General features: G+C 40.8%; 1 protein-coding gene across 1 annotated transcript; it reads left to right on the top strand.

Annotated features, from left to right (window-relative positions):
* Positions 1-27931: 27931 nt before the first annotated feature.
* LOC126174624 (twinfilin) lies at positions 27932-114826 on the top strand. Its single transcript, XM_049921049.1, has 8 exons — positions 27932-28052; positions 28546-28623; positions 44330-44441; positions 75218-75380; positions 90655-90886; positions 92868-93011; positions 100970-101091; positions 114249-114826. The coding sequence occupies exons 1-8, from the start codon at positions 28028-28030 to the stop codon at positions 114399-114401; spliced, it is 1029 nt and encodes a 342-aa protein (XP_049777006.1). The 5' UTR covers positions 27932-28027; the 3' UTR covers positions 114402-114826.
* Positions 114827-144179: the final 29353 nt, after the last annotated feature.

The raw sequence follows: 144179 nt of genomic DNA, 5'->3' as shown, positions 1-144179 counted from the left end.
ATTTTACAGTGAAATGGAATGCAATAAGGTTGCAACGAAGTGAAAAAAGTACTGTGGGTAGGTTGAGGCTGATTAGTAAGCGGAATGTAGATGTTTGTTATCAGTACAGTGTTTCCTAAAGAAATGAACTGAAACCTTCAGACACTGCTAGTTGTTTGTTTTCGTACATGTTTGTGGCAGGCTTACTAATTATTAAGTAGTTCTCTGGACTGTGTGTGCAACAGTTTTGCAAGCATCTGATGTTAATATTTATATGGTTTCACTAGCTAATTGCAGTTGATCTATTAAAAGGAAAATACAAGATGTAAAGGGAACCTATAAATCTTGAAGGGAAAAGTATTGAGGGAGGTATGAGTACTACACAAAAATTTTCGTTGGATGAGAAACTAAACTTAATCTTAAACAAACCAATTTTTCAAGGGATGTGAAGGCAGCTCGTATCACTGTGTTCCTTTTAGAAATTCTGGGTGCAATTTGACGTAACAAATGAAAAAACTGATGCTTCGGATTCCTGTTCCTCCAGTTTCTTGTACAGTGTGTGACATTCCCCTTCTGTATCTCGTAATGACATTTTCTGGACCCACACACTTTTATGTGTTGCCAGCCAGTGTGGCAGAGCAGTTCTAGGCGCTTCAGTCTGTAACTGCGCGACCGCTACTGTCGCAGGTTCGAATCCTGCCTCGGGCATGGATGTGTGTGATGTCCTTTGATTAGTTAGATTTAAGTAGTTGTAAGTTCTAGGTGACTGATGACCTCAGATGTTAAGTCCCATAGTGCTCACAGCCATTTGAACCATTTGATTTTATGTGTTGTTTTGCATTTCTGTCTTCCTTCTCTAATATACAAGCTATATCTGCAGGCTGCAAACCATTTGAGACCAATAAACGCCATTTTCGTACCTTGCAAAGGTCGCAATTCTCGCGATGAGACCAGCTGAGAAGCCATTCAAGCTGAGATCATGTGACATGATGTGCTGTGATATGACGGACAGTGTGAATACACCATGATGTGACGATGCAGTGATGGCCATAGCGAATTGACCTTAACGGTCTTTATTTAAGTGGGTAATTGAAAAAAGCGTTTCACACAGATATGTTGATCAAATCATTGGTATCACGTTCGCAGCAACATTTTGAAATCTTGGAAACTCTTCCTGAGAGAAGACATCATACATTTCCTGAACAGTTTTAATGTAAAAGAATGTTTTTAAATGAGAATAAAGGCGAAGCCACACTGTTTGTCACAGCACCATCCTGGCACCACCAACTTCTACATCTACATTTACACCCTGCAATCCAACGTGAGGTGCATGGCAGAGGTACATTCCATTGGACCAGTTATTAGGGTTTCATCCAGTTCCATTCATATATGGTATATGTGAAGAACGACTGTCTGAACATCTCTGTGAATGCAGTAATTATTCTAATATTGTCCTCATGATCCCTATGTGAGCAATATCTAGGTGGTTATAGTGCACTCCTGGAGTAATCATTTAAAGCCATTAATAGGCTTTCTCGAGATAGATTATGTCAGTCTTCAAAAGCCTGCCCATTCAGTTCCTTCAGTATCTCAGTGACACTCTCATGTGGATTAAACAAACTTATAACCATTTCTGCTGCCCTTCTCAGTATAAGTTCAGTATACTCTGTTAGTCTTATCTGGTACAGGTAAAACACACTTGCGCAGTATTCTAGTATGGATCACATGAGTGAATTGTAAGCAATCTCCTTTCTACACTGATTGCACTTCCCCAGTATTCTACCAATAAACCTAAGTCCACCACCAGCTTTACGCATGACTGAGTCTACCTGATTATTCCAATTCATATCCCCACAGAGTGTTACACTCAGGTATTTGTGTAAGTTGGCCGATTCCAGCAGTGACTCAGTGATATCGTACTCATAGGATATTACGTTTTTTCGTTTTGTGAAGTGCAAAATTTTACATTTCTGAACATTTAGAGCAAGTTTCCAGTTATTGCACCTCATATTTATGCAGCTTCACTCAGATAATACTTCATTACAGATAACTGCATCATTTACAAAAAGCCTGATTTTAATATTAATATTGCCTGCAAGGTCATTAATATACAACATGAACACAAGGATCCCAGTTCACTTCCTAGGGCACACCCAAAGTTACTACAACATTTGACGATGACTCTCCATCCAAGATAACATGCTGTGTCCTCCCTACCAAAATGACCTCAATCTAGTTACAAATTTCGCTCAACTTCTGATATGATCGTACTTTTGACACTAAGTGTAGGTGTGGTATGCACTCAAATACTCTTTAGAAATCAAGAAATGCTGCACTGCTAGGTAGCCTTGATCCAAAGCTTTCAGTATGCCATGTGAGAAAAGAGGAGTTGGGTTTCACATGATCGATTTTTCGAAATCCATGCTGGCTGACATTGTGGAGGTCATTTTCTTCAAGATATCTCATTATGTTTGACCTCAGAATATGTTCTAAGAGTCAACAAAAATCGATGTCAAGGATATTCGACAGTAGTTTTGGGGATCACTTCTACTACCCTTCTTGTAGACAGGCATGATTTGGCCTTTTTCCAAGAACAGAGCACGGTTTTTTGTTCAAGGGATCTGTGATAGAGTGTAATTAGAAGAGGATCTAACTCAGCCCCAAAGTCAGTATAGAATCTGACAGGGATTCCACTGGAACCTGGAGCTTTGTTCAGTTTTAAAGATTTCAGCTATCAGATCAATCAATCACGTAATCGCAACTCGCATGACTGTCCTCCACAGTTTTCTTCGGTGAACTGTGGTGTTTGGAAGATTATTCTCAACTTTTTGTATGTGGGAAGTGCACATACACAAAGCGGTAGCTTATATACAGGGTGTTTCACAACTCAAGTTGCACACTTCAAGAGGTTGTAGAGGGGACAAGTTTAACAGTACCCACGGCCGGAAACAATTCGTTTCCATGTTACATGGAAAGCAAGAGCCACTTACTCGCATGCTAGATGCTTCTTATGCAGTTCGCCTCCTATGGTAGGCTACCCACACACATGAATTTTATGATGATGCAATGTCACATAGTTGGTTCAAATGGCTCTGAGCACTATGGAACTTAACTTCTGAGGTCATTAGTCCCCTAGAAATTAGAACTACTGAAACCTAACTAACCTAAGGACATCACACACATCCACGCCCAAGGCAGGATTCGAACCTACGACCGTAGCAGTCGCGCAGTTCCAGACTGAAGCGCCTAGAGCTGGTCGGTCACTTCAGCTGGCGCAATGTCACATGATGTCCTCTGTTTCTATCTACTTTGGATTCATGCTTCCTAGTGATGCGTCATTTGACATTACGGTGGCTGAGGTAACAGGATGCCAGAGTACATATTCATAGAGTACACCGAATATTGTTAATTTATGGTGAAGCTCACCATAATGGAAGAGAAACTGAATATCTGCACCACAAGTAGTTTCCAAATCGTATGGTCCCATTGCATCTCGTGTTCACGAGAGTAGAACAATGATTGTGGGAAAATGGAAAATTCACAATCGATAGAGCAAATTGTGGTGCTTTAAGAAGGCAGTGCACTGTCGTACTGGAAGATAAAGTGCATCATCAAGTTGAAGAGAACCCACCAATGAGTACACGAGCCATTGCACATGACTTAAATGTGGTTCACTCGTCTGTCTTGCATGTTCTGCATGAACAGTAATTCAACCTCTATCACCTTCAGAAGGTACACGACACAATCCCAGCGGATTTTGAGCCATGTGTCAATTTCTGTAGTTGTTTTTTATGCCATTGTGTGGATTTCCCTCAGTTTCCAAGACGAATTTTGTTCACTGACGAAGCGCATTTCAACAGCGAAGGTGTTTTGAACGCTCGAAATCACCACATTTGGGATCAAGAAAACCGCAAACCACACATACAGGAAGGTTTCAGCACACATTTCTCATCAATGTCTGAGCAGGTATCTGTGACAGTCATGTGATTGGGCTGTACATCCCTCTTTCCACCTATTGGGTGCCAGGTACATGTGGTTTCATCATGATTACACAGCACTATATTTTGCAGTTCAAGTTTGAAACCACCTGAACATAGTCAAGGGGGACAGGCCGATTATTCGAGGTGAACCACATGCTTTGCCACCAGTATCCCAAGATTAAACCCATTTAGACTTTTTCTTCTCAGACCACATGAACAATCTTGTTTATGAGTTCCCTCTCCAGTTGGAGGAAGATCTCATTGCACAGATCATGGTTGCTGCAGAAGGGATCATAGCACACATCATGTAGGATGGTATTTCTGCACATAGAGGTGGAGTGGTAAGGAAGTGTGGAAGGATGAGAACTGCACATTCGCGGCAGTAGAGAGTGGGCAAACAAAGTACACATTGCTGAATTGCACTGCTGTTGATAACAGTCAGTCACTTCTGTCTATGGTATCTTGTATTATACATTCAAATCTATAAGGGGAATAGTAAGGATTAAAACAAATTTCGATCAATAGTCATGAGAGAAATATTAATTCACGTCTTGACAATGTTACGTCCACTGCTCCGCAAATTTACCCTGCATGATGTTGGAGAGGAGAACAACTTTGTGAAGATGTGAAGTACAATTTTTGTCAAAATGACAATTATCTAACCACATGATCATTGAAACTGCTTCCAATGATTGTAATTTATTAAGATTTGAACTGTATTATAAGTAAAAATTTAATACACAACAAAATTAACTTCAAGCACAAACCGAAATCATATTTGATTGAGAACTGCCTCTGATCAACAAAGTTTTTAGAAATGTGTAAAGTGTCTCTGTGTGGATGTCTTTGACTGTAGTTAAGTGTAATCACTGTGCGTAAAAAAGAATTAGTGGTAGAAAAGGCTAATGTAACAGAGTATAGTAAAAATGGGCAGTGAGCTGTCATATTTTTCGCTGTTAGTGGGCATTATGAATGTAAGCCAACTCGCTCAACATTACAGTGAGAGACCTCATTTATAATTCATTGAACAAGCAAACAGTTAACCATTGATCGACGAATATCTCCTGGGGAATGCTGGCCAATAATATCGAAAACCATCGATTCCTCAACAAGTAACAGTTACTATAATTTTAGAGCCTCATTCAGTTCATGCCTTTAAAATGACGGGAAATGTGGAAATATCGGACTTCTGACGAATTTATCCAGCTGCGTTTTCACGTGTTATTAGAGCATACAGCATGGAGGGAGAAGCTTAAGTTCTTCTTGGGCTATATGTTGAACATTATAGTCTGCATATTGCAAAGGATACAAAGTCATAATCAAGAAGGCTAGGAAGTTCTCATTATTAATACATACAACTGATATATTGACAAACACATTTTTAAACCATGAGTCTTTAAAACTAAGGGTTATTATTACTTTGTTCCAAGGTCTAAATTGTAATACCATCGTCGCTTCTATCTGAGTCTGTTTCCAAACAATCTGATTGTAAATTTATATTATCTTATCTTATATCCATCATCACTTCTCTGTCAAAGTCCTTTTTTCTGAAGCTTTTCAGCATGCCACACAGACTGTGCCCACACTACAGATGGGGTGTAGTCTATTGCCTCATGCTCAAGCAATTCAGTGTATTTTATCTTGAACCTATTGTTTTTGTCTCCCACATAGCCTTAACCCTCTGCCCAAATTAATTCCATGGAGGTACACTGACTGTGACATGTGGGTAAATGCAAAACTGTGTGACAACTCCTTCTACTCAATAGATGAATTTTTAGATATGAAGTAGTAACTGTAAAAATAAATAAATAAATATAATAATTATTTTGTGTAAAGAAAACTTATGTTAAAGTGTCACATTCCACATCATTATGAAATTTTGTATTCATGATCTATACAATAAGTATTAATGTACGAATGTATTTATGTATGAAGTGCAAATCCAGCAACCAGTAACAAATTTCCACAAAATATTTTGGTTTGTTTATATGAACAATCAGAAGCAGCACTGGTAAATTGGGTTGCAAAATCCAGTTTTGGGAGCACTTGTAACATAATAAGTGAGCGTGAGTTGGCGTTAAATTGCAGATAGATCAGTTAAATCTGTCAATGCATGGAGCACTTTCAAAAGAAATTGCATACACTCTTGAAACAGCTCAAAAATGGATGCAAGACTTGCAGTGTCCTGAAAACATACAGAAAACCGTTTGTGTAATTCTTTTGATGCCACTATGCATTTCACAAAGATTTCCCATCCACAATGCATCCAATTTCTCCATCAATGCAGACATAAACTGTTTGTCAGAGATTTTTCTCCACTGTATATTAGTCTAGTAATTTTCACAATTGTACAGTGATTTTAATATTCATTTATGTCTTATATACACATTTGATATAGATTTATGTTTTATATACACATCTGATACAGACAAATCCCAGAATTGAAAACGTTAGTGTAAAATAAATGTTTTTTGTATATCATGCAGATTATATGTAATATTAATGTAGTAGAAAGTGCTTATGGCCTGATAGGTTAAAAGATAATCTTTGTAATAAACGTCAAGGAGGGAGATAGTTGTGAAGAACGATGTGAAGATATGTAAATTAGGGAGTGAAGAAAGCGTTTTTGTAGTAGAAGAAGAGGAAAGAGAGGGGAAAGAAGATGAAGATAAAGAAGGGTATGAGACATGAAAGGAGACAAATAAGACAAGAAAGAAGGCGAAGGAGAAGTAGGCAAGAAAGTAGATGAAGATGAGACAGAGCTGTTTGGTTGGCTTGAAGAAAGAGATGCTAAAGTGAAGAGATTGGCAGCAGCCAAATTTTAGTTAATGAATATTTGGGGATGCCAATACATATTATCCTCGCTGACTATCGACTGTGGACTCAGCAGGCGATATTTGCCCTGTGAGTGTGCTTTAATTGGTCCTATGGTTATCTCTTCTACGGCTCAGAGCCATTTGAACCAGCCAGCTGTGATGTCACAACCCCAGCCCAGGACAATAACCCTCATGCAAACCCAGCAACCTCCTATGCACCTGGCGACTGCAGCCCTTGCGCTGCCACACAGATGTGGGACTAATTTTGCTGGTTTCAGATACAGTTTAGCGACACTGCGCGTGAATGTCACATCTTGCAGCAAATCAAATGGCTCGGAGCACTATGGGACTTAACTGCTGAGGTCATCAGTCCCCTAGCACTTAGAACTAATTAAACCTAACTAACCTAAGGACGTCACACACATCCATGCCCGAGGCAGGATTCGAACCTGCGACCGTAGCGGTCGCGCGGTTCCAGACTGTAGCGCCTAGAACCGCTCGGCCACTCTGGCCGGCTGCAATCAAAAGATTTACCTGGTCTGTGATAGATCCACAGGATCCCAGAGGCTATTCGAATCCCTCATCATATAACACGCCATTGAATCGTCTCCCATGCCACAATCGTCTCCCATGCCACTGATACAGAATGGCAGCAGACTTGACATCATTAGCCACTCACACCAGCAACAATATCTCATGTATTGGGCTTCTGATTTTAGCACCACACCTCCAGCCCTTCCATCAAGCAGCAGTTCTGCTGTACAGCTGCATGTGGCAAAGACTCTGTGACCACTGTGTACAGCTCTGAGTCTTGCACACTGGAACTGGTTCTTGAAGATGTACTCACATATAACTGCCTCGCCGCAGACATGAGTAAATCTGTATGTATCACTGATTTCCTTCTCCATTTCTGACTACTACCAGATTTGGCTAGCTGAGACAGCTGCTGTTCGATCACTGGAGTCATCACTCATGCTCTTCTAGCAGGACAGCACACACCCTCAGCGTCTCCTTCAGATGTCGCTCAGTGTCACACTTTGAAGGATGGTGATCATCGTTATCTGTAAGACTGCATCACACATTAAAATGCAAGTCCAAGTACTCCACTTTCAGACACATTTGGATTCCATATGCCTAAAGTAATATGACGCCAAATGATGAGCAATCCACATGATGCCAAAGAAATTCATTGTGGCATGGCGTCATCCAAAAACTTATCAGGCATAACAGTCACCTCCACTTGCCTGCTACCATTTCATCTCACCATCTCAACTCGGTCTCAACACAGCTTCGACAGTCTTCAAGGAAATGCCTCTGTCACCACAGCCTTCATTTGTCGACAAGGTCAGTAATGTGCCTCCTGGCCATATGTTTCCCACTGGAACAGTGTTCATTCTTGCACCTTCCCCCCTTCCCCCAGTCTCTCCATGAGTGTTGTTTATACAGTGTGCTACCAGAAACGGAACAGTACACCAGATTACCACCATGCCAGGCCCTGTGCTCTGCAGCATACTGCACAGGCTACCACCAGACAAGCTCTATACCACTAAGGCACTGGTCGATGAACTCTTAAAAGCCAGAGTTGTGAGGCTATTGGACAGCCATGGGTTTCACTCATTAAGTTAGTGCCCAAGAAAGGACTGTACGTTTATGTGGAGACCACAGGGTCCTTAATAATAGTATGATAATTGACAATTACTTGATGCTGAACATTCAGTGTATTACCTACTACCTCGTGGGCCCTTCCGCTTATAGCGGCCTTGACTAAAAGCAAGGAAACCTGCAGATACTGATGAGTGTGGAAGACTTCCACAAGACATCGATTATCATGTTGTTTGGCTTATTCGAGTGCCTGTTTTGCCATACCGCTTCAAAAATGACGTTCAAACCTGGCAGCGACTTATTTATGATATATTGCTTGAGCTCCCTTTTTGCCACTTAGACTAACACCCTCATTTTTTCGCCAGGTAAGGACATGCATGGATTAAATCTTCAACAAGTTTTGACACGCTTTCTGATAACGATGTCATGATTAATGAAAAAGACTGCTAACTTTAACAAACTGATGTCATCTTTCTTGGAGATGTTAAAAACGCTGGAGGCATTTGTCCTGCACCACAGCGAACAGAATACATCCGTCAGCTGCTTCCACTATATAACTTCCAAGAGCTATGTTGATTTCTAGGGATGGTTAATTTCTATCACTGTCGCCTTCCGCATGCAGGCACCATTCTGTCCTGCTCAATGAGATTGTTGAGGGAATGAGACCACCAGTAAAGATAAGCTATGGTCGAATCCCTCATACAACATGCCTTTGATCAGCTTAAAGACTACCTTGTACTTTGGCACACCCACTTCCTCAAGATCAACTCACTGTTGCGTTTGTTGTGGGTAATTTCGTTATTGGGTCCGTTCTTCAGCAGGAAGTGGCAGGTGTGTAGCAACCATTTTCTCACATCAACTGACAGTTTCATAGCGTGAGTGGTCTGCCTACAACCATAAACCTCCAGTTGTTTATAAAGCGGTGTGCCAGTTCAAAAATGATGTGAATGGCAAACCACTAGTCATTTACAACGACCACTGAGACGACTAAGAGAATCAGTCCAAAAATCATTTAAAGACATATGCCCAGGCGATTCCAATGCCTGGACTATACTGCATAGTTTGTGACCAATGTCCACCACCTGAAGGGTGTGGACAAAGCTGTTGAAGACTATCTCTTCTCCACGATCCCACAACTCACCTCAGACTAGACAGATCTTGTGTGATATGTCACAGGTTCGAACTCGCCACCTCGTCTCCCAGCTGCTTTGGAAGATCATCTTTAATGAGTTGTAAAACTCGCCACATCCCAGCATCCACCTGATGAGACCCCTCATCACAGCTCGCTCTGTGTAGCTAAACGTTAAGAAAGATTGCATAGAATGAACATGGGTGTGCAAGCTATCTTAACAGAGTAAAGTGGGCATCAGGCACAATTATCTCGTGGTCAGTTTGAGGTACTGATGAACGTTTCCATCTTGATCTGGTAGGAACCTTTCTCTGAGCCCGAAGACTATCTATATATTCTTCGTTCGCTGAAAGTGTAACACATGCCTCTTAGCGACATCACACCAGATTCAACAGCCAGAAGTTGCACTGATACATGAATTTTTCAGTTTGTATGCACGGTAACAATACCCACCGATGAAGTTCGGCAATTTGAATCGGCCCTGTTCAGTGAACTATGCAATCTTTGGGGCACTCATCAATATCAGATGTCTGCCTATCATCCACAGAGCAACGACCTCATCTAACCTTGAAACATGTCATGTGTCACAGACGCCTTGAGTGCTGTTAAGTGTGTGCTCGGATCAAAGATTGAAGACTGTACTGTGTTCGATGCAGGAGATGATACAAGAAAGAAGAAATTAAAATACTGAAAGAGAAAGAATTGTTTGGACCTTGATTAAAGAAGTATTAGTGTATAGAATAGTAGAAGAGATGGAGGATGGAGAAGACAGCAGTTGTTTATTTGTCTGCTGGAACAGAAGAGCATGTTGACTATAGTGGATAAACAGACAGTGTTAACAGAAAGCGACAATTACACAAACTTCTGTGCTAGGGAAAGTGAATTCATGAAAGACAGCAAATAACATAAAAATAATTTTGGACATAGCAATAGAGCATGCTGGCAGTTACTGTGCAGACAGCTCCTGTTCAATTACGATTAATTATGTTCGGATTGTTCTGTAAATTGACTCTAAATTACAACACATTAAGCATTTGTAACTTCATATCAGGGAGATTTGCATTAGTAGCACTGATACTTAGCGGCTCTACTTGAATTTAAACACAGTCTGTGTCTCTTAGTTTAGTATTTAACATTATTGTGATTTGTAGTTGTTTCTGTATGTTCAGCTATATAATATTACCACAAGTCTTACTGTGTGCGATGTTTGTGGCTTAATTTCATGTGCTTATTGTGGAAGAATTGTGTTCAGTTGGCTCCTGTATTTAACGCACTTTATTTCCGTAATTAGCTTGCTTAGAAATTACAGGAATCGCAAGAAATATGAAAACAGAACTAACATAACTGGAGGAAACAGTTAATTGACATACCATAAGAGCAAGAGTCTCACAATCTAGTCAACAACGGGATAATCTAAAATGTAACACTCGAGAACCATGGAATGTCTGCACACCATGGCAAGGAGTAATCACATGTCAGTGCTCCTAGCAGACAGCGTGCAAACTCAGTTGGCACATGGTAAGCAATCAACTGACCAGCGATGACAGCTCCACAACCGCCACTTACCACATAGCCCCCACAGGGCAGCTGTGCATCGTCTTTGTTGCTTGCCTCAGATGGCATTCTAGAATCTTACCGGGAAATACACCCTCATCCAGATGTGTCTGACGTCTTATCAGCGTTGCTGGGGTTCCAGGAGGTGACTGACTGCAGTTGGACGATGGTATTGTTTGGTGTAGGGGAAATTGATCATCTAAAGATTCGTCCATGACAAACACTGGTTTAACTCGGTCAATAGGCACAGTGTTTCTTTTGCCATTAACCAAATTGTTCATCATCTTATCTAGTGTTACTCCTAGACAGTGTGATCTAGTACATGGTGACATGAGCGCAGGCTTGGCGCCATCTTTTTGTAGCATGACATGTTTGCAACACTTCAACTTCTTATGGACGAAAGCGTGCCATGTGGCTGCTCGTTGTGCTGATTGCGGTCACATGTACGAGATTCAGTCTCTCAAATGAACTATGAACTGCACTGACTGTGATAGGTCCATTGTCCAGGCACCCAGATCGAAAAACCCGCCTGGCAGGTATAGCATGTATCATAGAGCAATTCAGTAGGCGATATGTTGAGATATGGTGTGCTAAGGGCCAAGCAGAATTAATGGTAGGGCTATCATTCGCTTTTATTTATGAGACACAAGGGCAGCTTCTAGGGACCAGTTCCACCATTCGACCATGCCATTGCTGCCTGGATGATAAATCATTGTTAAGTGATGTGATCCGCTGCAAAATTTGATCAGGTGTCTTCTGTTAGTTGTCTTCTGTCAGATGTCATATGCAGTTGACTTCTGAAGCGGCACAAAAGCGGCTCTAGCGTCTTGGCAGAGAAATTATCTTTAGAAATAGCTTCTGGCCTGTTTGTGAATCTATCAGCAATGGTTAGCAAACATTTTTGACTTTCTGATTGTACTAGTGGTCCCATGACAATATGTATGTGGGCGAACCTCTCGGTTCTGTAAGGGAATTTGCATACTGGTGGATGAACATCATATGAATCTTTTCTGTGGTGACTATTCGCGGATTTCCGAGACCACTAACGGCAATCCTTTTGTACCTCATGCCACATGTAACGATTAAATATGAGCTTCGTCACCACCATTACTCTGGGATGACACAAATCGTGCAGGTTATGGAATACATGTTTGTACAGTTCTACTGTAATCAACAAGTGAGTTTTTCCGTTGGGGGGTTGCAATACACCTTAGTGTTTGCATGTGGTACGTCAATGAGCATGAACTGCAGGCCTACCATAGCATCTTTTAGGCAATCTTGGAGTTCTTAGTTTGACTGTCGTGCTTGAGCCAGATGTGTGTGAATGTCAGTGGGTAATTGGGCAATAAATTCCAGCTGATTAAACTGCCTTGGAGAGCACTTGACGTTGTTCTGGAAGAAGGCGAAGGTCAGAGGTTTGTGGTCCACCTAAATTGTGAATTCTCTTTTCTCCAGCTACGTTTGGAAATATTTCAAGTGCACATAGATCACCAACAATTTCCATTGATGTGCTCTCCGTTGTTGCTGAGATGGGGACAATTTCTGGGAAAGAAAAGCGAGGAGCTGCCAGACCTCATTAACATACTGTTGCAATGCTGCAAAAATAGCTACCTGGCTAGCGTCAACCACTAGCATGATGAGTCCTTCTAAAGCAGGATGAACAAGAAGCCTCTTCTTGGCGGTCTCGAAGGTGTCTATCATTGACTGTGAGCTGACTTTTGTTTTCGGACTGGCCAGACTTGACATAAGTGGTTCTCGAAATTCTGCCACATGCGGCAGATGACAGCGGTAGGAATTGAGCACTGAAAGGAATGTGTGTAATTCTTTGCCTGGGCAAGGAATACTCAAAATGGCTTCAACTTTCTCTGACAGAGTGCGGATCCTGCTGATAAAACAAAGTGGCACAAAAACATTATCTCTTGTTGTTTAAACATGCACTTAGGGACGTTCAAAACTATTTCGTATGCATCAAGGTGCTCAAAAACCTCTTTGTAATACTGTTTTCTCTCGTTGTTTCAGCTAGTTTCATGTCTAAAGGAAGAAGTTCACTTTTCTCACAATGAACAGTAATTTTTCACAAAAATTAAAACATACTTCACACAGCCAGCAAACTCATTTGCCATTGGGGAGCTTCTCATTTAGTATTTTTCGTAATACATAGTAACGAGTATGACGTTAACTGCTTTCACATTTGAAGAATGAAAAGGCAGCAACAGTTCCAAAACTACGAAGAATATACCAATGAAAGGTACAGTGGGAGCGATTGACCTTGGATAAGGATTAAAAGAGAATATATTGTTTTTTGGTCTGATCTTACTACACTGATGTCATTTTCTCTCTTCTCTTTTTTTAAATTCAGTTTCCGTATTGGAATTGCCCTTGTCGAACTGTCATCCCTGAATCCTGAAACTAAAATTAATTTATTTGGCTACAGAGTATTAGCGAGCTATTTCAGTGTATATTACAACAACCCATTTGGATAGGCTATTAGTACTTCATGCATGCATTTATAGTGAATATCATTAATATAGCACTGTCCGTTTAATGTTCCAAGAGAAGATGTTACATTAGTACGTATCTTGATTTTGGCATCAGCATCTAGGGGATAGCGTCCAATAAAAATGTTGATTAAAATTCGTTTCATCCAGATTTGTGGTTGAATAACACTGAAGCACATAGTTGCCTTTTAACTTTAACAATATCACAATATTATTAACAATTAGCATCATTCATGTAGCAAAAAACACGAAGATTTAGCACAAAGGAGAAACATTTAAACGCACAATTCTCATAGTAACAAAAGGCAGTTTATATGTGCAGTACATAAGTAGTCTGACACACAATGAGTGCTAACAAGAAGTGTTTGAAGTGAAGTGAGTAGCAAAGTAAGCGCTCTGAGGCGAATCTAGTTGTAAATATCAATCTGTATTGCTTCCAGAAGATTCTAGAAGCTTCAAGGGATCAAATTGAAAATTGAAACAAAATCTGGTTTATGTATTATAAACATTTTATGTAAACTAGTTTCTTTTCACTCTTTCAAAAATCAAAGGAATTATTTACTGGTAAATGCTACTTTGTAATGTTACAAAATAGAAATTTATAGATTTTAAATTATGTCATATATATGAGTATGACAGTATATGAATATATTTATCTTTCATGAAATACTGATTTATTTACAATAAATGTAAGTCTATTTCTGCAATATAATAACAGTTTTATGTTTGGTAAATTTTCTTGAGTTGTTATGTAAGTTGTACTTGGAAAAATATTATATCCACTCATATAAAATGAAGTCTACAGAATTATTAATTTTTATGACCAAAGCCTTTTGCATTGGAAGTTACAAAATAATGTTTCAACAAGTTGCGAATTAATTTGGAAAAGTGTAAATTTTTTGTAAATACTTGAGTATAATTTGTTAGTCCAATAGACATGAATCCTGTACTTTATAAATGCATTTAGAATAAGCATTGCTGAAAGAAGAAAGAAGATTACAGTTTTTGTTAAACAGGGGACGATATCGCAAACAAGTCTAATTCACATAGGAGTCCCACATCTTGGTTTGATAGAATATGATGGTAAAATTCAATAATATAAGGAGCTGCTGCATTAATTCATCTATTAGAAGGGCTACAGCAATAGCAATGATATTGCTATTGTTGCCCTCAAAAAAAGAAAAGACTACAGCTTTGAAAGGAGTACAGGCACAGTAACCCTCTTGTCACATTTCCTTTTTTCCCTTACTCCAGTATGAAAGTTGAAAAAGAAATTATGACTATGTTTCAGAGAAAGAATTAGAGGTACACTTATTAAATAATAACACATATCTTTTTGGAATTTACTGAGGATAAATAACGCTTTTTTCTTTTATGTTACCCAAACAACTCTTCAGTAATTCATATTTTATCTATTTCATAGTTGGGAAAGTTACAGGAATTATTGTAATGAAACTGAACTTTCATGTCTAGCTTATGCAGCATTCCTTTTAAGTAATTCTTGAACCTGCATCTTCATTATTTATTTCCAGAGATTAATTTTATTATGATTTGCAATGAAATTCACATACTTTGAGAGGTTCCATGCCTTCTTTTGCATGTCGCCTCTCACTTTCATTAATTTTATTTAAGTTTTACGTCATTGCACGATGGCAACAGGCCGAATACGGTTATTGTAATGAGAGTATTTGTACTGAGAGCTCAAAACATTGACGTCATAAAGCCCTGCTCTAAATTGGAGCGAACGGTCGCTATTTGTGCAAATGATGTTCTCAGACAGTATGGGGGAATTTTGTAATCAGCACTGAATGCTGATTCGCGGTTGTCGAGGATAGTAGAGAGTTGAACAATGTTGGCTTCGCTCTTGCATTGTGCGGGCGCAGGGGTGCGAGATCTGATCTACGCCGGAGACGGACGGTATTGCTACTTAGTCGCACAGTTTTGGTAGAACTTAAAATTCTCAGGCAGCCTTCGAGGCCAGGGGTTGAAACAGAGTCGCTGTGCTGCAGAACTCGGAGCCTACATCATCAGAACGCTGCCTATCGACGACCTGCTACAGATTTCAGGATTGGTAAAGTATTTTGCGGCTCCGGCATTGTAGGAACTATCAATTTTGTACTGAAGTCCTCAACAGCACGCACATTCACTTTGCTACAACTCCACCTTGCTTGTTTCTCCATGTGATCCCATTTGAGCTCTCACTACCAATCATGATACTGCAATGTAGTCAGGAGAGTAATATTTGATGCATTAGGACCTCCAGTCATTATCATCAATCTATTGAATCACAGAAGGTAGGAGCCCCTTGTTCTCAAGCCAATCTTATTCTCATAATAGTTCAGCATACCCTATCTTTTAACCTACTGTTTGTGTTGATAATAATGTGCCTTTATGTTTTGATGTATAATAAATCTCACTGTAATATTTAATCCCCATATCATTTCATAGATAGATGGAGAATCCCATTTCCTGTTGTTTATCATGATAAAGTTCTTTTTTCTTCTCTGAGTAGATTACGATTTTTATTAAATTATTGTGAGTGTGCGCTCTTTATTTTACCAACTAGCAGGGTCCACTATCATTTCCTTTCGTTGCCATTGTGTGCGTAATTAATTAGGTGGTAGGTAAGTCAGGGGTCGAGTGCATGTATCGTTCTCATGCAAAATTCGTAAGAATTAAAGAGGTACAAACTCTTGTCCACCCTGGCACCTTGCAACTTTATTGTTATAAGTTGTTAAGTAGTACAGACGCATATTACTTTTTCTTTACATTACATTACAATGAGGCTGATTGTAGTGGGATAAAATGCCGGTCCACCCTAGCATGGGTCACCAAACCTGACTTGAAGGGGGGAAGGCGTGCGAAGAAACGAAGAAATGGCCACCCCCCCCCACACACACACACATAATGGGTGGGTGGGTGGGTGGGTGGGTCTGTGTGTGTGTGTGTTTTTTATGTATGTGTGTGTGTGTGTTTTTGATGTGTGTGTGTGTGTGTGTGTGCGTGTGTGTGTGTGTGTGTGTGTGTGTGTGTGTGTGTGTGTGTGTGTGTGTGTGTGTGTGTGTGTGTGTGTGTATACAGGGTGCTCAAAAAAAAGTCTAATCCTTTGAGAGGTGGTAGTAATCATCAAAAGAAGGAAAATAAGTCCAGTAAATATGAGTTCAGGAATGCATACTTTCTGCGATAATCACGTGTTCACAAGATGATGTCCATCATGACAATGCAGTCCTCTGCCCTCGAACGTAAGAAATGATATATCCTTTGAAGTATACCCAGTTGTTGTTGTACCTGCTAGCAAAAATTGAAGACATGACTCTGTAATGTCTGCACATTGTTGATTGACATATTGTGGACCAATTCCTTCAGGTGTCCCCAAAACCAAAAATCTAGAGAACTGACGTCTGGAGAATGAGCAGTCCAAAGTGTGGGGCCCATAAACCAATCTAACAGTCCTGAAATGTCTGTGTTAGAAGTTTGTGCACATTGTGATGAATGTGTGCTGGACTCCATCAACACATTTGTATTCATTGCTGCAAAGTCTCCAGTAAGGCAGGCAATTAATTTATGAGAAAGTCCAGATACTGTGCCCAGTTAATCTTTGTGGTAATACATATACATGCTGGTTATGGAAATTCACAGCACCATCTCTTGTGAAGCCTGCCTCATCAGCAAATAAAATCTTGGTTATGAACAATGGATCTGCAGCACACTTCTACAACAGCCATTGACAAAACTGCTATCTGCTATGATATTCCTGTGGCGTTAGGGCCTCAACGCTCTGTAGATGATATGGGTACAGCAATTGTTCATGGATAAGAGAGTTCCTGGACAAGAGAGTGAGACACGTTTTCTGCTGCTGATAATCGTCCCTGGGGTTTCTTCCACCAAACGCAGCACATGCTTCTCCATGTCAGACGTGTGGACTGCACAGTGCCTTTCACTGTCAATGCTCCAAGGTGCAAGGGTACCTGTGTTCCTCAGACGCTGGAAAAGTCTGCCAAACAGCTTATCATAGCGCACTCTGCGCTGTGAATATTTTTCAGCATACAGGGCACGGGCTTTCAGGCTGTGTCCATTTGCTAAACCATAGCAGAATATGATATCTGAAATTTCATTTGTCGAGTACTAGCCCTCAATGGCTACCAAGTGGTGGGTAAAACACCATTATATGGACTCAGGGTGGACGGTATGTTACAATAAGGCAGACAAAATGACTAAAGTTCACGTAGCTATGAGAGATTCCAGCTACACAACTGACTGCAACAACCACGTAATGGTAGGTAGAGTGCTGTGAATAAGACATAATAATACCCTTCCGACACATCAGATGGAGCGCCAATGCAACGACTGTGCTAATATCTGTAACCAATAGTAGTGTAGCCCTACCTATAAACACGAGTTTATTTGAGAAAGTATTTGTCTCCGGATCCATGTTTATTGGCTGTATTTTGCTTGTTTCGATGTGTATTATCATCTCTCAAAGTATTCGACACTGTACCAGAAGATGATGAGGGTGACTCTTATCAAAATACGCTATGAAAGTCTGCATTCACGTGAGGAAAGGTGTTTAAACATTAATTTAGAGGAAATGGAATATTTGGTTGCTAGATGAGCAAGTTAGAGTTTGGAGTCGTGAGGTCTTTAGACTGTTACAGACATTTGGAAATAACTGTTAACAAAGATGGAACCAGTAAAAGCGAAATTCAGATTCACATTGGGCAAGATAGGCGAGCAATCAAACGATTAAATCGAGTGTTATAGAGCACAGATATTAGATCAGGATATTTAAAATAATTGTAGAAAGAATAGCAACATGTGGAGCAGAAACATGGGAAGCAGTAACTTATTATCAATGGATACAGAATTTATGCAGTGTTGCTGCAGGTTGATGCCAGGGGATAAAATTAAAAATGAAGACGTACATAAAAGAGTGAATTAGGGTTTCAGTGGAATGGGTACAAGCAATGAATAGTGATTGAGACATATGGGTATGTATGCTGCTTGGGTGTCCTAAGAAGATGGTGGAATAGATTCCAACTAACAGAAAGAGAAGAGGACACACAAAAACAACAGGTGGTAGGGGGATCAGAAGAGTTACATCAGAAGGAATTCGAAAGCAGAAGGGTGCAAAAGTAGGAGACTCTGGAAGCTATGATGCGAGAAACAACTATAATGCTGCATTAAGACACAATAAAAGAAGTGCATTTGAGGCTACATTAATAGAACCTGAATAAATTGTCATCACAGGTACCCATAAATTTTAGATCTTTACATTTATCCTCTTCAGGAATGCATTTTGCCAATGGGAAAGTGCTACTAGTTTTCTGTTATTAATCAATCACATTTGTTCATCTACAATGTAAATTACATACAAATAAGTTGTAGCTTTAGACTGGACAGAAAGTACCTCACATACGAACATTGCTTAAAAAATTGAAAATCTTGGAATAGTTATTTATTCCTTGAATTTACAAAAAATTATGGTTGTATATTGGAAATGTTAGAAAATAATATCATGTTTTAAAATACAAAAATTAACAGTATTCATTACTATAAAAATGAATATCACTTCTTTGCAGTAAATTTTTAGGAAATTAGAAAATGAGCAGCAACTGATGGCAGTTTTAACCGGAGTGTCTTTTGTAAAGTACCTGTATGTTGGGTGGAAAACGTTAGAAACAGAATTCTGAACCAAGCTGAACCAAACTTGCGAGAGGAATCCTCAAATGGTTAGTAAAAGGCGTATTTTGTGGAAGCTGGAAACATGGAAAGATATGTGGGCAGATTTCATAGCCATATAAAGAGATGTTGTTCAGGTGTGAAAGGCATAGAATCTGGGAGTATGGGTGTAGTGTCAGCTAGATGTGCTGGTACACGTGTGAGACTATAGACAAATTAGTAACTGGAGATGAAATAATTAGGTAGTTCATGTCAAATTTGTGTCAAGCATAATTCTTCACTGTGAATAAATGTAAGGGAAAAATAATAAGTTCATCCAGGATTCGAATAAGGGCGTGTAGAAAAATATAAATGCCAGATGGCATGCAAACCATTGGAGGATTTGGAAGAACATTAGAAGTTTGGTGGAGTGTAAATCAAGTCATTGGCGTAAGTGAGGAAGAGTGAGATTGTGATTTAGCAGGTGTGGAAGATGGTGGAGGAATGCAGTCCCATGTTTGGTTGGTTAGTAGTTTTAGTCTATTGTGGGCTTCTTGATGCATGGTTAGCAGATGGAGTTCCCATGTTCTGTTACAAACGGTTCAAATGGCTCTAAGCACTATGGGACTTGACATCTGGAGTCATCAGTCCCCTAGACTTAGAACTACGTATTTAAACCTAACTAACCTAAGAACATCACACAAATCCATGCCCGAGGCAGGATTCGAACCTGCGACCATAGCAGCAGCGCAGTTCCGGGCTGAAGCGCCTAGAACCGCTCGGCCACAATGGCCGGCCCCGTTATGTTACAGCGAGCACTATACTCCATTTACCGAAACAAGAGACGTACTGTAAACACGGCAAGGCGCGTGACCACAGCTCTGCCGTCGAGGGGTGTACAAGGCGGGGGCGTCAGAAATTAAAAAATGAAAGTCGTGTTTTTTATAATTTGGCACCTGAACATGATAAAGTGATCCGAGAACTACCTTCCGACACCTATTTTTTACATTACATTAAAATTTATTGCGTTACTCTATATTTATCACGCCATATCTCCTAAACTGTGTGTCGCACAGCATAATAATTTTATAATTGCCTTCAGTACTATATGTTGATGACGTCTGCAAATTTTCTGCCCAGTAGAGTCAGTAATAGTGAAGTAATAAATTAAAATCTCACCTCTGATGCAGAACTTTTACCAAATCATCATCCGAAATATAGGAAGCAACAAACTTTTTCCCTTTAAAATTTTTGAGGGGGTGTAAGGGAGAAAAGTTTCAGAAAAGTTTGAATTTAATTTTTCAGTTCGTTTGAACGCGATGGGTGCAACCGTTTGTCCTTTATGAGCGGTGCATTGTGCGGTTCTCAGGCGCAGCGCTCATTCAGTGTGGCCGTCTCAGTTGCAGGTGTGAGCTCGTTAGTGGGTGTTGTACAGCGGCGATTTCAGAATATCTTCAGTTCATCTGTAAAGAGTCTTGACAGACTAGTTGTTGATTATTAGAGTAAGTACATGTGTTTGTAGTCACGCCGAGCATTCACTGTTTATGTGTGCATCCAATAGCATCGCATGGTTTCTTATTTTATATATTCACTTATTAGATGAATTTTTGGACATAATAAGTGGGTAATTTCCCCAACCCCCACAAAAAAATTAAAAATATTAAGTGTCATGTAATATTTTGTGTAATGCAATATCTTGTATAGACATCTTTAATTAACCTGACACGTTCCACATCATTACGAAGTGTCGTATTCATGATCTATGGAACAAGTACTATTGTAATCTGATCTAATCTAATCTTCATTAGCATCACAAACGGCTGTCCTCATTATGTCGTCCATGGATTCAGTGAGCAAGGTCGACGTGTCAGTTCTGAGCCCACCAAAGAAGTGAGCAAAGAAGAAATCATTAAGTTCTTCTGAGAAGCACATGGTGCTTAATGTGTATAAAATGGAACTGTTGCATCCAGAGCAGTCGATGAGTGATATTGTTTCGAAAACAGCTGCAGCTACTAGTGTTGGATGTTCTTCAGTGTATCGTGTGATAAGTGAGTACAAGATCACACACACTCTTTGAAATCTCCCAAGAAAGGAAAATTAGGACAGAAACTTTCTGAAAGTGTTGATGACTTTGATAGAAATGCGATACGAAGGAAAGTACACGATTTTTTTTCGTAACGAATTGCCAAAAATTGACAAAGTGCTTACAGTCGTGAACGAAGATGCAGATGTGGGCAGTTTTCGGAGAACTACATTTTATAAGTCATTGAGAGAAATTAATTTCAAATATGTCCGGCGTGGGCGCGATAGCTTGCTAATAGACAGGGATGACATCATTTTATGGAGGCGGCATTATCTTCGAATCATTAAACGGTTGAGAGATGAAGGCAGACTCATTTACTATTTGGACGAGACGTGGGTGAACGCAGGACATACCCAAAGCTACAACTGCGTAAGTGACATTATAAATTCCTCAAAACAAGCGTTTCTATCCGGATTATCCACCGGAGCAAGGGCCCATCAGGTAAAGGGAAACGTCTAATTATCGCACACATTAGCAGCAAAGCAAGGGTTCGTTGAAGGATGTTAGTAGACTTTCGAATCCAAGAAAAGTGGAGATTATCATGAGGGGATGTGCGCCAAAACCTTCGAGAAGTGGTTTCAAGATGTTCTTCCTCGGCTTCAGGAAAATGCAGTTATTGTTCTTGATAACGCGCCGTACTATTCCTGGAGAAAAGAAAAAGTTCCCAATGCGAATTCCAATAAGCACGAAATATCAGAGTGGCTAAAATCTAAAAACATCGATTTCGAAGACGGTAAGTTGAAGAAAGAACTTTTAGTTATAGTTAAAAATCACAGAACAGCGCACAACGAATACGCAATAGATGAAATGGTGAAGAGTGCAGGGAATACTGTTCTCAGAATTCCTCCGTACCACTGTGAATTAAACGCCGTCGAGTTAGTGTGGGCCAGAATCAAAAGCTATGTTGCAGCTAAAAACAAAACGTACAAAATGCCGGAAGTTAAAGTACTGCTAGAAGAAGCAGTAAGAACAGTGACTGCAGAGTATTGGAACAAGCGCATCCTCCATGTTGTAGAAAAAGTGGAAACTCAAATGTGGAAATTAGACTGCATTATAGAGGAGAGAGAGGAACAGTTTGTTATAAACCTCAATGAAAACTTTTCAAGTTCGACTGAGTGAACCTTGTTTCGTCATTTATCATTAACAATTAATTGTGTTTGAATGGAGCGTTTTGTTGGCAACCTGAATGATGGCTCTGAGCACTATGTGCCTTAACTTCTGAGGTCATCAGTCGCCTAGAACTTAGAGCTAATTAAACCTAACTAACCGAACGTCATCACACACATCCATGCCCGAGACAGGATTCGAACCTGCGACCGTAGCGGTCGCTCGGTTCCAGACTGTAGCGCCTAGAAGCGCACGGTCACTCCGGCCGGCAACCTGAATGAAAATAAATCTGCTTCGACAGAATGAACTCAGTATAACATTATTTTAAGATTATTGTTAAATTTATTTCGTACATTGTTGCCCAGGTTTCTCACAGTCTGCTGTGATAGCTCAGCAGCCAGCTGAACGCCGCCAGCTGCAAAGATTGGGCTAAGGATATTCCACACTCCTACGTATCACGTGAACACCGAATGCTTTCTCTGGAAACGAACGTAGTCGCTCATGTGACACTGTTTATGTTTCGTCCCAGCTCTCGGTGAATAGACTTTAGTCTAAAGTATTTTAGAATGTTAATTAATTGGATAGAGCAACTGTAGTGATGAAGAAGCCATGGGGGCAAAATCTATTGGTGGTTCACTCTATAATGGTTGCATTGCTCTTTGAAATGTTTGGAACAATCACAATCTGGTACAATTGGTACCAGACTGCAGTTCACTGGTAGAATACCAGGGAAATGGACTGAGTCTCCAAAGGAGACTGAGTACAAAACAGTCGTGATATCATAGAATATTGTTCAAGTGTATGGGATTCGTACCAAATAGGGCTAACAGGAGATATAGAATGGATACAAGATGAGCGGTACAAATTGGCACAGGTTTGTTCGAACTATGGCAGAGTGTTAAGATGATGTTAAAAAAACTGAAGTGGCGCCTGTCTGAAGATACATATAAACTGTTCTACAAAAACCTTCTTAGAAAGATTTTAGAACCAGCTTTAAGCGATAAGTTGAGGGTTATATTGGTGTCTCCTACCTATCGATCCTATAAGGATCGCAAGTGCAAGATTAGATAACTTACAGTGCACACAGGGATACTCAAGCAATCGTTCTTCCTGTACTCCATACATGAATGGAACAGGGAAAAAGGCCTAATAACTTGTATAACTAGACATACCTTATGCCAAACACTTCATATTGGTTTGTGGAGTATGGATGTAGATGTAGATCTTGAGGTATCATTGGCTGTACTGGGAGATTAACTGCTTGAGGGGGAGTTGAAGGGATCGTTACCATTTCTGGAGGGCGAGACGTAACGCAGTGTCATCGGCATATTAGGATGAAATGGACAGTAGAAGAGGATTTTGGCATATTTGCTGGCAATCCCTTTCCTATTATCTACAGTCTCACTAGGGGAAGGAAGGCTCCTGCCTTTGAATAAAATCGTTACGTGCATTTAGTGGAATACAAGTAATAGTCTTAATCTTCATGAGATGACGATGCATGTGGGCCTTAGACTTGTAAGAATGATGGTGCTGTGGGCTCCTCATAAAATTTTCTAGGCGATGGTTTTGGTTGCATATGGGATTGTAGACTAAGTATTATGTGAATGGAAAGGGTTTAGTATTGGAAAGGGAGAAAAGAAATGTAAGTGATTGGAGGCGAGTAGAATTGCAGCAATGTGGGGAACAGGTTTGCTGGAGCCTTTATTTGAATTGGAAGATGTAGGGTAGGTTATTGTTGATAGGACAGATAGATTTCAGGAATAACATCATAATTCGCTGTGAAGCTGGTTGCAATTATCTTGAAAGAGAACGTGATGTGTGTGGAGATGTAATGAAAGTGGGACATGCTGATAGAAGCGAGACAGCAGGCTCCATTCTCAAGGATAGGGGTACATTGGGGTGCAGAGAGCTGAAACTGCAGGAGACGAAGGACATGCAAAGGTATTACAATTTTCTTTGGAGATGAGTTCTCCATCAGCCGGTACATGAGGCAGGTTAACTGAAACTGCCTGAATAGACCTCAGCATAATCAGTGATACCGATCGACTGCTGCATCATCCTCTGCTGATAAGCAACACTGATGCGGATATGAAGGAGCCTGTTGTCAGCACACTGCTCTCCATGCTGTTGTCAATTTTCGTCACTGAAGCCACTACTTCTCGCTCAAGTAGCTTATCAATTTGCCTCACAAGGGTTGAGTGCATCTGCTTGCTAACAGCTTTTGGCAGACCCAGATATTCACCCACCCAAGTGCTAGCCAAGCTCAAGAGCGCTAAAATTCTGTGATCTTCCAGAAACTGATGTTACTGGTGTAGCAACGTGATTGCCAGTGGAGACAGGTAGAGTAGGATAAATGGATACAGAAGTCTAGGCGGAGAACATACATTCATGGATATGGAAGGTATGCAATCATTACATTAACTGTTTTGTGTAAAATGCAAGACAGGGTGCTTTGTGCAGAATAAAAACCTATATGAACAGGATACGGAATAAAAACACTCCCGCCAAACACGTTAGTGCACTTTGTTAGACAATGAAAAAATGTAGTGAATTTTGAAAATCTGGTTTACATGAGATGAAAAAAAAATTCTAAAAAATAAGTTGTTCTCATATATTCTATATGGATGTATATTTGAGTTAAGTTCATTGTACTACGACAAAAAATCCTACACAATTATAAGATGATCCTTGGATTATTTAATAAACATTTAAAGCTCATTCCTGAGATACACTTAGTTATTTACATCTGGGTTTCCATAGGCATGAATTTCTTACCAGTGCATCTCCTCCCATCATTCCCCTTACTTTATCATTAGCGTTTTCACACACCTGAGTTGGAAACACTACTTAGGCGACTTTCAAGATGGCGACAAGTGAAATTACTCATAGGGAAGCTGCACAGAATTTAGTCGAGGAGGTTATAGTGACGTTTACAGAAGAAAAACGTAAACACATATGATGGATACGGATATGGGCATTTTGTAGGAATCGTTTGAGAACATAAAATACACTAATAAGGAAGGTTTCAGATGAGGACGATATTTAGTTCGAAAATAATTTTGGAATGAATAAAAGACATTTTGAAATCTTTTAAAGCCATATTTCAGGCTGTTGTACAAAGTCGAATATAATTATGCATTATGCAGTGCCAGTTCATATTAAATTACAAGCAACACTGAAATATCTAGTAACTGGAGTCACTGCAATATACGTGTTGCGTTCTGAAAAGTGCTGTCTTTAATTTTTATGTTATCTACAATACACTGAAGGTACAATCACAGTCTAACATAACAGTCGCGACACTCACTGCTGTAAAAGTTGTTGCGTTTGACAGATGGAGCGACACTAGCGCTCCAAGCGGCAGGTAAGGTGAACGTCAGACGCGTTGTAAGCATAATGTTTGTTTACATCCATTTCCTACATAATTTCCGAATTATTCGAGTTATTTTCTTGCCTCCAAGAGTTTGTTTAGTATCGGAAGGCATATATGTTTCTATTAATGATTCTAAAATAAGCGCAAGTATGGACAAAAACCATGAATAGAGTGCAAGCTACAACACATTCGTGAAGAAACACTTGTGACATTGGACAGAATTGCAGCTTACCACGTTGATATCAAAAGAATATAAACACACAGATTCACATGTAAGAAGCACAGACATGTACCTCTACAAGCAAAAGCGATCGACAGCTCGTTTATCGTTCTGTAGGCCTACTGTGTGTGTCATTGTTGCCTGTTGCCACAAGTACGACCTTAATCTTTATATTATTCAAAGTGAGTAAAGCAACTGCCAAATAGTGGCAGAAATACGCTGAAAACATTATAATGAGCTGATTACATTACATTTCACGAAAAACCAAATATTTGAATAATTTTCAAACAATCTGTCTGTAGGCACTTTCCTTGTCCCGTAATAGTTTCGCTCGATCTGCACATTCTGACACTTCACACGCTTTTGTAAGACATGAAAAGCTGCACTTAATCTAACCACTTTATCGTCAAAGCACGTCTGTGGTGACGATTCGCACGAATCTGGCACTGATACATGGAGAGCTGAACTGGCTGCTTCTGTGTCATACGACTGTTTTACAGCTTTAGATTGACTGTCGAATCTTTGTGGCAGTTTCCTCATCATCGTCAGTTGAGGTGGCTTATTTAGGATGTCAAACAGTGTGGGTACTGCATTCCACACGAGTTTGTTATTGTCTGCGTTCATGAACTGGTTTTCTTCGAGATGTAGCGGACAAAACCTAATATTATTATACAGGTAAACTGGGTCTTTCTTCATAAGGTCTTCTAGTCTGCTATTAACAAGCCATTTTCTGCTCCTAAAACGATACATTCATCATTTATACATATATAGTTTGCAAGTGAATCCTGACGATACAGTTTAGTAACATGATGGTATGTACCTCTCAGGATCGTTAGGAAACCTAAAAAGAGATAGCTGTGGTGTCTTCTTCCTGTTGTTGCTGCAATTTATTGCTCTACAAACGCTCACGATGGTAAAAACCATTGTATAAATCAAAATAATCAATCACTATTCGCTTTCACGATCGCGCCGAACTCACAATTCAACCTACCAACCGCTTGGGGCGCTGCTGGCGCTGTAGGCAACAAAATCGAGGCGAAGTGTCGCGACTGTTATGTTAGACTGTGGTACAATGGAAAGTAAGGTTTTTGCCTCAACAATTCAGTTTTGTTTTTATTTTCAGAGTTAGTCAAGCTTTTGATAGATCACAGGTGCTGTAAATATACATTTGTTTTACCGACTTAATTTTGTAAACAAACGTTGAAGTACCTCTCAGAACAGACATTATTCAATGCCGCCGCTAATGTGAACGCGTATGTTTATATAAGACTTTAAAGAGGGCCAAGATTACTTTTAAATCCCTAAACCCACAAATAAATTTCCATTTCACAGTAATGTTAATACTCAAAAGCTACAGCAAAAAATTAGTATCATTATATTGAATTAAAAAACACCTGGACAGTGGTATTGACTGTTCTCCAATGAAATTGATCTCAGCTGGTTCACATTCTTAGTTTCAACAATTTTTAAACCATTTCATCACCCCAAACGATGGTGTAGTACTCTGTTCGAAATACGTGTTTATAAGAAGTTGTTGGATGCTAGAATGATATTCCTATCGCACTGTCTAAGAACATTTTGCAACGTTAAATGTGTTTATTTACTTAGTTGAAGACTGCTATTATTTTGACATGACGCTATCTTTTCACGCATATTAACAAACGGTTTCAGATCTCTGCTGTCGAACTAGAGCAGAATGCGAACAGATCCACCGATCTGCAGTTGTTGATTCTCGTAGGCGAAGGTGGGGAAAGTGACATCGAGAAAAGAAAACGCCTTTCAAGTTTCGTAACTTACGCGTAAGTTGATATGACAGTGTGCATGTAGGGTTCTTCTACATGTAAGTTGACTTACGCGAGTGGCGTCGGGGGGAAACACGTGTAAGAAATTCTTGCCTGTGGAAACCCTGCTTACCGCGACGTTGAGTGGCATAGAAGTAGTTGCTGCATTGAAGTCTTTGGTAGGTTTTCCGAAAAGGAGGGGTTGGGACGTATTTTGTTTCTATATTTATATTTACCACAGTATTAAATGTCTCATCAGACGGGGATACGCGGTAAAATACCATTTTTGATTTTTTAGCATTTACAGAAGTAAACATTCATTCAGAAATATTCATATCTTCTAAACTACAAATCTGAAGATATTTAATACTCACAAATTCGTCATGAATAGTTGATACAAAGTACTGAGTTCAGTGTACCGGTGGTTAAACGTAAGTCGTAATCAGATTGTAATGGATGACTTTGTTACCAAAAAAGAATTGTAACAATTTTCTTGTGTAATTGACTTTCATCTCGTAGTTACAGTACACGATCGAACTGTACTCCAGTGGTCCGGTAACATGGGTTTATTGGATGATGAATTTCGAGCACATGTAGCCAAAGTATGAAAAAATTATTAAAAGCTTTAGAGGAAATATTCACGTGTGTGACCTGAATAGAACTCGTTACGAAAGCGCGTATTGATAGTTTTCGCGTAGTTTAAACCACACATAGAATGAGTAATTAATTTGTTCAGAGTTTCCAAATATGTATTTTCTGTTGCAGCAAATGACGCCCTCAAAAAGTTTTTTGGAAAATGCAAAGGAGGAAATATTCGTGTATTTAAGGTCTCTATAGAGAATGGTGAGTTAAGTATATTGTTCTCTGTAGTGCAATTGTAATGTTGGAAGTAAATAAATGTTCATTAAAAGCTTAGTCATAATTTTTAAATGCCCATCCAAGGGAGAGAAAAATAAAGTAATTGGTCTAAATCGCCCATAAACATTAAAAATATTGGCTTGTCACCAAGTCAACAGAAGAACGTTAAGATACTGGAGTCGTCTTCAGATTCTTGTTCCACCATCCTCATTGATAATTTGTGTATTTGCAGTGCATGGCCTCAAGTGGATGCTAAGTTGACTTCAGATACATGACACTTTAGGAATGTATTCACGTGAAGTGTCTTTTTTCTTACTGCCGTTTTCTTTTTCTACATTCACTATGGTGGAAATTCAGTTGTCTATCGATCCTATTTTGACAATAAATATCAAGAGTTACATAACAGCCAGACCATTACAATCAGTCTTTGACCCAGATATTACAAGTATATTGACTCTTAAGGAATATGTGTGGAGCTACCTCGAATTTTGTGTTTTCTGAAAGCAGCGCTGTAGAAAATGTGACTGAAGTAGCCATAAAGAGCTTCAGCAATTGGGTCACTTCTGGCTTGTGTGGCAAGCTGTTGTTGGCAGGTTGAATAAAGAGTTAAAATTATATACACAACAGAAACAAGCTGCACAATCATTACAACACTGGATGGGCATACTGGTTGAGTGGGTGGTTGTGGTTGATTTATAGCATAGAGTGAAGCCTAGGCTTAGTTGGAAGGTAAGCCTGGTTGAGAGTTATTGAAGCCAATGAATGTTGTTTTGAAATAAAGGTTGTGGCAAAAGATTGATCTGTAGGGGTGCTTGCACTATCCACTTTTACACGATATTTAAGGCACTTTGCTAGGAAGTTAGTTCAGAAAACCTATGTTAGATAATTCACAAGTCTACGAACCATATTTTTTTCACATTTTATGTACATATATCGTACACATAAACTACAAGAGACACTACAAAACCCCCTTATGACAATACCAGTTTCGGTATATGCTAGTTTCCTAAAGTTGATGAAGGCAACAATCCTGGACCATTCCTTTAAAAGGGATGGAGCCAATTTTCTTATCCACCGTTGTCCGTTCTGGGATTGTGCTCAATTTCTAGATTACCTCATCAGTAGTGAGGTACAAAACCATGTTTTTCCTTCCATACTACGTACACAGACATATTGGTAGAGTCATAAATGCTACATCTAATATGTACCGCATTGAACACAGGTGCTGTGTCACAGTATGCCACCTAGGGATTAAAAATAGCTAATGATATTGACAATATTAGAAACAGTAAGAAATAGTTCAAATTCCGGGATTACGGAAGTGTCCGATTCCACCCGTCTGCTTTTACCCATAACGTCATAAATATGGCGGAAATGGCTGTTCTAAGCGTCTTCAATATGGCGCCAATGATGTCATTACATACACATGGCAACAAACACGAAAATATGTATAAATAAGACAATAACGTCTCCCTCCTAAAATACAATCAAACCAACGGGAGAGCCGTGGGAAACTGGGGCGTTTTAGGGAGGGGACAAGCTAAATGTAGCAGTTAAACACACCACGATCCATAACCCACAAAATGATTCACCAAAAAAAATTACAAAATCTACTGGAATTGGACACTTTCCTTGATCTATATAGGTCAGCTGCACCTGATGATACCAAAACACCAATGCCTACAGCAACAACTATGAAAATTGGAATCAGACATTTTCCTTGACCACAGCTGACGATACCAAAACACCAATACCTACACATAAAACTGCGCAAATTAGAATCGGTAATTTCCCTTGACATATATAGATCAACCATAACTATTGATACGAAAAAACCAACACCTACAACTACGAAAAACAAAACCAAAACACCACCACTTCTCACCCCGCCCCCCCCCCCCCCCCCCCCCACACACACACACACACACACACACACTCACACAGCGACATTAAACCCAACAAGACATCAACAACTAACACAACCAACTCATAAACTCTGCACCTTAATGACATATAACACCCTTATGCCATGGGTCAAAGCAGACGGGTGAAATGGAATGCTTCTATTGACCTCAAATTCCAGCATACAATTAGAATATTTTGGGAATCATTGTTTGCAGAAGCTATTGTTTTGATTTTATGTTTGACACCTGACGTGTAGGTGTGACTTATTTCTCAGAACAGAGATCTCTGTGATGGTTATGTGACCCCAATGGACAAATATTAAAAAATTTAAATTAAGATCAGATAATAAAAGTAAAATACAGTAAATCAAAAATATCTCTACACATTTAGACAAAAAAAGAGAACATATAAGTAACACATTTGTTGTAGTTGATTGTATTGAATACTCCATTCAAACTCTATCAATTCTCTCCCTTTGCATTTTTAACAGAAAATATGTAAATGATTACATATTGTGCCGCACCAATATTCTTTTGAGTGAATACGATTGCATTGTGTATTCTGTTTGTTGGAGTATCCAGAAACTTGTGTATATAAAGTCGCTTGTGCCACAAAGCGGTGGTTCCATTTAATTCTTTGGATAGCACTTTTGACAGGCTTGGTATAGCTCACAAGGGAACCTCCCCATCGCACCCCCCTCAGATTTAGTTATAAGTTGGCACAGTGGATAGACCTTGAAAAACTGAACACAGATCAATCGAGAAAACAGGAAGAAGTTGTGTGGAACTATGAAAAAATATACAAAGTGAGTAGTCCATGCGCATGATAAGCAACTTCATGGACAGCGTAGGCTCAGGAGCGCCGTGGTCCCGTGGTTAGCGTGAGCAGCTGCGGAACGAGAGGTCCTAGGTTAAAGTCTTCCCTCGAGTGAAAAATTTACTTCTTCCTTTTTTTTTTTTTTTTTTTTTTTGCCCCCGTAAAGTTATGATCTGTCCGTTTGTTCATTGACATCTCTGTTCACTGTAATAAGTTTAGTGTCTGTGTTTTGCGACCACACCGCAAAACTGTGCGATTAGTAGACGAAAGTATGTGCCTCTCCAATGGGAACCGATAACATTTGATAGCAAGGTCAGAAGTCAACTGATTTCTCCACAGGAAAACACGTCTGATATATTCTATACGACACTGGTGACGGCATGTGCGTCACATAATTGTCTGAAAATAAAAAATTAAAATTTTCACTCGAGGGAAGATTTGAACCAAGGACCTTTTGATCTGCAGCTGCTCACGCTAACCACGAGACCACAATGCTCCTGAACTCAGGTTGTCCTTGATGTTGCCTTCTTGTACATGGACTACTCAGTTTGTATATTTTGCTTATTTTTTTCATAGTTCCACACAACTTCTTCCTGTTTTCTCGATTGATCTGTGTTCAGTTTTTCAAGGCCTATCCACTGTGCCAACTTATAACTAAATCTGAGGGGGCTGCGATGGGGAGGTTCCCTTGTCAGAAGTAAAACTTAGTTTCAAACAAATAAAGCAGGGATATGTCATGCTACAAACTTGTTCCTACTGAAATTTACCCCTCAGGGATTCAGCGTTCATTGGCTGGATACTGGGTTGGTGATCCGAGGGTTCCTGAACTGGTGATTGGTAACGCCACCAGCCATCTGTCACTCTTAAGCTCTGGGTGTGCTTCAGCGACCACCATGCAGCGCAGTCATGCGGTGATGCAGCAGAACATTGTGTGTCACACGGAATGGGGATCTTGGCTTGACCGGCTGGATTAAGATGATGGCAAAAACCTATATTAAAAAACCCCTCAGTTTCAAGGTGTGCTGTATGCTGATGAGATGGATGACTGTTGTGGAACAATCATTAGCAGACAACTTCAGGCGAACCTGCCGCACCTAAGTTATTCAACGCTAATACAGGCATGTAGGGCTCTGTGCAGGTGAACTGTTATTTCCCTAGCTGCTAGTGGCCTCAAGGTGGAGCCTTTGAAAAATTTCCCTTCTTCCTCCCAGCGGAAAAGATGATCCTCAGGAAGGTAGCAACATCCAGTCTAACAAAGAGAACTCGTGTAACCGGTATTCCCAACTTCGAACTCTTTCAGAACTCTAGTTTGTATAGTAACTGAATACATGCTACTAGTAACAAAGAGAAGCTTTGACAAAGTCTTGCCATTTTACATTCAAAAGGGTTTAGAGAGAATTGCAGGTACATTAAGATCTGTTATGCAGTTGCAAAATGGGACAGTGTTGGTGGAAACCACAAATTCCCGACAAGTGAAAAAACTGTAGAAGTCCAAAAACTTAAGGGAATTTGCCATTGAGACTACATTAAATTACAGTAAAAGTGTTATGACATGCAGGGACCTGGTGGATATCCCCAAAGAAGACCTGAAAATTGAGTGGACCCAAGAAGTCTTTGTAGAAGTGCAGAATATTGTGAAAAGGGTGCTGGCGATATAATTAAATCTGACTCATTCATCCTCATTCTTAATAGTAAAAATCTCTCGGAACATATATAGGTGGATTTTCTTTTCTTAACAGTGTGGCCCTATGTCCCCAACCCGGTGTGATGTTTTAAATGACAGTGCTTTGAGCACACCACTCTTGGATGTAAGGTAGAAGCCATTTCTCGCAAATGTGGTAAGGCTGCTCATGAAGGAGTCGGATATTCATCTCCTCAGGTGCGAATTGCTCTGCTGTTCACCCTGTCTGGAGTAGGGATTGCTGTGTTTTCATGAAGAACAGAAGATATCAAACCTACAAACCAGACCTCCTGTGATGAGGCCAAAAAGATTTATAAGGCCACGCAGCTGCCCTCACTCACTACCTCCTTTGCTTCAGTTGTTTAACAGCCAGTTCAAGAAACCGATGCTGTTACACAAACTGAGGTTGTTACCATCAGCATTAGTACCTGCATTTGTCAGAGTACTTGTACTGCTGCCATTACTTCAAAGCCAACACTTCCTCCCAGAACTTCAGACAAGGTCGTGGTAGTTGACATTCTGGAGCTCTCTGTTCCAGAAAATTTTCAATCTAGTCCATCCATTGGTGCCACTATCATGCTGTGGTTGTAGCTCCAAAGCGTAGCCACGGGAAAAAATCAGTCAAGTGTTGACCACCGATGGAGTCTGAAAGTAAACAGTCATATGATGACTTCATCCTCTGTGATGTCTCTCATGATTCTTCTATAGAGCTAATGCACATTGGTGTTGGACTGGGGCAATCGTCATGCCCCAAGCCTGAGCCTCCATCCATTAGGTGTTCCCCTCCCTGGCAGAACGACCGGGTGAAAGTGAAACCTCTATAATAAGTGGCTCCCATTTTACAGTGGAACATTAATGGGTTCAGTCCAATGCAGAGGTACTGAAGCTTGTGGCACAATCACAACTCCTTTGCATGTTTTTACAGGGACCACATTTTAAGGCCACTGACACCCCCTGTCCTACAGGGCTATACCCTTCACTGGAGAGGTGACATGGCTGGGGAATGAGCCAAGGGATGGGTTGCTGTGTTTATCAGTAACACACCCACTCATCTGGTCTGTCCTTGGTTACTGACCTACAGGCAGTAGCTGTTGCAGTTCATGTGGGTCAGAAGATCATTGTCTGCTCCCTGTACTTAATGCCCGAGGATGTGATACATTCTGAGGTTTTTGCAGGCCTTATTGTACAACTCCTCTGCTTATTTCTCCTACTGGGTGGTTTCGGTTTCTTGTAATGCACTTTGAGGTTTGAGCTGTACTTGCTTCAGGGGCCGAGTCTTGGAGAAACTGATGTTGCCTCAGGAGCTGTGAATCCTCAACACAAGCAGTCCCTCTCATTTCTCGACTGCTACTGGGTCATTGAAGCTGGTTCTGCATTTCTGATGTATGTAGAGGGTAGTAATTTGGCAAAGCAGTACAATGGATGGGTGTTTCTGCTTGTCTGAATAACACGACGAAATACTAGTGGGATAAATTTTGCACTCTGTTTTCAGGATTATGGTTGAAGAACCTCACCCCAAGAAGACACAGCACCTCTCTTTGTCCCTTTGAGTGTAGGTGTAACTTGTAATAATTGTTAATCATATGCAAGACTCAGATGGTACAATGCGCTCGCTACAAAACAAGCTCTATCTGTTATAAATTCTTGCCTCTGTCAGATCAGGCCACTTTACTTAATTTTGATCCAATTCAAAGGGTTATGAAAGTAGTTATTTTCCCTCTTTTTTACTAGAGACAGGCGCATTACAGTTCCTAAATGAAATATTAATTATTTGTCCCAGCTAGCACACAGTTACGTGAAACTAGAGATTTTAACTGCACATTGCATTCAGTTCTCTGAAACAATTGACTACCAGATAGTGTATTGTTCACTGTTTGCAAATTTTGATAAGTAAAGCAGAAAATAGTCACTTCACATTCTGTTATTTATTAATTTTTTTTTTTAACTATCACTGATTCTGTTTCTCTGACCAGTCTAGAAGACACTGCTTGATATTCTTTTATTAATTTCAGTTTTTAGGGGAAGACTTTGTCTTTTGGGAAATGGAATTTCCATCCTAGTGGCTGATTTCACTTTTCATAAATGATTGGGTACACAATTGAAATGAATATGATATATATTGTTAAACATTTCTTTTTACACACATCACAAAGCAATTGCCTACAGAGATTATCTAGAGCACAGTGTGTCTAACAGAGAACAGAACAAAACTGAAGGAAAGAAATAACTAACTTAACAGGCTTACCAAAAGTTCTGGAAATCAGGGAATTTCAAATGTGTCAGGGAAATTTGAAAAAAAAAGTAGATGAAATGGTTTGTTTACTGAGATGTCGTGCATCATCGCTAGCTGGGGGCAGCTGAGTATGTGCGCTGCTTCCCTACTCCCTCACTCGTACTGCTTCTCCCTTCCTACAACTCCCCGCAGTTTGCAGTCATTGCTGCCACCAGTTCTTGCCACTAGCCTAGCAGCTGCCGACGAGAGGCAGTGAGGCTTGGTTTGTTTGGATCTGATTCTCAGAGATTGTTGACGCAGCGGTCATACATCCATGAGATGTGTCTGAGTGACTCTGTGAGTGTGTGTGGCTCTCATTTTCTGACAAAGCCTATGGCAGAAAATTTAGCTCTAAGAGTGTGAGTGTCTTTTCTACATGTCTGCCTGCGGCTCATCGATCATCTTTACAGTGAGTTGCTACCTATCCTCATTATTATTGATTCTCAGAATATTGTCTCAAGTTATCTGTAGCATGGATTGATCACCGCAGATTCATTTCATCGTTGTGGTGTCTGTGACACATGAACAGCTGACCCACGATGGGCCCCATGATGGGCCAATACCGCAGGCCATTTCTGTGGGTATCACTAATGGATAGGGCCTGCCGATCTGAAGAATGTCATTTCCCACTAATGTGCAGGCCCTGCCAGTAGGATCTAGTCTCACCATCTGTTCGCAGGCTGAATTTGTCTATGTGTGGTGTAATGCAATGGATTTTCGTGATTTGTCCATGGATCCAGGACTGTGATGCCAGAGGCTATGGGCGATGGATTTCAGGAATTGCGACTGTTTCACCACAAGCACATTGTACAGTACGGCATTTTATAGACTTTTATTTATTGTAGTACATTTTGGCACTTCATAAGCAGTTTATATATTAGAAAGCGTGGACAATTAGAAGAAAAAAATTGTGGCAGTCGCAGGTGGTTTGCAAGCTATGCACTCATATATTTCTCGAAAGAAATATCACACAATACCTGTAAAATGATAGGCACAACACAGGGGGTAATAACTGATAATAATGTACGTGGTAGAACCAACATTTTATTTTTGGCCACCTATAGTGTTTGTTTACACAACTCTTCCCTGCCTTATACACTTCTTTCTAGAGGCTTACTTTTTCTGGTGTTATTTCTGAAAACAGTGAAGGTATTTTAAATCTGTCTTGCGGCTCCAAGGAAATGCGTATTTTTGTCACCAAATGTGTTTCGCTTTATTGAAGGATCATTCCATGTCAATTCAACTCTCTGACCCTCTCCTTCTCTTTCCGTTCTCTGTCCATCTCCTCGTCTCACATCTGTCCATTTCCTCCTCCCCTGTTTCTGTCCATTTCCTCCTCCTCCTCCTCTCCCATTGTCCAGGATCTCCTTGTAAACTGGTACAACACAACTCTCCAGTCGTGCAGGGCAACCAAAAGTATAGTTATTCTCACATTGTGGGCGACACTTCTTTTTCACCTCCACCCCTTTGATAAGTGGCCGGTTCTTACCCCACAGTGATTCTTCCTCAACAGTAAAGGATATGTGTACAAGTTTAGTTGAAATTGGTCTAGTGGCTTAAGAGGAGATGTAGAAGTTACATCACACACACACACACACACACACACACACACACACACACACAGGTATAGATAAGAGCAGATGTGGAACTTATGTACATACATAAATACATTTTTGTAATATATTTGCAACACCAAGTAGGACTGGAGATATTACAGCCAAATGATTTGGGAGATAACATTTTATACAAAGATCATGTGCTTGAAAATACAGCCCCATATGAAGTGAGGAAGATGATGAAATCAGTATTGAGTGTTACTCCCATTGCTGGCTATAACTGCTGCTACACACTTGAGCATTGAATCAAAAAGGCTCTGGATGTGTTGTTGGGTATAAGAGTCCATGCTGCCTCCACATATGCCATAGTTGATCTGGTATACCAGCGGATTGTGTATCCCGAGCCAGTCGTTCCACAATCATCAGGTGTGGAATCCAGTACCACCCCAAACCATGATACTGGTAACAGGACACTATGGTCATGGATTAGGCAACAGTTGAACTATCTCTCACGATAATGTCTCCAGACTCTAATCCAAACATCGTGGTACTGGCAGAATTGTTAGTCTTCAATAAAAAAAAATGTCATTCCATTCGGTTGTTCATATCTGTCATTCATCGCACCATTGCCGGTGCAAAAGCCTGTGGTTGACTCAGCGGTAAATGCAGCAATGGGCTACTCACAGACGTTCCTCTCTGCTGCAAATGATGTCTAATGGTACATGCGGACAATGCTTGTTGCGCAACAGGTTGAATTTGTTGTGTGATGTAATTCGTAATGTGGCAAAGGGATCCATGACTGCCATGCACATAGTATGCCTATCATCATGTGTAGTGGTGCAACAAGGTGGCAGGCTGGGGGAAGCTTAAGTGCCACTACATATGGGCCAAAACTATCGATTGAGACTGGAAGAGGTCACAATCTATGCTCGCTAAAGAGACTTACAAAGGGACCATCAGATCTGTTAATCATGGATTTTGATGAGTCTCAGGTGTGTTGTAGAGGGAATGTCCTGAGTACCTGGGTAGCGACTTTGTTGTGTGTGACAATCCTTTGTTTCCAAGAAAATCAATGTGTAAGTTTAATTTGTACCTTGTTGTTGTTGTGATCTTCAGTCCTGAGACTGGTTTGATGCAGCTCTCCATGCTACTCTATCCTGTGCAAGCTTCTTCATCTCCCAGTACCTACTGCAATCTACATCCTTCTGAATCTGCTTAGTGTATTCATCTATTGGTCTCCCTCTACGATTTTTACCCTCCACGCTGCCCTCCACTACTAAATCGGTGATCCCTCGATGTCTCAGAACATGTCCTACCAACCGATCCCTTCTTCTGGTCAAGTTGTGCCACAAACTTCTCTTCTCCCCAATCCTATTCAATACTTCCTCATTAGTTACGTGTTTTACCCATATAATCTTCAGCATTCTTCTGTAGCACCACATTTCGAAAGCTTCTATTCTCTTCTTGTCCAAACTATTTATCGTCCATGTTTCACTTCCATACATGGCTACACTCCATACAAATACTTTCAGAAAAGACTTCCTGACATTTAAATCTATACTCGATGTTAACAAATTTCTCTTCTTCAGAAACTCTTTCCTTGCCATTGCCAGTCTACATTTTATATCCTCTCTACTTCGACCATCATCAGTTATTTTGCTCCCCAAATAGCAAAACTCCTTTACTACTTTAAGTGTCTCATTTCCTAATCTAATTCCCTCAGCATCACCCGACTTAATTCGACTACATTCCATTGTCCTCGTTTTGCTTTTGTTGATGTTCATCTTATACCCTCCTTTCAAGACACTGTCCATTCCGTTCAACTGCTCTTCCAAGTCCTTTGCTGTCTCTGATGGAATTACAATGTCATCAGCGAACCTCAAAGTTTTTATTTCTTCTCCATGGATTTTAATACCTACTCTGAATTTTTCTTTTGTTTCCTTTACTGCTTGCTCAATATACAGATTGAATAACATTGGTAAGAGGCTCCAACCCTGTCTTACTCCCTTCCCAACCACTGCTTCCCTTCCATGTCCCTCGACTCTTATAACTGCCATCTGGTTTCTGTACAAATTGTAAATAGCCTTTCGCTCCCTGTATTTTACCCCTGCCACCTTTAGAATTTGAAAGAGGGTATTCCAGTCAACATTGTCAAAAGCTTTCTCTAGGTCTACAAATGCTAGAAACGTAGGCTTGCCTTTCCTTAATCTTTCTTCTAAGATAAGTCGTAAGGTCAGTATTGCCTTACATGTTCCAATATTTCTACGGAATCCAAACTGATCTTCCCCGAGGTCGGCTTCTACTAGTTTTTCCATTCGTCTGTAAAGAATTCGTGTTAGTATTTTGCAGCTGTGGCTTATTAAACTGATTGTTTGGTAATTTTCACATCTGTCAACACCTGCTTTCTTTGGGATTGGAATTATTATATTCTTCTTGAAGTCTGAGGGTATTTCGCCTGTTTCATACATCTTGCTCACCAGATGGTAGAGTTTTGTCAAGACTGGCTCTCCCAAGGCCATCAGTAGTGCCAATGGAATGTTGTCTACTCCGGGGGCCTTGTTTCGATTCAGGTCTTTCAGTGCTCTGTCAAACTCTTCATGCAGTGTCGTATCTCCCATTTCATCTTCATCTACATCCTCTACCATTTCCATAATATTGTCCTCAAGTACATCACCCCTGTATAGACCTTCTATATACTCCTTCCACCTTTCTGCTTTCCCTTCTTTGCTTAGAATTGGGTTTCCATCTGAGCTCTTGATATTCATACAAGTGGTTCTCTTATCTCCAAAGGTCTCTTTAATTTTCCTGTAGGATTTGTACCTTCTATACCTACAATTTCAATCATGGTTTGTTCAGCTGTAAACCTCTCTGTCGTTCATCACACCTCTCTTGTAATGACTGCCAATGGAGTTTGTTGAGCATCTTGGTAACACACTCGCACCAACTAAACGATAAAAGATTGATTGCGCCAATCTTCATTGGATATTCTCTCTCTCTCTCGAACAAGCACCTGTAAGCCATTTCCTTCATGGATGAGTATATGCAGATATTACCTTTACTTCTATAGATTTTGTACCATTACAAAGTATTGAGTTGTATCTACAAGGAAGTCTAGATTCCAGTCAGAAGTCTGATCCTATACTTAACAGGCTAATATTTTTTTCACTAAATGGCTGTGTAGGATGACTTCCTGAAGTCAAGGAACATGGTATCAACATGTGTGCTGCTACTAAAACTGCCATACAGAATTCTGTTTTAGCACAACAAGTAAGATGATTTTGTAATCTGTTCTATAACAAACTGAACAGGTATCTGAAGAAATTTTTCTGCCATGATTGATTTATTAGTGACATTATTACGGCAAAGTGACCATTTTTGAATAATTTTGCATGACATAATCTAAATGATGAATAGCAATATGAAAAAAAAGTAGATGGCTAAAATTTCAGCCTATAGTGCCAGCATGGTAGTAGTGAACCTTGGCTGGTGTGCTACTTCCAGTTGGTCAAAGCATGACTAAAGTTACGGTGTGAGAGATATGCACAAAGCTTCACCATCAATTTTCTTGGGAACTAGAGACCATTGTATCAAAAGCTTCTAGCCAGGTACTCGGGTCAGGTCTGTCTGCAGCATGTCTAAGACTAATCAAAATCTGAAATTAATAGATCTGGTGGTCCTTATTAGAATAATTATAGACTCATTGAGAGCATTAGTATTGCCACAGTTTAATCGAGTTCGACAGCTTTGTAGATGGTCTAAGGGAACTTCTTTGGTTATTCTCTGTCATTAAAATTCACTTAGCATATCATTATGATGTGTAATTATGTGCGATTCTGAGGACACTACAGCAGGTAAGTGAGATATGTTTGAGTCACGAGAATCTTCAGCTTCATCGAGGCCTTGGTCGGCCAGCTGTCCTGTCCTTACAAAGCAAACTTAAGTATTGTGTGTGTATCTATATTTTGAGTAATTGATTTTTATTCTATAACCATGACAAATTCCTATATCATTGTGAGAAAATCCTTGAGTGAAATAAATAACTGCCATTCAATCTACGCAACAGACAAGTCAAGAAATTGTAGACTCTCAAAGACAACACTTGCTTTGCAAGACGGGAATGATTGTGTTGGGTACTGTGGCACATGTGAATTAAGAGCAAACAAGGCTGTAGGTAATGTAGTTGAGGATACTTAGTGGCCCAATATACTCTCCATCTATGCACCGTCACGTTGTTGTTGAATCACAGGATCATTTGTCAAGATGGTGGAGTGGCGTTGTGTTGGAAAGGGGGAGGAGGATTGTGAGATATGGGGGATGATCTGTGATGATGACTACCAGTAAAACCAGCCTCCTGGACACGGCTTGGTACAGCCACCAGGGCATGCGTTTAACATGCATCTGGTTTGGGTAGTGTTGTAAAACATGTACACTGTGTGATCAAAAGTATACAGACACCTGGCTGAAAAGACTTAAAAGTTTGTGGTTCCCTCCATTGGTAATGCTGGAATTCAGTATGGTGTTGGCCCACCCTTAGCCTTGATGACAGCTTCCACTCTCGCAGGCATACATTCAAATCAGGTGCTGGAAGGTTTTTTGGGGAATTGCAGCCCATTCTTCACGGAGTTCTGCACTGAGGAGAGGTACCGATGTCGTTTGGTGAGGCCTGGCATGAAGTCGGCGTTGTAAAACATCCCAAAGGTGTTCTGTAGTATTCGGGTCAGGACTTGGTGCAGGCCAGTCCATTACGGAGATGTTACTGTAGTGTAATCACTCCGCCACAGGCTGTGTGTTATGAACAGGTGCTAGATCATGTTGAAAGATGGTCGCCATCCCCAATTTGCTCTTAAACAGTGGGAACCAAGAAGGTGCTTAAAACATCACTCTAGGCCTATGCTTTGATAGTGCCATGCAAAACAATGAGGTGCAAGCCCCCTCCTCAAAAAACACGACCACACCATAACACCACCGCCTCTGAATTTTGCTGTTAGCACTACACACGCTGGCAGTTGACGATCACCGCGCATTTGCCATATCCACACCTTGCCATCGGATCGCCACATTGTGTACCATAATTCGTCACTCCACACAACGTTTTTCCACTGTTCAATCGTCCAATGTTTACACTCCTTACACCAAGCGAGGTGTTGTTTGGCATTTACCGGTGTGATGTGTGCCGCTTGACCATGAAATCCAAGTTTTCTCATCTCCCACCTAACTGTCATAGTACTTGCAGTGCATCCTGATGCCGTTTGGAATTCTTGTGTGACAGTCTGTGTAGATGTCTGTCTATTACACATTACTACCCTCTTCAACTGTCGGCCTTCTGTCAGTCAACAGACAAGGTTGGCCTGTACGCTTTTGTGTGGTACGTGTCCCTTCACATTTGACTACTGAGGTCGCTCATGTGGAGTACCTGGCAGCATAATGCACCTAATATAAAAAAGTATGTTTTTGGGGGTGTCAGGATACTTTTAGTCACATAGTGTAATCCCCTCTTTGGTGAGACCCGGGGACTAGCCTACAGTATAGTGCTTGTGCCATATTGTCTTCCATATACATGATTATAACTGCTGAATTGTTTTAAGAACTGATCTGACCCCTGTTTTGATAAAATAATCCAGTTCCAGATAAGGTCTTTGCTGAATTTGACTTTCAAACTAATTGCTGTGTAGGAGATCTTAGTGTTACCTTATGGGGCTGGTTCCTCTGTTTATTGTGTAGGGGACCAGCCAGCTACATTTTGCTGACTTGATATTTTACTTTCTTCTGTTGGTGTATAAATTTTCAACAGTAGATTAAAAGATGATGACTTGGCAGCTTAAGGTTCTGTGCACTCAAGGCTTAATGGTGCTTGGCTGGCAAGTAGAGTGAGGACTTTAAAATATTTTATGCTATCAGTTTTGCAGTTTATAGCTTTTAGCAGCATTCATCTTGTAATGATTTAGTAATTAATTTAGGAGTAAAAGATAGCACTATTTGGAATAAATTCATTGTTGAGGTAGAGTGTCAAACACCCACAAACCCCTACAGTATGCTGTCTGGACACAATTTGGGGGGGGGGGGGGGGTCAGAAACATTGATGGGATTGCATTTCGGCAGGTGGACTTGGTAGAGCAAAGTGACCACATACCGGTAATAACGTGAATTATCAGTGAAGTTCATGAAGTATCAGTGAATTATGTTACATTGTGCTGTCTAGACACAGTGACGTGAGATGAGTGGACACATTGGTGAGATTGCATTTCAGCTGGTGGTCTAGGCAGAGCAAAGTGACCATGAACTGGGAATATCATGAATTATCAGGGAATTTGTGTGTAACTGCCCCACAGAGAGGGGTTATTTTGTAGTATCACGATCTTAACCACATAGTATGCCATATCACATATGCATGTGCCTATTTCCTTATTCATGATTCTAGTTGGGACTACTGGCTTGTCAAATTATTGGTCGTATTGGCATAATGTGTTAATACAATTGATTGCAGACACTCTAGCTGCAGCGCAGTTGTTCTGCTTCTGGATAGACTTAAACTGCTAAAACACACCTCCCCTACCATGTGGTGGCCCCTCACAGAGTAACCCCCACCATTACTGTTGGCCACTACTCCACAGAGGCAGAGTTGTTTTGTGTGCGCTCCACCTGCAGTTTCAGGAATAGATGTAATATTACCATATTGGTTGCATCTCCTCCCCTTCCCTAAATCTATGAAGAAAACTTAAGACTAGGAGCTGTATTTCTGGGTGTCCAATGCTGTATATGTTAATATTCTGCTGCACAAGTTTTTGTGAACTAACCTAATAGTCAAAATATGCAGAAAAATAGAATTTACAATCTTGAAAATATTTCTTTTATCAGTAACGGAGGTAGCACTTCAAAACTTCTTAGAAACCTTTGCCATGCACCTCACGGTGATTTGCAGAGTGTAGATGTAGATGTAGAAATGATGATGATAGTAATAAGAAATGCCCAGTGGTGCAATTTTATTTTGTCATGAGTACTCAAATAGCTGCAAGTATTTAAATTAAAAACTTGACATGACACAGTTCTGTTGCTACTTTAGGCACACAGATTGCTAGATTGGGCTTAATATTAACAAAATGACACTAGATACTCAAGGAATAAATGTCAGTGCAATACTTTGACAATCATAAAATGATTTTGACACTATTTGTAAATTGTACTGCATGATGCTTAAATAAATTCCTCTTCCATTTCATGTTTCAGCACTTTGCCTGTAGATGTATTTTATCTTTGTATGTTGTCTGTATTGTCACTCCTTTCTATGCATCTCCCAATTCTCTGTGCATTTTCTATAGAGTTTACTCTTTAGTGTAATGTCATTGTAAACATATAGTGTGTCTATATACTAGGAAATCTTCAGCAGGAAAAGGCAAGAACCGATTTGTCTTCACATGTAGTGTTGTAAATTCTGTTCTGGTGATATACATTTGTATGTTTCAGAGCAACTCTCTTTGGCAAAATTTAAAGAGGCAGTTGGAACATGGCAAGAAGATTTTGACAACTGTATTCTTCCTCTTGTCGAAGATGAGCAGCCATCATACATATTATACAGGTGAGGACAGGGCAGTATTTTGTACTTTGGTTAGATATAGAAAGGTAGCATTATGTTAGTCTCCCTATCACAGCTTAAAATTGTGGTAACCAAGATGATCATTTATGCTGTTAAGGTGTTCATAATCATTCACTATTCTACAGTAGCTTGAAGAATAACAATAATAAAAAAGAAAGTTACAAACACATATATCATGGTTCAACCTGTCCCTGGTTTGTCCTCGGTGCTTGTTGTAAGTGCAATCTGATCATCTCTCTGAACCTTGCATTTACTTGTAAGTGGATGTTAATTTACTCATGCATAACATTGCTTGTTTTTTAATAATAAGTATGTTAAATGGTGATTATGTCATATTTCCTCATACTTAATGCTCTCATTTCTATTATCTTAATGGAGTGGGTGTAACAATCTACTACTCTTGTTAACAGTGTGATTTAGTAAAAGCGTGTCTGTACTGCTGTCTATGCACGTGGGATCATTACTACATTGTGTTTCCGCCTTTGTTGGCAAAAAACTCGCAATCTGTTAGTCCAACCCAGAAATTCATACATCTGTGATACAGTTGACATTGCCCTGCAGCAACATAGCAGAAATGTAGTTTTGCCCAATGTGTCACAGTGTTTGGATGTAGGAAAATCATCCTGAGGATGCCAGTAAAGGGAATATCCTAAATTCTGTGCTCTTACGGACATCTTCCAAAAATCCCAGAAAGTGCCTGCCTTCTTCAACCATCGATATCTGTTGGCTTGGAAGATAAACACAACACTGTCCCCTCTTTTTAACGACATTGAACACATACTGAAAAGAAAACTAAAAGCAGTAGCTGAAACCATTAATGACACAACATCAAAGGGTAGCTGGTTGGTATTAACATGGAGTATTCACATGTCTAACATGTGGTCAAAATTGACACATTGCCTACGTTTGTAAATGAAAAAGAAATTATGGCACTCAGAAAAAGTCCTCAGTAGTAAAGGAGAACAAGTAGCGTAGTAAAGGAGAAGAAATAGCAAAATTATGCAGCCTCATTAGATTGTGAAGTAGTATTGCTGTAAATGTTAAGTGATTATTAATAAAATAACGGTAATATACACTGAATGCCAAAACATTATGACCATTGCTCATGTGATGTTGGATGCCACCTGGTGGCATTGCGGTCATGTGACATAGTAAGGAAAATATGTAAGTGGAGCAGACGGATGGAGGTTTACCCTAGTGAAGATATGGGCTGCAAATAGGGAAATCCATTGAGCTAAATGACTTTTACAAAGGGCTGATTATTATTATTATGTAGAGCCTTTGAATGAGTATCTCAAAAACAATGAAGCTAGTCGAATGTTCATGTGCTACTGTCATGAGCATCTACAGAAAGTGGTAGAAAAACAGTGAAACTGCCACTAGCCACTAAGTGGTTAGACAGAGTGTGGGGTTCAGAGGCTTTTCTGCTCTGTAAAGTATAGATGGTGATCTGTGGCATCTCAGCTGAAAGAGCACAATGCTGGGGCATGCACAAGTGTTCTGGAGCACATTGTTCATGGTACATTGCTGAACATAGAATTCCACAGTAGATGACTCCCTACATGTTCCCGTGTTGACCCAATAACATTGACAATTGTAACTGCAGTTGCCATGGGACCATAGGGATTCGACTGTGAATCATTGAAAACATATTGGCTCTTTGGACGAATCATGTTTCTTGCCACACCAGGTCAGTGGTTGTCTTCACAAAAGCCATCATCGGGGCGAAAGGCGGCTCCCAACATGTACTGCTAAGGAAGACATTCTCCTGTGCTTGCATGGCCCCTATGGTAGTAATCAAAGATATCATATCAGCCGCAGACCACCTGCATACCATCATGCTTGTACATGTCTCGAAGCCAGAATCATGCTACAGTGGTTTGATGAAGAGGATGACAGTGAAATCAAGTTGATGTCTTGGCCACCAAATCTGCATGATGTGAATTCAGTGGAACCCTTGTGAGTCACTAACAGTGCTATCGCCACGTACACAGATCAGCAGCCCATTGTTTATGGAAATTATGTGAGTGGTGTGTAGACATCTCTTTTTAACGACATTGAACACATACTGAAAAGAAAACTAAAAGCAGTAGCTGAAACCACACCTCCAACAAACCTACCAACAAATTGTAGAATTGATGGTACACAAAATCGGTGCTGTATTGCATTCCAAAGATGGACCAGCAAGCTATTAAGCAGTTGGTCAATCTTTTGGCTCATCAGTGTATAAACGTATAGTGTGAATCCGTATAAGAAGAATAATTTGAAATTTCAACAATTTACAAGAATTACGAACATCAATAATAAACAAAACAACTAATCTTGTAGTATCCTTTAAACTTTCTAGTACTAATGATGCAAATATCAAAAACTGCTGCTGGCAATGGCAAAGTGCCCTTCTATGCATGAAGCAACAAAGCCCAGAATCTTCCAAGGATGAGTCAATTTATACAGGTGCAGAAAGGTGTGTTAAATAGCCCATGGCAGACTCAATCTACCAAAGAGCCTTTTAAAATCAAAGAGCTTGAGGAGCTGGTACAAAGTGTATATCTCTGCTCAAATTATCGTGCTGTAATTGAATCTTGACTTGTTGAAATTTAATTATAAAGGAGAACTAAAATTACATTACAACACAGCTGTTTCCATAGAGTTCAGAGTGCACACGTGTTAGGACATAGGAGCAGGCTTTGGACACCAAGCAAAAACAAAGAATGATGCTCAGTTGTTACAGAAATGGCTGTCTCAGAGGTGGTGGTGGTTCCTTATTTGTACAATATCACATGGCTCCTTGGAGGACTGAATCTTTGCAAGTGTACATATTTGGCCAGTCTCTGGTGAGGTGGACTAGACTGCTTTGTGCTTTAAAGGTTACCTTACTATTTGTTGGAGTCAGTAAGTTTGAACTCCTGTATATGGTGACTATAACAACTGTTGAAAGCTTGGGAATTACAACTCAATTGGGATGGCTTTGAAAACAGAGAAAATTTTATTTAGTTATGTTGCTAAAGACGATGCCTAGGTGGAGAGTTTGAGTTTTCCTCTGTCCTGTTTCAGAACTGAGCCAAAATGGAGTGTACTTTATTAAATTTGAGTTTATACCATCTCTTTATGTAATGTGATCTCTGTGATAATCTATTTCATAAAATTTACTACTAACTGGGTCAGCCAGTAAAATCCTGATAACTGTGCTCCTTTTCTTGCTAGCAGACTACTACTCCTTTGCAGCTGTTTTCAGTGCTACAGGCGGAAAGAAAGCTGGAGTACTTCTCAGTTTTATATATTGACCAACACTATTTCTTCTTTCAACATCAATCTATTTAAGCTCCTTTATGCATAGAGTTAGTTGTTCTCAGATTGTATATTACATTTGTATCAGAATTATTTGGACACAAATACTGTGCGCAATGAGATTACACATTGAGAAGCAAACTGAATAAGAACATAAGACTGAATGACAAGTTTTAAAACCTTTTTTTGTTTTTCTTCTACAAAATCACTATTATTATTATTATTATTATTATTATTATTATTATTATTATTGTGAGGACTGTTCTTACATGGTTGCAACACACTTCCAAACCACAAAGTCAAAGAAAAAGTGGCTGAAAACATGCGAACCCACTAAACCTGTTGTTCAGTCTCGCAGATACGCTACAACCGCACACCTTGTCTTACCTACATGTAATAATAAACCATTTCTCCAAGAAATGCTGTCTGAAACTTAACTACTAACAAAAGTATTCATTAAATGTCCTCTCGTCTTTCATTGTTTAGAAGGATTGAGAGTGTAACCCATAATTATCCCTAAAATAATGTGTTACACTTCAAGGGACACGTAAGAAAAAATACTAAATCACATGTATAGTCCATAGATATGTGTTTTTTCCCCATGCAAAAAGTGATCATATCCGTACAAAAAAGATGAGGAGAGGGGGACGAGACTACACTCTTTAAAAAAGTGTGCCCTGTCATTTGTAACATAAACTACTAATGAGCATGTCAGTGTGAGGAAAAAAAAGAACAGTACTATAAACATTAGTGAATATTGGTCATCAAGCACCTGTCTGGCATGAGCATGTAGGCTACCAAAAACATGTATATGATATTATTAATTTGTCTAAAAACAAAGATTTTGAGACTTACCAAACAAAAGCGCTGGCAGGTCGATAGACACACAAACAAACACAAACACACACACAAAATTCAAGCTTTCGCAGCAAACAGTTGCTTCATCAGGAAAGAGGGAAGGAGAGGGAAAGACTAAAGGATGTGGGTTTTAACCCTCTCCCTTAAAACCCATATCCTTTAGTCTTTCCCTCTCCTTCCCTCTTTCCTGATGAAGCAACTGTTTGCTGTGAAAGCTTGAATTTTGTGTGTGTGTTTGTGTTTGTTTGTGTGTCTATCGACCTGCCAGCGCTTTTGTTTGGTAAGTCTCAAAATCTTTGTTTTTAGATATATTTTTCCCACGTGGAATGTTTCCCTCTATTATATTCATATTATTAATTTGCTCAGGTAGAGACCAATGCACGTTCAATGAACAATTTAAATAACACAATTTCTTCTTAGGAGTGTGCATATGAATACAATTTACTCATTTTTGCATACTGAATCTATGCTTTATTTATTCTGCAATCTTCGATCTTCAATGAATATTCATTTCATATTTAAATCACCGGGGGATTAGATTGGATGTCACCAAATCTAACAATCCACTGCTGCTTATATAACAGCAAGATTTCAGAAAAGCATGTCTGTACTGTGATCTACGCATCTGTAATGTACAGTGTAATTGCACCATTACTGGCAAATAAAATGTTCCTCCTACTGACTCTTTGCAATTTTGTAACAAAGGAAATTACGCAGTGCGACAGTTCAAAGAAATTTGCTCCAGAATCAAATATTCTGGACACAGTATTGTCTATTTTTACTTTAATAAACATTGGCAGATCAGTTTCTTCCACCTCCATCTCTTTTATGTAATCATTAACCTCTGGCTCCCCTTGTTGTTGGAACTTCACAAGAAATCCACTAGATACTTCATTCAGTGAAAACTTTTCGAAATTCTGTACTATGCTCAGGCTTTGTGGGAGCCCCTTAAGGTTATTAGCAGAGGAATTATCCAAACTCCTGTCTGGTTCAGAATGACTTCCAAACATCCCAACAGGTGTCTGTCCTCGTCTCAGTGAGTGCAGCAGTCTTTCATCCCCTGGGCCCAGTACGTAAAATTATTCATATGTTTGAATAAAAACTTCTTTAACAACCCACCTATAATGTTTAGGATAATGCCAGAACTATGGGCATGTTGGAGGAGAATTTTATGCTGGGCAGTGCAGTGATACAGAGCACATTCCAAGTTGTTTCACAGTGCAAATTGAAGGGAAACAATGTGCGAGTGGCCGGCTGCAGATTTAAAATATTTGCCAATCTTGTATTTATATTGTGAATTGTGCTAATATACAGACAAGTGCAAGTGTGACTCTCACTCAGAGTGTTCTGCACAAACTTAATTATTTCTATGGGTAGTGGTGGTGGTGGTGGTGGTGGTGGTGGTGGTGGTGAAATAATATTGTATGGCTCAGTGGCATTGTGAGAGTCTATAGTTTGAATGCCAGTTTGGTGACTTGTGTATCCCTAACCTACCGCAGTTATCTGGCATAGGAAAGGGAGCTTACTGTTTAATGTGGAATTAAAATGAAGTGTTGTTTATGGCAACTCCTCACAGCATTGAGAGGTGAAGGTTCAGTTAAAATGAAGGGTGAAAAAATCTGTGGTGTGACCCAGATTTGATCCCAAGACCTCAGTTACCAGGAATATGTTTTTTTCACTAGGCCGCCAGGTCTGGTATGTATATATGTAGTTCATCTATAGTCTTTGATGTGGGAGCTAGTGAGTATCAAAATATTTGACATATCTGGCTGCATATTTTAATTGCATTGACTTAGAAGCTTAAATTTTTTACACTTCCAAGGGGCCATAAACCTTAGTGTGTGACATAAATTGCAGATGGACAGACTGACAGATGGACAACAGATGGCAAAAAAATATTTTTTTGTGTGATATAAGTACAAATTAACAATTTCCAGCTCTTTTCCCTTGTACTATGAATCTTTGCTTCTTGTACAATTTGTTGTTCTAAGTGAACAGAAAGTACCCTACAGGTTTTGATGAGTGATTTCATAAGAGTTTAAATATGTGACATAAATCTTTTTATTACTTTGGCTCAGAAGCTTAAATTTTTTTCCCCACAGACAAGGGACTTTAGACCGTAGTAACTGACATAAATCTCAACTTGATTCCTGAGAAAAAAGTGTCTTCACAGGCTGGCAGGTAGACAACAGAGTGATCCTATAAGGGTCCCGTATTTTCTAACTGAGGTGCAGACCTCTAATTAATGTAAATCAAGATCTGTGGATTGTGTTGTAAGGCTAGTAATTCTAGCTTAGAAAACATAGAAAGATAAACAATTGATGGAAGCTAAGAGAATCTCCTTATGTTAACAAAATATTCTGTTTCTCTTTGCCTGTGGACATTTTTGTTGCATACTTAAAAGTATTTAGGTAACTAGTGAATTGAAACAGTGTATTTTTTCTGAATCTAAAACTGTTGATAATCAGTAAATTTGAATTTTATTGTATTTTGTGACAGCCACTCACAATAAATGTAATTGGTATTGATTATTTGTCTGGTGTGTTTATATTCTAGTTTTAGATATGGTAAACTACAGTTGCATGTATAAAATTTTACATTTTGCTCCAAATAATCAAGATCCACTACATAGTCATTAAAATTATCAGCAACTGCATAGAAAACACATGGCATTTTAATCTGGCAAAGGAACAGATTGTTTTAAGAAGTGAACAATTTATTGAATGGAACAGTGAGTGTGAATTATCAGTTTGGCAGGTATCATTGAGTCAAAGCTTAGAACAAGTTACATCAAAATGTGTACCGACATCCTATGAGAAACAAGACATCACCTCAGAATGTGTTGAATGTTATATGCTACAAAATATATGTACCAGTGCTACAGCTTTGCTTAGACTACTTCAGGATAGTATCAGATACTTTTTGACTTGAGCCCGTTTAGTCATGAAACTATTTATCATATGGGTACCCCACTTTTCAGACAGTGTGCCGCAGGTTTTGCATTGTTAGTAGTGTTAGTGTCATGACTTGCATTTAGGCACAGGTACTGGTATGGCGACACAGGAGGAAATCTGTTCCCAAGACCAAGGACAAAGGCCATGCCACATGAATGGCATACATTACTGTGATCTGCTTTGCCAACATGTGATACCTGTTCCGTGGGAGAGAGGTATTTTGGACTTGATTGTTTTCATGCATGAAGGAACACCACCTCACATTGCTTGTGAGGTTACTCAGTAATACATTTGGAGAAAACTGAATCATTATCCAATTGTTCCAAACTATGTGGCCACCAAAATAACCTAATTTGTTATTTCTCTTCCCCATGTCTTTACAAATTTTTCCACAAAGTTGTTGTTGTTGTTGTCTTCATTCTGAAGACTGACTTGATGCAGCTGCAAGCTTAATCATCTTTGAATAGCTATGGCAACCTACAGCCTTCTGAATCTGCTTACTGTATCTGATCTCTCTTTACAATTTTTACCCCCATGTTTCCCTTCAGTACTAAAATAATGATCCCTTCATGTCTTCTTGGACCTTATGTTTGATAAAAATCTGACATGGGTGCCCCATATTCGCCACCTGAAGACTACGTACCTGCGGAAGCTTAATGCTCTCCACGTCCTGGCCCCTACATCGTGGGGTACAAACTGTGCTACTCTTCTCCATCTTTACTGTGCTTTGACCTTGTCCAGACTATGTTATGGTGGTAAGATTTATGGTCAGTGGCTCCTTCCACTCTGAAAACACTGGACCCTGTTCACCATTGTGGGGTGCATCTGGCTGTTGGTGCCTTTCGCACTAATCCAGTCGAGTCTCCTTGCAGAAGCAGAGATTCACCCTCTACAGATGCACCAGAGCCAACTCCTGGTTTCTTATGCAATTGCCATTCGCCAATTCCCTGACCATCCCATGTACCCTGCCCTCTGTGCAAACGGGGATGTCTCTCTCCTAATAGCCCACGGGTGGGTTGCCGCTTGGAATGCGACTTACTTCCCTCTGTTGGGATCTCCATCCCCACTCCCTGGAATGTGCCCCGTGTATTTCCTCCCCCCTCCCATCGATGGTGCCTATACTACGGAATAGGACTGATCTGTTCCAGGGTCCTAAGGTCTCTGTGACCCCTATTGTCTTCTGGTGTCTTGTATTTTCAATCCTTGCAGAGTTCTAGGGTGCTACCATCTTCTGCACTGATGGTTCTAAGACAATGGATAAGTTAGGATATGCTTTGACATCTCCTACTGGCTTAGATCACCATTTATTGCTGGGATCATTTAGTGTGTTCACAGCAGAGCTGCTAGCCATTAACAGGCCCTCCATTTTGTTACTCAGGCCTCCCTCCACAGTGTTTCATATGTACTGACTCAATGAACAGTCTGCAGGCTATTCACCAATGCTACTGTTACCACCCTTTGGTCTCTGCTATACATGACCACCTCTCTGCCCTTGGCCATGCCACCTGCCCAGTTGTCTTTCTCTGGGTCCCAAGTCATATGGGTATCTCAGGGAATGAACTGCCAGACAGTTTATCTAGAGAAGCAGATACTTACTCCCTGTTTCCTTTCATGATTCCAGCTGCAGCTATGCAGATGTACGTCACATCTTTTTTTGCCCAAAAGTGGAATGACATTTGGTGCACTACTGCCCCCAGTAATAAACTCTGCGCAATCAAGGAGACTACTATGGTTTGGCAGTCTTCCTTCCACTCCACTGTCATGCTGTCAACACAATGGTCATGCTAGGCTCACCCATTGTTTTCCCTTGCGTAACGAGCCACACCTACAATGTGGTTGTGGAACCAGACTGGCAGTATCCCATATATTGGTGGAAAGTCCCCTTCTTTTGGCCTTTTGTACTATTTATTTGTATAGTCTTCCAAGTTATCTTTAATATTAGCAGATGATTCGCGGATGATTGAACTGGTCCGCAGTTTCCTCCTTGAAAGTTGTTTTTATTTTCAGGTATAAGGTTTTGCTTTACTTCTGGAGCAGGGGCAGGGTGATTGTGGTTGGGGCCTCTCTTCATGTTTTCTCGGTCTGGTACCCATGATCGATCCCCCATGCAAACACCACTCTTTTATCACTCTGTTTTTTCAGTTTTTAGATTTGGTCTACCCTTTTATGCCTTCTACTGTGTGTTTTTTTAACTTCCTTGTTTTATAGTTTGACTCCTCTGACTTTAAGTGGGCCCTCTCTCTTCCACAAGTAACTTTGGTCTGAAGACATTGCCGTTTAGTCCCTTAACCCTCCTCAAACAATCAATCTCTTGATATCTCAGAGTGCATCCTGTCAACCGATCCCTTCTTTTAGTTGGAGTGTGCCACGAATTTCTTTTCTCCCCAATTCTGTTCAGTACCTCTTCATTAATTACATGATATACCCATCTAATCTTCAGCATTCTACTATAGCACCACAATTCAAAAGCTTCTATTCTCTTCTTCCCTTAACTGTTTATCGTCCATGTTTCAGTTCCATACATGTCTACAGTCTGGACAAGTACTCCAAGAAAAGACTTCCTTACGCTTAATTCTATATTTGATGTTAACAAATTCATCTGCTTCAGGAAAGCTTTACCTGCAATTGTTAGTCTACATTTTATATCCTCTCTACTTTGGCCATCATTAGTTATTTTGCTGCCCAATTAGCAAAATTCATCTACTACTTAAAGTATCTCATTACCTAATCTAATTTCCTTACAATCTCCTGATTTAATTTGACTACACTCCATTACTCCTGTATTGCTTTGGTTGATGTTCGTCTTATATGGTCCATTCAAGACACTGTCCATTTCATTTCTGCTAAGCCCTTTGCTGTGTCTGACAGAATTACAGAGTCATCGGCAAACCTAAAAGTTTTTATTTCTTCTACCTGGACTTTAATTTATGTTCCAATTTTTTCTTTAGTTTCCTTTAGGTGCTTACTCAATGTACAAATTGAATATCATTGGGGATAGGCTACAACCCTGTTTCACTCCCTTTTCAAGCATATCTTTCCTTTCATGCCCTTCAACTCATATGACTGCTGTCTGATGGCCGTGTAAGTTGTAAATAGCCTATTGTTCCGTGTATTTTAACCCTGCTACCTTCAGAATTTCAAAGAGAGTATTCCAGTCAACATTGTCAAAAGCTGCCTCCAAGTCTACAAATGCTATACATGTAGGTTTGCCTTTCCTATACTTATCTTCTAAAATAAGTCATATGGTCAGTATTGCCTCGCATGCTCCTATGTTTTTCTGAACCCCAAACTACTCTTTTTCTGGAATGAGATTTTCACTCTGCAGCAGAGTGGGTGCTGATATGAAACTTCCTGGCAGATTAAAACTGTGTGCCCGACCGAGACTCGAACTCGGGACCTTTGCCTTTCGCGGGCAAGTGCTCTACCATCTGAGCTACCGAAGCACGACTCACGCCCGGTACTCACAGCTTTACTTCTGCCAGTATCCTGTCTCCTACCTTCCAAACTTTACAGAAGCTTTTTCTATTCTTCTGTAAAGAATTCAGGTTAGTATCCTGCAACTGTGAACGAGTTAACTGATAGTTTGATAATTTTCACAGCTGTCAGCAACTGCTTTCTTTGGAACTGGAATTATTATATTCTTCTTGAAGTCTGAGGGTATTTTGCCTGTCTCTTGCACACCAGACGGAAGAGTTTTGTTGTTGTTGGCTCTCCCAAGGCTGTCGGTAGCTCTGACGGAATATTGTCTACTCCCGGGGCTTTGTTTTGAATTGAATCTTTCAGTGCTCTGTAAAATTCTTCTTAAAGTAACATATCTCCCATCTCATCTTCATCTGCATCTTCATGTTCCTTGTGTAGACCCTCTATATACTACTTCCAACTTTTGGCTTTCCCTTCTTTGCTAAGGACTGGTTTTCTATCTGGGCTCTTGATCTTCTTAAAGCTGCTTTTCTTTTCTCCTAAAGCTTCTTTCATTTTCCTGTAGGCAGCATCTATACATCCCCTAGTGAAATATGCTTCTAAATCCTTAAATTTGCCATCTAGCCACTCCTGTTTAGCTATTTTGCACTTCCTATAAATCTCATTTTTTAGACATTTTCATTCCATTCGTCTGCTTCCTTTGCTGCATTTTTAAATTTTCTCCTTTCATCAGTCAAATTCAGTATCTCCTGTATTGTCTGAGTATCTCTGTTAGGCCTTGTCTTTTTACCTGTTTGACCCTCTGTTGCCTTCACTGTTTCATCTCTAAAGGCTACCCATTCATCTTCCACTGTCTTCCTTTCCCCTGTTATTGTCAATGGTTGCCTAGTGCCTCCTCTGAAACTCCCAAGAACCTTTGGTTCTTTTCAAATTACCCAGATCTCATTTGCTTAATTTTCTACCTTTTTGCTGTTTCTTCAGTTTCAATCTACCATTCATAACCAATAAATTGTGGTCAGGGTCCATATCGGCCCCTGGAAATACGGTGAAATTAGAAATCTAGCTTCGAAATCTCTGTCTTACCATTATATAATCAATCTGATATCTTCTGGTGTCTCCAGGTCTTTTTCATGTATACAACCTTCTTTTATGTTTCTTAAGCCAAGTGTTAGTGATGATTTAATAATGCTGTGTGCAGAATTCTACCAGGTGGCTTCCTCTTTCATTCCTTTTGCACAATTCATATTCATCTACCATTTCTTTTTCTCTTCGTTTCCCTACTTTCCTTCTATCGTATTCCAGTCCTCAATCACAATTAAATTTTCATCTCCCTTAACTATCTGAATAATTTCTGTTATCCCATCATACATTTCTTCAATCTCATTATCTGCAGAGCTAGTTGGCATATGAGGTTGCGGTAGTTGGTAGGTGTTGGCTTTGTGCCTATCTTGGTTACAAATATGTGTTCGCTGTGCTGTTCGTAGTAGCTTGCTCACATTCCTATTTTCTTCTTCATTATTAAACGTACTCCTTTATTACCTCTATTTGATTTTGTATTTCTATCCCTGTATATACCTGACCAGAAGCACACTGAAATTCACTAATTCCCACTGTATCTCTTCATATTGCATTGTTAGCTGCAACAGGTAGAAGACATGGTTTGTTGGTGCTACACATTTTAGCAGTTTTGATTGAGATAAACTTACACTCCAGTGCAGTGTTCTTCTTTGGCACGCCATTGTAGAAGTGTGCACAGAATCCACAGAATCAGCTAAGTGAAAAATTTGTGCAATACATGTGTGTGTGTGTGTGTGTGTGTGTGTGTGTGTGTGTGTGTGTGTGTGTGTGTGTGTGTGTCTATTCATCCCTATGAAATCCCCAAACGACCTTCCCTACCCTCTGGCTCCTACCCTTGTAACTGCCCCCAGTGTAAAACCTGTCCCATGCACCCTTCCACCACCACCTACACCAGTCCTGTAACCCGTAAGGTGTACACGATCAAAGGCAGAGCCACGTGTGAAAGCACCCACCTGTTTTACCAACTGACCTGCCTAAACTGTGAAGCTTTCTATGTGGGAATGACCAGCAACAAACTGTCCACTTGCATGAATGGACACAGGCAGACAGTGTTTGTTGGTAATGAGGATCACCCTGTGGCTAAACATGCCTTGATGCACGGCCAGCACATCTTGGCACAGTGTTACACCGTCCGGGTTATCTGGATACTTCCCACTAACACCAACTGTCAGAACTCCGGAGATGGGAACTTGCCCTTCAGTATATCCTCTCTTCGCGTTACCCACCAGGCCTCAACCTCCGCTAATTTCAAGTTGCCGCCGCTCATACCTCACCGGTCATTCAACAACATCTTTGCCTCTGTACTTCCGCCTCGACTGACATCTCTGCCCAAACTCTTTGCCTTTACAAATGTCTGCTTGTGTCTGTGTATGTGCGGATGGATATGTGTGTGAGCGCGAGTGTATACCTGTCCTTTTTTTCCCTCTAAGGTAAGTCTTTCCGCTCCCGGGATTGGAATGACTCCTTACCCTCTCCCTTAAAACCCACATCCTTTCGTCTTTCCCTCTCCTTCCCTCTTTCCTGACGAAGCAACTGTGGGTTGTGAAAGCTTGAATTTTGTGTGTGTGTTTGTGTTTATTTGTGTGTCTATCAACATACCAACGCTTTCGTTTGGTAAGTCACATTATCTTTGTTTTTAGATATATTTTTCCCACGTGGAATGTTTCCCTTTGGAATTTTCCCGTGTATGAGACTGCATGTACAAGACAGTTTGTTGATTTAAAGTTCTGGATTCACATATTTTATTGTTCGTGTCGCTTCTTCTGTGTAATCTTTCTTTGATTGTAACATTCGCGAGTGCCGTGATAAACTAGCACTGTCATCGTCAATTGTAAGCTTAAACTAAATTGTGCTCTTTTAAATTTTTTGAGGACAGTAGGCCTATCCTCACTTAAAACAATCTTTATCTAATTTTGTTGTACAAATACATGAGAAATAGATTAGTTTCAGAATTTTTGAATGCTTACAAAATTATATTTTCATAAGTTAGTGGTTCTTGTGTTTTGGATATGTAATTTAATTCATAGCAGCCGGCCGAAGTGGCCGTGCGGTTCTAGGCGCTGCAGTCTGGAACCGCGAGACCGCTACGGTCGCAGGTTCGAATCCTACCTCGGGCATGGATGTGTGTGATGTCCTTAGGTTAGTTAGGTTTAACTAGTTCTAAGTTCTAGGGGACTAGTGACCTCAGGAGTTGAGTCCCATAGTGGTCAGAGGCATTTGAACATTTAATTCATAGCAAATCAGCATTTGTGGTTCACAGTTAAGCCAAAGTATATGTCACCCCTGAATTTCATTGTATATCAAAGCAAATGAACATACATTTTTGAGAATTCGACATGTTGAAGAGGCTGTTCTGGCAGCCATTGAGGGAACAGGGTGCAACCAACAGCAAATTGTGGCACATGTTGGAACAAATGGTTCTCATCATCCAGGCTCCAAGGTCATTCTTGGCTATTCCAGCATCTGGCAGAGAAGGTGCAGAAGACCAGTCTTGTGCATGGAGTGCCAATGAAGCTAACAATTTGGAGCATTGTCTCAAGGACCGAACCAGATACTTTGAAGTTTCTGTGACATAGGCTGTCTCTTCCGGACCTGCATTATAGGGTTGAGAGCTGTAGGGTCCCCCTAAATAGGTCAGGTGTGCACTACGCATAAGAGGCTGCTACTCAGGTAGCTGAAGGTGTGTAGGTTGCTCACAAGGTTTTTTTTAGATTAGGCAGCTCCCCATCCAATCAAGATAACAGTAGCTGTAGTAAATCCAAAAGCATCAGTGTAAGATCAAAAGAAATGCCTCCCACAGGCGAGAGTATTAAAATCTTAATTTTAAACTGCCAAAACATTCGCTACAAAGTGCCAGAATTTGAAGCACTCATGAAAACCAGTGAAGCCCACTAATACTAGGTACAGAAAGCTGGTTGAAACCTGAAATTGACAGAAGTGAGATTTTTGGGGAAAATTTAAGGGTATATCAAAAGGATAGGCAAACAGGACGTGGAGGTGGTGTATTTGTCACAGTAGTCAAGAAACTCAAATCCACTGAGATATAGATTGAAGCTGCTCGTGAGACTGGGCATCACTCAGTATCAGGGGGTGAGCATAAAATGATGATTGGAGCCTTCTGTTGCCCACCAGACTCATCTCCCGATGTAACCAAAAACTTTAGAGTAAACCTCAGTTCACTTACACGTAAGTTCCCCAATCATACTCTTATCATCGATGGAGACCTTAATCATCCAACAGTTAATTGAGAATATTACAGTTTTATTAGTGGTGGGCGTGATAAATGCTTTCTCTGAAAACTAAGTAGAACAAATAATTTGTAACTCGACTTATGATGAATATTGGATCTAATGGCAACAAATAGACCTAATGTCTATGAGGTTATCCACATCGAAACTTCTATCAGTGATCATGATGCGATTGTGGCAACAGTGATAACCAAAATACAAAGGACAACTAAAACAAGCAGAAAGATATACATGTCCAGTAAACTATATAAAAAAAATCAGTAGTGTTATATTTCGGTGGGGAACTTGAAACTTTCTGCATGGGTCAGGAGTAAGTAGAGGAACTCTGTCCCAGGCTTAAAAGAGTAGTAGACCACACACTGGATAGATATCTACGTAGAAAAACAGTTCATCGTGGCAAGGAACCTCCTTGATATACAGTCACTGTAAATAAACAGATATTACTGTAAAATAAAGTGTGGGGCTATAGATAGAGAGATGCTGAATGAAATGCGTTTGGCTGTGAAGAGGGCAGTCTATGATGCCCTCAGTGACTACCGTAGCAGGCTATTGTCAAATGTCATTTCACAAAATCCATAGACATTCTGGTTGTATGTAAAAGCTATTAGTGACAACAAAGTTAGTGTCCAGTCCCTAGTGAATGAGACCAGAACTGAAAGTGATGATAGCAAAGCAAAAACTGTAATGCCTAACTCCATTTTTAAATGTTCCTTTACAAAGGAAAGCCCAGGAGAATTGCACCAATTTAATCCTTGTACCACTGGAAAGATGAAGAAAATGAGCATTAGTGGCAGAGATGTTTAGAAACAACAGAAAAATTGTTAAAATTTGCTGAGCACCTGAAGGATAATTTGGAAAATATTTTGAGTAGATTTCCCCACCATGTTATAGTTCTGGGTGGAGATTTTAATTTGCCGGATATAGACTGGGAGACACAAACGTTCATAACGGGTGGCAGGGACAAAGAATCCAGTGAAATTTTTTTAAGTGCTTTATCTGAAAACTACCTTGAGCAGTTAAACAGAGAACCGACTCGTGGCGATAACATATTAGACCTTCTGGTGACAAACAGACCCGAACTATTTGAAAAAGTTAACGCAGAACAGGGAATCAGCGATCATAAAGCGGTTACGGCATCAATGATTTCAGCCGTAAATAGGAATATTAAAAAGGGTAGGAAGATTTTTCTGTTTAGAAAAAGTGACAAAAAGCAGATTTCAGAGTACCTGTTGGCTCAACACAAAAGTTTTGTCTCAAGTACAGATAGTGTTGAGGATCAGTGGACAAAGTTCAAAACCGTCATACATTATGCGTTAGATGAGTATGTGCCAAGCAAGATCGTAAGAGATGGAAAAGAGACACCGTGGTACAACAACAGAGTTAGAAAACTGCTGCGGAAGCAAAGGGAACTTCACAGCAAACATAAACATAGCCAAAGCCTTGCAGACAAACAAAAATTACGCGAAGCGAAATGTAGTGTGAGGAGGGCTATGCGAGAGGCGTTCAATGAATTCGAAAGTAAAGTTCTATGTACTGACTTGGCAGAAAATCCTAAGAAATTTTGGTCTTATGTCAAAGCGGTAGGTGGAGCAAAACAAAATGTCCAGACACTCTGTGACCAAAATGGTACTGAAACAGAGGATGACAGACTAAAGGCCGAAATACTAAATGTCTTTTTCCAAAGTTGTTTCACAGAGGAAGATTGCACTGTAGTTCCTTCTCTAGATTGTCGCACAAATGACAAAATGGTAGATATCGAAATAGACGACAGGGGGATAGAGAAACAATTAAAATCGCTCAAAAGAGGAAAGGCCTCTGGACCTGATGGGATACCAGTTCAATTTTACACAGAGTACGCGAAGGAACTTGCCCCCATTCTTGCAGCGGTGTACCGTAGGTCTCTAGAAGAGCGTAGCTTTTCTGGAGACGAGAAATCTACCTTGTAGGAATCAGCATGGGTTTCGAAAAAGACGGTCATGTGAAACCCAGCTCGCGCTATTCGTCCACGAGACTCAGAGGGCCATAGACACGGGTTCACAGGTAGATGCCGTGTTTCTTGACTTCCGCAAGGCGTTCGATACAGTTCCCCACAGTCGTTTAATGAACAAAGTAAGAGCATATGGACTATCAGACCAATTGTGTGATTGGATTGAAGAGTTCCTAGATAACAGGACGCAGCATGTTATTCTCAATGGAGAGAAGTCTTCCGAAGTAAGAGTGATTTCAGGTGTGCCGCAGGGGAGTGTCATAGGACCGTTGCTATTCACAATATACATAAATAACCTGGTGGATGACATCGGAAGTTCACTGAGGCTTTTTGCAGATGATGCTGTGGTGTATCGAGAGGTTGTAACAATGGAAAATTGTACTGAAATGCAGGAGGATCTGCAGCGAATTGACGCATGGTGCAGGGAATGGCAATTGAATCTCAATGTAGACAAGTGTAATGTGCTGCGAATACAAAGAAAGATAGATCCTTTATCATTTAGCTACAAAATAGCAGGTCAGCAACTGGAAGCAGTTAATACCATAAATTATCTGGGAGTACGCATTAGGAGTGATTTAAAATGGAATGATCATATAATGTTGATCGTCGGTAAAACAGATGCCAGACTGAGATTCATTGGAAGAATCCTAAGGAAATGCAATCCGAAAACAAAGGAAGTAGGTTACAGTACGCTTGTTCGCCGACTGCTTGAATACTGCTCAGCAGTGTGGGATCCGTACCAGATAGGGTTGATACAAGACATAGAGAAGATCCAACGGAGAGCAGCGCGCTTCGTTACAGGATCATTTAGTAATCGTGAAAGCGTTACGGAGATGATAGATAAACTCCAGTGGAAGACTCTGCAGGAGAGACGCTCAGTAGCTCGGTACGGGCTTTTGTGAAAGTTTCGAGATCATACCTTCACCGAAGAGTCAAGCAGTATATTGCTCCCTCCTACGTATATCTCGCGAAGAGACCATGAGTATAAAATCAGAGAGATTAGAGCCCACACAGAGGCATACCGACAATCCTTCTTTCCACGAACAATACGAGACTGGAATAGAAGGGAGAACCGATAGAGGTACTGAAGGTACCCTCTGCCACACACCGTCAGGTGGCTTGCGGAGTATGGATGTAGATGTAGATGTAGATGTAGAAAATCGAACAAACCTCCAAGCCCCAATGGAATCCCTGTCAGATTCTATACAGAATTTTGGCTGAGTTAGCCCCTTGTCTAACCATAATCTATTGTAGATCCCTTGAACAAAAAACAGTGCCCAGTTCTTGGAGAAAAGCACAAGTCACTCCCTCTACAAGAATGGTAGTACAAGGGATCCACAAAACTACCATCCAATATCCATGATATTGATTTGTTGTAGAATCTTAGAACATGTTCAGAGGTCAAACATAGTGAGGTATCTTGAACAGAATGACCACCTCAACTCAGGTGAGCATGGATTTCGAAAACATCAATCATGTGAAATCCAGCTCGCTCTTTTCTTACATGACCTACTGAAAGCTTAGGATCAAGGCAACCAGCTAGATACAGTGTTTCTTGATTTCTGAAAAGCAAGTGACTCAGTACCACACCTACACTTAGTGTCATAAATATGATTGTATGGGGTATCAAGTGAAATTTGGGACTGGATTGAGGACTTTTTGGTTGGGAGGACACAGCATGTTGTTTTGGATGGAAAGTTATCATCAGATGTAGAGATAACTTTAGGTGTGCCCCGAGGGAAGTGTGTTGGGACCCTTGCTGTTCATATTGTATAAACGACCTTCCAGAGAATATTAATAGTAAAATCAGGCTTTTAATAGATGATGCAGTTGTCTGTAATGAAGTACTATCGGAAAGAAGCTGTGTAAATATTCAGTCAGATCTTGATAATACTTCAACGTGACTCAGAGTTAGCAACTTGCTCTAAATTTCCAGAAGTGTAAAATTTTGCACTTCACAAAAAAAAAGTAGTATTCTGTAACTATAATAATAGTGAGTCACTGTTGGAATCGCTCAACTCCAGTACCTGGGTATAACACTGTGTAGGGATATGAAATGGAATGATCACATAGGTTAAGTTATGGGTAAAGCAGGTTTATTGCTAGAATACTGGGAAAGAGATTGCTTACAAATCGCTTGTGCAATTGGTTCTAGAATATTACTCAAATGTGTGGGACCCGTACCAGATTGGACTAACAGAGGATATTGAACATATACATCGAAGGGCAGGACGAATGGTCACAGGTTTGTTTAATCCATGGAATAGTGTCACAGAAATACTTAAGGAACTGAACTGGCAGACTTGAAGACAGACATAAAGTACCCCAAGAAAGTCTATTAACAAAGTTTCAAGAAGCGGTTTTAAATTATTGCTTTAGGGGATATGCTACAACCCCCTATGTATCTAGGGTTGCCACAAATTCTGGAAATCAGGGAATTTCAAATGTAACAGGGAAATTTGGGGGAAAAAACACAGGAAAAATCTCTTTTTGTCTCATAGCATGAAATTGTTTGTTTAATGAGATGTCATGCTTCATCACTGGTTGGGCACAGCTGAGTATGTGTGCCGCTTCCCTACTCTCTTATTCTTACTGCATCTCCCCTTCCCGACTTTCCTCTCAGTTTGCAGTCAGTGCTGCCACCACTACTTGTTGCTAGCTTAGCAGCTGCCAATGAGAGGCAGATGGAGGGGGCTGAGGAGTGGTTTGTTTGGATCTGATTCTCAGAGCTTGTTGATGCAGCGGACGAAGACAATGCTCATCTGTGCGTGAGCTGTGACTGAGTGATTGTGTGTGCACTCTCATTTTGTGCCAAAGGCTATGGCCAAAACTTTAGTCGTGAGAGTGTGCCCCCCAGGGGGTCCACAACTCTTTTGTGAATACGTGTGTGGCGAGCACGGGGCCCCGAGCCATTGCAGCCTTCTTTCTCTTCAGGGCTGCATTTCCTTTCCCTTTCCCCTCCTTGCTCCTTTCCCCTCGCCCTCTCCTCTCCCTCTCTTGGTGTCCTTGCTTATGTTGGCCCCCGCTATCCTCCTGGTTCTGTTGGTTTTCCAATTCGGCTTTGTTGCATAATCATCTCCTCCTTTTGGCATTCCTTGGTCCCCCTCTGGGGTTTGACCTCCATTACAAAATTTCTCCTCCGTAGTGTGAACCATTTGGGGAAGAGCACCTTACCTAGTGTCTCCGACGTGCGCCCTCCTAGTACATTCCATCTTTTCTTTCACGTCGTTGTCTGATGCTAGGGTGCATAGCCAGCACGGTAGCCAGCCCGTGTGGTGGGGTCGCTATGTACCCTTTTGGTTGAGCCCCCTGAACACACAGGGATCACACTTCTGATACCTGAGCTGTGACCTCCTCATGCATGCCTTGGAGTGGTTGCTCGTCATCCTGGAGCATCGGAACTCCCGGCAATGGCCGTCGTGCCAGACGGCCCTTGCTGTGGCTGGGTGGCGCCCGTGAGGAGAGCCCCTGATCGGAGTGGGTGGTATCAGGGCGGACACTATGCAAATGAAACGCATACGGGTCCAGAACTCTGGCCGTTCTTCGGCGGTCGTCTCTCTGCGTGGAACTGATTCTTCAAGTGCTGCTTCTCTTGCCCCTTCGGCCTTCCCTTCCATGGCTACCCCCTGGGAAGAGGGTCAGGCCCATCGGCTAGGGGCAAAACTTTTCCCTCGTTATCTAGTTTGCACCAGGACTGATGGAGATACTTTCACCAATGCCAAACCTTTATTCTTTGTGGAACACATTGAAGACAAGTTTGGCGAAGTGGACTCCCTGAGCAAGATGTGGTCGGGTTCGTTGCTGATAAAAACTGCTTCAGCTGCCCAATCTGCGGCCCTTCGTGCCTGTACCCATCTTGGCACAATTCCTGTGTCCATTACCCCCACCAGTCTCTAAATATGGTACAAGGTGTGATTTTTCACAGGGACCTCATCCTTCAAACTGAATAGGAACTTCGGGACAATCTTGGACGGCGGGGTGTTCACTTTGTTCAGCATGTTCAGAAGGGTCCTAAAGACAATCGTATTGATACTGGTGCCTTTATCCTGGCCTTTGAAGGGGATACCCTCCCTGAGAAAGTTAAGATTATGGTCTATCGCTGTGATGTGAAGCCGTACATCCCACCTCCTATGAGGTGTTTTAAGTGCTTGCGTTTTGGCCACATGTCTTCCCACTGTTCCCAGGCCCCTCTCTGTGGTGACTGTGGATGTCCACTCCATGAGAGGAGTCCCTGTGTTCCCCCTCCTGTATGTGTAAATTGTCATGGTAGTCATTCTCCACGTTCACCAGATTGCCCAGTATATAAGAAGGAAAAAAAGATACAGGAGTATAAGTCCCTCTATCGTTTAACCTACACAGAGGCCCGTAAGAAATATACATGACTTCACCCTGTGTCCATGACATCTAGTTACGCCTTGGTTACATCTACACCCCTTCCTCCCCCTTCCTTACCCCCATCCTGGACCCCTCTCCTACCCCCCTCCCCTGCGGCTCCCACACCTTCTCCTATGGGCGCTGCTCCCCCTCCCCAGCCGGAGAAGTGTCCCACTCCTTCGGCGTCTGCTGGTCAAGGGCGCCTCTCCCGGGATGCCCCTTCCCGGCACCTTCCAGGCCTTTGAAGGGGATACCCTCCCTGAGAAAGTTAAGATTATGGTCTATCGCTGTGATGTGAAGCCGTACATCCCACCTCCTATGAGGTGTTTTAAGTGCTTGCGTTTTGGCCACATGTCTTCCCACTGTTCCCAGGCCCCTCTCTGTGGTGACTGTGGACGTCCACTCCATGAGAGGAGTCCCTGTGTTCCCCCTCCTGTATGTGTAAATTGTCATGGTAGTCATTCTCCACGTTCACCAGATTGCCCAGTATATAAGAAGGAAAAAAAGATACAGGAGTATAAGTCCCTCTATTGTTTAACCTACACAGAGGCCCGTAAGAAATATACATGACTTCACCCTGTGTCCATGACATCTAGTTACGCCTTGGTTACATCTACACCCCTTCCTCCCCCTTCCTTACCCCCATCCTGGACCCCTCTCCTACCCCCCTCCCCTGCGGCTCCCACACCTTCTCCTATGGGCGCTGCTCCCCCTCCCCAGCCGGAGAAGTGTCCCACTCCTTCGGCGTCTGCTGGTCAAGGGCGCCTCTCCCGGGATGCCCCTTCCCGGCACCTTCCAGGCCAAAGGTCTGCTGCCGCGCGATCACTGCGATAGCCGCGGTCTGTCGGCCCCCAGGTCGCCCGGTCTCTTTCTGTTCCTGATCTTGCTGCAGCTGGCTCCTTTATGCCACACAATCCTCCTCGATCTCAGCCTGAAAAGTAGAAGAAACATAAGTCCCAGGACAAAGAGCCTCTGGTGTCACCGGAGGTCCCTTCCCCGACTTCACAACTGGATTCTGACCTGTCGTTCATGGATGTCGCCCCCTCCATGTCGGTGACAGGTGGGGTCCCGGCGGTATGAATGGATTTAGCGTTCAAACCATCGTTCTGTGGTTCTCCAATGGAATTGTAATGGATACTATCGTCACTTTCCGGAATTGAAATCCCTTCTTTCGTCTTACTCTGCAGCTTGTGTGGTTCTCCAGGAATCTCATTTTACTGATGCTCACTCACCGACCCTCCGTGGGTTCCGTGTTTTCTGTCGAAATTGGGTCGGACCCCTCCGGGCTTCTGGTGGCGTTTGTACGTTGGTCCGTACAGACATTGCTATCACATGTATTCCTCTTCAAACTACATTGGAAGCGGTTGCTGTTAGGGTCCACTTAGACTCTGCGGTCACAGTTTGCAATCTTTATCTCCCTCCTGACAGGACTCTTACACCTGCTGCCTTAACTGCCCTTATTCAGCAACTTCCTCCTCCCTTCCTCCTCCTTGGGGATTTTAATGCTCATCATCCTTTGTAGGGCAGTGCCTTTCCATCTAGACGAGGTCTTCTTATAGACAAATTTATTGCAGACAACGACCTGTGCGTTCTTAATGATGGCTCCCCTACTCATTTCAGTGCCGGTCATGGTACCTTTTCTGCCATTGATCTTTCTCTTTCTTCTCCCTCTCTCCTCCCTTCATTACACTGGTCGCCACACGACGACCTTTGTGATAGTGACCATTTCCCGTTGATTATCACGCTCCCTTCCCGCTCCCCGATAGACAGGTTACCTCGTTGGTCTTTCCAACGTGCCGATTGGCCTCTATACACTGCACAGGTCGTGTTTTCTCCCTCTTTGTCGGGTTGTATTGATGACGTCCTACGTGACGTGTCTGACGCGATTGTTCGCGCTGCTAGCCTTGCTGTCCCGCGCTCATCTGGACCATTTCGTCGCCGGCAAGTCCCATTGTGGAGTACGGCCATCGCCATTGCCATCCGTGATCGCCGTCGAGCTTTGCAACACTTTAAGAGGCACCCATCCGTAGCCAGCCTTACTACCATTAAACGCCTTCGCGCTAAAGCCCGTTATTTAATCAAACAGAGCAAGCGGATATATTGGGAACGATTCGTTTCTTCCCTTGGTTCTACTGTCCCTCTGTCACGGGTATGGGCTACACTTCGCTCTCTCCAAGGTTGCCATCGGCAGTCCACCCTCCCAGGCCTTCACCTCCCAGATGGCCTTTGTACGGACCCATTAGTTCTTGCAGAACATCTTGCGACCCATTTTGCAGTGGCATCAGCGTCAGCCTCCTATCCAGCTGCTTTCCTTCATCCAAAACAGCGGACTGAAGCTTCCACCTTATGTTTCACCCCTTGTGAGTCAGAATCTTACAACGAACCTTTTACTGAATGGGAATTTCTTTCTGCTCTATGATACGGCCCCTGGAACAGATTCCATTCATAACCAACTGCTTCAACATCTCAGTGCTCCACAACGGCAACATCTTTTTCGGGTGTTTAACCGTATCTGGCTCCAGGGTGACTTCCCTTCTCAGTGGAGGGATAGCATTGTGGTTCCTGTCCTTAAGCCTGGTAAGAACCCCCTATCTGTTGACAGCTATCGGCCAGTTAGTTTGACCAATGTTGTTTTTAAGTTACTTGAATGGATGGTAGCCCGTTGTCTCAATTGGGTCCTCGAATCTCGGGATCTATTGTCCCCTTACCAGTGTGGCTTTTGAGAGGGACGGTCTCCAATCGATCATTTACTTCGCATGGAATCCGCAGTTCGGCAGGCTTTTTCCCAGCGCCGCCATTTGGTTGCAGTGTTTTTTGACCTTCGCAAGGCCTATGACACGGCCTGGCGCCATCACATCTTACTTACCCTCCATCAGTGGGGTCTTCGGGGCCCACTCCCGATTTTTATCCGCCAGTTCCTGATCCATCGGTCATTCAGAGTTCGAGTTGGTACTGCTTTTAGTTCTCCACGGACCCAGGAGACGGACATCCCACAGGATTCTGTCTTGAGTGTCCTTCTTTTCATCATTGCTATCGATGGACTTGTGGTCTCTGTCGGTCCCTTGGTCGCCCCTGCCCTGTATGTGGATGATTTCTCCATTTGGGTTAGTTCCTCCTCGATGGCATTTGCAGAACGGCAGTTCCAGGTAGCTATACGGCGGGCCTTTGCATGAACCCTCTCACATGGGTTTCAATTCTCTCCTTTCAAATCGCGGGTGGTCCACTTCTGTCGCCGTACTACAATCCACCCTGATCCAGAGCTCTATCTTGCTGCACGACGATTGCCTGTGGTCCCACAGTTTCGTTTCCTGGGTCTTCTTTTCGACAACAAGCTCACTTGGCTGCCCCCTATCAGATTCCTGAAGGTAGGATGTTTCCGTAAACTCGATGTCCTTCACTTCCTTGCCCACTCCTCTTGGGGTGCGGACCGTTCCCTCCTCCTCCGTCTTTATCGTGCTCTAGTTCTGTCTCGCTTGGACTGTGGTTGTCAAGTTTATGGTTCAGCTGCTCCTTCCACACTGTACGTGCTGGATCCAGTCCACCATCGTGGTATCCGTTTGGCCACCGGTGCCTTCCCTACTAGCCCTGTTGATAGTCTCCTGGTTGAAGCTGGGATCCGCCCCCTTTCTGTTCGGCGGTCCCAGCTTCTTGTGTCTTATGCACTCACTATCCGTTCCTCTCCCACTCATCCTTCCTATTCTATCCTGTTCCCAGACCATGGACGTCGCCCACCCGACTCCCGCCCTCGGGCGGGTTTACCGGTTGGGCTCTGTCTTGCGTCTCTTTGCCGTGATTTTCAGCTTCCTTCTTTGTCCTGTCTTCCTCGCTCCCTCCCATCCACCCCTCCTTGGTTAGTTCCTCGGCCTCGAATTCGGATGGATCTCCGCCGAGGTCCAAAAGGTTCCATCCCCCCGGTGGTGTTCCGTTCCTTTTTCCGGCAAATTTTATGGGAGTTTCGGGATGCTGTTGTTTTTTACACTGATGGCTCTAAATCTGCTGATCATGTTGGGTATGCATTCACGTCCTCTGTTGGAACGGAAAGTCATCTGCTGCCACCTACATGTGGGGTGTTTACTGCGGAATTGATGGCAATTTCCCAGGCCCTTACCTTTATTAAACAGTCCCAACACAACCGCGCTTTGTTATGTACGGACTCGATGAGTGGCCTTCTTGCTATTGACCAGTGTTTTTCGTGCCATCCCTTGGTCTCTGCCATCCATGACCATCTCGCTGATATTCACCGTGCTGCTTGTTCCATTGACTTCCTTTGGGTCCCTGGCCATGTGGGTATCCCGGGTAATGAGCTCGCTGATCGTTTGGCTGGGGGAGCAGTTACTTACCCCCAGTTTTCTGTAACCCCTCCTGTGGCAGATTTACGGCTTCACATCAAATCCCACTTCGCACAGTCATGGGCCAATTCTTGGGAGGCTACTCCCCTGTCTAATAAACTTCGTGCGATTAAGGTGACACCAGGCCCGTGGCGTTCTTCCTTTCGCCTCTCCCGAAAGGACTCGACCACACTGTGTCGTCTCCGCATTGGCCATACCAGGCTGACCCATGGTTTTCTTTTGCGTGATGAGCCACCCCCACTATGTGGTTGTGGAGCCTTCCAGTCAGTAGCCCACATTTTGGTTGAATGCCCCCTTCTTTTGGCTCTGCGTGCTAAGTACAGACTCCCCCACACTTTACCTTTGATGTTGGCTAACGATTCCCGGATGGTCTCTCTGGTTCTCGGTTTCCTCCGGGAAAGTGGTTTTTATTCTTAGTTTTAAAGTTTTTAATCTCTCTCTGGTGTTGGGGCAGGGCGGTGAGTGTTTGGGTGTCTCCCACGATAAGCCTTGTATGGAGATTCCCGATTCACCTCCCTGACCGAGACCCTCTTTTTTTCCCCTTTTCCTCTGTTTTTACCCCTTTTTTTGTTTTAAGGATTGATTAGTCTCCTTTTCCCATACGTATTTCTACATTCTAGTGGTTGCACCTTTTAAGTCACAGGTGGTCTTGCCTATGCTGCTTCAGCATAGTGTTGGGTTCGTTCTCTTGCCGACTTCCCTCATTTTATTTTTTACCAATGACAACATGACTGCCCTTTTACGTTTTTACCTTTTTCCGTTTTATTGTTCTGACTTTCCTGAGATGTCCCATTAGCGGAATGGAGCATATTTGAAACAAGGGACTGATGACCTTGCTGTTTGGTCCCTTAAACCTCAAACAACCAACCAACCGTGAGAGTGTGATTGTGTTTTCTTTGTGCCTGTCTGTGGCTCAGCGATCATCTTTATGGTGAGTTGCTATGTATCCTCATTAGTACTGGTTCACAGAGTATTTGTCAAAGGTATCTGTTGCATGGGTGATCAGTGTGGGCTCGTTTCATCAATATGGTGTCTGTGACACGTGAATAGCTGTTCACACGAAACCACAGGCCATTTCTGTGGGTATCTCTTTAACGGATCGGGCTTGCCGATTTGAAGCCCATAGGTTCCACCTAATGTGCAGGTCCTGCCTGTTGGATCTAATCTTACCGATCTGCCTGCAGGCTGGGTCTGTCTGAGGATTTTCATGGTTTATCCATGGACCCAGCACTGTGGTGCTCCTTGGCAGGCTAGAGGCCATGGGCGATGGATTTCAGGAATCGTGACTGGCTCACCACAAGTACATTGTACAGTGCAACATTTTACAGACATTTTATTTATTCTAGTATGTTTTAGCACTTCGAAAGTAGTTTATATATTAGAAGGTATGGATAATAAGAAGAAGAAAATAATTGTGGCAGTCTCTGGCAGTTTGTACAGTATGTAGTAACGTATTTCTTGAAAGAAAAATCATGCAATACCTGTAGAATAATAGACATAACACTGTGGACAATAACTGACAATAACAAACATAGCAGAACCATTATTTTATTGGCAGTCACCTATAGTGTTGGTTTACACAACTCTTCCCCAGCTTATACATTTCTCTCAAGAGGCCTACTTTTTTCTGAGGTTATTTCTGAAAGCAGTGTTGCAACTCCAACAAAATGTGTATTTTTGTCATCAAATGTGTTTTGCTTTATTTAAACAAAATATCAGTGGTCTTAATAAAACATATATGCCATTTGGCTTCCTTTCTCCATCTAAAAACAGTTCATTACAAAAGATGTTTATGTTAATACTTAAGATTTTTGCTCACACATTTAGAAATACAAAAGTCTTTTTTTTAACTTATGTCTTAACTTACCCTTGAGATCTCAAAATTTGTCAGGAAGAAATCCTAAAACTTGTCTGGAAATTGGGGAAATATCAGGTAATTTCACTTGGGGAAAACTTGCGGCAATCCTGGTATCACTCACATAGGAATCATAAGGGTAAGATTAGAATAATTACTGCATGCACAAAGGTATTCAGACTGTCATTCTTCCCACAGTCCATACATGAATCAAACAGGAAGAAACCGTAATAACTGGTTCTATGGGACGTACCCTGTGCCATTCACCTCAAGGTAGTTTGCAGAGTATAGATGTAGAAATCTCACTATATCTTTCCATTTCCCTTTTTAAATTTTCTAATCTACCTTCCCAATTAAAGGATCTAACATTCCACTCTGACCTGCCGAACACAAGTTTTCTTTCTCCTCATGACCATATCCTTAACGGATAGTCCCTACCCAAAGGTTTGAATGGGTGGACTATTTTACCTCTGGAATATTTTACCCAAGATGATGCCCTCATCATACAATAGAGCTACATGCCATCAGGATGGCTGTAGTTTCCTTTTGCCGTCAGTCGTTTGCATTAACAGCGCAGCAAGGCAGTTTTGGTTAATGTTGCAAAGCTAGATCAGCAAATCATCCAGACTGTTACTCCTGCAACTACTGAAAAGGCTGCTGATCCTCTTCAGGACCCATGTATGCCTGGCCTCCCAACAGGTACCCCTCTATTGTGGTTGCACCTACAGTATGGCTGTCTGAACCACTGAGAAACGCGAGCCACCCCATTGACGGTGAGGTGCATGGTTCAAGGGGGGAAGCTTAATTATAACCACCCTGTATTTTAAAAAAGTGATATCTGATACTTCCAGGACCTCAGTATAATTGGAGCTGGTTAAAATGGAAGGTTCCTAAGAGTCTTAAATTTCACCATTATTAAACATACAGTTGTTTAATCATAATCATTAAATACCACTAACATAAATCATTTGGGTGTGTTATTACTTCTTTTATGAAATACGCAAGTAGAATGCATTCTTGTACGAACCAAAATCATTAGAACTCTCATCGATGCTGAGTTCTATTATTAAAGGTAAATAGATGTGCTGGTGGTATATAACTGTTTGTTTAATTCTTCAAAATTATTGCACTTGTTGGCTTGGTGCCGAGTCAGTAAAAATCAAGCCCAATAATTCTTTAGACATCTCCAACCTACACTTCCTACTCTGAAGGAATAAAACATAAACTAGAACTTGGCTAAAGAAGCAGATACTGATCCCCACTCCCTTTCATGATTGCAGCTGCAGCTATGCAAATCTATTTCAAATCTCTTTTTGCCTAAAACTTAAATGACATCTAGTGTGCTACTGCTCTCAATAATCAACGCCGTACAATCAAGGCGGCTAATGCGGTTTGGTGCTCTTCCTTCTGCTCCTCTTGGAAGGAGCCCGCTGTGTTCTGCGATCTACACATTCGTTATGCCAGGCTCACCCATTGTTTTCTTCTGCGTAACGATCCGCTGCAATAGTGTGGTTGTGGAGACAGACTGATGGTATCCCATATATTGATGGAATGTCCACTTTTGGCTCGTCTTACTATGTATTTGTATAGTCTTCCAGATCCCTTACCTTTAATATTATCAGACAATTTGCATATGGTTTCCTCCATGAAAGTGGTGTTTATTTTCAGATACAAAGTTTTGCTCTACTCCTGGAACAGGGGCAGGATGGTTGTGGTTGCGGCCTCTCTTCATGTTTTCTCTATCTGGGGCCCATGACCATGATCACTCCCTCGTGCAAAGACTGCTCTTTTATCCCTGTGTTTTTCCAGGTTTTATATTTGATCTATCCTTTTATGCCTTCTACTGTGTGTGTTTTAATTTCCTGGTTTTATAGTTTCACTCCTCTGATTGGATCCATCCCATTTTAGTGGACCCTTTCTCAAAACCCCGCTCAATGAATGAATGAATGGATCAACCAATCAATCGTAAACTGGAGCAAATCATATACAGCTCCACCACTCTCACACCTATAAAAGTATTCAACTTTCCCATTATTACTTTGCAAAATGTTTAACAAATTAGACATCCATGTCAACGTCCGGAATTTGAAGCACGCATCCTTCGTGTACTTAACTGTGTTTTAACATAAAACTCCAGAATACGAAACAACTCTGTGCTAGATGTACTGTCTCAGGATTAATTCTCATGAACAATCTCACGCAGGCACTTAAATTAACACAGTAGCAGTGCTTTTATTCTTTGCAAAAGTTGTAACAATAAGGGCCTCCTTCACAGTGACATCCAACAGCATCCGTGGTCCGTGTTCCTGTTGTTCTTGCCAGATGCCTCTGCCATTGCCTTCGCTCTCTCAAGTGATGTAATACACATGCAACATAATATTGAAATCTAAAATAATATATTAGATTGTGTGATTTTTGTCACTTTATAACTCTTGACAGAAAAAATATCTGTAATCAGTGGCTCGACATTTTGATGAGTGGAAACATGCAAAAGAATTGTTCTGAGATCTACAGACAAAATGGTATTTTACATTACTTGCAGATTTCACACCATTCTCTGCTACTCAGGAGACCGTAACTTAGGTGTTAACTCATCTACAATGGAGAGGTGCAGGTTGAGAGAGAGAGGGGGGTGGGGGGGGGGGACAAACAAGTGAATGAAGGAACAGACTGGAGTGAAGAATATAATTACAATGTAATGAAAATGAAATATGTAGACAGGACAAGTAGCCAGGTAAATGGGTGGTAGAGATGCAAAGGCAATTTTTGCTGGATAAGGTAAAAAAAGACCAAGGTGAGGAAGAAATGCTCTGTGGGCAAATTACACTAGAAAACATCCAAGAGCAGTGTGAATGTATGATCATCATCATCATCATCTCTCCACATGAAAACAAAAATAACAAAAAAAAAATTGCTTCAGAAATGATTGGTGCAAATTTTCATCCCATGATGAGAAGATGTAAGATTTCAACATTGAATTCTGAATGTAGTCAGAAAGACTAAACTGTACATCTGCAATTAATTTGAATATCATGCACAGCAAGTCTTAATTAGACAAGACTGACTCATATTGTTATATTAGGGTTATGACAGTGAAAATACATGTTGAACCTACTTGCAGTGGAAGTACTGTAAGTACTTATGAAGATATTGTCAGAGGTTGTATGTCTGGTTTGAAATCTGTTACAGTGATTAATGTAGTTGTGTATGATGTTTTATAAGCCTTGGTGGCTTAGGGGTTTATTTGTGTTCCTGAACTTCACATCAGAATTTTTGGAATAGGTTAATGTTTAATAGAAATGTTAAAGAGGAGTGGAGTCGTTTATGTTACAAACTTTCTATTTATAGGTTGGACTCAAAAAATACATCTGGCTATGAATGGTTACTTATTAGCTGGTCACCAGACAACTCTCCTATCCGCCAGAAGATGCTTTATGCATCAACAAAAGCCACACTTAAACAAGAATTCGGTAGTGGACAGATAAAAGAAGAACTTCATGGTACAACTTTGGTAAGTCATGTAATTTTGCTTCTTAACTTATCACTCGACTTTAAAACTAAACAAAAGACATACCTTCCTAACACTGGGGTTTTGATAATCCGCAACATTAAATGTGGGTTTTCACACACTGTGCCAAGTGGACAGAACACAGCAAATGAATGTCTTGACAGACCACAGCAAATGCATGTCTGGCAACTACCTGTAACCATGCTTCTCCATTGCAAGAGCCCAGCCATCGTATAGCAAAACTGCTGTCTTCCTGTTGTGTTGGAGGCCTTTGTGAGGCAGCAACGGTCTTCAAACGATGTGGTGAAAGCTGGATATAGTGAGCAGTTGTTGAGCAACAAGCTGCACTACTACTTGCATTCTTTAATGTGTGAATGGTACTTTTCTGGGAAATTGAATGTTGATATCGACATAGGAGCATTAAGGGAAGGCCTGTGCTGTCATATAAGCCTACAGCCATATACAAAGATCACACTGTGGCTACAATTTCCTGGAGAGAAATGTGTACAGCTCTTAATGAATAATTTTAGGCCCTGGAATTGGGATAAAAATGCAGTTACATGTTCATTAACTTAGTCTATGCATTAGTTTGTGTAGTACATAAAACTTTTTCCTACATGCAGGTTCGGTATATATCTTGTGAAAGCAATAATTCTTCCTTTTTGATGAACTGTGGTATGTACTGCATTTAATCAAAGATTTTGTAGATGTTTCTTCAAATGACAATGTTGCTCATAAAAACTTGATAGACATGCATATTAATTTTTTTAAAATTGTCTTTGTTGTTCCTTAGTTCTTCAAACAGGAGCTGAAAACCATTGAACAATTATATTATTTCATTAATAGGATGAAACCAAGGCATTCAATGGCGCTATTGTTGTCAATGTTGCCAATAAAAATGCACAAAGCAATTAGTTGCTTGTTCACTGGAAGCCCAGATACAACTGTGGCAACAATGAAATGGCTGTGGTTAGCGAAAGCCAGCAGTTGTTCTGCAGCTGATGGTGTCCACCACCAATATGAACAGAATGCAGTACTCAAACTTTTACCACACATCCAGTTAATAATAAACAGGAGAGAAATCAGTGTCTTTCAAAGATTAAAACCCTTATTTGAACCTTCGGCTACATTTCATACATCGAAATGTACAGTCTGAAATATGGTGAAAAGTAAGTAACATGCAATCGCACCTGAACAAGGAAATTGTGCTAAGTGTATGTACTTGATTATTGGTGAGATTTCACAATGCTCATTATTTATAACGATAAGGTAAGGTATTTCTACAAAGCTGTTATCCTGTTACATGCAAAAAATCTGCAGCTCATGGTCTAGTAGTTACAGGGTGTATACGATCCAGGACAACCGGGAGATCCGGAAATAACCTGGAAATTTTTCCATTTGAGAGAAAATCGAGAAAACCCAGAATTTTTTTAGAATTCCAAAACATTTTTATTATTCTAGTTTTCAGTTAAATTTTTGTAACTTTGACTGGTAAGAACCAATACTTTAACAAAGGATATTATTGTATCTCGCTACTACAGAATAATACTGCAGCAATAAAACATGAATGAGAGAGGGAAAAAAAATAAAATAAAAAAAATGAAACTTAAGTTGCAAAGGAAATGCACCATATACAACAACAAAACAGTGGTCATACAAATGTCTGCCAACAGCAAAAGTGTCAAATGCTTTAGAAAGACTATGGAATGCTTCATAACAACAAATTGATGAGCATGACATCACGACTGTTTACATTAGATTCGTTTGAGCAGTTGCGAGCTTATGCACATGCGCAGCTTCTGCCACACATGGCTACAGGAGTGTGGCAGCTAGCTGTAAAACCTTGTTTCACAAAGTGCCTAGCACCCAGCACACGTTGCTCTATCAATTATTCATATGATTTTGAAACGCATCCCTGTTGGTTTTTGAACATTTTTAAAACATTCTAAGTTGATATCTGAATGAATCATAAGTTGATTTTTGAATAGTGTGTGTGATGTCTCTGCTAGGGGAATCCCTGTCGCATTTAGAAATAAACTTTCCTGCAGACAGAAGGGGATGAGGTTATACAAGCTGTGTGGAATAAGTCGAACGGGTGAATGCCAGTCGCAGTTTGTATGGTTGACTGGGTTTGCGAATGATCACAGCGTTGTTACAATTACTAGCTAAATCCTTAGATCCAGGCTACCAGAGTGGAAATAAATGACTAACAGGAATAACAGGTAAGAAAGATTACATCTTATCTTCTCGGTGTATCCTCGAAAATGAAATTTTGACAGAAAAGTTTTGGCCAGACCACTACACTAGCAAGGCCAGTTCAATGACATTTCGTTTTTTCATGTAGCTAAACGTTTGATGAACTTTGATAAGGTAATAGATTCTCTCCCAGAAAGGAAAGCATGGCATCTAAAGCTGTTGCAAGATTAGAGAGAAAAAAATGCTAGGACTTCAGGATTGAAGAAATGTGTACTGTATTGCTTGTCTCTTATCTTTACTGGTTTTATGTGTCCTGTATTTAATTTTATGTCATACAAACTGAAAGTTATTGGCTAATAGGCAATAAAGAGTGCAAATTTTCTGAAGAGCTGTTGTTCTCCCGATTACAAATAATCCCATCCAGTATTAATTGCATTTTTTTTCTTTCTTTTTTAAAAAAAGGAGTGGGGGGGGGGGGGGGGGGGCAGGATGTCAGACCAGCCGACTAGGAGCAGGAGAGGCACTACAGGACATTTTAATTTCCACTGTCATAGTTTGATGGCATCCATTACAAAATATAACATGTTTGAATTCCACGGAGCGAAATATAGTGATAGCGATTGAAGAACACTGGGTGAAGAGGCCTGGCACTGCACTTTGGCACACTTAAGACCAAATAACATGTCTTACATTTCCTTGATCACTTAAGTTTTATGTATCATACTCTTCAGAAAGATGTGGACTACAAAATGATTTTTGAAAAGTCGATTTTTTTAAATTTTTGGCATCCTTCCTCAAACACTCGAGGGCGGGGTTGCCACTATCTAGTATTGCCCCAGTTATGAAATATTGTAGATCCAGGGCTGAGCACAGAGAAGTCTTGAGTTGTAGTGGAGAGGTGGGTAGTCCCCATGTGACCCCCATTTACGTTTAGTGATTTTGCTGTTTCCTCTTCGTTTATTGCTCTCACATCAAATGAAAACGAAATGGATTTCTGTGGCCGGGAGCTATCAAGTGAATTAAAATACATTCACATAATTATGGAAGGCTAAAATGTGCTATTAGTTACAGGTTTCATTTTATTTCCTCCTTTCTGACAGTCGAGCATTAATCGCTTTGCAGAACAATGAAGCTATTTTTGTCACTTTGCTAAAGAAATTTGCCTTTCATTAGTCATTTCAACTGAGGCTCTCAATTTATTTGAAACAAAGTGTATAATTCCACACTATTGGCTAGTTTCAACTGTTCGCTGCATTTCAAGTGCACTTTTACATCTTCTAGAACATATGGGATTATGCCAGAAGAAAGAACCAAACATGAGATAATACAGTACTGGTACTCCAAGAAAATTTTCATCTGGATCTGGAGATATGAATGTGTACTTTAAGCTGAGTTATGAATTTTAGTATGGTTCACAAAATTCCGATGCTCTTTGAGAATCCTCTAATGTCTTGTTTCTTTTATGACGTAATGTATGATCCACTAATGTTTTACACGTACGGGCTTCCTGCGTCATCGTAGCTGTGCAAGCATGGTAATGCCTGTTATGTGGTGATCTCTGCCAACTGCTGAAACGAACCTACTTCTAACAAGTTGCGGGAGAAAATTGCAAATGGTTGTTTGAAAAGTGTTACTTTCAAAGTAAATTTCCTTTTATGCAAGATGAACTATGTGCGAGAATGTACAAGAAGTCTCTTAAACCCAGAGTGTTTGACTCCTGCCACAGGTCATCAGTTAAAAGAACGTACTTGTGCCTCTCCTGTTTACAAGCATCTCTCTACTGACCGAAGGGGAAAGTAGTGAAACCTTAATAGTTCACACTGTCAAACTATTATGCCAATTAATAGCTAGCAGCAATAGCACTAAAAGGACACATTAAAAGTGGGGTCAATTTAAAACCTGCTGACTAAAACTCAACAACTAATCAATGCTTATATGAGAGAAGACCTGAGAAGCATTTTACATCATGAAAGATGTAAATTTTAAATTAGTGAGGACACAAATAATGATGCAGCACAATAATGCGCCACAGTCATAGGACAAAATAGAAAACATGCAAACTTCTATTAAAAGAGGACAATTTTAAAGCTATCAAAGATGAACTGAGTGGACCTTGCAGATCTCACTATAGGAAACAGACCCACTAAAATAATGGCGAAAAACATTGACCCAGTTACAAAATATACATGTATAGCGTACAATAATCGGAAACCAGAGTGAAGGAAATGAGGCTCGATGCTGATTCAAAAAAGAAAAGTTTTTCAGCAGAACTTTGTACTTAAGTGCAGTTTGCTCCTTCAAACTGCCAGACGGATCACGGCAAATGCTGCGGATGATTTCTGTTTCTTCTAAAGTGTTTAAAACCAGACCCTTATGTTGGATATGTAGAATGCGGCAATTTGTGTTTATATTGGAAATGGAATTGTTATGATTCTTCAGGTGGTTATTGATAGCGGATTTGGAGTTGCTAAGATCGTGATGCTCTCTGAACCGTATGTTAAAGGAGCGGCTAGTTTGGCCTATGTATGCCGAAGGACACTCACTACACTGGATGCAATAGATGCCCGATTGTGCGTAGTGATTGTCTTTTCTGGTTTTGTGGTGCTTCAATAGGTGTAGAGTTATCATTAATAGTAGATGACAGGGTAATCCCCTACAAATCATTGGAAACTACTATTGACTGCATTTGCTGGTGAAGAACATCGACAACATTTGGCTGGTAGCCATTAGAATGTGCTGTGAATTTAATGGTATCCAACTCACACTGGTAGTTTTGTTTTGGGAGAGGGGCTCTAATCGCACAGTAAAACATAGCATGAAGAGCTGCTTTTGTTTACTGCTTCAGATGAACTGAAGAGCAATGAATAATAGAACTAGTCATAGTTGGTTTCCTAAATATGTTAAAGTGAACTTTACTGTCCTGTAACGAAATTTCCAAATCGAAAAATGGGAGTGTAAAGGCCTGCGTGCAGAGTGGTATTCTTTGCTCACTGAATCTTCGGGTGCATTTTGTTAAAGTCATGTTGAAAGAGTTTCAGCTGGGCGTCAGTCCCGTTATACAAAAGTATGATGTCAGTGACATATCTTTTGTAACTTACTACTCTTTAAAGGTGTTGTGGGTGGGTTGAAAAAAACTGATGTTAAATGTAATTGATGTAAGTATTAGCTCTTATACTGGCTATGGGGGATCCCATGACGAACCCATCAGTTTGTCCATATGTAATGTCTTTGAAGGCTCCATAACAGTTCTGAGCAAATGAAGGAATTCATTCATTTTTTGTGAATCTAGTAGCGTCAAGTTGAATTCAGTAATAGGAATCACCTCTTTAATGGGGATATTCGTACACATGCTTACGATGTCGAGACTTGCTAGACACCCGCGAAAGTGGGCATTCTCGGATTCTTCGGTATTAAAGTTATTTAAAGAAATAAGGTGACTTCCCCTCTAGCCCTATTTTCAAAACATTCTCATTTAACCCCACAGCTAAGTTCGTTGCAGAAATTAAGAAGGAACTTAAGAAACAGATGCGTTTTACGGTTTATACATAAATTTTATGCCACTGCTTCCACTCAGTTTTACTACAGTTCTGTACGTACTGCCCCAACATGTTCCTTTACCATGCATAATGCACTTTTAACGTTTCTCATGTTAACTTTTTATGGAATGTCTATTTTTTTATTCTTCATTTTAAATGTAAATCACTAATTCAAATCGTGAATGGTCAGGTTAGTGGCCCTGCGTTCTTGCACCCATCAACAGGTAGCAATTCTTTTGCCACTCTGGTTTACCAGTTTGCTTCCGGCTTCATGTCCACCACGGCTCTCAGAGTCACAGCACCAAGTGTAAGCATCCTGGTATTCTTTGCATATTTCTTTAGACAGGCAGTTGTCAGTAGTACTGTCTGGTGTCACTTTGGCACTGACCTAGGTTTCACAGCACCTAGCCTGAGCCGTAGCTTTTTAAATTTTTTATGGATTGTTTTGATTTTGTGTGTATAGTTGCATGTAAAACTTCTACCGCCTCTTGCTATTTTCAGTACGACACCTGAAGATGGGCATATAAGAGCCTGAAACCGTTTGTGTGTTAAATAAAAGAAACTTACAACTGTAGTGGTACTTTCAACCTATGGGCAAGTGGTTAGCTTTGCTGTCTCTGGATCAAGGGGTCCCGGGCTTGATTCCCAGCCGGGATGGGAATTTTCTGCGCCCAGGGACTGAGTGTTTTTGTTGTCCTCATCATTTGTGAAAGTGGCAAGACTGGAGTGTGTAAAGATGGGAAGTTTGTACAGGTGCTGATAACCACACAGTTGAGCGTCCCACAAACAAAATGATCATCATTGTCAAACATGCAAAGAACAAGAATTAGATTTACTGAGTCAATACTTCTTTTGCAACAGCAATAGAAATGTTCGCAAAAATTAAAAATAGAAGCTACAGTCTCCTAGATGTTTTTTTGTTTCTGTGTTTAATGTGTTCGTCTCTTAATGCTGGAGACATCATCATAAACTACGTTAGTTTCAAACTTAAGAAAGCTCAGCAAGTCAAACTTTTTATATGACTCCATCCAACAGGCAGTTTGGATGTCCTCAGATCACTGCCTATATCGCAGAGTCACAGCAATGTGTGTTACACATTACTAGACAAAATATTACACATAGAAATATGCCTTGAATTGTGGTTGAATGGCCAAAACCAAAAATCACGGAGGCTGTAAATACTAACTGTGGAAAGTGTATAGCTGTCCTTTTTTCCCCCTAAGGTAAGTCTTTCCGCTCCCGGGATTGGAATGACTCCTTACCCTCTCCCTTAAAACCCACATCCTTTCATCTTTCCCTCTCCTTCCCTCTTTCCTGACGAAGCAACCGTGGGTTGCGAAAGCTTGAAATTTTGTATGTGTGTTTGTGTGTGTTTTTTATTGTGCCTATCTACCAGCCCTTTCCTGTTTCAGGGAATTTTTGTTTTTAATATATTTTTTCCGTGTGGAATGTTTCTGTCTATATATATATATATATATATATATATATATATAGACACAAACATTCCACATATATATAATAGAGGGAAACATTCCACGTGGAAAAAATATATCTAAAAAGAAAGATGATGAGACTTACCAAACAAAAGCGCTGGCATGTCGATAGACACACAAACAAACACACAAAATTCAAGCTTTCGCAACAAACAGTTGCTTCGTCAGGAAAGAGGGAAGGAGAGGGAAAGACGAAAGGATGTGGGTTTTAAGGGAGAGGGTAAGGAGTCATTCCAGTCCCGGGAGCGGAAAGACTTACCTTAGGGGGAAAAAAGGACAGGTATACACTCGCGCGCGCGCACACACACACACACACACACACACACACACACACACACACACACACACACATCCATCCATCCATCCGCATATACACAGACACAAGCAGACATTTGTAAAGGCAAAGAGTTTGGGCAGAGATGTCAGCCGAGGCGAAAGTACAGAGGCAAAGATGATGTTGAAAGACACGTGAGGTATGAGCGGCGGCAAATTGAAATTAGAAATTAGCGGAGATTGAGGCCTGGAGGATAGCGAGAAGAGAGGATATGCTGAAGGGCAAGTTCCCATCTCCGGAGTTCTGACAGGTTGGTGTTAGTGGGAAGTATCCAGATAACCCAGACGGTGTAACACTGTGCCAAGATGTGCTGGCCATGCACCAAGGCATGTTTAGCCACAGAGTGATCCTCATTACCAACAAACGCTGTCTGCCTGTGTCCATTCATGCTGCGATGGAGCACTTCCTTTCACGCCAATCATCTGCCACCCTACCTAAAACCTCTTTCCTCATTACCTTAGCCAGCTTCATCCTGACCCACAACTTCTTCACTTTTGAAGGCCAGACATACCAACAATTAAAGTGAACAGCCATGGGTACCAGGATGGCCCCCTCGTACGCCAACCTATTCATGGGTCGCTTAGAGGAAGCCTTCTTGGTTACCCAGGCCTGCCAACCCAAAGTTTGGTACAGATTTATTGATGACATCTTCATGATCTGGACTCACAGTGAAGAAGAACTCCAGAATTTCCTCTCCAACCTCAACTCCTTTGGTTCCATCAGCTTCACCTGGTCCTACTCCAAATCCCATGCCACTTTCCTTGATGTTGACCTCCACCTGTCCAATGGCCAGCTTCACACGTCCGTCCACATCAAACCCACCAACAAGCAACAGTACCTCCATTATGACAGCTGCCACCCATTCCACATCAAACGGTCCCTTCCCTACAGCCTAGGTCTTCATGGCAAACGAATCTGCTCCAGTCCGGAATCCCTGAACCATTACACCAACAACCTGACAACAGCTTTCGCATCCCGCAACTACCCTCCCGACCTGATACAGAAGCAAATAACCAAAGCCACTTCCTCATCCTCTCAAACCCAGAACCTCCCACAGAAGAACCACAAAAGTGCCCCACTTGTGACAGGATACTTTCCGGGACTGGATCAGATTCTGAATGTGGCTCTCCAGCAGGGATACGACTTCCTCAAATCCTGCCCTGAAATGAGATCCATCCTTCATGAAATCCTCCCCACTCCACCAAGAGTGTCTTTCCGCCGTCCACCTAACCTTCGTAACCTCTCAATTCACCCCTATTAAATTCCCAAACCACCTTCCCTACCCTCTGGCTCCTACCCTTGTAACTGCCCCCGGTGTAAAACCTGTCCCATGCACCCTCCCACCACCACCTGCTCCAGTCCTGTAACCCGGAAGGTGTACACGATCAAAGGCAGAGCCACGTGTGAAAGCACCCACGTGATTTACCAACTGACCTGCCTACACTGTGACGCATTCTATGTGGGAATGACCAGCAACAAACAGTCCATTTGCATGAATGGACACAGGCAGACAGTGTTTGTTGGTAATGAGGATCACCCTGTGGCTAAACCTTGGTGTACAGCCAGCACATCTTGGCACAGTGTTACGCCGTCCGGGTTATCTGGATACTTCCCACTAACACCAACCTATCCGAACTCTGGAGATGGGAACTTGCTCTTCAATATATCCTCTCGTCCCATCATCCACCAGGCCTCAATCTCCGCTAATTTCAAGTTGCCGCCACTCATACTTCATCTGTCATTCAACAACATCTTTGCCTCTGTAAATACCAGTACACACACACACACACACACACACACACACACACACACACACGAACGCATGTAGATCAGCATCTATGAAATCTGTAAGTAGAGCTTTAAATTACTACATCATCATAGAAAAGCAAAAAGTGATAGACTATTTATAAACTCTGTATACAACAACCTAAATGTAAACTAAATAATATGAACAAAAATATCTACATCTTCCAGGCCATTGAAGGTCTTGCAAACAGTAAAGGCGAAGTACGTATGAAACAAAAAATGTGTTTTATTCAGTTGCGATTAGATGGTCCCGAAGTTATAATTATCAAAATATTAAACAAAAAGTTAGATAATGGAAACTCCAGTTGGAATGTCAACAGTATAAGGAAAAGATAGACTGGTAAACAGTGTAAAGATGACATGTTGAGTTGTAGTCAGGCGCAACAAAAAGACACTTACGCATTAGCTTTTGACCAAAGCTTTCTTAATAAAAAAAAAAAAAAAAAAAAAAAAAATCACATTCATTCACACAAGCAAGCGCACCTCACAAACACAACTCCCACAGCTTGGACTGGAATACAGGTGGCGGAGAGAAGAAACAGCCACAATGAATGTTTTGGTGGCTGAGAGGGGGGGGGGGGGGGAGGGTTCCTTCCTTAGAACACCAACATGTTAGCTGAAGAAAGGACAGTTTTACGCAGCCTCAAAACAAGTCCTGACCTAATCATCCTACCTGCCAACAAAGGTTCCGCCACTGTTGTAATGAATCGTGGTGCCTACCTGGTGGAAGGCTTCTGCCAATTACCTGACTCCTCCACCTATAAACTCAGCCAGTGTGATCTTATCCCAGAAGTCCAACATAACCCCTAACCCCGCTTAAATCCTTAGACCCTTCCGAGAACCTCTCCCCTGAATCCATTTCCCTTCTCACCCCTATAACACCCCACTCACACACCTTCTGTGTGCTGCCCAAAATCCACAAACCCAACAATTTTGGATGTTCTGTTGTTGTTGATTATTGTGCCCCCACTGGAAGAATTTTCCCTTCATTGACCAACACCTCCAACCAATTGCCCATAATCTAGCCTCTTACATCAATGACCAACCACTTCCTTCACCGACACCCCACCATCGCCACCCCTTTACCTCCTGGACCCCTGTTGTCGCTGTTGACTCCACTTTCCTATACTGCAACATCCGTCATGCCCTTGGTCTTACAACTATTGAACACTACCTTTCCCAACATCCTTCTGACCCCAGACCCACTACCTCATTCTTCTTATACCTTACCAGGGCGCGTACACCCTTAGAAATCCGAGAAAAACCTGGGAATTTTTTCATCTAGGCAAAAATGGTGAAAAACTGGGAAATTTTTGAGGATTGTGAGAATGTATCATTGTTTTACTTCTGAGTTTAAATTTTTGTAATTTTGACTGGTAACAACAGATACGATAACGAAGAATTTTACCGTATCCCATTACTGCACAATAATACTGCAGCAATAAAATGTAAACGAGAGAAAAGAAAACAAAATAAGTTAACTTAAGTTTCAAAGGAAATGCACCATTTAGAACAACACCACAGTGCACACACACAAGCATCTGCCAACAGCAAAATGTATGAAAGGCTTTAGGATGAAGACTATGCAATACTTCAGAACAATGTAATGCTTTTGATGAGCATGAAGTTACAACTGTGCATTAGTTCATTTGAGTGGTTGCCAGGGTTCATGCGCATGCACAATTGAGTCATGTATGAGCAGTACCATCTTCTGCTTCTGGTTACCTCAAAAAAAATTTGGCATGCCAAAGCTGCGTGATTCGTGAATCTACAGAGCAATCTGAGTTGGGGTGAGGAGGGTATTTTCCACATTACCTGTGTTTACATTTAGTGGTTTTGCTGTTTCTTCTTCATTTACAGCTCTCAAGTCAAATGAAAACAGAACTAATTTCAGTGGCTGGAAGCTATGAAGTGAATTAAAACACATTCACATAATTATGAAAGGCTAAAGTATGTTATTGGTTTCCGTTTTCTGCCTTTATCTCATTTCCATGTTTTCGGCAGTCAAGCATTAATCGCCTTGCAAAGCAATGAAGTTATTTTTGTTGATTTGCTTAAGAAAATTGGAATTTATTAATCTTTTCCACAGAGGCAGTTAATTAATTTGAAAAGAAGTGTTTCACATCACACTTTTGGCTACTTTCAACCTTTTGCTGAATTTCAAGTGCATATTTGCATCTTCTGGCATGTATGCCATTGTGTCATAATAAAGAACCAAACATGAGATAATACAGTATTGGCACACCAAGAAAATTTTTATCCCAAAAACCACACTGGAAAGCTTAATATCAGGTTGAGGCCTACATCACTGTGAATCTGTCTGGATATACGAATGTGCAGTTTATGCAGAATTATACATTTTAGTTTACGTTTACAAAATTCCAATGCTCTTGGAGTATGCTCTGATGATGTCCTGTTTCTTTTATGATGTAATGTATGATCTCTTAATGCTATATATGTATGAACATACGAGATTTCTGCATCACTGTAGCTGCGCATGCACAGTAACACCTGTTTTCTGATGCTCTCTAGCAACTGCTGATACAAAGCTATTTCTAATGAGTTTCAGGAAAATACTGTGAATGGTGGTTTGAAAATTATTACTTTTAAAGTAAATTTCCTGTTATGCAAGATGAATTACACTGAAGAGCAAAGAAACTGGTACACCTGGCTAATATCATGTACACCTGGCCACCGCGAGCAAGCAAAATTCCACAACACGACATGGCATGGACTCAACTAATCTCTGAAGTAGTGCTGGAGGGAATTGACACCATGAATCATATAGGGTTGTCCATAAATTTGTAAGAGTATTAGGGGGTGGAGACCTCTTCTGAACAGCACATTGCAAGGCATTCCAGATATGGTCAATAATGTTCATGTCTGGGGAGTTTGGTGGCCAGCTGGAACTGGCCAAGTCCGTTGGAATGCACAATGGACATGAATGGAAGTAGGTGATCAGACAGGATCCTTACATATATGCCACCTGTCAGTCATATCTAGATGTATCAGGGGTTCTGAAGTGCCGGAAAGTTTTGAACCAGTGTATAAAACCTTAAACATTCAAAGGATTGACAAGAGAGAGAGTATATGTCCCTTAACATAGAAAAATTGTATGTTCACCTGTGTAGGGTGTATAATAATTATGTGTTATTTGGGTGTATAATAATTATGTGTTATTTATGGTTATTCAAAGAAGAGATCTGGCAGAAAAATACGCTAAGACATATGTTAAGTGAACATTCTAGACTTTGACAAATTAAGCCACAGTATTTGGAAGTGGCAGCAGTTGAACAAGGAGGCCAATGACCAACGGAGTTTGCGCAGCGGCATTCAGCACTTCGACAGATCAACGACTGAGCAGATGGGCAGTGTTTCCAAGGAGAGTAATGACCAGCGCAGTTCGCATATCATTGGTCAGTGCTTCAGGAACTGTCATCCTACTGAACTCGTGTGTGACGTATCTGGCGATGCAGAGGGCGACAACAGGGCAATGCCCGACCACTCCAGTATAGAGGTAAGAGAAGAAAAGCCAGCACGTGTGTCAGCATTGGTCATGATTCTGTCCATTGTGAGAAGCGTAGGTTGAAGACTGAAGAGTCAGTCACCGCCCTGGAAACATCGCAACATTACCTCCAACAAACAGGCGTGAGGGGACCCTTTGAGGGAAGGAAGAAGAAATGAAGAAACGTCACCTGGACAGACAGACCGATGGTTAGTAAGTGGACGTCATACTTCACTGAAACAATTTGGCTGCTACGCTGCTCGACAGATGATGATGTCTGTACCGTGCCAATTGGTCAGTGCAGTAGATGACATCCCAGGTGATATCAGAAAGAAGTTTGTGTGTTACTTACCCAGGTGGCTGGTGAGGATGATGAGAGTACGACCTCACCAATTGGGTCATCTGTGTGAACCTAGGGGTTGATTAACTTCGCCAGATGACGTCGAACCTGAGGGTTGCTGGTTCAATTCAGAGACGGAGCACTCAACACCACACTGTAGCAGCTTGTTAATAACGCAACGAGCAAATTCACAAGGAGAAGACCACGCTGCCACTACAGTGGTTCACAGGTACAGTACTGAATGGAAGAATACGCCACCTGGCCCTCTGCTGCAACATAAGCCTTTGCTGCTTCAGCAGTCCCTGGAATCTGCACGCTACGACACTGCGCTGCACTGCTGTTACAAGGAATTGAACAAACTAAAACACAGTATATTACTCTGTTTAAAGAGTCCTATGTGTCAATAGGCCGGCCGGTGTGGCTGAGCGGTTCTAGGCGCTACAGTCTGGAACCGAGCGACCAGGTTCGAATCCTGCCTCGGGCATGGACGTGTGTGATGTCCTTAGGTTAGTTAGGTTTAATTAGTTCTAAGTTCTAGGTGACTGATGACCTCAGAAGTTAAGTCGCGTAGCGCTCAGAGCCGTATGTGTCAATAAATGATTGATAGTGAACCCTTTCCACCGTCCACAAAGTGTTGTTTTCCATCATGCCATCCCTGATAAAATAATTACCTTCACTCCCTTCTATCACTGATGCTCAGTATCTAGTGTCACAAAACCCCGACTCTCAATACTTTGGAAAAGTGTATATTTAACTGGGAAATCTGGGAACCTTTTTTTATTGTCCGCGTATACACACTGCTTATTAACTTTAGCCTTGCTCACAACTACTTCTCCTTTGAAGGGAAGGTATATAAACAGTTCCATGGGACAGCATGAGCACCCACATGGCATCCTCCTATGCCATCCTGTTCATGGGCTATCTACAGGAGACCTCCATAACCTCCCAAAATGTCAAATCCCTAGTCTGATTCAGGTTCATTGATGATCTCTTCAAGACATCCTATCCTCATTTCTTCACAACCTCAACACTTTCTCCCCCATTCGATTCCAAAGTAGTGTTGGGAAGTCTTTCCACATCCACCTTACTCACCTGATATTGTGTCCTCAGATTTTTACCTTTTCCACTCCCTGCCCAACAACATTCAAGGAACTTCCTTTCAGGATGAAAATGCATTCCAAACATCGCTCGGTGAGTTGTTCACCTCAAAATCGTGCGATTTCTACTGTCATGGAATCAAAAAGTTATACCAGGATTGGCAGACTGTTTTAAATAGTGAAGGAGAATATGTTATTGATGATGGCTAAAATCTGTGATGGGTACCTGTTGTGTTTATTAAACTTGTGGAAAAACATTACAAACTTGTGCACCAACCCAATAAGTAAGTGCACATGTGACAAGTCATTTTAGGATGACAATGCATGGCTTCGGTATCATGAAGTTGCTAGTACTGGGTTTTTGGTATGATTAATTTGTAGTTGTTGTTTGCCTGTTCTTTTGACATTTATAGTTCAGTTAGATGTAGACGATATTTTTCTATTATTTTAAGATCTGCAATGGAAACTTGAAACCAGTCACAGAGTGTGACTAGCTTGTCATTGGTGCTGTTTAAAAAAAAAACCACATAAATAAATCTACACAAAGGCGTTGAGAGCTAGACGTTAACTGTTGACCAAAATTGAGAAAATGATTGTACAAAATGGAACTGTGCAGGGAATGAATTCTATCGAACCAGTAAACAATCCCGTTGCTTACAACTATTCCCTCATTTGTTTCACATTGCTAAACAAAGGGTCTGTAGCACATTTTTGTTGAAATACAGTGTGAATGTTAATAAGACTGACAAACGGCAGGGAAGGATGCCTGACTGAAAATTCCTCAGTTTCCAATCAGGAATCCTTCCATGCATTTTGTCAGTTTTATTAATGTTCATCCTGTATATTTACATGCATCTCAGCTGCTGTTTGGAAGAAGTTCCTCTGTTGTTAATTTTGTGCTTCAGTTAATTTAAAGTAAATATTCAGTATATGGAAATTTATTTTCATTATTCCTTTTTCTGATTTTCAGGAAGACATTACATTAAATGGCTTTATGCGTCATAAACAAGCTGCAAAGGAACCAGCGCCTTTGACAACAGCCGAAGAAGAATTAGCAGAACTCAAACGCACTGAAGTTGGTGTTAGTGTTGATGCCAGACACCAGACTTTGTCAGGAGTCGCCTTTCCTATCACAAAAGAAGCTCGGCAAGCCATTTGTGGAATGCTTGATGACACATACAACTATGTACAGTTAAGGATAGGTATTTCTCTGAAAATATGTTGCCCTTAGATGTAGGTAGAGTAAGTTATGTCCTTATTTTAATCATCCATATTTGCTGTTATTGATTTAACATATTAAATGAAGTATAAATTTGTGTTCTTTTTTTAAATTGTTTGGCCACTTCCCTTCCCATTCAAGAGTAGTACAGTGATTAATGAAAAACTTGGCGCTGATAAGAGAGAGAGCAATTTGTCTGACAGAAGATATCATTAACTGTTTTATGAAAATCAGGAATTTTGTAACTATTATTTTAACGTATTGGGAGGGAAGGCACGGTCTTCCTTGTTAATGTATTTTTGCAGAGAAAGAAATGTACTGTCTTATCAGGGCTCTGATCAGTAAATGACAGTGAACATTATTTGGAATCCTTACAATTACAATTTGGGGGGGGGGGGGGGGGATTTAAAAGCAGAACATTGATTGCTGACAGGGAGCTTAACCTGATGAAAGTTAGCACTTACATTCTGGTTATTAGCTACTGGAGACAATGTAATTTTTTCGCATTTCAATAACTGCTATATCTCAGATCCTGATTTCTGAGTGACACATGCAAAGTACTTCAAGGGTTTGATTAAAGTGCATAAAAGAAAGATGATATCAAAATATGATAAATGAAGTGTGCTATGTACATAAACCTGTAACAGGTCACTTGATAATAAGTGCTATATAATTTGTTAGAGCAGAGGTAGCTTTGTTGTAGGAAAAGGATTTTATTTACTCAGTTATTCCGTCAGAAACATCTAAAATCATAGTGATACATGAACAGTGTGTTTGTGCTTAACGTAAACCTAAGCAGCAAGCATGACTGGGTCTTTTGTACATTTTAATTTCAGGTTGCACAATAGCTTCATCTTTGTATTTGTTTACTTTCAAGGAAATTTATAGTGCTTATGCACTCATTTCCACCTCTGGAAGTATTGAATAATTATTGTCTCTCTCTCACATTCCCAGTTGAACCTTTGAGTGCTTCAGCTATTTCCTACCAGTTTCATTTTGTGCTGTGGATCTCTTGGGTCCCATAGACACACATACTTACATTCTTCTATGAACAGCATTATCTTTTGATCCATCCACTGCACACACAACTCAAGTCAGCAACAAAATTAGTTTGCATACAAAACAGCAGACCGCTGCTCTGTGCACTGTTAGCACCGAAATACAGGGGACAGGTAGTTCCTTTGATGATATATTGAAACACCTATGGCCACGGGCAGAGGTGGGAACCAGTGAAAATGAACCTGACACGGCCAAATGGTCTTTCAGTAGAACGAAAAACCAGTCCAAGTTGCAGATTTTTACTTTTTATTCACTTGATAAGTAGTTTTGGTCCAAGACCCATTTTCAAATCACTGTTATCTATACACACTGTAAATGTTCAGAGCACATTTTTTGAATCTTCGGAAATGCCATTTTTGACTACGTTATGATGATTTGAAAATGGGTCTCAACCCAAAACTATTTATCAAATGAATAAAAAGTAAAAATTTGTAACTTGGACTGGTTTTTCATTCTAGTGACTTCAAAAGTTGCTGACCCAAGCTATTCCAGCATGCTGGAAGTTCCCAAATGCTCTTTGCTTGATTTGCCTGCCACCTTGCTAGAGAGAATTCTTATTTGCTGATACTCGTTTGCCCAGGTGTAAACCGGGCTGAATAGAAATAGTATGCTTGTCATGGTGCAAAAACAAAAGTTACGACTGTTACTGCTGTTACTACTACTATTACTGTAAGTGGTGGTGGTGGTGGTGGTGGAACCATCCTAAAACTATGTTTTGCTTTGTGAGGCGATTTTGGTTAACCAGTGTGGGAGATAAAGATCTCTCTTTCCTGATTTCAGTTGTTTGCTTTTAGTTTTTATTAAGTTTCACATATTGTCATAAAGTAGTCATAATTTAGGAGTATCAATATGCTTCGCATTGGAAATTCTTGAATATTGTATGATTTTCTTGTGTACTTTTGCAGATCTCGATGAAGAAAAGATACATCTTGCCAGTGCTGGAAACGTTCCTGTAGCTAAATTAAGCCAGAAAGTTCCTACTGATAGTGCCCGCTATCACTTATATAATTTCAAGCACACCCATGAAGGTGATTACATGGAAACCATAGGTGAGAATAACATTTATGTCTTACATGCTGTGATTCTGTGCGTATCAAACTGCAGTAAAATGACAATTGCCTGTTAGTTGATGTCGATAACTTACTAGTACAGAGTAGCTACATTGGCTGCCACTTGTTTAAAGGCAACATGCAAATGTGGCAGGTCGCTTTACAAGAGGGAATGTAGAGCAATGTTATAAGCAGCTGCCGTCAGGTATGATGGAAATGCAAGTTTCTCTATGCACAGGGGATTTTAAGTGACCAATGACTGAACTATGGCAGACGACACAATTTTTTGTAGCCCTGAATTTACACTCATGTCCTAACTTAACCAGCTATTAATCACACTTGCATTGTTCATGGTGATTAAAGCTGACCTCTATGAGCAAACTAAAGACAGAAAAAATTCAGTTTCATCTCTGAAAGTGAACTGTAATCTCTCACTTTCATTGTTTACCTAAACCTATCCTCATGCTGGCTACACAAGCTGACACATTGCCAACCAATGAGCAGTCCTGATTGGCACTTTGGTTACATGTGATAGGTGACACAGCTTGGTTTCAACCAAAAAAGAGAATGATAGAAAGAAAAAAATCAGCACAAATAAAGTCAGTACAATGATAAAAAAATATATGGCAAAGGATTAAAATTTAAAAACGTTACATTTCAACTGATTAATCGAATAAAAACAATAATCAGTCATTTTGCTAAAGATTTAAGAATATAAAACCTCTTTATCTCATATCAAGACTCAAACCCATCACATTCTGTACATCAGGATCGAAACTTTACCACTAGACCGTACAACCACTTGTATTTACAGCACTGTATTTATTCCTGTACAGAACCAGATGCAACCATGATTTGGTGCCTTCAAAATGTTCAGCCTCATGCAGTGCAATTTGAAGCTTATCTGCTGGAGCCTGATATCTGTGATGATAATGATTGAATATGTGATGCTGAATCACATCTTGGGTGAAAGAATCCAGCAGTGTTTGCATAGTGACGTGTATGAAACATATTTCAGTACCATCATTGTGATTGTGTGTTGTTTGTGGTGCAGTTATCATGTTTGATGAAATATGAAATAATTGGGCCAGACCCAAAATTCAGGATTGAAACAAATCAAGAAAACAAACCAAACAATGAATTGGAAGTGAATGGACCATTTGCTGTGGCAGTTTGGAACAGAAAACCGTTCAGGTGTAATATTGAGTGCTGTGATTGGAGAAAAGTAGCTTCAGTGTACGAAGTATCAACTAACAAGTAATTTTTATCAGAGTATAGTAATAGTTTTAATACTTTCATTCACTCTGGATTTTTTTTTTTTAAATTTCATGTAAATCATTCACGTCTGTGCACCACCACGTTCATATTCCGATGAGGGGGTGATTGCACCTATGAAGAATTTCAAACACTGATAAATGTTGGGAGCTTCCACAGCAAGAGGATAAAACAGAGGTTAATACAAAAGCCGGACAAGCTCTAAAGAATTGATTCTTTGGCCGGAAAACATTGGGCATGATGACTGGTATGGCATTGGCCATGATGATTGGGTATGAGTGAGGTCATACATTAGTAGAAAATGCCAAGAAAGACATCGTGTTGTTCTTAAAACATTCTACAACAAAGGGAAAGTAAAAAATGGACTTTGCAAGGTCTGAATGGATTTAAAAATTAAATTTGTGCTTATTTTATCAAACTACAGCATTGAGAAATTTACCAAAAACGGACTTCTCAACCAAGAAGTAAAAACCATAACTTATGAAAATTTATTTCACGAGGGGGAGATAAAACAGATTAAATAAGCAACCATTCCAGTATCTTAGAAAACGAAAATTTTGCAGACACTGATTAAAGGGGCAGTTAATAAAATTAGTACCTGCCAAAGGAAACTAAAGACCAGGCCAGGATGGCAACATAGGCGTGTTTATGCCTGAGAAACAGGGAGGGGAGTTAGTTAATAGCAGGCACTCCAGTATTCTTACAGGTGGAATGCTCTCACAAGCTACATTTCTAAGTGTCACTGAATGAAATGCCCATTTAGAACATGAATAGAAATGTAACATATAGTACATCTCACCTCTGTTGGCAGCATTCATAACACTACTACCCTAGTGGTGTTGCTATCTTGTTTTGAAGCTATGCCAGTTCATCATCTGCTGTTTCTGTTATGGATGATAATCTAACTCTTCGTTCATATCCAAGCAGACTGATTTTATTATATTTTCAGTTTCCTCGTCTGTCAAATATTGTTTTCTCCAATCATCATCATGAACTTTTTTGAAATGACATGTAATTTTCTATAGTCTTCCAATGGCACAGCTAAAAAACAGGCCACTCTCATATTGATTAGCATTTTTTCTGGGGCCACCAACTCGCTGGGTTCGATTCCCTGTTGTGCACATCAGATTTTCTGTGGTGGAAAATTCTGAAAGGAGGTCCACTTACCATTGTGACACCTAATGAGAAACTTCTTGAATATAAAAGCAGCCAAATTGGCACACAAGTTGTCAGAGTGGCATTGCGTCAAAGGGCTTGCACCAGGCTGGATGACAAATGATGTATATTTGTTAGCAGAAAAAGCATATATCACACCACTGCCACTACCCCCTCCCCAAGCCTGTAGGATGCATTATTTGACATATTACGATTAAGGATCTTTGTTGGGTTTCACACTAGTTCTATAGGACTCTGGTCTAGATGATATGATGACAGTAGGACGAGAACCATTTTCTTGGAAAATTTGTCTTTGGAATAAACAAGAGAAGGTTGGCACTCCATAACAATATCATTGAAAGGAAAATTGTCACTCACCATATAGCAGAGATGCTGAGCTGCAATAGGCACAACAAAAAGACTGTTCCAAATAAAGCTTTTGGCTTGCTTTGTCAAAAATACACACACACACACACACACACACACACACACACACACACACACATTCACTCACTCACGCAAACACAACGCACACACACCTGACTGCAGTCTAAAGCAACTGTAGTCACAACTGTTACCTTAGACTGGAGTCGTGTGTGAGTTGTGTTTGCGTGCGCACGCGTGTGCGTGTCATTATTTTTGATGAAGGCCTTACGGGCCAAAAGCGTTATTTGGAACAGTCTTTTTGTTGTGCCTATCTGCCACTCAGCGTCTCTGTTATACGGCGAGTGGCAACTTTCCTTTTCATAATATTGTTACATTCCATCCTGGATTTTCCATTGTTTGGCTATATATAATTAATTTTACAATTTCAACTTTCATTGTCTAGGTTTTTAAAATTCATTCTGTTCTTATCTCTTTGCTTTTGTAAAGTTTTACTGTTTTAGTAATGTAGGAGAAGTGAAGATGAAACATAACTCGTATCACTGTCTGCATGCATGACAAGGATGCTTCGGGTGGTGCTGCTTTTTTGGCAGTACTCATTCTGATTTTGTCACTGTTCCAGTGTTTATTGACAGTGTGATGTGTTTGAATTCATATTTCATCTAATTAAACCAATCGCTGCTTTAATTCTGGTGCTTCATTTTTTGTAAAAATGTAGTATATTCCGTCTTATCAGATGTGCCCTCTTGTTTATTTTTTCACCTTTTAAATCTGAATCCCAGTGATAGAACAGTCTTTTTCAGAATTTCTTTCCTTCCATTAAAGTCCGTATCCGTGCGCAAAAAGCTGAAAAGATTCACAGAGTTAGTATTTCCTTGTACTGTTCATAGTGATGCAGAAATTGTTGCCTGTCATCCATATCAGTTTTGTGCATTGTGCTGCTTCTAGCTTGGAGCAGATACCAGACTCCCACTTTGGTTGGCACCATATCCCTCTATCTATAATGTGCACATCATCGACATACTTAACTTTCTAAACTTATTCCAGGAGAATAAACAGCATACAGTTTTAATCTGGCAAGAAATCACATCTGTACACACTCCATTGCAAGTAAAAATGTGACCACTTACCTTTTGTTTGTGTACCACTTGCACCACAATCCATTGACTTCTCTGTTGACACTATCACACCATTCTCCTCCACAGCATCAATAAAATTAATGATATTAACAGCAACCCGTCATGCCTGCCTGCAGCAATATTTTCTGTAATCGTTGTGTGTTTACTTTGTGAGAAAACGATGCCTACAATGTGGAATTGGAACTTCGCTGTACCTAGTCATGCGGCCAAGTTCTCACTGCAGCCAGGTCTACAATTCTCTTTGTCGAGTAATCACTGTAAGCAAGTACCTCTTTATAGGGCAACATAATGAGTTACAGTTTGTTTGTTTGCTTACTGACTACCACTTATTTTTGATCTGTTTGGTCCTCAGTTAGCGTATTAATAATCAAACAGTTGTTTGTATCATCACTTGTACAATGGAAAATGTGATTTATATTTCTGGCAAATTGATTTCACATTTTATTTCCAAAAGCATCATCTTTCACCACAGAGCATCTTATTACTTACAAATATCTGTCTGTGGTTATTTTATATCATGTATTGCATGTTTTGTTGACATTTTATGGCAATCCATAAATTTTAATTTATGAGAATGTTTTGATCCTACTTAAATTTTTCTGAAATTTCTACATTTGTATTACCGATTTACTTATTTTGTAATATAAAGTCTGCTTGCTATGTTGTTAGATTGTAGCATCACCATGTTTACAACCAGCTACAAGATTTTATTACAAAATTCCAGGGAATTCCTTGCTGTAGAAATGTTAACATTTTTCTTACAGTTGTCAACTTTTGAATCGCTTTTGAACCGCTCTGTATGTGTGTTTGTGGAAAGGCGGGAGGGGGGATTGGATGACGAAGGCATGCGAACTGAGAGGAAGAGGGAATGTTTTCTACATCTACATCTACATCCATACTCCGCAAGCCACCGGATGGTGTGTGGCGGAGGGTACCTTGAGTACCTCTACCAGTTCTCCCTTCAATTCCAGTCACGTATTGTTCGTGGAAAGGATTGTTGGTATGCTTCTGTATGGGCTCTAATCTCTCTGATTTTATCCTCATGGTCTCTTCGTGAGATATACGTAGGAGGGAGCAATATACTGCTTGACTCTTCGGTGAAGGTATGTTCTCGAAACTTCAACAAAAGCCCGTACCAAGCTACTGAGCATCTCTAATGCAGAGTCTTCCACTGGAGTTTATCTATCATCTCCGTAACGCTTTTTAGATCACTAAATGATCCTGTAACGAAGCGCGCTGCTCTCTGTTGGATCTTCTCTATTTCTTCTATCAACCCTATCTGGTACGGATCCCACGCCAGTGAGCATTTATTCAAGCAGCGGGCGAACAAGTGTACTGTAACCTACTTCCTTTGTTTTCGGATTGCATTTCCTTAGGATTCTTCCAATGAATCTCAGTCTGGCATCTGCTTTACCAACGATCAACTTTATATGATCATTCCATTTTAAATCACTCCTAATGCGTACTCCCAGATAATTTATGGAATTAACTGCTTCCAGTTACTGACCTGCTATTTTGTAGCTAAATGATAAGGGATCTATCTTTCTATGTATTCGCAGCACATTACACTTGTCTACATTGAGATTCAATTGCCATTCCCTGCACCATGCGTCAATTCGCTGCATCAGTACAATTTTCCATTGTTACAACCTCTCGATATACCACAGCATCATCCGCAAAAAGCCTCAGTGAACTTCAGATGTCTTCCACAAGGTCATTTATGTATATTGTGAATAGCAACGGTCCTAAGACACTCCCCTGCGGCACACCTGAAATCACTCTTACTTCGTAAGACTTCTCTCCATTGAGAATGACATGCGGCATTCTGTTATCTAGGAACTCTTGAATCCAATCACACAATTGGTCTGATAGTCCATATGCTCTTACTTTGTTCATTAAACGACTGTGGGGAACTGTATCGAACGCCTTGTGGAAGTCGAGAAACACGGCATCTACCTGTGAACCCGTGTCTATGGCCCTCTGAGTCTTGTGGACGAATAGCGCGAGTTGGGTTTCACACGACCATCTTTTTCGAAACCCATGCTGATTCGTACAGAGTAGATTTCTAGTCTCCAGAAAAGTCATTATACTCTAACACAATAAGTGTTCCAAAATTCTACAACTGATCGATGTTAGAGATATAGGTCTATAGTTCTGCACATCTGTTCGACGTCCCTTCTTGAAAACAGGGATGACCTGTGCCCTTTTCCAATCCTTAGGAACGCTACACTCTTCTAGAGACGTACAGTACATCGCGGCAAGAAGGGGGGCAAGTTCCTTCTCGTACTCTGTGTAAAATCGAACTGGTATCGCATCAGGTCCAGCGGCCTTTCCTCATTTGAGCGATTTTAATTGTTTCTCTATCCCTCTGTCGTCTATTTCGATATCTACCATTTTGTCATCTGTGCGACGATCTAGAGAAGGAACTACAGTGCAGTCTTTCTCTGTGAAACAGCTTTGGAAAAAGACATTTAATATTTCGGCCTTTAGTCTGTCATCCTCTGTTTCAGTACCATTTTGGTCACAGAGTGTCTGGACATTTTGTTTTGCTCCACCTACCGCTTTGACATAAGACCAAAATTTCTTAGGATTTTCTGCCAAGTCAGTACATAGAACTGCCAAGTCAGTACATAGAACTTTCGAATTCTTTGATCGCCTCTCGTATGGCCCTCCTCACATTACATTTCACTTCGTGTAATTTTTGTTTGTCTGCAAGACTTTGGCTATGTTTATGTTTGCTGTGAAGTTCCCTTTGCTTCCGCAGCAGTTTTCTAACTCGGTTGTTGTACCATGGTGGCTCTTTTCCATCTCTTTACGATCTTGCTTGGCACATACTCATTTAATGCATATTGTACGATGGTTTTGAACTTTGTCCATTGATCCTCAACACTATCTGTACTTAAAACAAAACTTTTGTGTCGAGCCGTCAGGTACTCTGTAATCTGCTTTTTGTCACTTTTGCTAAACAGAAAAATCTTCCTACCTTTTTTAATATTTCTATTTACGGCTGAAATCATCGATGCAGTCACCGCGATATGATTGCCGATTCCCTGTTCTGCGATAACTGTTCCAAATAGTTCGGGTCTGTTTTTCACCAGAAGGTCTAATATGTTATCGCCTAGAGTCGGTTCTCTGTTTAACTGCTCAAGGTAGTTTTCAGATTTTTCACTGGATTTTTGTCCCTGCCACCCGTTATGAACGTTTGAGTCTCCCAGTCTATATCCGGCAAATTAAAATGTCCACCCAGAACTATAACATGGTGGGGAAATCTATTCGAAATATTTTCCAAGTTGTCCTTCAGGTGCTCAGCCACAACAGCTGCTGAGCCAGGGGGCCTATAGAGACATCCAATTACCATGTCTGAGCCTGCTTTAACCGTGACCTTCACCCAAATTATTTCACATTTCGGATCTCCGTCAATTTCCTTCGATACTATTGCACTTCTTATCGCTGTAAACATGCCTCCCCCTTCACTATCCAGCCTGTCTCTGCGGTATACATTCCAATCTGAGTTTAGGATTTCATTACTGTTTACGTCTGGTTTCAGCCAACTTTCTGTCCCTAGTACTATATGGGCATTGTGACAGATCATTAATTGTAGGTATTCAGCTTACCAAGACTACTATTTCTTCTCATATAAGAATAATGAATGTTCTAGTAGTATATTTTTCTTTTGTTGAATTGCCATTAGGGTGCAAAAGTTTGTGTATTGTTAAAATGCCTTTGTCATAGCTGCGCCTTTTGTCTACATTCGAGCATTTCTTGATATGAGTGGGGGTGTTATGTTTTATTTTATAAGGTATTCAGTGTGATACATGTATGTATATATGCATGTATGTATGTATGTATGTATAAACTTAAAACTATTACACTCTTGCTATTGTTACCAAAAAGCAAAGTGTTTTCCTGTTTATTTGTAATTCTTGTGCGCTTTACATAAATTTAAGAATGTGGTTTTAGAATGTATTAAATTATTTCTGAAATTAAAATTTTTGTGTGTTACAGTGTTCATATATTCAATGCCAGGGTACTCGTGTTCAATAAAGGAGAGAATGTTGTATTCAAGCTGCAAAGGTCCTCTCCTGGAAACGATTGAGACAGAAATTGGTCTCTCAGTTACAAAAAAGGTGAGGATGTTTATCCTTACACTACAATTGTAGGTATTCAGCTTACCAAGACGACTATTTCTTCTCCTATAAGAATAATGAATGTTCTAGTAGTATGAAAAGTCTTATTGATCTTGAAAATTCCAGCACGTATTAGCAACATCGCTTCATTTCCATTCCTAACGCACCCAACATGTTCAACATTGTCACGTGTTTATGTCTGAAAGAAACTAGTTTTTACAGAATTTATTGGCAGTTACAGAAGTACATGAGGAATTGCCGAAATTCATGATCCGGTGTGAGAGATCATATGCTAACGTGTTTATGCCTATGACATGTTCTCATTTAATCACAAGACAGCAATAAGAACCTGGTCATCAAGAGTTTTTATAGTACGAGGTCTGTTCAAGAAATTCCAGAACATTCATAATTTCTTGCCAATGGTGTGTTGGTGCGAAATGGGGTTGGCATCCCTGCACACGCCTGTATTTAATGTGTAACTGCCAGTAGTTTCGTTGTGGTTTTAGAATGTATTACATTATTATTTCTGAAATTAAAATTTTTGTGTGGTACAGTGTTCATATATGTTTGTCTGTTAGTTATTGTTCAGTGCTGTATTGAGTAGAATGTTGTGTCACAAAGTTTGCGAATTTCAAGATGGCAAAGTTAGAGGAGCAATGAGTAGTTAGAGGAGCAACCGTCTGCATAAAAGTTTGCGTGAAACTCAAGAAATCCTTTACAGAGACACGCAAAACAATGCAGGAAGCCTACAGTGATAAGTGCTTAAGTCGAACTTGGTGTTATGGATGGTTAACATGATTTAAAAATTGCTGGACAGAAGTTACAGATGACCCTCATTCAGGATGCCCTTCGACATCTATGGATCATGTCGTTAAATCCTGACACAGAATCTTGGAATGCATTGTGTTGCCGCCAAGTTTGTCCCACAGCTCAATGGTCAAGACCAGAAAGTCATTCGACTCGCAATCTGTGAATAGCTTTTGGATTGTGCAAATGAGAATGACATGTCCCTTAAGAGAATCATAACTGGTGATGAAATGTGGGTCTATGGTTATGATGTTGAGGCCAAGATTCAAACTTTACAATGGTCAGAAAATGTTCTCCAAGACCAAAAAGACCTCATCAGGTCAGGTCAAAAGTCAAAACCATGCTGATAGTTTTTGCTGACTTCGAAGAATTAGTTCATTGTAGATTCATGCTACAGGGACAAACTGTGAATCAGTGGTACTATTGGGACGTGTTAAGATGCCTGCGAGAAAATGTGAGAAGGAAACAGCCTGAAACGTGGCAAGACAATTCATGGGGCTTGCATCATGATAATGCACCCGCATATTCATCCGGTGCATGACTATTGCACAAAAAACGAAATTACTGTGCTGCCTCATCCTTCATACTCTCCAGTTCTGGTCTCTGTAGGCTTTTTTTATTTCTGAAGTTGAAAATCCCATTGAAAGGGCAAAGATTTGCAACAATAGGTGAGATAAAAGAAAATTCGCAGACTGGGCTTTGTGTGATCCAGCAATAGGCTACCAAGGCTACTTCCAAAAGTGGAAACGCCATTGGGAGCGGTGTATCAATTGTGAAGGAGAGTATTTTGAAGGAGACCAAGCATAATAAGTAAAAGGTAAGTGTAGAAAAATTTTGTGGACACTGTTCCAGAATTTTTTAAACAGACCTTGTAGGAATGAGATATGCCCTTTTTCATTATCCATGGGGGGTCATCTGAAAGTTTTCTCGGTTGCTTTGATGTATTTTCAAAGTATTCCCTTTCAAGTTTTGTGGACCAATGTGACCTCTAAAACTATGTAGTAGGGGTTGCATGATGCCTCCTTGATGAGATTGTCGAGAGTCTATGATGACAGAGAATGCTCTATTTCCGTTTTGTACTAGATGCTTAAGCATAGTGCTTAAAGACTCTAGATGGTCAGTCAGGAATGGTTTTCAAATCCCATTTTGCAATCCGGCCTTTCTGTTTCTATGGTTTCCATAACACATGAGATGATTGCCTGGGTGGTTGTTTTTAAAAGAATGCAGACAGTTTTCTTTCAGATTGTTATTCAACCTGAATTAATGTTTCCTTAACATTCTTTTTTCCGTTTTTGAGAAGGGATTAGACACCTAATCTAGGGAAGAGGTGCCTTTTGGTGGAACCAAGTCTGGCACAAGCTCATTTATGGCTGGTTCTTCTAGATTCTTTCAAAAATCTTAGGAAGTTATGCCCGAGCATATCATTCTAGAGTTACTGACCACTTTTTTAAAGTGTGATGGAGTTTACTTTTAGTAAAGAATGTGTGTACTGTTCTCTTGCAAGCTCACTTTGCTCGTATGACATTTGTTGAATATGCATAATTGAGAAAGAGAGAGATGGAGGGTTACCACTTGTAATATCTAATAAGTGCATTCACATTTTATCACAGTGTGAAATGTTAATTTTGATTTGCAATCTCTCCTGGATTTGAGATTTCAGAGCTATGAGCACTACTTCTTCAGTACTGTGAAACAAGTCTCTTCGACTACAAGCTCTTTGCTTTCCATATTTTAAGAGGTGGCGGTATGAACCAAAACAAGAAAAAGTTCTCTAGAACATGTGGGCTCCAAAATGCATGCCTTTGAGAGCTATGAGTCCTTGTTCATCTTCGCTATCATAAAACGCATGCCCTCTAGCTCTGCTTTGACTGATTGCCCGGTCATATCCCTGAATACTGGGGCACTCTCTATAAAGAATGATTATGCAGGACGTTTCTCATTCAGAAACTACATTTTAATGTTGCACTTTTGAGACATCATCATGTGTGTAGGAAGGATAAATGTCTATCAGTATATGTTGGTATTAGATACCGCAGGATTGTGGCCTATTGGGACTGCAATTTGGTAATGTGAGAGTGCTTGCATTGGTCAGGTTCATGTGTATATGGAATCATTGGTTTCAGGAGGGCCATATACACAGCATATTGCAGGATCCTTAAGGCCCCACATTACTAGCACCCAAGAGAACAAACATATTGTTTGCTCAGTTTGCAGCAAGACAATCACCCACACAGGGAGCGTCATGAAGTCTTGAGCCCTGTAGAGTGTCAGCATGGCAACCATTTGAGGGTTTGCTTGACATGGCAGCAGAATGAGGCATGTCAGCAGTTTCACACTCAATGACAACACAGGATACAGCAATGAACAATGTCTTAAGACAAACCCAATACTGTGTGCAGCATCTTTATGAAAGTGCACTGATCAGCCACAACATTATGATCACCTACCTAATAGCTGGAATGACTACCTTTGGCATGGATAACAGCAGTGACATGTTGTGGCATGGAACCAGTGAGGCCTTGGTAGGTTGGTGGAGGGGGTTGGCATCACATTTGCACACACAAGTGATCTAAATTGCGGGGAGGAGGTCTATGAGTTCTGGTGCCGTGTTCAGTCACATGTCAGATGTGTTCAATCAGGTTCAGATCTGGAAAGTTGGGGGGGAAGCACATCAATTGGAACTCGCCACTGTCTTCCTTGAACCACTCCATTACGCTCCTGGCCTTGTGACATGGCGCATTATCTTGCTGGAAAACGACACTGTCATTGGGAAACATGGTCATTATTTAAGTGAGTATGTGATGTGGAACCAGTGTACAATACTGCTTGGCCTTTATGGTGCCTTGCACAAGCTCCACTGAACCCATGGATGCCCACGTGAATATTCCCCAGTGCATAATGGAGCTGCCACCAGCATGTCTCCATCTGCAGTAACATGTCAAGGAGCTGTTTCCCCATAAGATGACAGGCTCGCACCCTCCCATTGGCATGATGAAGAAGGTATCGGGATTCATCAGATCATGCAACACTCTGCCAGTGCGCCAACATCCGATGCTGATGGTCACATGCCCATTTCAGTCATAGTTGCTAATGTCGTGGTGTTAACATTGGCACATGCATGGGTCGTTGGCTGTGGAGGATAATCGTTAGGTGTGTTCAGTGCACTGTGTGTACAGACGTGTTCAGACACATTTGTGCTTTGCCTAGCATTAATGCCTGATGCCAGTTCTGTCACAGTTCATTGCCTGTCCTGATTTACGAAGTCTGCCCAGCCTATAATGTCCAATATCTGTAATGATGGGTGGCAGCCCAGCGCTACAAACTCTGGATGTGGTTTAATCTTGGTTTCACCATGTGTTGAAGACACTCATGACAGCACTCCTTGAACATGTGACAAGTTGTACAGTTTCCAAAATGCTCATGCCGAGCCTTCAGGCCATCACAATCTGCGCTCAGTCAAACTCAGATAGAACATGCGCCTTTCCTATTTACACATGGGCTGCACGCTCATTGATACTACATGCACCATCTGTGTGTCTGGCTAGCAGCCATTCCTTGCCAGATGACACTATCACTTGGGCAGCTTTATATTAATAGCAGGTGGGTGGTCTGGCTGATCAATGTATTGGTTTGTGCAGGCTCCAAGAACTAACAATGCTAGATTGCATTCATCATTGTCATATGGGGCCCAACACCTGGCATCATAATATGGGATGTCTTTGGGTATGCAACATGATCATTTTTGGTTCTCATAAACAATAATTTGGACAGTGGGTATGACATATCTAAGGCTGGTGGCTGTGTCTATCTTTGAGCCTTCCTTGGTGTTATCTTTCAACAAGACAATATAAGACTACATAGTGTCCCATTTTGTTGTGACCTACGTTAATATAGAGGGCATTTAACAGCTACCTTGGCTAACACGGCCTTAAAGTGCCTCATTCATTGAAAACATCTGCTCATGTTTTGCTGAGAAACTGGCACATCACCACTCGTCAGCTGCCACGGCAGATGAACTCTGGCCTATAGTTAAAATGGAATGATGTACCCATATGTGTCATCAGAGCTTGGTTCAATTTGATGCACAGCTGGGTTATAACCATTGTTGCTGCAGGAGGTGGCAGTTGTGTTTACTGAATTTGCACCCTGTATGCCCCAAATCATCTACAAATTCAATAATGTATTTTTTATACCATCTATATACACACAATAAATAAAATTCTGTTATTTATCCTTTCTGGTGTTGCAGTTTTAATAGCCAGCAGTGTACACTGCAGGAAAATTAGTATCTTATTCTTCATTAGTGTATTGTTGTATGTTACTGTATTTCATGAAATGGCTATCAAAGATTTCCTTGCAGTTTATTGGTTTACATAAAACCAATGTGCAAGAGCCTAAATAACTTGATCAATTTTGCCTTGTCAGCCCATCATCTGACACTACACTTCATTGTAAAGATGCTCAGTTAGTCTGAAATGTGGTCTCTGAGCTGGTAATTTGATTTGATTTATTTCAAATTCATCAAATGACTGAATTTTGGCTATTAACTAATTCGTGGGGAGGTACCATCATATAAGGAAAGAAAAGATCTTTTCTAGATTGTTATTGTAGTACAAATGCACCAAATTGCCTGAAATGCTTCAGCAGCTGGTGAAGACAAAATCAAGAAAAACAAGCCCATGTCTTCCACACTTCTTCATAAGTACGATGCACTACAGTTTGCCGAAATTATGCACATTTGTCAAAATGCCACAACAGGGAAAGTGATTTCTCGCATCACGTGATAGTTGTCCGTGGTTGTAGATTCAGCCAACAGTGTGTTTTTCACTGTTAAAATTTGGTGCGCACATACATTTTTATGTCCCTTGGTTTATGTGCAGTTGCTTATAGGTGAAATCCAATTTCAGACATCAGTTAAAGTTTCCTGTGAGTACTGATATCATTCCCTGATACTATATTTCCTAATGAAGCTTGGTATAGTCAATAACCATTGATGGTCAGATACTTCTTTCTTATTAATTTATTGCAATACATGGGGTGGCAAATTTTCTGAAAATTCCAAAATTTACAGAGTATTTGACTTTGCTGTGAAAATTCTAGGGAATCTTGGAGGATTCTAAAAGTCAGAAGAAATTATGAAAGACTTGGACATTTCAACTGTGATTCTTCAGTTTTTCCAGTTTGTATCATGAACAAGAAGTTATTTGGTAACTGGCTAGTTGGTCATAGCAGATGTACACATTATTTGAAATATAGACGGAATTATTGTCACCAGGTGCACTAATGCCAGAAGGCTGGAGCAGTTGCTGCTGGACTGCTATGGAACTACACTGCAAGGACTTGAGACAATGACATCAACTGCGTTCTAGTGTCAATAGCTGCGTGCACTCATCCATGGACTCGTCAGTTCAATGGAATGGGGCACTTCAGGAGTGGATTGTAGAGTGGCTAAGGAGATCAGACTGGAGACGTTGTATTGATAGACACCATGATTGGTGATAAACATCATCTCAAGAAAATAATGTGCAGCTTTGCAACATCAGAGAACAGTAATAATACTGAAAGACAGATAAAGGCAACACGATTGTATGGATACTGAAAGAGTGTTGTGTGGAAAAGATTAAATGCATGCTAGCCAATCTTGCCCATAGAAGACAACAGGATGATTTGACAGAACATCTAAATATGAAATACTGACACTTTTCAGAGCTTCTAACATTCTGAAAGAATTTACCAGCAAGTTCATACAAAAGCACCTGTACTGCCAAGATGTATATAATCATAATGTAGTCACATATACAGAGAATGAGTGTAGGGTGTAGATGCAGGAATCCTGCATCACTGTGGGCAAGGTTCTTGTTGAGCTGGTTTTCCATTGCCTTGCTGCGACCTGTTTTGAAGTGCAGATGTGTATCTGTGTCGTGTAGATGGACTGTGATGAGTGCTTGTACAGTGTATAATGTTGGGTTTGTGTTTTTATGGATGAAGTGAAAGAAAAGGGTGAAACCCAGCGCCTATGCATAGCCTACTCTTCAAGCACACAGCTTACTCCACTCAAATAGCACCAAGTGCGCTGCTGAGCTCAACATCCCAATCCAACTGACAAATCACTATACCATACCTGTAGAGCATTTACAATACATACATTAGAAAATAAGGATACCACATTTATAACTGTCTGGATTTCATAGAGTAGCATAGTTGATATGAGCTTAAGGACTGGGACATTTTGCCAGCTGTGATGTTATTCCTTTTCATGAAGGATAAGTCTCTCAAGCTGATTGGTGAGAAATTGTATGAGGAGATAGCCCATATATTTAGACATCCCCTTCATTACAATCACCGACCTTGGGAGTTCTGCTGGGGTAACTTCAATGTTCACCATTGCTTCTGTTTTCTTAAAAGATAGCATGGTGAGAATTTGACAGATCAATGAAAGAACTAAGTCAAAACAAGATGACATTCTTCTGAGTTATTGAAATCCTTGAGAGAGCCAAACCTGACAAAACTATTCTACCTAATATACAAGATTTATGATGAGCTCCGCACTCTGACCCTGATATAGCATTCAGTCCTGGCTGTCTGCCATGTGATCCTCTGCCATTGGCATAACTTTGATGGGCTGTGGAGGAGCATGTGATCAGCACACAGCTCTCCTGGATATTGTCAGCTTCCCAGAATTAGGAGCCATAACTTCTCATTCAAATAGCTTCTCATTTGGCATCATGAGACTGAGAGGACTGTTTTCCAATCTTCCCACCAAGGAGAGACCCAGGCTGTAGTGGAAAATTAACCTAGGTGGACATGCAAGGGAATTGGAACAGATTAAATACTCTCTGACTTTAAGAACAGTGTAGCAATTTTGATTCTAAAGAAGGCAGGTGCCGACATACAGTTATTATTGAACCAACAGTTTGGTAAGTCGTGCTTTCATAACATTCACTAGAACTATTTATGAAAGAATGGAAAAACTGACAGGAGCTGACCTGGGGAAGATCAGTCTGGATTCGGGAGAAATGTGGGAATGTGCAAGGCAGTACTGCTGCTTGCACTTGTAATTTTAGATAAAGTTTTGACAATGTTACCTAGAATACATTCTGAAATTCTGAAGTCAGCAGAGATAACATATAGAGCACGAAAGGTTATCTACACCTTCTGGAGAAAGCAGGCAGCAGTTATAGATCAGTTGTCAGAATGTACAGTGTTATAAGGTGAACACCATCAAAAGTAAATCAGGGGAAATTGAATCTAGTCTAATTACATCTGGTGATGTTGATATAAATAGATTGAGAAATGAGGCACTAAAAGAAGTAGGTGAGTTTTGCTATATATGCAACAAAATAACAATGGCCGAAGTGGAAAGGATGAAAAATGCAGACTGGCAATAGCAAGAAAAGTGTTTCTGGAGAAGAGAAATTTATTAAAATATGTAAATTTAGATGCTAGGAAGTCTTTTTCTGGAGGTATTTGTCTAGAGTGTAATCTTGTAGCGAAATGGAAGAATGAACAAAAACAGTTAAGACAAAATGAGAATAGAAGCTTTTGAATAGTGGTGAAACAGAAGAATGCTGAGGATTAGATGGGTAGATCAAATAGCCAATCAAGAAGTACAGAATTGAAATGGAAAAGAATTGCACAACTTGACGAAAAGGAGGGATCGGTTGATAAGACACATCCTGGTGCATTAAGGAATTGTCAAAGTGGTAAAGGAAGGAAGTGTGTGGAAGTAAAAAATTATAGAGGTAGACCAAGGCTTGAATACATTTAGCCAGTTAAAATGTGTGTAGGTTGCAGAGGTAAAGAGGCTTGCACAGAGTAGACTAGCATAGAGAGGGACATCAAAGCAGTCTTCAGAATGAATAAGCCAGTGTATTGCACAGGATATGGAGTAGGATTGGTAAACATCAGAAGGGAGGTGCTGAAATAGAGAGTTAAATTCCTTGAACTTTGGATAGTTTCTCAATGATAAGTTACCTAGAACTCATCCTGGAGTGGAAGTAAAGGTTGACTGCCAGTATAGGTGCAGCATGAATAAAATAAGGAAATAGAAAACACAAGAGGTGGCAGTTCACATTTGTATGGCTGTTGGCCATCAGAGGTGGACTGCATGAGGCAGTCCACTTTAAAAAAAGCTAGAAAACAAGCGTGTGTCTGCTCTGCACGGCGACTGGAACTCAAGAGAAAGGCATGGCTGTGCCCCACCCTCCCAGGACCCTCCAGCAAGCATGCACATGACTCGTTTCCACATTCCCTATTGTTCATCTGCAGATGCTTGTAGCTGGCAGGTTGCCGGAGTAGGGTATCGTGATGTCTACTTCATGAACGAACAAGCAAAATTTGGCGTGATGGTAGCTCTGTGGTTTGTAGGCACTGTGGAACTGGTACTGGGATAGTGTTTGAAAGATATGTTTGGTACCTTTGAAATAAAAACTTTTCACAGAGTCCCTAAACTGTTTGTTTTGTAAATAAAAATCCCTAAACTGTGTTTAGGCAATTTGGCCAAACTGCACTGTGTTTTGAAGTTTCCTTTAACAGGTTGAATTGTATCCTAGTGTTTTCTATGAAGTTGCATAAGATGGCGATGTCGTTGACAAAAGCAACTAAACTTAAAAGATTTTTTTAGTTTTTGGCACAAAACCAAAAGGCAATGCCTTTTTTTATGCTCTGGATATGCTTTTGGCAATGTGAGCATCTTTCTTCTGGGGTAGTACTTGTTCATTCTTTTTGAATGGCTTTTACAAAAATATTGGGCACCTCAGTGTGCAGTGCTGTTTCGAAAAATAGTTATTTAATGGTAAGATCGGCTGCTACACTGTTCATTCTTCTTGTCAGGTGTCTTTGTGCAGAGAGGTCTATGTTTAAGACTTCTTCAGATTTTATTATAATGTTCAGAGGTTTTCTTTGGCACTTGTAAACCAGGACATTGTTTTGTGTCAAAAGTCACATCTTTTTAGTCTTTAGTCACTCTTTCTCTCGATTTGCTTGAGACAGCCATTTAAACATGTTTTGTTCATTAGCACTGAATTAGTTGGGCTGTGTCCCCTTGTCCCCCACATATGTAGCTTGAATTATGTTACCACGAAGAATTGCTATATATTTTATATTGTTTCATGCTGGCCTGGAATTATGACAGGGAACTGTAACTATGAGCTCTCAAAGGGTGGTAAACAATTTTTAGAACTGTTGCTAAAACTTCAAACAAACTAGTGTTGTTTTTCCACTAGTTAGTTGTCTAGTTAGCTATACATAGTCACAATATTCTCTATTGGTCTACTTAGAAAATCTGACTCTTAAATTTTGTTGTATTTCATGCCAATAATTTCATCAGACAGGGGAGGAATCGTTACTGAAGAATTATTTTGAGAAGCTTTTCTTGCACAATTCTTGTTTGTCATTTTTGCTGCATGTTTCCAGAACTACATATCCTAATTGAGAGCTCTCCAAAATCTTTTCTGATATTTATCCATTAAAGTCAGTTTATTAGGTGGTTGGAGACTGCAAATGTCAGAAACGTTGCAATTTCCATCACTCTGCATATCAGTAAATTCATTTAGAACAGAAAGACAAACTTGAAAATTTTAATTGCAAGAATTGTAAATGAGTTTTCCAACAAATGATTTTTTTAATTTTGTTGCTGTCTGAATTGAAGACATTTCTCTGAGAATCGCAGTGCAATGTGTTGTCGGTTCCATTTCTACAACTGCAGAGTCCAGGGTTTTCAGAACTTGAGTGCAACAATCAGACCTATCTAAAATGAACACTGTGTCCGTAATATGCAAAATATTCCTTCGATCTTCATTAACTTTTGTTGACAGAAGCTGGTATTTGGTTTGAGCCCAGTGTGATTAGAACAAATCCTGCTTTGAGCTGTAAACAATTAGATAAATATCTTTCAGTACTTGTAGAAAAGAAATGACTTTGTGGATTGCAGCTGCTGTGCCCATGTTCTGTGAACTTATTACATGCTCACAATCGATTGAATCATTGAGAAACTGCCATGATTCAGGAAAAAGTTTGATTCTCTCTTGAGAAAGAGGCATCTGGATGCAAAATTTTCAAACTACATAACTGAAAATAATTTCGTCTTTGGCACAAGAGTGTGAAAGTAAAGTAGTGCTTCTCCTTCAGTCTGTCAAATCCACTTCCAAACATTAAAAGAAAAAGACCGGAAGACCTGTTGAAATGGAGATGATGGAAGTACAGAAGTATTAATTACTATTTCCTCAAATACACTATCCAGGAAAAAGTTGCTGGTCATTTCAGAAAGATCATACAGTGAAGGCCTTCAGGGCTAGTATTTATGGTCTTGGTGGTTTTGTTGTGTGGCATAAGCAGTTAACTAAGGCATACCTAACATTTTGCCTCCTAATGCTGGAGGAGCTATAAAGGTTTTATGGGTTGTGTTTCAATATCGAACAAGCTCAAGTAAGCATGGTGTACGCTGTAGAAACACTAGTACAAATTCTTGTATTCAGTATATCAGAGCCAATGCATCTGTTAGAGGAAAATCAAGGAATGGACGTATCTGGCCTAGCTGTGGCCTTTTGTGTGTGGGGGGGGGGGGGCGTAAATTTGCTAGTGTGCACCCGTGACATATCATTGGTCTGTCAAGTTTTAGCAGTCACATTGCAATATTTATATTCCATTAGCCAAATGATTATACTTTGGTTCAATCCTAACTTAATCTTTGGCTTGTTTCTATCACTTTACCATTAAATCTCTGAGACCATGAAAAATGCCAAGGTGTACTGTGAATAGGATTGTACCATAAACTGTTTTGTACAATGCCAGTAACTAGTCTGGTGAACCAGTTCCCAGATCAGGGAACAAGGGAATATCTTGTCCCATAGAACTGGGCCTGGTAAAGTATTGTGATGTAAAACCAACCCAACCAATCCTTGAGTTCATGACTGCTTCATTTAGTTATTTTTTCATTCCTCCATTCATGTTATCAGTTTCAGCAATTGATTAGCCGAGGAATTACTGATTTCCATAAATGTGCACACAAGAAGAATATACACAGAGTAATGTAACGCTCTTTACAGAATTCTGAATGCTGAATTAATAAAATTGTAAGTTAGATTCTGTATAATGAGAGACAGGGAAAAATCATATTTTATTGAAAATTCGTATATTTTTTAACAAATTTGATGTTCTTTTTGACAGGTTATTTTGCAAGCACTGTATTTTTGCTTTTCAAAGTTATGTCGAAAATGAAAATATACCTGAAACTTCCTGGCAGATGAAAACTGTGTGCTCGACCGAGACTCTAACTCGGGACCTTTGCCTTTCGCGGGCAAGTGCTCTACCACCTGAACTACCGAAGCACGACTCACGCCCGGTACTCACAGCTTTACTTCTGCCAGTAACTCGTCTCCTACCTTCCAAACTTTACAGAAGCTCTCCTGCGAACCTTGCAGAACTAGCACTCCTGAAAGAAAGGATACAGCGGAGACATGGCTTAGCCACAGCCTGGGGGAGGTTTCCAGAATGAGATTTTCACTCTGCAGCGGAGTGTGCGCTGATATGAAACTTTTTGGCAGATTAAAACTGTGTGCCCGACCGAGACTCGAACTCGGGACCTTTGCCTTTCGCGGGCAAGTGCTCTACCACCTGAACTACCGAAGCACATTCTGGAAACATCCCCCAGGCTGTGGCTAAGCCATGTCTCCGCTGTATCCTTTCTTTCAGGAGTGCTAGTTCTGCAAGGCTCGCAGGAGAGCTTCTGTAAAGTTTGGAAGGTAGGAGACGAGATACTGGCGGAAGTAAAGCTGTGAGTACCGGGCGTTAGTTGTGCTTCGGTAGCTTCTTCTTCGGTGCCTTCTCTGTTTGCTTGTACCTCAGCTCGTCATAGGAACAACACATGATGTCCTGTAGAACACTGAAAATGTTTGTTTTGATATTAATGCAATATTTTTACTGCTTTGTGAATGATGTTTGTGATGACAGCCCGACGAGTGCCCGTGGCCTTGATTAAAAGTCAACAACCAGTTTCAACATTAAATATCTATCAGTTATCAATATTAGTGAACTGCTGCCCTCAGATTTATGGTACTATTTTACAGTACAGGGAAAAAGTCTAATTTTGCATTATCAGTGTGCCATAAACCTGCCAATTTTTCGTTATCAGCATTTCACTAAAACTCCCATTTCATGTTATTGTTCACTCAAAATTTTATGTCCCTACTTATAACTTTTTTGGAACTGATGGTTTTATTGCACCAGGGAATAGAAATGTGGCCTCAGTCACTTGTGTGTGGGGGGAAAAAACCTCCAAGTATTGTACTTGACCAGAAGTATCACTGTTACGGAAAGTGTTCTGGAAATACATGTCGAAATTTCAATTTCAGATGGAAATAGATGGTGGAGATGAGCTCACAGAAGCTGCGTTGTATGATGCAATTCATCCAAAAACAAATCTTCACCAGCCAAAATTTGCAAAACCAAAGGGCCCACCAAATCGTGGAGCTAAGAGATTAACTCGAACGCAGCAAGCTGAGTAACATTCACATCGGGCAGCATGGTTATGCTGCCTGTCAGGAAGTGATGGTTCTGCTGGACCACATGAAGTGTGAAAGTGGACATGGTTGAACTGCTTTAAAACTATCATGCTAATATTTGCGGAAAAGCCTTGAAAAAATATTTTTTTCTGTGAACAGTATTTTTGATAATGTAACAAGCTGATTACGTATAAAATATTTGTGTGTGTGAATGTAATGATGCATATATTTCTGTGATATTATTCAGAAGGCACTAAAGTAAATTATGATTGCAATTATTCTCCTTATGGGAACATCAGTACGTTAATACTGAATGAAATATAATAGTGGTACCTTATTTATTATGTAAATATTTAAGCTTTTAAACTTTCTTTATAAATATTTTATCAGTCTTTAAAGATAGGGAAAAAGTTATATTTATTATATTGTAGCTTCTGCTTTATTCAAAATAAAACTGTTTCTAAAGAAAAAATGTCTTTTCATTATAAAATATTTGGTATGGTCCCTTGCATGATTTTATTGTGATTGATTGCATTATTGTATCATCATGTCTTCTGTTCAGAAACATTTTTAGGAAGTAACTGCTCTTTATTAGTAAGTGTACAGCGATAAGAGAAAAATGGGAATACAAGAATGCTGTCAAAGCTTGGGTTCGTAATGTAATGTAGTCTCCATCAGCTGTGACGCATCTGGCCCACTGTTCTTTCCATGGTGTAAATGCACTTTGGTAAAATTCTGGGGATTGAGTTTTACATCAGGAAATAAGGTCTTTCTCGCTATCAAATGTCTTACCGCACAGGTGGACCTTCAGACGACCAAAGAGGTAAAAATCAGACGGGGCCAAGTCTGGACTGTAGGGAGGATGAGGAACAATTTTCCAACCCATTTTCCTGATTTTCTCCTGCGTCATAAGGGCTGTATAGGGGTTTGGCATTGTCGTGGTGTAATGCGATGAGCTGACCCTGAAGCTGTGGTCTGTGGCTCTTGATGGCACATTGCAGCTTTTCCAGTGACAAACAGTAATGGTCCAAGTTAATTGTGAAGCCAGGCTCCAAAAAGTCAATGAAAATGACACCACACTGATCCCAGAGGAAGGAGGCCATCACCTTTCCACCTGCTGTTTGTGAAAGTCTTGGTTTCTTCTTCCGAGGGGAACCCAGATGACGCCACTCCATGGATTAGGTTTTGCTCTCAGGTTTTGACAAAAACTACGCCGTCAAAACACTGTTTCCACTCTTCAGTAAAGGTCTTCATGAGACCCTTGCACACATTCTTCCTCATCATTTTCATTTCTCTTGTCAATAATCTAGGCACCCAACGTGTACAGATTTTTCTGTACCCTAGTGAGTTTACCAGTGATACTACACTACCCAATGATAAACCAGTCATTTCAGCAAGCTGTCATGTCGTCTCACTTCTGTCATTTTGGATGATTTGATCAATGATCTCCTTATTCACATCACTCACTGTCGTTGATGGTCTACCACTTCGTGGATTGTCCAGTAGAGAGAAATCACCACCTTTAAACGTCTGCAACCACTGCTGGATACTGCTGTGATCCACTGTGTCCTCCCCATAGACAGGGAGCAACTTATTGTGAATTGATGTGGCAGAATCATCGCCAGTCTTGAAGAGGAACTCCATCACCGACCGTTGTTGTAACCTGACATCTACTTCACGGTCCATTATGGCTCACCTGTAAATAAAAGAAAATACTTTTATATACCAACTTATAGCTAAATGTTCCAAGTATGTTCACAAAAAATTCCATTCTCCTCCTGCAAAAAATAAAAAAATAGAGATGACTGTGCAAAACTTTTTGAATGCCCTTTGAATAATGTCATCCCCAAAGTTTTTATCTTTTCTCCATGGATTTTAATTCCTACTGTGAATTTTTCTTTCGTTTCTTTACTGCTTGCTCAATATACAGATTGAATAACATCGGGGATAGGCTACAACCCTCTCTCACACCCTTCCATACCGCTGCTTCCCTTTCATGGCTCTCAACTCTTCTATTTTTATGGAATCCAAACTGATCTTCCCTGAGGTTGGCTTCTACCAGTTTTTCCATTCGTCCAAATAATTCGTGTTAGTATTTTGCAGCCGTGACTTATTAAACTCATAGTTTGGTAATTTTCACATCTATCAACACCTGCTTTCTTTGGGACTGGAATTATTATATTGTTCTTGAAGTCTGAGAGTATTTTGCAAGTCTCACACATCTTGCTCACCAGATGGTAGAGTTTTGTCATGGCTAGCCCTCCCAAGGCAGTCAGTAGTTCTAATGGAATGTTGTCTACTTCCAGGGCCTTGTTTTGACTTAGGTCTTTCAGTGTTATGTCAAATTCTTCACACACTGTCATATCTCCCATTTTATCTTTATCTATGTCCTCTCCCATTTCCATAATATTGTCCTCAAGTACATCGCCCTTGTATAGACCCTCTATATACTCCTTCCATCTTTCTGCTTTCCATTCTTTGCTTAGAACTGTGTTTCCATTTGAGCTCATGATATTCATACAAGTGGTTCTCTTTTCTCCAAAGGTCTCTTTAATTTTCCTGTAGGCAGTATCTATCTTACCCCTAGTGACATATGCCTGTACATCCTTAATTTGTCCTCTAGCCATCCCTGCTTAGCCATTTTGCACTTCCTGTCGATCTCATTTTTGAGACATTTGTATTCCTTTTTGCCTGCTTCATTTACTGTATTGTTATATTTTCTTCTTTCATCAATTAAATTCAGTATTTCTTCTGTTACCCAAGGATTTCTACTAGCACTTGTCTTTTTACCTGCTTGATCCTCTGCTGCCTTCACTATTTCATCTTTTAAAGGTACCCATTCTTCTTCTTCTGTATTTGTTTCACTCTTTCTTGTCAGTCATTCCATAATGCAATCTCTGAAACTCCCTACAACCTCTGGTTCTTTCAGTTTATCTAGGTCCCATCTCCTTAAATTCACACCTTTTTTCAGTTTCTTCAGTTTAAATCCACATGTCATAACCAATAGATTGTGGTCAGAGTCCACATCTGCCCCTGGAAATATCTTACAATTTAAAACATGGTTCCTAAATCCCTGTCTTACCCTTGTATAATTTATCTGAAATAGCTAAGATTAAGTTATGCTCTGTGCAAAATTCTACCAGGCGGCTTCCTCTGAAAATTCCTTACCCCCATTCCATATTCACCTACTGTTTTTCCTTCTCTTCCTTTTCCTACTATCGAATCCAGTCACCCATGACTATTAAATTTTCGACTCCTTCACTATCTGAATAATTTCTTTTATCTCATCATACATTTCATCAATCTTTTTGTCATCTGTGGAGCTAGTTGGCATATAAAGTTGTACTACTGCGGTGGGCATGGGCTTCGTGTCTATTTTGGCCACAGTAATGCATTCACTATGCTGTTCACAGTAGCTTACCTGCATTCCTATTTTTTTATTCATTATTAATCCTACTCCTGCATTACCCCTATTTGATTTTATATTTATAACCCGGTATTCACCTGACAAGAAGTCTTGTTCCTCCTGCCACCGAACTTGACTAATCCCCACTATATCTAACTTTAGCCTGTCTATTTCCCTTTTTAAATTTTCTAACCTACCTGCCCGATTAAGGGATTGGTAACTTGGCTAAAATCAGCAGTCACATACTACTACTACTACTACTACTACTACTACACCTGCAATATTTGTTTTTTCTTCTTCTGTTGGTAGTCACGCAGCACTTGTTCACAAAAATGCAAGCCACCAGCCTTGTTCCGTGTGTTCCCTGTCACTTCACTCTTTACTAAATAATAAACTTTTTGACACATGTTCCTATAGAAAATATTAATTTGAGTAAGTCACAAAATAAATTGCAAATTGAATTGATTGGGCATTCAATCCTAGGTAGAACACTGCACTACTTTTTGTACACATTCACACTTCCTATCTTCCACACACTGTTGTGCGTTTTGAATTCCAGTCAGTGGCCATAACAGCAGACAACCTCAGCATGACTTGACAAGAGCATTGATCACTTGCTGCAAGTTATCTCCTGTAAAGAGTTGACTAATTCTACAAAGATCGGTCACCACTAAAGCAATTCTGAGTGTCGTCGTAACTGCCGCCTGCTTCACGTCTGCTGTGCAGCGAGCTACCTTAATTTAAGTATTAACTGTATGTTTCTTACTTGTCACTACTTCTTCCGTGTGAATTTGCTTTTAGGAAGCTTTAATTTTCGAGTGCTAGTAATAGTGTTCCATAGATTTCGTGTTTGTTTTGAATACAGTCAGAGAGAGTCCCTTTAGTCAGCCATAGTCAGTGTCAGTGTCGTCGTAACTGCCGTCTGCTTCACGTCTGCTGTGCAGCGAGCTACCTTAATTTAAGTATTAACTGTATTTTTCTTACTTGTCACTTCTTTTTCCGTGTGAATTTGCTTTTAGGAAGCTTTAATTTTCGAGTGCTAGTAATAGTGTTCCATAGATTTCGTGTTTGTTTTGAATACAGTCAGAGAGAGTCCCTGTAGTCAACCATAGTGCCAGTAGTGCTAGTGTTTGTTTTCAATATAGTCCAGAGACAGGTAGTGCTATTTTCATTGTTTTCTACAAGAAGTGGCTAGCAACCACAGTTTAGTGAATAAGCAGCCGCCTTTAGTGAATTAGCAGTCTAGTTAAAGGTTGATTAACTCTCTTCAGTAAATTGATTCCTTAGGATGGATAGGATGTGTGACTGCTGTGTACGGACGCAGGAGGAGGTGGCCACTGTTCGCGAACAGCTGAGCGTGTTGATGGCCGCGGTCAGCCGTCTTCAGGCTGCTGCCTCGGAATGTAGCGGCAGTGGGGAGTCTGGTACGTCGCAAGGTACACCCCAGGTGTTACATGCTTCACCCACTGTCCCTGCTGTCGAGACATCTTCGCGGGTACCGGGCGCGGTTGGGCCACCCTCTCCCCAAGGGGAGTGGCGGGTTCAGCGCCGTTGGCGGCGCACGAGGCGGAGGGTCAATGTGGAGGCTGGCCGTGTGGCATCACCCGCTCTGCCTGTGAGTGGACATGTGGCTGCTCCTTCAGCAAGGTCCAAGCAGGCACATGGGGGGAGGGGTTTATTAGTTATTGGGAGCTCCAACGTTAGGCGGGTGATGGAGCCCCTTAGGGAAATAGCGGGAAGGTCGGGGAAGAAGGCCAGTGTTCACTCTGTCTGCTTGCCGGGGGGTCTCATCCTAGATGTGGAGGAGGCCCTACCGGCGGCGATAGAGAGCACTGGGTGCACCCGACTGCAAATTGTTGCTCACGTCGGCACCAATGACTCATGCCGTCTGGGTTCAGAGGTCATCCTCAGTTCGTACAGGCGGTTGGCGGAATTGGTGAAGGCGGAAAGCCTCGCTCGTGGGGTGGAATCAGAGCTAACTATTTGTAGTATCGTTCCCAGAACCGATCGTGGTCCTCTGGTTTGGAGCCGAGTGGAAGGCTTAAACCAGAGGCTCAGACGATTCTGCGGAGATCTGGGGTGCAAATTTCTCGACCTCTGCTATCGGGTGGAGAAATGTAGGGTCCCCCTGAATAGGTCAGGCGTGCACTACACGCCGGAAGCGGCTACAAGGGTAGCGGAGTACGTGTGGAGTGCACATGGGGCTTTTTAGGTTAGAGAAACCCCTCCTTAGGCCCGACAAGACGCCTCCTGATACACGGCAAGGTAGGAGTAGGCAAAATGCAACAGGGAATAACAATATTAATGTGCTAATAGTAAACTGCAGGAGCGTCTATAGAAAGGTCCCACTACTGCTCTCATTAATAAACGATCACAACGCCCATATAGTACTAGGGACAGAAAGTTGGCTGAAACCAGACGTAAACAGTAATGAAATCCTAAACTCAGATTGGAATGTATACCGCAGAGACAGGCTGAGCAGTGAAGGAGGAGGCGTGTTTATAGCGATAAGAAGTGCAATAGTATCGAAGGAAATTGACGGAGATCCGAAATGTGAAATGATTTGGGTGAAGGTCGCGGTTAAAGCAGGCTCAGACATGGTAATTGGATGTCTCTATAGGCCCCCTGGCTCTGCAGCTGTTGTGGCTGAGCACCTGAAGGATAATTTGGAAAATATTTCGAGTAGATTTCCCCACCATGTTATAGTTCTGGGTGGAGATTTTAATTTGCCGGATATAGACTGGGAGACACAAACTTTCATAACGGGTGGCAGGGACAAAGAATCCAGTGAAATTTTTTTAAGTGCTTTATCTGGAAACTACCTTGAGCAGTTAAACAGAGAACCGACTCGTGGTGATAACATATTAGACCTTCTGGTGACAAACAGACCCGAACTATTTGAAAAAGTTAACGCAGAACAGGGAATCAGCGATCATAAAGCGGTTACGGCATCAATGATTTCAGCCGTAAATAGGAATATTAAAAAGGGTAGGAAGATTTTTCTGTTTAGAAAAAGTGACAAAAAGCAGATTTCAGAGTACCTGTTGGCTCAACACAAAAGTTTTGTCTCAAGTACAGATAGTGTTGAGGATCAGTGGACAAAGTTCAAAACCGTCGTACATTATGCGTTAGATGAATATGTGCCAAGCAAGATCGTAAGAGATGGAAAAGAGCCACCGTGGTACAACAACAGAGTTAGAAAACTGCTGCGGAAGCAAAGGGAACTTCACAGCAAACATAAACATAGCCAAAGCCTTGCAGACAAACAAAAATTACGCGAAGCGAAATGTAGTGTGAGGAGGGCTATGCGAGAGGCGTTCAATGAATTTGAAAGTAAAGTTCTATGTACTGACTTGGCAGAAAATCCTAAGAAATTTTGGTCTTATGTCAAAGCGGTAGGTGGAGCAAAACAAAATGTCCAGACACTCTGTGACCAAAATGGTACTGAAACAGAGGATGACAGACTAAAGGCCGAAATACTAAATGTCTTTTTCCAAAGTTGTTTCACAGAGGAAGATTGCACTGTAGTTCCTTCTCTAGATTGTTGCACAAATGACAAAATGGTAGATATCGAAATAAACGACAGAGGGATAGAGAAACAATTAAAATCGCTCAAAAGAGGAAAGGCCTCTGGACCTGATGGGATACCAGTTCAATTTTACACAGAGTACGCGAAGGAACTTTCCCCCCTTCTTGCAGCGGTGTACCGTAGGTCTCTAGAAGAGCGTAGCGTTCCAAAAGATTGGAAAAGGGCACAGGTCATCCCCGTTTTCAAGAAGGGACGTCGAACAGATGTGCAGAACTATAGACCTATATCTCTAACGTCGATCAGTTGTAGAATTTTGGAACACGTATTGTGTTCGAGTATAATGACTTTTCTGGAGACGAGAAATCTACTCTGTACGAATCAGCATGGGTTTCGAAAAAGACGGTCATGTGAAACCCAGCTCGCGCTATTCGTCCACGAGACTCAGAGGGCCATAGACACGGGTTCACAGGTAGATGCCGTGTTTCTTGACTTCCGCAAGGCGTTCGATACAGTTCCCCACAGTCGTTTAATGAACAAAGTAAGAGCATATGGACTATCAGACCAATTGTGTGATTGGATTGAAGAGTTCCTAGATAACAGGACGCAGCATATTATTCTCAATGGAGAGAAGTCTTCCGAAGTAAGAGTGATTTCAGGTGTGCCGCAGGGGAGTGTCATAGGACCGTTGCTATTCACAATATACATAAATAACCTGGTGGATGACATCGGAAGTTCACTGAGGCTTTTTGCAGATGATGCTGTGGTGTATCGAGAGGTTGTAACAATGGAAAATTGTACTGAAATGCAGGAGGATCTGCAGCGAATTGACGCATGGTGCAGGGAATGGCAATTGAATCTCAATGTAGACAAGTGTAATGTGCTGCGAATACAAAGAAAAATAGATCCTTTATCATTTAGCTACAAAATAGCAGGTCAGCAACTGGAAGCAATTAATACCATAAATTATCTGGGAGTACGCATTAGGAGTGATTTAAAATGGAATGATCATATAATGTTGATTGTCGGTAAAGCAGATGCCAGACTGAGATTCATTGGAAGAATCCTAAGGAAATGCAATCCGAAAACAAAGGAAGTAGGTTACAGTACGCTTGTTCGCCGACTGCTTGAATACTGCTCAGCAGTGTGGGATCCGTACCAGATAGGGTTGATAGAAGATATAGAGAAGATCCAACGGAGAGCAGCGCGCTTCGTTACAGGATCATTTAGTAATCGCGAAAGTGTTACGGAGATGATAGATAAACTCCAGTGGAAGACTCTGCAGGAGAGACGCTCAGTAGCTCGGTACGGGCTTTTGTGAAAGTTTCGAGAACATACCTTCACCGAAGAGTCAAGCAGTATATTGCTCCCTCCTACGTATATCTCGCGAAGAGACCATGAGTATAAAATCAGAGAGATTAGAGCCCACACAGAGGCATACCGACAATCCTTCTTTCCACGAACAATAAGAGACTGGAATAGAAGGGAGAACCGATAGAGGTACTGAAGGTACCCTCCGCCACACACCGTCAGGTGGCTTGCGGAGTATGGATGTAGATGTAGATGTAGATGTAGCTCTGAAGGAGTGGATTTTGTTCCATGTTTCTGAAAGAAACATGAATGTACTGAAATTTCAAACTTGAATGTTTTAGCAAACTTTAGATGACTTTACAGACTTGTTTGACTGAAAAGTTACCTGTGTGAATGAAATTTTATTTCTTTGTAAACTCAGATGCAAGAAGGAAAAGAGATCTGAATTTTTAATATTCTTAGCAGTCTTGCTACTAAAGCAATTCTGATGTTGATCAAAAATGTATGGATTTATTTTAACTATAAATAGTTATTTGCAATAACTTTTGTAAAGAAATGAAAGATAATTTTAAACAAATGACCTATAAAAAAAGTGACCATATTGTCTATGCACTAACAGTGCTGCTCTGAAGGGTTATATAACATTGTAAAGTAACCATGTATAAGATGACAAGTTTTCATCTTTATAGTGCGCTACAAATAAACTTGAATACTAGTACTGATATTTAAATTGAATTTACTTTTTAGAGCAATTGCAATAACTTGTATATTACTACTAAATCAATCACAAATTGCAATTACTTACTGGCAGTTTTCTGAACACTGAAAACTGTTTAACAAAACTATTCTGACTTCCTTTTGTTGTTATGAGTTGAGACGACATAGTTGAGTCAGAATAGCAGCTAGAATGTCTTCACGTCTCTGTACTGTTAACCACTGTTACATGTACACCTATGTGGATCTCAACACCATTGCGTCCTAGTTCGGCAGACTCCATGTTGCCATCAATTCAGTGGGAAATTCTTGCACTCCAAATTGTGTTGTGGAGATGATTTTTCCTATCATCCAAAACTCCTGTCTTCAGTCGTGATGCCTCTCACATTTCAATAAGCATACTTCACGTTTTTGCACAAGAACAAGTCTCACTCACATTCACACGTGTGTCTTATCATAAAAATACATCGCCATCTGACCACTGGTTTCAATCCCTGTCTTTGTCCGCACTTTTACCTTATGCAGAGCCACTCAGTCGTAATGCTTGTGTATTGGACAACATTAAAACTAAGAAAGTGCCAGTCTATTACATTTTCAACAAAACAATTACTGAGTGAATTAAACTAATAAACAAAAATTGTATTCAGCAGATAGACGTTTTGATATGAAGTACATCTTATATGTGTGTGTCATGGCTTTACTGGTGTGAGCATATGGACAGTATGAAAAATTTCTTGCACCCTGTCATATATTATGGAAAATTTAGCACTCGGAGCTAGGTTACATTGCAAAATGTATGTTGATGTTGAATGTGGAGATCGGGACACAATACTGTCCGAGGTGACATTTCCATGTAACATAGTGAAGGCTTCACACCGTTTTTTATGCTTCAGGGTTATGAGACCAAAATGACAATGGACACACTGTTCCCATTTCAGCCGCATAGTACTCACGCTGATTACTTGAAACACCTCATCACCAGGACGAGTAGACTTTTAAGGATTTTTAGGCCTGTGCAGAAAGAGGGACTACCAGAAATGTAACTAAAACACTACTTTTGGTCATATCATATCCTTCGTTAGTCATCAGCCTTCACATACAAAGTTGAGGATTATGACCCTTCATCAAAAAGACAAAAGCACAGAGATGACTTTCATGTACTCCGTGTGAAGCCCTACTACAACCCCAAGACAGGTTGATTGATGGGAGTTTCTCTTTCAAGAAAACTAAAGGCCTGCTCAATGATTGTGAAGCTTCATTGAGACTGGCTACCTTTGATGTTCGGCATGTGAAGAGGATATGACAACACATTTTAGTCACTGTTGTAGATGCCCTTCAACAAGTTATGTAATGCTACTGGGAAAGTTCACTTGTAACTCCAATATATCGTCTTCACAGGGTGCCCCTATAATTCCTTTAAAAAAAGCATAAACAAAATCAGCCTTGCGATTGAGTGTTGGGAGTAAATTAGAAGGTAGCTATTTTGTGATTTGGTGCTGCTCCTGCAGTGGTTGATGGCAATTAGCATGGGTAAGTAAGCTATGTGCCTTCCCCAGGAGTGTTTGCAGCCGTGAGTGATAGGGCAGCCTCATGAGTGCAATCTGTCAGTACACTGAATAGTGCTACCTGCAGTACCACTACCTACAGCAAAATAACTTTGTATAGACATGCTGTCCAAGGAGTTACACCAGATCTGTGTTCAAACAATGTAAAGTGGGATCTGCAGAGCCTGTGTAATATCTCGTGAGTGAACAGATACAGCAAATAATCCACTGACAAAATAATATCCACAAAGAACAAGTTGCAAAGATGAAGTGGAACAACTGTACACCATTCTTGTATGTTCAGGTGTCACAGGCCATTTGGGAAAATTACTCAACTGACCGGCATTAAAAGGCAACAACAAAATTACAGAAAGTTAGGGGCCACCAAAGATGCTGCCAATATGTTGCACGCACTTTGAGTTTGAGGTCAGCTACAAATGTGGAACAGTTTCCATTGGGGAGACATGGTGACTTATGAGAACCCTTCTAAAAGAATACAACAGACAACATGACTCCACGGTGCAGAACATTAAAATGAGTGTAGTATATGTTCCAGTTTGAGAAGGTTTACATGCATTGTAGGCACCCATTTACATTCTAAAAAGGGAGACATGAGAGGCATTTGCAGTAGTCAAGCGGTCTAACAAAATGAACCGTGATGGAGGTTACAGACTTCCATAATTTTTGCTACCAGCACTAGTCAGCGTATGCTTATCAAGTTGCCCCATTACATAGAGCTGCAAATTCTTTGAGAGGAGGCACACAATGTATTAACCCATCCTAACTGCAACCGGACACTGTGAGATCAGGATCATGTCACACAAGCAGCGACCGCCTGTAATGTTAATGAGGGCCACTAAAAATTCCACCTTAAATAACGGTCCCTAAAGAACATCAGTTTGCTTTCTATTATCTCTTTGATATAATGTCAAATGACATTTTATTTACATTTCTAACTAGGAATTGTAGGATCAGGAGCAAAAACAAAGTTGCATTGCCCTGATGAAGGCCACTTGCCAAAGTGGACAAAATGTTAATGCAACAGGAACAGGAAATGAAGCATCAGATTAAGAAACATGCCTTGAACACTGCATAACTACAACCTATATCCATTTGAACTTACTTACTGTATTCAAACCTTGGTATCCCTCTACAATTTTTACAACCCCCCTTCCCCCCCCCCCCCCCCCCCCCCCCACACACACACACACACACACACACACACCCCTTCCTTTCCCCTACCAAATGGACGATTCATAAATCCCTCATGATGCGTTGTATTTTGTATTTTAGTCAAGTTGTGCCATAAACTTCTTTTTTTTCCCCAATTTGATTCAGTATCATCTCATTTGTTATTCAATCTGCCCATCTAATCTTCAGCATTCTTTTGTCATACCACATTTCAAAGACTTCTATTCTCTTCCTGTCTGAAGTGTCTATGGTCAATATTTCACACCCATAGGAGGCTACATTCAAGACAAATGCGTTCAGAAAAGACTTCATAACACTTTAACTGATGGATGTTAACAAATTCCTTTTTTAGAAAATTTTTTCTTGCTATTGCCAGTCTGCATTTTGTATCATCTCTACTTTGGCCATCATCAGTTATTTTGTTGCCAAAATACCAACTGCTTTTAGTGTCTTATTTCCTAATCTAATTTTCTCAACATTTTCTGATGTAATTCAACTATGTTACATCATTACCTTAGTTTTAATTTTGTTGATGCAACTTCTTTTCAAGATGTTGCCTGTTCTGTTCAATTGCTCTTCCAAATCCTTTGCTGTCTATGTTAGAATTACAATGTCTTCAGCAAATCTCAAAATTTTTATTTCTTCTCCTTTAACTTTAATTCCCTTTCCAAATTTTTTAATTGATTTCCTTCAAAGCTTACACATTGTTTGGACTGTATAACATCAGAGATAGGCTACCTTCTACTCTTGTAACTGCAGTCTGGATTCTGTACAAGTTAAGATGCTTCACTCCCTGTGTTTTATTTCTTGTATCATCAAAACTTCAAAGAATGTAGTGTGTCTGACATTATCGAAAGCTTTCTCTAAATGTAAAAATGCTATAAACATAAGTTTGCCTTTATTATATGATAAAATTGTAGGGTCAGTATTGCCTCACCATGTTTCTACATTTCTCCATAACCCGAACTGCTTTTCCGTTGGTCAGCTTCTACCAGTTTTTCTTTTTTCCTGTAAATAATTCATGTCAATACTTTGCAGTCATGTCTTATTAAACATATGGTTCAGTAGTATTCACATGTATCAATACTTTCATTCTTTGGAACTAGAATAATTTTCTCGTGACTGTGTTGCATCATTCCCAAGTCTGAACCATGGTACCAATGCAGCAAAACAATGGCACAGGAAGAAAGGTGCCATTGTTCTGGTGACCATGCATTATAACGTAAGAAGACATACTCAGAGTGCAAGAGCAATGGGCCACTACTGCTGGGCCATCTCTCTCATAGGACATCTGCTTGAGTCCAGGCTGGGGACAGCCCAGTCTCTCTATCACTGTGCTCTGGTTCCTGAATGCTTCTATCGATGTGACACTGATCATCGCCCAGTGTGGGCACATGCCTTTGACATCAGTCATGATGGTGGCTACGATCTGAGTACTGTCCTTCACCGTGTTATATTCCACAGCAGTCCACAGCTTGTGGTCTAGTAGCTAGTGTTGCTGTCTCTGGATCATGGGGTCCCAGGTTCGTTTCAGGGATTTTCTCTGCCCGGGGATGAAATTGAACTGAGTAAAGACTGGGTATTTGTAGGGGCACTGATAACGCCATAGTAGAGGGACCCACAAACCAATCATCATCGTCGTCATATTCTGCAGGCCAAGGCAGGTCAGCAGTCTGGATGGGTCATCGTACATCACCTGCAGTGCACAGTTACTGCCACCTATGGCTGTCTTGCAGACTCCATCGAGTGATGTGGCTCATGCATGCCACTGCCATGACATACCTGCTGACAATGACTCTCTGAGCTCTGTGGTTCATTACATCATCCTGCAATTGATGGCCTCTCCTTTAGCAGTGGCTACAGTTCTGTATTTAACAAGAATAAAAGTCTAATTCAACCAGGGCTGTCTTACTAACGGTCCACCACTCGCTTACAGACTCTACCACCAGTCTCAGACTGTCCCACTTAAGGAGACAGCGTTACTACCTGACCTTCATATAGCCTTCACCATAGTAGAAGTCATGCTTCTGGCCTCTTTAGCTGGCTCTCTCAAGGAACTTGGTAATTCTGAAGGAATGTTGTCTACTTCCACTAAGGTCTTCTAACAATATATCTCTAATATCATCTTCATCTACTACTTCTTTTCTTTTATAACATTTTCCGCAAGTTTGTTTCTTTTACATAGATGCTCTAAATATTCCTTCCACCTTTCAGCTTTCCTTTCTTTTCTTAGTGCTGGATTACCAGTTGAGCTCTTGATATTCATACAGCTGACACTCTTTTCTCCAAAGGTCTCTTTAATTTGCCTTTAGGTAGAATTATTTTTTCCTTAGTTAAGCATGCTTTTACAGCCTTGCATTTGTTGTGTAGCCATTTATGTTCAGCCATTTTGCACTTCGTCTCTCATTTTTAGACTTCTGTATTCCCTTTTACCTGTGTCATTTGCTATTTTTACATTTTGTCCTTTTGTCATTTTAATTCAATATCTCTTGTACCCATTCATCTTCTGTTGTATTCCTTTTCCCTCTTTAAATCCTATGTTGCTTTTATTCCTGCCATTGTGCTTCACTAATTCCCACAGTATGCATCTTCAAGCTAACCATTTAACTTTTTAAATTCCCTAACCTATGGATCTGGCTTTCCTTACTCCAGCCCGTAGAATGCCATTTGTTTTTTCCTGGTGTCATCTCATCCTAGGGGGACTATTTGACCTCCGGAATATTGTACCCATGAAAATGCCATCATCATTAAGCAATACAGTGGAGCTGCTTGCCCTTGAGGAAAAAAGTAATAGTTGCAGTTTCCCCCTTGCTTCCAGCCCTTCACAATACCATCACAGCAAGGCAATGTTGGCTTATGTTACAAAGCCAGAATCTGTCAACCATCCAGATTGTTGCCCTTGCAACTACTGAAAAAGTTACCGAGCTTCAGGAACCATGGGTTAGTAATTGCAAACTGTTCTGATAATGCAAAAACTAACATGGACGTGGACCCCACGGTTCAACAAACAATTAAGAATGTTCCATCATTTTTTGGGAGTGCAACCAGATTGTTACTAATTCATGTACTGATATGTTGGTTGACAACCTTTCAACCATTCTCAAACTGAGTCACTTGTGAGATTATGCCATCCAAAATAATCAATGAAATACTTCTTAAGCACTGCAAATTCATTGACACTGTGTTTGCTAGAGGAGTAAAGTTTTATCTATGATCAATGCTCTTGTTACCAACACTGTAATTTTTAACACACACGCATTTAATCCATATTGTAAACTGCTTTAAAAATCTTGCAATTGGTTGTCAGATGAAATATCAGTACAAGAGTTAATAATGTCCTGAATGCATTCCCGAAACATGATGTAATGTTCAGTCTGATAGGAAAACTTCAAAAACACAATGCAGTGACTGAGTCGCTCTTCTCTCAGGGCAGTGTCCGTTGTGTTGTGTATGCACATGCATTAATTACCATTATGATGCAGCTGTCAAACAGCTTTCCCCCCAGCTACCAGGGGCACTGACATTAACGGCCGGCCAGTGTGGCCGAGCGGTTCTAGGCGCTTCAGTCTGGAACTGCACGACCGCTATGGTCGCAGGTTCGAATCCTGCCTTGGGCACGGATGTGTGTGATGTTGTTAGGTTAGTTAGGTTTAAGTAGTTCTAAGTTCTAGGGGACTGATGACCTCAGATGTTGAGTCCCATAGTGCTCAGAGTCATTTGAACCATTTTTTGACATCAACAACAAATCACTCTGAGCTGTCATTAAGCTTTTATATTGAGTTTTGTATTTTGTTGTGTATTCTTTCCCTACTACCATTAAACAGTCTTGAGTTGAAGGGTATATTTTGTCTTTTGAGTAGATTGTGTATCGCCAAGCTATTTACCGTTGTTTTGTGCAAGGAATTCCAGTCCTTAAGGAACATAACAGAAAGACATTTCACACCCAGGAATGTTTAACTCCCTGCACCTCAGGCTAGACGGCAGATTAGTCACCACAAGTTAACTCAGTCCAAACACAGTGGTCATTAGCCAGTTGGAGCACTGTTATGCCATTGAAGTGGAAGACTAAGTCATATGAAAACCTAAAAGAAGACTCAATCCAATGGGTTTCCGTATCACAGGAGGAATGTAACCAGCAAGTGGTAATACAAGAAGATATAAGAGACCAGAAACCTTCCCCATGTTTACAGCATTTACGCAGTAAGGTTGGCAGTGGGACAGTGCCAGAAAGCTGCAGCGCACATTGTGGAGTAGTCATCTGCTGCCACCAGTGGAAAGGTGGAAACCATAATAACATTGCACATGGAGATGCCTTTGGACCACATGGCTGACCTGACCAACAGAATGGTTGATCCTGTAGTTCCTACCATGATTTGCGGGTAGGTTGCTGTATGCAATGGCATGTTGACAATGCCAAGTAATCCAATTCCTTCATTGGTGCCCTCTGCCTTGGTTGGTGCACCGGTTGCAACGTATCACAGTCTCGCATCAACAATGGTCACACAGGCACATTACAACAGTCTAGAAGCTAAATTCGAGACCCCTATGAAGATGACTGATGAGTTATTATCCCAGCAAGAAAGCAGCAGTAACGGAAGCTGGTACCAGGAGACCTAGAAGTCATTCCTCCACCACTTCATTGACATCTGTAGAAGAAAAGCACACAATCTCCTGGTATCATAGGAGATTTGGGGATCAGGCACACATGTACATTGCCATATACATACCCAAAATCAAGCGACAGTCAGATGTAGGTGCTGCATCAGATTGCCATGCGACATCCCAGTGCCTTTTTGTCAGTGACCAGAAATCAGGCTACAAATATATGTTGCATACCAGGCCAGACTTGGCATCTTTCCCTGGAAACTATTACATTGTTGTACACCAGTGACACTCTTCTGCCTGTCAATACTGACTTGTCGCACCCAAAAGATGGAATTAGACTGGAGGTTGCGCCACACATCCATTTGGGATTTCATGATTGTAGACATCACTGAGCCCATCATCAATTCTAATCTGTTAGTGTATTATTGTCTGCTACTGTGTGTGACAAATGCGAAATTGGTTGATGGCATAACCAGCATGGTGGCGTCTGGCTTCCATCACTGAGCAGTGGAGTACTCAGTCAAGATTGCGCAAGTTGACGCTGAGGAGTACATGTGACAACTACGGTGGTTCCTGGCCTTGAAGCAACCTCCAGGAGCACCAAAACGTCTCGATACTGTTCATCACCTCAAGCCTACCGGTGGCCTGCCAGTTACCTGCCAACCACAATGTCTGGCTCCAGCTCGGTCAGCAGTTGCAAAGGCAGAATTTGACTTCATCCAGAGAGAGGGAATTATGTATCCATCCAGTAGTCCATGGTCCTCCCCTTTACATCTCATACAGTGCATGGTGACCATTTGGAGATTACCATAGCGTAAATGCTTGGACAGTGCCAGATCAGTATCCCATTCCTCTGCTGTGGGATTACAACTATACATTAGGTGGCACAAAAAATTTTAGTGTGCTGAAATGTGCTAAGGCATATACTGAGATACCCATAACAGAGGAAGATGTTCCAGAAACCACAATCATTACCTCATTTTGTTTATTTGAGTATCTCTGTGTAATGTTCGAGTTGCAAAATGCTGACAAACTTGTCAGTGGTTATAGATGCAGTACTGCAAGGGCTACCCTTCTGTTTTGCATCTTTAGATGATATCCTCATCTTCTCATCAACTGTGAAACAACGTGAACACCACTTGATTTAAGTTTTGAAATGACCAAACAACTACGGTGTAATACTAAATACAGCCAAGTGTGTTTTTGGACAGCCACGGATTGATTTTTTAGGACACTGAATATCATCCAAAGGCTCACTTCCTCTGCCTGAAAAAGTAAAAGCCATTTTGCAGATCTACGCCCGTTCAGGTTTACAGTGTTTTCTCGGAATGTTAAATTTCTACTGCTGACATTTTTCACACCCAGCATTACAAGAACCTCTCACCACAGCACTCTGAATTAAAAGCACCCAGAGACTGGAAGTTGATATGAGTCAAAACAGCACTTGGGCCTTTTCTGCAACAGTTAAATAAAGGTACAAGGCAACTTTTGGTCTCTACTCTATAAACTGCCAGCTTCTCAACAGAAGTGGAGCTCATACAATTGGGAATTCCTCATAACATATGAGGCAATGAAATACTTCCGCCAGCAGTGAGTTCACAGTTTTTACAGACCTTAAGCCACTGACATTCGCATTTCGACAGAAAAACAGCAACTGTTCACCTCTCCCACAGAACCAAGTCATTTTCATAGCACAATTCTGCAAGGACATTTGGCACATATCTGGTATTGACAGTGTGGCAACTGACTGCAGCTTTTTTGCATAATAAAGTTATGAGAGATTGATTATAAGCATTCCAATTTCAATGTGTTTTTCCCTTTTACTGTTTCGTCTGCTGTTCCTTTTTTAGTGCAACAGTGGTCAAAAAACCACTTAAAGGTTTATACGTAAGGTAAGGGAAAAACTTACTCCTTTATTTGCAGAAGTGTGTACAATCAAGGGACTGTAATTGTTTGAAGATATGGCAGAATGAGTGACTGCTGATTAATCCCAGATGAGACCAACCAACTGCACTGAGGGTTTAACATGTTCACTGTCGTGTCACAGCCACAGCAGGCAGCTGTGCTGTGCTGTGCTGTGCTGCTGGCGACCTCGTGGCATTCAATTTGTTGAAGTAAGAGATAAATTTTGTGAAATCAATCATAAGTTGAAATCAAGCTGTTGCTACATAGCACCAGATCACCAGAGGGCGGGTGAATACGTAACCTTAAATCTGTTTAATGCTCATCTGCATACATAGTAATTTGGTTATGCACTGTGGCCTGTTGCTACATTAGCACCAGATCACCAGAGGTCAGGTGAATATGTAACCTTAAATCTGTTTAATGCTCATCTGCATACATAGTAATTTGGTTATGCACTGTTGCACTGTGCCCTTATGAAGACATCTAATATTTATACAGCCAGTCTAATGAACAATCAGTGAATAATATATAACAGCACACAAATGAAGATGGAAATTATTAAATAAAAGAGTGATCCCTCAGAATATTAATGTGCCCTGAACACAGGATCAAACACATGTTACTTTGAATGGCGGTCTTACTGAGGATAATATTATACACAGCGAAACAAATTAAATATGAAATAACTGACTTACTAGAGCATTCGCATACAATGACTAATGTAAACAAAACTTATTGAGCAGTGCACCAAAATCACCTAAACTCAAATTTGTAATGCTCAACAATTCATCCAAGTCTATGTGTAATAAGCAATTCATCTCAGCAAAGTTCAGTCAGTCATCTAAACTAGCACTCACTGTTCAATTACATTCAAACTGCAAGCTGATATACAGAAAAAGGAGTAGGTCACTAGTAGGTGCACAGCTATGTAGATCAAAATATCCTAAAACATGCTCTGCCTGCCTCTTGTATCACTTTCATCATATGTGACTGACTATACAGTAAAGTGATTATCTGGAAGTCAGACCACCATTCTATTCGAATACAAGTTTTTATAATTTTAAATATTTCAAATATACATGTCTAAGTGATTTTCAGATAGCTATTACTTCCTTATACATTAAATATTGTAGGATAATCATCTTTAACTAATATTTTATGTTTCACACGAGAGACTGGCAAGCACTAATCAAATACACTACTTTATTCAGCTTGCCACTTCCTCACTATGTTACTCAAACACATACTGATAAACATTGCCTTACAAATTTTCTTAAGCAAACATAAACAAATTGGAACAATAATATAAATCTTTCGTGCTGAAGCATTATGTAGATGTGGAGAATTACTTATTTTGGGATTCAGTTAATACTGATAACATAATTTATTCATAACAATTAGTCAGTCTTTTCTGTACTATAATGAACATAGTTGACTTCAAGCACTATCAGTGTGTTGTAACCATGTAACTTACGTTACTGTTGTTATGAACAATTTCACACACAAATGTTAATACTGTACCTTTACAGGGTGCTACAAAAAGGTACGGCCAAACTTTCAGGAAACATTCCTCACACACAAATAAAGAAAAGATGTTATGTGGACATGTGTCCGGAAACACTTAATTTCCATGTTAGAGCTCATTTTAGTTTGTTCTTCCACCTACGCTCAATGGAGCACATTATCATGATTTCATAAGGGATACTCTACCTGTGCTGATAGAACATGTGCCTCTACAAGTACGACACAACATGTGGTTCATGCACGATGGAGCTCCTGCACATTTTAGTCGAAGTGTTCGTACGCTTCTCAACAACAGATTCGGTAACCAATGGATTGGTAGAGGCGGACCAATTCCATAGCTTCCACGCTCTCCTGACCTCAACCCTCTTGACTTTCATTTATGGGGGCATTTGAAAGCTCTTGTCTACGCAACCCCAGTACCAAATGTAGAGACTCTTCGTGCTCGTATTGTGGACGGCTGTGATACAATACGCCATTTTCCAGGGCTGCATCAGCACATCAGGGATTCCATGCGACGGAGGGTGGATGCATGTATCCTCGCTAATGGAGGATATTTTGAACATTTCCTGTAACAAAGTGTTTGAAGTCACGCTGGTACGTTCTGTTGCTGTGTGTTTCCATTCCATGATTAATGTGATTTGAAGAGAAGTAATAAAATGAGGTCTAACACGGAAAGTAAGCGTTTCCAGACACATGTCCACATAACATATTTTCTTTCTTTGTGTGCGAGGAATGTTTCCTGAAAGTTTGGCCGTACCTTTTTATAACACCCTGTATAATATTTGTTGCATAAATAAGCTAATAATTTCATTGGACTCATCACTCTATTGTGATTTCAATCCTGTCATTAGATTTTAGTATTTTTGGTGAATATTTGAAGTTTTAGTTTTAACACAAAATAACTGCAGGCCAACCTGCCTGATCTAGCGAAACTTGCCAGCTGCATGATGCTAAACTAAACCCCCCAGTTCTTTGATGAATTTATATGTAGTGGACATACCACTCCCGATGTTATAGTGTATTTCATTTTTTCATTTACTTGTTCTCTTTCTCAGTTTTATAAATGTATGTAACAGCTGAGACATGGCTCATTTGTCACATTAAAAATGAAATCAGAATAAAAAGGGAAAGGAGGGAGGGGGGAGAGAGAGGGGGGGGGGGGAGGGAGGGGGGGTTAGGGGTGGAGTTGGGTTGCATGTTGCAAGACTATCACCATATTTCTGCGAGTTGCCTATAATGGCATTTTATAAAGTCATTGCTCTAATCTAATCATATCGGTTAACTCAGGAAGTGTTAGTTTGCCTTGTTCCCAGGCATGGTCCACAGTAGCAAGATCACTTTGAGTCACTGAAAGTGAGTGGTCTAAATTCAATAGGCAATAGTGTAATACTCATATCCAAGAGTTAGTGACACTACAACATGAATTAATGTTCTTACCCCTTCAGCAACTCACCATGTTTGATGATATATCTATGGGGAAGTTGGAAAATTTGAGCTAAGCTCCTTGTCCTCTGTGAACATGCTTGTAACACTGAACAGTCATCGGTAGAAAATCTTCAAAACTCACTAACAAAAGAATAATGCGGAACTCAGTGGGTTGCCAACCAACTGGAGTGCATTGGACAAATCAGTCACATCATAGACATTTTCATGCTTAACCCTACTGCAGAAGACCAATGCTGAAATAACAGAATGAGGAAATTGTTGTGCAACTCGGTACAAAATCAAGAAATTCTGAAGTGAAAAGATAACTCATGGACTGTTTCCAGCAAAATCTTATCCAATAACCAAGATGTGATTGTGTGCAGAGTGCCTAGACCCATGTGAAGCACTGATTCTTTAAAAGTATTTTAGAAGCTCACATACAGAATTACAGACACAGGAAGATTTAAGGTTTTTGTGGAAGGAAAAGACAAGAATATAGAGAACTTCACTATGTGGTTATTGAGAAACTACTTTATAGCTCGAAGAAGCCTTTCGCAAACAATTTTACACCTAACATTCGTAAAGTAGGGAGCAATAGGCGTCAAATAGAGTTAAAACTGGCAGCAAATGCCAACATGTTCATGAACACAAGTGAAAGGTGAGAAAAAAATTAGATGCTCATATTCCTGCAGATATGGTTTGTGGACCAGGAATCACCTGAAATGTTGCTAAAACCACGACTATTGATAGAAATTAAATACATCATAAAATCAGATGAGTTTGCTGTCAGTGCCAAGAGATCCACCAAGAAGTTGGTGCAAGATAATATGTTCCTACATCTATACCTACATTTATACTCCGCAAGCCACCCAATGGTGTGTGGCGGAGGGCACTATATGTGCCACTGTCATTACCTCCCTTTCCTGTTCCAGTCGCATATCGTTCGCAGGAAGAATGGCTGCCGGAAAGCCTCCGTGCGCGCTCGAGTCTCTCTAATTTTACATTCGTGATCTCCTTGGGAGGTATAAGTAGGGGGAAGCAATATATTCGATACCTCATCCAGAAACACACCCTCTCGAAACCTGGACAGCAAGCTACACCGCGGTGCAGAGCGCCTCTCTGGTAGAGTCTGCCACTTGAGTTTGCTAAACATCTCCGTAATGCTATCATGCTTACCAAATAATCCTGTGACGAAATGTGCTGCTCTTCTTTGGATCTTCTTATCTCCTCTGTCTACCTGACCTGGTACGGATCCCAACACTGATGAGCAATACTCAAGTATAGGTTGAACGAGTGTTTTGTAAGCCACCTCCTTTGTTGATGGACTATATTTTCTAAGGACTCTCCCAATGAATCTCAAACTGGCACCCGCATTACCAACAATTAATTTTATATTATCATTCCACTTCAAATCGTTCCATACGCATACTCTCAGATATTTTACAGAAGTAACTGCTACCAGTGTTTGTTCCGCTATCATATAATCATACAATAAAGGATCCTTCTTTCTATGTATTCGCAATACATTACATTTGTCTATGTTAAGGGTCAGTTGCCACTCCCTGCACCAAGTGCCTATCCGCTGCAGATCTTCCTGCATTTCGCTGCAATTTTCTAATGCTGCAACTTCTCTGTATACTACAGCATCATCCGCGAAAAGCTGCATGGAACTTCCAACACTATCTACTAGGTCATTTATATATATTGTGAAAAGCTATGGTCCCATAACACTCCCCTGTGGCAAGGCAGAGGTTACTTTAATGTCTATAGACGTCTCTCCATTGAGAACAACATGCTGTGTTCTGTTTGCTAAAAACTCTTCAATCCAGCCACACAGCTAGTCTGATATTCCGTAGGCTCTTACTTTGTTTATCAGGCGACAGTGCAGAACTGTATCGAACGCCTTCCGGAAGACAAGGAAAATAGCATCTACCTGGGAGCCTGTATCTAATATTTTCTGGGTCTCATGAACAAATAAAGCGATCGCTGTTTCTGGAATCCATGTTCATTCCTACAGAGTAATTCTGGGTTTCCAGAAATGACACGATATGCGATCAAAAAACATGTTCTAAAATTCTACAACAAATCGATGTCAGAGATATAGGCCTATAGTTTTGCGCATCTGCTCGATGACCCTTCTTGAAGACTGGGACTACCTGTGCTCTTTTCCAATCATTTGGAACCTTCCGTTCCTCTAGAGACTTGCGGTACATGGGTGTTAGAAGGGGGGCAAGTTCTTTCGCATACTCTGTGTAGAATCGAATTGGTATCCTGTTAGGTCCAATGTTGAGTGACTTTAGTTGCTTTTCTATTCCTTGGGCACTTATTTTGATGTCAGCCATTTTTTCATTTGTGTAAGGATTTAGAGAAGGAACTGCAGCGTGGATTTCCTCTGTGAAACAGCTTTAGAAAAAGGTGTTTAGTATTTCAGCTTTACGCGTGTCATCCACTGTTTCAATGCCATCATCATGCCAGTGTGTCTGGATATGCTGTTTCGATCCACTTACTGATTTAACGTAAGACCAGAACTTCCTAGGATTTTCTGTCAAGTCGGTACATAGAATTTTACTTTCAAATTCACTGAACGCTTCATGCATAGCCCTCCTTACGCTAACTTTGACATCATTTAGCTTCTGTTTGTCTGAGAGGTTTTGGCTGCGTTTAAACTTGCAGTGAAGCTCTCTTTGCTTTTGCAGTAGTTTCCTAACTTTGTTGTTGAACCACAGTGGGTTTTTCCCATCCCTCACAGTTTTACTCGGCACGTACCTGTCTAAAACGCATTTTACAATTGCCTTGAACTTTTTTCATAAACACTCAACATTGTCAGTGTCGGAACAGAAATTTTTGCTTTGATCTGTTAAGTAATCTGAAATCGGCGTCCTTTTACTCTTACTGAACAGATAAACCTTCCTCCCTTTTTTATATTCCTATTTACTTACATATTCAGGCATGCTGCAACAGCCTTATGATCACTGATTCCCTGTTCTGCGCTTAGAGTCGAAAAGTTCGGGTCTGTTTGTTATCAGCAGGTCCATGATGTTATCTCCACGAGTCGCTTCTTTGTTTAATTGCTCAAGGTAATTTTTGGATAGTGCACTCAGTATAATGTCACTCGATGCTCTGTCCCTACCACCCGTCCTAAACATCTGAGTGTCCCAGTCTATATCTGGTAAATTGAAATCTCCACCTGAGACTATAACATGCTGAGCAAATTTATGTGAAATGTATTCCAGATTTTCTCTCAGTTGTTCTGCCACTAAAGCTGCTGAGTCGGGAGGTCGGTAAAAGGAGCCAATTATTAACCTAGCTCGGTTATTGAGTATAACCTCCACCCATAATAATTCACATGAACTATTCACTTCTATTTCACTACAGGATAAACTACTACTAACAGCGACAAACACGCCACCACCAGTTACATGCAGTCTATCCTTTCTAAACACCGTCTCTGCCTTTGTAAAAATTTCGGCAGAATTTATCTCTGGCTTCAGCCAGCTTTCCGTACCTATAACAATTTCAGCTTCGGTGCTTTCTACCAGCACTTGAAGTTCCGGTACTTTACCAACGCAGCTTCGACAGTTTACAATTACAATACCGACTGCTGCTTGGTCCGCGCATGTGCTCACTTTGCCCCGCACCCTTTGCCCTTTCTGTACTTGCCCGAGGCCATCTAACCTAAAAAGCCGCCCAGTCCACGCCACACAACCTCTGCTACCCGTGTAGCCACCTGCTGTGTGTAGTGGGCTCCTGACCTATCCAGTAGAACCCGAAACCCCACCACCCTATGGCGCAAGTTGAGGAATCTGCAGCCCACACAGTCGCAGAACCGTCTCAGCCTCTGATTCAGACCCTCCACTCGGCTCTGTACCAAAGGTCCACAGTCAGTCCTGTCGACGATGCTGCAGATGGTGAGCTCTGCTTTCATTCTGCTAGCGAGACTGGCAGTCTTCACCAAATCAGATAGCCGCCAGAAGCCAGAGAAGATTTCCTCCGATCCATAGCAACACACATCATTGGTGCCGACATGAGCGACCACCTGCAGATGGGTGCACCGTGTACCTTTCATGGCATCCGGAAAGACCCTTTCCACATCTGGAATGACTCCCCCCCTCCCAGTATGCACATGGAGTGCACATTGGTTTTCTTCCCCTCTTCTTGAAGGAGATCCACCAAGAAGTTGGTGCAAGATAATCTGTTCCTCTTCTTGAAGTTCAGACATTCTAGCTAACATTTCTCAAGATTTTCTAACTTATATTGTTATTCGTAGGGTATGATGCCAGGAGTAATCATGTACTGCTATTGGAAAGCATGCTTAAATTGTTTCCATTTTGGTGACATCAGCAAACAATGCAAGGGCCACACAATGTCTTCCAAATGCGGCAAACATTTTGCCACAGTGTCATGCATACAATTTCACAGAAATATAATGGCTCAGAAGTTGAGCAATTATCCAAAAAATATTTTTACATGTCTGTCTGTCTTATTCAAACTCTATGACTGCTAAGAACCAACGTTTACCAGTCCACAGGAGATGGTACAATCTACAGCTATTCATCAGCCAAGTTTGGAGCATATTATAGACCATACTCGCACAAAATAACACTTAAAACCTGACCGACAACACATCGCATCTTGTGTTATTTTAATACATGATGTTGCCTAAGGCCAGTTGGATCCAAATGCCACACCAACCACTCAGAATAGAATCATGTCTACAAATGAAACTTAAAATCTTCCAATGGAATGTACAATCAGTGCAATCTAAGAGACAGTCTCTTCCATGTGATGCATATTATTCATCCATCAATTCTGACAATTGCAAAGACATAGTTTAAGCATAAGTTAAGTACCTCATTTCTTTGTGAAGGGTGGTGGCAGCTGTCTGAATACCAAATAAATGTCACTGTGCATTTTCTTTCAGTACACACAGTGGCTCAGGGTGTTATAAACTCTCCTCCTGGTAATGATGATGATGATAATTGGTTTGTGAGGCGCTCAACTGCGTAGTCATCAGCACCCGTACAAAGTCCCAATTTTTACACAGTTCAGTTTAACTGCTGCCACGAATGATGATGATGGTGTTGTTGGTGAAATGAAGAGGGCAATATAAACAGTCCCCGGGCAGAGAAAATCCCCAACCTGGCCGAGACCCGAACCCAGGACCCCACGATCCAGAGGCAGCAACAGTAGCAACTAGACCACGAGCTGCGGATATCCTGATAATGACGTCCAGGTATGGTAATCTTCCTTCTGATTGAGTTCCTGTAGTAAATTTGATTCTGGGATGCACAGAGTTCAAATGTGCAAGGAAGTCAAGGAGTTTCTACCTTCCATGGGACCACATGATGAATGTGTCATCCACATAACGGAAAAACACATGGGTTTCCATTTGGGTGATGCCAGGGCTTCCTCCTCAAGGTACTCCATATACAAATCCACAACCACAGGTAAGAGTGGACTCCCCACTGAAACTCCTTGCATTTGTTCATAGTATTCTCTATTAAACAGAAAATATGTGAAGGTCAGGACACATGTGTAAAGGTCAGTGGTCTTCTCATCATATTTCTGACGAATAAGCTGTAGTGACTCATGCAGAGGTACCCTGGTGGATAAAACAATATCAAAACTCAGCAGAATACCTAAGTCTTTCACCCTGAAGTTGTCGAGGCATTTTACAAAATCCACAGAATTGAGGATATGATGAGCAACCCACATGAGGACTTAGTATTTCCATCACGTATTTTGCCAGCAAATAGATAGGTGTCCTAATGCTGCTGACAATGGGATGCAATGGCACCCCACTTATGTGGACTTCAGAGAGTCCATAAGGTGTAGGCGGTACAGGTCCTTGAGATAACAGTTTCATGGCGACCGTCTTCGGTAAATCCATGTCCTTGACAAGAGCCCTAGTATTGTTCTCCATCTTCTTTGTGGAGTCAGTGCTGATCTTCCTGTAGGAGTCATCTAGCAGGCTTTGCAATGTAGTCCTTGCGGGAAAGAACAACAAGAATGTTGCCTTTGTCACAGGTAAGACAACACTCTCTGGGCTTTCGCTCAGATCCCAAACAGCCACCCTATCTCTGCTTGTAATGTTCAACTTCACAGGCTTAGTTCTCATCAGAGCACAACAGGTTACACGACATACTGGGTGATCAAAAGGTAAGTATAAATCTGAAAATTTAATAAACCACGGAATAATGTAGATGTAAAAATTGACACACATGCTTGGAATGACATGGCGTTTTATTAGAACAAAAAAAAAAAAAAAGTTCACAAAATGTCCGACAGATGGCGCTGGACAGCAAAACGTCAATGATGGGTGAGAGGTACACCGATATGTTACAGAATCGCATCATCCCCAGCCTGGCTGATAAACACCTGCTGTAACGTACAATGTTTATGCAGGATGGCACTCCACCCCATATTGCTAGACGCATGAAAGATCTCTTGCGCGCGTTGTTTGGTGATTATCGCGTACTCAGCCGCCACTTTCGTCATGCTTGGCCTCCCAGGTCCCCAGACCTCAGTCCGTGCGATTATTGGCTTTGGGGTTACCTGAAGTCGCAAGTGTATCGTGATCGACTGACATCTCTAGGGATGCTGAAAGACATCATCTGATGTCAGTGCCTCACCATAACTCCGAACATGCTTTCAGTGCTGTTCACAACATTATTCGTCGACTACAGCTAATGTTGAGGAATGATGGTGGACATATTGAGCATTTCCTGTAAAGAACATCATCTTTGCTTTGTCTTACTTTGTTATGTTAGTCATTGCTATTCTGATTAGATAAAGCGCCATCTGTTGGACATTTTTTGAACTTCGGTATTTTTTGGTTCTAATAAAACCCCATATCATTCAAAGCATGTGTGTCAATTTGTACCTCTCTATCTACATTATTCTGTGATTTATTCAGTTTTCAAGTTTATACTGACTTTTTGATCACCCGGTACTTCTTCAGCTGCTTCAGGCGATAGTTACATCACACTCTGTTCAACTGCACTGACAATGTCCATGACTGGAGTGAACTTATGGGTGGGAGCAAAATTAACACCCTTCTCCACAACTGAAACAGTGTTGTCACTCAGCTCCATGTCAGTCAGATTGATCACTGTCTTGCATGGTGCCTCCAGTGGTGGTTTGTCAGAGAGATGTAAGAATTTTGATATCTGACACCTTGTGGCCTTCCTATGGGCAGAATCGGCTACCACCCAGGTAACACCATCAATCCAGTCCCAGGTCCAGGAATTAAAATGATTGGCCAGTTGTAAATGTAATCTAAATAGTTGCAGGGAGTTGTACTCAAGGCTCCAGTTGGTAAAGGGCAATTTCTCATGTACCAAGGTGAGGTTGGCCCACTTCCTATTCTCCTAGCTGCTGCAGAACTGGTGTGATGCTTGACCTTAGCAAAGTTTGGCACAACATGCTGGGCATGACATCTCTTGAGAAATGCAAGAGCATTCAGCAAATGGCATCTTTGGTGGCACAACTTGTCAAATTTCTTCATCTCCTCCCCATATTGATTCTTCAGTTTCTACTGAAGTATTTGTTGATTGAACAGTCCGACGGTTGTACTGCTGGTTCACAGTGTCCAACGCCCCATTGTCAGGTGTGCTGATGAAAGCTCCTGAGGGCGCACGGCCAACTACTATCCCCTGTCCCTGTGAGCCGTTCCCTCCATGGACTGTGCCCATACCCACATATATTGGCATCAGTTGAGTGAGCCTCTGGTGTTCTCAGCAATGATCTTCGATGGTGTGCACTGTCTGTCCAGTATATGTCTTTCAACAGTGACATGGGATCTGGTATACACTGGCCTTCCACTAACTGAGATCATCTTTGATGCTTCCCAATAATGGTCTGCGACAGTCACTAGAGCTTAATGGTCAGAAATTTGACAAGAAGACCACCGACCTTTTCAGGCATGTCTTGACCTTCATGTATTTTCTGTTTAATGGAGAAGTCTGAACAAATGAAAGGAGCCACAATGGGCAGCCCACTCTCACATGTGGTCAAAAATGTATATCTGAAGTACTTTGAGGAGGAAGCTCTGGTGTCATCCAAATGGAAACCCATGTGTTTCCTCTGTTACATGGATGACACGTTCATCATGTGACCCCATGGAAGGCAGAAACTCTTTGACTTCCTTACACATTTGAACTCCATACATCCCAACATCAGATTTACTATGGAGACCAATACAGAAGAAATATTACCATTCCTGGACATCATAGTAAAGAGAAGAGCTGATGGCAACCTGAGCCACAGTGTGTACCAGAGGAAAATGTGCACTGACCTTTATTTGCATGCAGACAGCTGTCACCAACCTTCGCAGAGGAATGGGGCACTAAAACACTAGTACATAGGACATGCACCATTTCACATGCAGAGACTGTCCCCGGAGCTGGAACACATCAGAACCGTATTCTGAAAAAATGGGTACCCAGAATGGCAGATTAGGTGTGCGCTCTGCCCCAACACTACAGTGCAATCTGTGGAGATGGATAAAGTCATGGAGGAAGGAGCAGCAAACTGCCTTTATACTGTACACTCGCACACCATCGGGAAAAATCAGATGCATATTGAAGCAACACCGATTAAAAACTGTCTTTTGCCAACATCATAAAAAG

The sequence above is a fragment of the Schistocerca cancellata genome, chromosome 1, assembly GCF_023864275.1.
Source record: "Schistocerca cancellata isolate TAMUIC-IGC-003103 chromosome 1, iqSchCanc2.1, whole genome shotgun sequence".
In the NCBI taxonomy this organism is placed as follows: domain Eukaryota; kingdom Metazoa; phylum Arthropoda; class Insecta; order Orthoptera; family Acrididae; genus Schistocerca; species Schistocerca cancellata.
The sequence above is the reverse complement of the archived record's forward strand: the minus strand, read 5'-3'. Positions and strand labels throughout refer to the sequence as shown.

Coding starts and splice junctions, on each gene's coding strand:
- LOC126174624 (XM_049921049.1), top strand. CDS start 28,028: ATGTCTCATCAGACGGGGATACGCG. Junction 28,053..28,545: donor TCATCAGACGGGGATACGCG/GTAAAATACCAT, acceptor TTTCTGTTGCAG/CAAATGACGCCCTCAAAAAG. Junction 101,092..114,248: donor GTCTCTCAGTTACAAAAAAG/GTGAGGATGTTT, acceptor TTTCAATTTCAG/ATGGAAATAGATGGTGGAGA.